This window comes from Myotis nattereri (assembly GCF_964212035.1).
Source record: "Myotis nattereri genome assembly, chromosome: X".
NCBI classification, from domain to species: Eukaryota; Metazoa; Chordata; class Mammalia; order Chiroptera; family Vespertilionidae; genus Myotis; species Myotis nattereri.
Window position 1 is genome coordinate 150,160,829 of NC_138078.1, and position 144,179 is coordinate 150,305,007.

The 144,179-nt window shown below is 42.2% G+C and overlaps 1 protein-coding gene across 1 annotated transcript; it reads right to left on the bottom strand.

Moving 5' to 3' along the window:
- Window positions 1-1,252: 1,252 nt before the first annotated feature.
- DUSP21 (dual specificity phosphatase 21) lies at window positions 1,253-1,900 on the bottom strand (the record flags this gene model as incomplete). The annotated part of the gene is made up of 1 exon (XM_081081874.1): window positions 1,253-1,900. One exon carries the CDS (start codon window positions 1,898-1,900, stop codon window positions 1,253-1,255), a length of 648 nt encoding a protein of 215 aa, XP_080938000.1.
- Between the last annotated feature and the right edge of the window lie 142,279 nt (window positions 1,901-144,179).

Genomic DNA, 144,179 nt, shown 5'->3' on the forward strand with positions numbered 1-144,179 from the left:
TTGTGCTTCTTGCTTGTGCATAAATTAAACAGAGTGACACAATGGGAATCCTGAAAAGCCTCTAACTCTAGGCCTCCTCTGAGGTAGAATCCTAAGGAACCTTAAACCATTTGTTTTTACCGACAGGATGTGTTTTCGGAAGAGCACTTTGCGGATAACAAAGAGCTGTGCGCAGATGGGGGAAATGTCATTGTGAGGATGAATGTGCTGATCCCCACCCAGCAGGGCCAATGAGTATTATTAATAACAAGGGCAGCCCTGACTCCAACCATGGAACCATCCCTGTGCTCGGTCTCATGCGAAGGAATCTACACCTCACAACTACCCTGTGAGATATGGGCTGTCACTGCTTTGTCAGGTGAGGAAACAGGCTCTGAGACACCCCCTGCCTCCCCAGGTCACAGTGGGAGGAAGTGTCAGTGGTGACAGGACTGTGTCCTAGCCAGCAGCAGCTCCAGCCAAGGCCCATAAGAGAAACCTCTGAGGCCTGGTGTCGGGCCTGTTCTCTCATCACTCGCCCCGGATAAGGGGATTAGAGTTGCAAAGGGTATCTTGAGGCCTTGGCATCTAGTACAGAACTTGAAAAAAAAATTATTTATTTATTTATTTATTTATCTATCTTTATTGTTGACAGTGTTACATAGGTTTCTCCTTTCCCCCCATTAACCTCTTCCAGCCCACCCCCATCCACTCCCCAAGTGCTCACTCCCCCATTGTGTGAAAAAAGATTTTTAAACTTTATATAGTGGAATGGTTTCTTTGAAAACTACTTGATAGGTAAATCCAATCTAGAAATCCAGAGTTCAGCCACTGTGGTGTCCTCCACCCAGGCCCCCAGAAAACCCGGTGACTTTGGCATGGGAAGAACCAGGCAGGATTCTGGGGTAGTGTGGGGGGTTGTGGAGAGATTGGTGGTGGGGGGGCGGCGCGTGTCACTCCTGGGTTAGTCAGGATCATGCAGGGCCCAGATGCAGGCCCATCTGAGCTGGGCACCACCTTCCCACCCTCCTCTCTGGCCAGGCCCTAGCAGGCCTGGACAGCTGCACGCAGGATAAGAAACACTGACACCATCTTTCATTGACTTGCTTTTATTCTTTGTAGGTGAGGCTCACAAAAGCCAAACACTTAGCAGCCACCCTTGTTGCTTGCCCTTCTAAAAGTCATTGGGTTGTCCCTAGGGACCCAAGTTCAACAGTCACAGTTCCATGATGACCTGGAACCACAGCAGGTGACAGGAGCTGGGCAGGGTGGCTCACAGGAACATCATCAGCTGAAGCTCCTTGCGGTACTCATCGGGGATTCTCCCCAGGGGGGAGTCAATCATCCGGACAGTGTTTCTGGCGAACAATTTGAATTCGTACTCAATCAGCTGCTCCCAAAATCCGTTATTGGGGCGTATCACCGGACGGCAGGCCCTGGTCCAGATGTGCGCTTCGTGGAGCGTGAGCGAGTGGTATTTCATCAGGTAGGCCATGCACACGGTGGAGGAGCGGCTGATGCCCGCATGGCAGTGCACCAGCGTGCGGCCCTGGCACAGCCCTACTACGTGGATATAGTCCGCGATGGCATCGAAGAAATTGCAGATGCGCGCTCTGGGGGAGTCGGGCACAGGTACCTTCACGTATTGAATGTTTTCGATGAATGTGTTGACGATTTCCACGGAGATATTGATGACCGTAGTGATACCGTTACTGGTAAGCAGGTACCTGTTGTTAGCGGCCACGGCATTACCTATGTAAAGGTTGCTGGTCAGTTGGGACAGTCCACGGGTCCTCAAGGGCTGTGGGAGGGCCTCGGTTGACACGGAACGTGGTGGCAGCGGCGGCGCGGCACGTGGTGGCAGCGGCGGCGGCGGCCGAGGTGGTGGTGTTGGTGATGATGGTCGCGATGGTGTTGTCATTGAGGCGGCTGGCAAGGTGTCTCTGGGCCGGTTTGGGCACCCCTCCCACTGCAGTGCTGCGAAGCCTCTGGCGGGGGTCTGATGGATGTAGACAAGTTACTGGTTATAACCCCTCCTGCCCCCAAGCGTCACAATTCCCTCCCTGCCTACGCCACTGGTTTCCGTGGCAACGGCAGTTAGCCACGTGGAGGACTTGGCCTCCCAGCCAGGTCTTCAGAGAAACCCCTCCCTGCCCCAGAGCGTCACAGTCCCCTGCCACCAGCCCAGTGGTTCCCATGGCAACGCAGTTTGCCACAGGGAGGACTTGGCCTCCCAGCCAGGTCTTCAGAGAAACCCCAGATCTTTTCTTTTTTTCTTTTTCTTTTCCAGATTTATTCTTAGCTTTCTTCATAGTCGTTTACTTTCCAACTTCAATTCTTTTTTTTTTTTTTACATTTCATTACAGTAGACATTCAACATCCAAGGCCCAATTCTTACCTGACTTGATGTTTTAAAATGTTCTGTTACCAGATATCTATTTTATGTTTTACTTATTGGACCACACTGAGCACAATATGTATGAATGTTTCTGTTTTACTGGTGTTGCAGAACAGGGTTACACTTTTTCTTTCTTTCTTTCTTTCTTTCTTTCTTTCTTTCTTTCTTTCTTTCTTTTATAAAATATATTTTTATTGATTTCAGAGAGGAAGGGAGAGGGAGGGAGAGATAGAAATATCAACGAGGAGGGGGAATTATTGATCGGCTGCTTCCTGCACACTCTCCACTGGGGCTCAAGCCCACAACCCGGGCATGTGCCCCGACTGGGAATCAAACCGTGACCTCCTGGCTCATAGATTGATGCTCAACCACTGAGCCACACTGGCCGGGCTGGGCTTACACTTTTCTACAAAGGAGCAGTATCATATTTTAAGTTGGAGAACAGCATTTGGTTCATGTGATATGCTAATCTCTAGAAACCTGCAGTAAGATATGGGTTTGGCTGGCCTTTGTGGGCTGGCCTGACATCTCAGTTGATTGTAGCCATAGAATCATGCTCTTGTTTATGAACACATCAGGACTGGTTTTAACAGAATATTGCTAAGGGGCATATCTAGCCCTTTATCTATGGCAAAGTTGGTCTGCAGTGGACAGTTGTGACTAATTTAGCTGTATCTCAGTCCATTTGTGCAGATGGCCCAAATGATTTATCACTTGATTTTACTTTATTACTTGAAACAACAGCTCAAATTATCTTGTCTACTTTCTTGAAAAAGAATGCCAGTATGCTTTGTAAACTACAAATCATTCTGACCACCACTGATGCTTTCTTTCAGTAATGTTAAAAATTCTGGGGCAAGTCAATGCTACATTATAATTGGGCCAAAAATGGATTTTAAAAAATATTACCTGAGGCTTACATTTTCTCTCAGATAAGCTTTTTGTAGAACTTGATTAAAGATTCAAAAGAGCTATAACCTAAACAAATCATTTTGCCGAGCAGCTAATAGACGCATTACTTCACACTTGCTCCTCGTCATTTCGGGTTGTATGCAAAGATGTACTGTGACTACGAACAAGGCTAAAATAGATGCCAGTCTGCTTAGGAATGATCAAGGAAACGATAACCTCAAAACAGAGCACACTTTTCTTTTTCTCAGTTGTTATAATCAGATTGTTTTTCATTATTTAAATTGTCAGACCCCACAAGTCTATCCAGAAGAAAACAAAACACAAATCCTGAATAAATAGAAAATTGTCTACTGGGGAGAGCTCAATTGGACTAAAATTATTTAAAAGGGTTTAATCTCACATTTGAGATAGGCATCATGAGAGCTTTGTAATTTATGGGCTAATGTGAAACCCCATTAAAAAGCGTTAGGGTTATTTCATAAATATATGCTTCTTAAAGTTTAAAAATGTAGTAATATTAACCAAAATAATTTCATCCACTCTTCCCAAAGACAAGTATGACTTGTATTAAATAGGCGTATTTATTTATGTTTACATCTGATATTCATTCTGTGATGCCCTTCATCTGAGAGATGTTGGATATGATCCAACTCCACGATAGGGCTTTTGCTGGGTAGGTAAGTTGATCTTTCCTCTTCCTGAGTTTGGAAACAGGTCACTTTCTGATTGCCACTTGTCTCTGCTTTTCCTTATTATTTAGGGAAGAAGATGTGTAAAAGACTTGCCCAAGGACACACTCTCTTCCTGCCACTGGGAGAAGACCTCCCATGTCAAGAACTAAGATAATGGTTAGGTTCCTCAATTCAGCAGTCAAGGCCCTTTCCCATCTGATCTAAGTCTGCTTTTCAAATTTCATGTATCCATTGATTCACCACATTTTTATTAAGAAGCTGGCGTGCCAGGCATTTTCACCTATATAAATCTTCAGTTCTGACCAAGCAAATCAAATGTTCTTGGTAAATACAAAATATCCATTCCTGCTTCCTTACCTCTGCTCACCCCATTCCTTTCTTGCTCCTGTCTGCTTCCTGAAGCCTATCCCAGCCTCAAGATTCAGCCTGAACAATTTTTGAAAAAGCATCCACTGAGCACCCAGTCTGTGTCAGGTACAGTTCAGGCATTGTGTAGATCCAACACAACACACAGGCCCAGAAATCAAAGAGGTTACAGTTTGGTCAGAGCGATAGATAATCGTGAAAGAGTCCAGAAGAGAGGATGATTCATTGTGTTATGTGTGTGTGTTTGAGGACTGGGTGCAGTAGGGGAGGGTTAAGAAATTCTACACAGAAAACATGACCCAGAACAAAGCTTTTGGTTCATTTGTTTGTTTTTATTATTTATTCTGTCCAAGTTTTTTTAAAGTGAAAGAGTGTTTATTAGTGTAGCAGTGAGACAGAGGGGAGGCCACTCCACTGGCAGAATAGCTGTCCAAATTTTTGTTTTGAAAAATGTCAAACAGAGAGAAAGGTTGGAAGAATAGAACAATGAATACCCCTCTACCCTTCACCAATAATTCCTCTGTTGTTAACACTTCACCACCAGATCCCCTTTTTCTTCCTATTTAGATATACAAACACACATATTTGTTTGCTTGTTTCTTTTGCTGAACCATTGCTTGTTAAATGGAGATACAGCAACACTTCAGCCCTTCAGTACATATTTCCTCAGAATAAGTACAGTACATTTTCCTACATCACCACAATACATTGACTATACTCAGGAAATTTAACATTGACCCGACATTATTATCTCTATATATAATCTCTCTATATAAAAGGCTAATATGCAAAGTGTCCCCTTGGGAGTTTGACTGCAAGACCAGGACTTCAATTGCTTGCTATGACCAGGGGGCAGTGCAGAACATGGCAGGTGACCAGCGGTGGCAGGGTGCTGAGGGAGTGAGGGAAGGAGGAGGCAGGGAGGTGGGGAGGCAGGGAACCTGATCAGCCCTGATGGCCAGCCAAGACCTAGGGACACTACCTGTGCACACATTTCGTGCACCGGGCCATTAGTCTAATACAGGGGTGGGCAAACTTTTTGACTCGAGGGCCATAATGGGTTCTTAAACTGGACCGGAGGGCCGGAACAAAAGCATGGATGGAGTGTTTGTGTGAACTAATATAAATTCAAAGTAAACATCATTACATAAAAGGGTACGGTCTTTTTTTTTTAGTTTTATTCATTTCAAACGGGCTGGATCCGGCCCGCGGGCCGTAGTTTGCCCACGGCTGGTCTAATATATAATCCATATTCAAAACTCACCAATCCTCCCAATAATGCTATCTGTATCTGATTTCCACCCCATCCCTACCCCTGTTTGATTCAGGATGGAATCAAGGATCACACGTTGCATTTAGTTGTCATGATTCTTTAGCATCTTTTAATTTGGAGCAGTTCCCAAGCCTGTTGTTTTGTTGTGCTTTGATTTGGTCTTCCTTGACACTGACATTTTTGAAGAATTGAGGTCAGTTTTGCAGATCATCTTTCTTTCTTTTAAATTTTTTAAATATATTTTTATTGATTTCAGAGAGGAAGGGAGAGGGAGAGAAAGATAGAAACATTAATGATGAGAGAGAATCGTTAATTGGCTGCCTCTTGCACGCCCCACACTGGGGGATCAAGCCTGCAACCCAGCCATATGCCCTGACCTAGAATTGAACCATGACTTGCTGGCTCATAGGTCAATGTTCAACCACTGAGCCATGCCAGCCGGGCAGAACATCTTTCAATTTGGATACTTTTGATCATTCCTTCTGGATTAGATTCAGGTGAAATATTTTTGGCAAGAATATCGCCAGTGTGTCATTACCAGTACATTGCATTGGAGGCATATGATATCTGTTTGTCCTATTAATGATGACAATAATTTTGACCACCTGGTTAAAGTAGCTTAGTTAGGCTTCTACATTATAAAGGTAACTTTTCCTCTTTTTAGCTAATAAGAAATATATAGGGTGGTCCTTTGAGTTTGTGAGAATATCTTTGGAATAGGACTTTGAAGGATGAATAGGAGCTTCCCAGGCAGACAAGAAGAGGAAAAGATTTTAGACAGGAAGGGAAGTACAGATAAAGGCACAAAGGTGTGAACAGGTGTCAGGAGGGCAGAGAACAACGATTCAGAATTACTAGAACACACCATGAGGAGGGTGGCAGGAGGAGTGGCAAGGGGAGCCAATGGCAGAGATCCCAGAGAACCTTGCCCCAGGCCCTTGGGCTTGATCCTGTAGGCCATGGTGGCACACTGGAGCATTTTATGCATGGAAATAGCATAATCAGAACTGATTTTTAGGACGCTCACTTACAGGTACATGGGTGGATTTGTGGCGGGAGTGGTGTGGGGGCAAGAAAGGCAAAACCTGAGGAAATGAGAGCTATCACAGTAGTTTAGGTGAGCAGTGATCCATCTATTGCAGACTCGTGTCTGACGTGGAAGCTGGAGTTCATCTGCTCAAGTATACACATGGGCCAGGTCACATGAAGGAATGGAGTATCAGTGCCTGGGGAGTTGGATGCTTTTGAGGGTGGACAGTGAAGGCAAGAGGCTGAGGATGTCAGTAATATGTTTACATTGAAGGGTAGTAGTGGCAAGAAAAACCTAAAGGAGTATGGGATGAGGGTACCAGAGAGCTGGTAGCTAAAAGGAGTTGCATGCTATGTTGTCTGATAGACAGTGAGGAGGGCGTCCCCAGCTGAAGTCCCTAAGGCAGAGGTGGGAGTTGGCCTCCCCACTACTCAATTCAGAGTTGTATGTTTATTCCATTTCCACCTGGGAGTGAGTCAGATGCACCACTGTATAGAGCAGTGGTTCTCAACCTTCCTAATGCTGTGACCCTTTAATACAGTTCCTCATGTTGTGGTGACCCCCAATTTCATTGTTACAAATTGAACATAATGAAAACATAGTGATTAATCACAAAAACAATATGTAATTATATATGTGTTTTCCGATGGTCTTAGGCGACCCCTGTGAAAGGATCGTCTGACCCCCAAAGGGGTCGCGACTCACAGGTTGAGAACCACTGGTATAGAGCCAGCAGCAACCAGCTCTCTAGGACTTGTTGCTGGCTCCATCTGGTCCTCTGTTTCTGGGCAGTGAGAGGAGACAGATGAATATGAATGTGGAAGTCTTTATTTTATTTTAAAAATATAATCTTATTGAATTCAGAGAGGAAGGGAGAGACAGAGAGACATCAATAATGAGAGAGAACCATGGATTGGCTGCCTCCTGCAAACCCCCTACTGGGGATGGAGCCCACAACCTGGGCATGTGTCCTGACCAGGAATCAAACCCTGACCATCTGGTTCATAGGTCTAGGCTCAACCACTGAGCCATGCTGTCTGGGTGGAACTCAATTTCTTTTTTTCCTTTTTAAAATATATTTTTACTAGGGGCCCGGTGCACGAAATTCGTGCACTGGCGGCGGGGGGGTGGGGGGGGGTGGGGGAGTGTCCCTCAGCCCAGCCTGCCCCCTCTTACATACTGGGAGCCCTCAGGGGATGTCCTATTGACGGCTTAGGCCCGCTCCCAGCTCCCCTTGGGGAGCGGGCCTAAGCTACAGTCTGGCCTCCCTTTGTGGGAGGTGACCAGGCTGATCAGGGAAGGCACCAGCCCCATCACCCCGCTGCTGCAGCCACTGCCAGTCACCACAGCCAGCAAGGGTTTTTCATCAACACGGACTCCAGTCCCATCACCATGAAAAAATGACAACTTTTTTCAGGCATTTTCAAGATGTGTCTTTCATATAATAATAATTTCTTTATTATTTTTTTATCCTCACCTGAGGATATGTTTCCATTGATTTTTAGAGAATGTGAAAGAGAAAGGGAAGGACAGAGAGAAACATCAAAATGAGAGGAACACTTTGATTGGTTGCCACCTGCATGAGCCCTGACCTGGGCCCCGGCCAGGGAGGAGCCTGCAACCTAGGTACATGCCCTTGGTCAGAATTGAACCCAGACCCTTCCATCGGCAGGCCAAGGCATTACCCACTGAGCCAAAGTGGCTAGGGCAGGATATGACATTTCTTAGCCCTCCAGCAGCAGACCTTCGTTTTTTTCACCAGGAGTGTGGTGAAAAACCCTAGATCACCGTTTTGGATTCTTATTACCCAAGTTACTAAGAATATTACCAGTGGCATACAGGGAGCTTAACCAATGAGCGGTCAGAAAAGGTGCTTCTTCTGTAGTTCACACCAATCTGCGGCTTGGCACCCCACCCACCCCCGCCCCAGGCATGACGCCTCTGGCCCAGGCTTCAGGCCTGGGCAGGGGAACCCCATCTCCCCCAATCACAGCTCCACCCTTGCCCAGGCCTGACCCCTTGGCCAGAGGTGTTGACCCCCATCACCCTCTGATTGCCAGATTGGCCCCTTGCCCAGGCCTGATGCCTTCACCAGAGGTGTGAGGCCTGGGCAGGGGACCCTCATTTCCCCCCATCACTGGCTCTGCCCCCCGCCCAGGCCTGATGCCTCAGGCCCAGGATTCAGGCCTGGGCAGGGGACCCCCAGCCCGCTCCGATTGCTGGCTCTGCCCCCCGCCCAGGCCTGATGCCTCAGTCAGAGGAGTTGACCCTCATCACCCTCCAATCGCCAGATCTGCCCCTTGCTCAGGCCTGAGGCCTCCGGCAGAGGTGTCAGGCCTGGGCAAGGGACCCCCAGCTCCCACCATCCCCGGCTCTGCCCCTGCTACCCACGATATCTTGCACTGCCCCTGCCCAGACCTAAGGCCTCTGGCCGAGGCATTAGTCCTGGGCAGGGGGCCCCCAGCTCCCTGCGGTTGCCGGCTCTGCCCCTGCCCAGGCCTAATGCCTCTGGCCAAGGCATTAGGCCTGGGCAGAGGACCCCCAGCTCCCTGCGGTTGCAGGCTCCACCCCTGCCCAGGCCTAAACCTCTGGCTGAGGCATTAGTCCTGGGCAGGGGGCCCCCAGCTCCCCGTGACCTCACGCCCTGCCCCTGCCTAGACCTAATGCCTCTGGCCAAGGCATTAGGCCTGGGCAGGGGACCCCCAGCTGCCCAAGATCACTGACTCCACCCCCGATGGCTGGTTCCGCCCCTGCTGCTCAGGATTGCTGACTCTGCCCGTGCCCAGGCCTAATGCCTCTGGCCAAGGCATTAGGCCTGGGCAAGGGACCCCTAGCTCCCCGGACTGCAGGCTCCGCCCCTCCCCAGCTCCCATCACGGGCTCCACCCCTGCTTCCCGCGATCACTGGTCGGGGGTGGCAAAGGCGCCCGGTTCTCTGATCATGGCTGTGGGGCAGGGCAAAGGCGGCCCCCAGAGCCGCCTTTGCCCTGCCCCCGGCTCTTAGCTCCCCCCTGGGTTTTGGATCACTGTCAGTGGCAGGGGTTTCTTCTGTCCTTTCCCTTTCGCCTCCCAGCATTGTGCCTACATATGCAAATTAACTGCCATCTTTGTTGGCAGTTAATTTGCATATCTCGCTGATTAGCCAATGGGAAGGGTAGCGGTTATACGCTAATTACCATATTTCTCTATTATTAGATAGGATTGGTTTCAGAGAGGAACGGAGAGGGAGATAGAAACATCAATGATGAGAGAGACTCATTGATCGACTGTCTCCTGCATGGCCCCTACCGGGGATCAAGCTGCAACCTGGGCATGTGCCCTTGGTCAGAATCGAACCCAGGACCTTCAGTCCCCAGGCTGATGCTTTATCCACGGAGCTAAACCAACCAGGGCTTTTTTTTTTTTTTTTTTAATTGATTTCAGAGGGGAAGGGAGAGGGAGAGAGAGAGAGATAGAAACATCAATGGGGATCAAGCCTGCAACCCGGGCATGTGCCCTGACCGGGAATTGAACCTGGGATCCTTCAGTCCATAGGCTGACTATCCACTGAGAAAACTGGCTAGGGCAGTTTCTGAATTTGAGTGATGTCCAAGGTCCCTTGCAGTGCTAACATTTTTTAATTATATAGGTAATAGAAAATTGGAATTAAAACTAAACTCTTCTGATCTTGGTATAACTCATTAAATTTGCACTCAATTTTGTTTTAGATTAATGTCCTGATTATGTCCAAATTTATTTTACCCTGAGACATGCTAAGTTGTATGGAGCCTGACAGAAGCCTGCTGTTATGTTAATCAAAATTTTTCAATTTCTTCCTTATTTGCCGTCTTTAAAACTTTGTTAGTGTCTAAAACATTTCACCAAAGTGCTTCATTTCAGTGTTAACTCAGACACAAGTGATGATAATTATGTTCTAAAGTTTAGAAAATTATGCACAAATTATCAATTAAGCAAATGCTTCAACAGTTATATGCCTCATCAAGAGAAATTATGCAAACTCTGGGAGAATGACAATTTTACACAAGTTGTTTTTATTTATTACATTCCCTAAATTGTTGCGGATAATTTCCAATAACTTTATCAAAATATTGCACCATTTACATCCCAGATGAAACTTTGTGATCAGAGATTTTTCTCGAACGTGTTATAATATGACACCTTTATGCCAATCCTCGGCACAGATGTGAGGTATGAAAAGTTTGTCAAACTTGACGTAACTTGAATAGAACTCAGGTTTCCTGCACATCTGCTTCCTCCTCAGTGCTCACTATGGATACTACTATCACTGGGTGCCCACTCATCTGAGTTCAAGAAGCCTTGTAATTAATTCTGGTGTCATCTTTTTCCTCCACCATATCTGTTGCCAAGTTCCACTGACTCTCTCTGGGAGCTTTTTTTCTGAATCTGTCTTTTTCATTTTCAGTGTAGTTTAAGTTCATATTCAGACAGCAGTAAAGCAATACAATGGTTTTAAAAGGCTGGATCTAAGTGTTTAAAATCCAGTTCTCTTGAATTTGTTTGGGGCCTTTCCTCTATCCCATTCAGTTAAATAAAAGAAACTTTTATTGAGCACCTACTATATGCTAGACAATGTGCCAGATTCTGGAGGGTACAAAAACAATTATGACACATGTTTCAGTCTCTTAAGAGGACAGCTATCAAGACAAATACACTATAGTTAAAGGCAGAGCAGAAAAGTATTTATGATCTAGAAAGAGGTTACAAGGAGGTGGCTTCAGACCAGTTTCGATGACTTGGAGGCAGGTCAGTGTTGGAAGGTTATTGTGGGCAAAGGAACAATTTGTAATAAGTTATGGAATTGGCTTCCTGGTAAGAGAGTGCACAATATAACTTCTCTAGTCCAAATTGATAACATCAGTAAACATGATATAAAAGGAAAAATATAGCTGGACTTACAAGCCAGATAAACAACTGGACAGAAACTGAACACAGAAAAAAAAAATTATGGGACATAAAGCCCTCAGGTTTGTGCCCGGCCAGCGTGGCTCAGTGGTTGAGCGACGATCTATGAACCAGGAGGTCACGGTTCGATTCCCGGTCAGGGCACATGCCTGGGTTGTGGGCTCGATCCCCAGTGTGGTACGTGCAGGAGGCAGTCAGTCAGTGATTCTCTCTCATCATTGATGTTTGTATCTCTCTGTCCCTCTCCCTTCCTCTCTGAAATCAATAAAAATATAATAAATAAACAAATAGATAAATAAATAAAGCCTCTGGTTTGTGAGGCTCTGGGTCTGGAAGCTGATGGTGATTCTGCAGGGTAAAGGGAGGTAAACAGAATCCATGCAAGAAGGTTGTTGCTAGGGAGGATGGGAAAAAGACAGAGGAAGGTGGAGACCCACCTACCCTTCAAAAGACCCCACCAGCCAAAATGCCAAAAACAGTTACAGAAATTGAAGGGCAAGAAAGACAAACTATAGCCCTAGCTGGTTTGGCTCAGTGGATAGAGCATTGGCCTGTGGATTGAAGAGTCCCGGGTTTGATGCCAGTCAAGGGCACATGCCCGGGTTGCGGGCTCAATCCCCAGTAGGGGGCGTGCAGGAGGTAGCCGATCCGTGATTCTCTCTCATCCTTGATGTTTCTCTCTCTCCCTCTCCTTTCCTCTCTGAAATCAATAAAATACTTATATATTTAAAAAAAGACAAACTATAAATCAATAATCAGACAATAACTTCATTGCAGACAACAGTAACTTATGGAACAAAGACCTTAAAATAACTTTATTAAGATGTTCAAAGAGAAGCAATAATTTTTATTCACAAGTCTCTGGAATTATACAGAAAAATAAGCAGAAAAGAAACAAGCATAGGTGGATATAAGAAATAATCAATTATGAATTTTTAAATAAAAATATTTGAAAAATTCATAGATGGGTTAAATTCAAGACAAGACACAGTAAAGGGACAATTTTTTTGAAAGGTAGTTCTGATGAGCAATCCTAAAACAGAGCATAAAGAGAAAAGCAAGATGAAAATCAAATATGAAACAGTAGTTAAGAGACATGGAGGATAAAAACAGGAATTCTAAAGTAAGAGAGTTGGGGAAATGGAAGAGAAGCACTGTTTTTCGAGATGTAAAAACTGATCATTTTCCAGAATTGAAGACATGAGCCCTTAGATCAAAAGTGCTGAATATCAAACAGGATAAAAGAATCTAAAGCTAGATTGAAGTGAAATTGCAAAGAATCAACGAGAAAGAAAATCTAAAAGGTTATATTGCAGAGACTAAAAAGTTACTTTCAAAGGTACAGCAATTAGTCTAATAGATTCCTCATAACACCAGCAGACAGTAGAGTAAAATCTTCAAAGTATTGAGGGGTAATAACTGCAACCCAGACATTTATTTCCTGTTAAAATGTCATTTTAAAAATGGTGAAACTGAGACTAATATCATATTCTATGTCAACTGTAATTGAAAAATAAATTTTAAAAATGGTGTCAAAATAAGACCTTTTCATAACTACATGCTAGAAGAATTTGTCATCTATGGACTTTCACTGTAAGAATTATTAGAGATTGTACTTCAGCAAGAACAATTGCAAGCCCGGAAGGAAGGTGTGGGGTATAAGAAATAGCAGTGAAAACAGAAATTGACAATGTGTCACCACATTTAATTATCTGTTGACCATTAACTTACAAAGAAAAGAATTTATTTTCTTTTTAAAGTAACTTTTATTTCTTGAAGTATTACAAAGAGTATTACATATATCTCCTTTTCCCCCACTTGACATTCCCCCAGCCTCCCCTACCCCCTAATGTCTTATGTCCATTGGTTATTCTTATATGCATGCGTACAAGTCCTTCGGTTGATCTCTTACCCCCGCCCCCAAACCCTCCCCAGGCTTCCCACTGTAGTTTGACAGTCTGTTCAATGCTGCTCTGCCTCTGCATCTACCCCTGTTCATCAGTCAATACTGGTCCCCATTACCTGTCCCAACCTCACTGGAGCCGTCCCAACCTCACCGGGGCCGTTTCAACCTCACCGGGGCCATCCCGACCTCACTGGGGCAGGTTGAACCTCACCGGGGCTGTTTCAACCTCACCAGGGCCGTCCCGACTTCACTGGAGCCGTCCCGACCTCACTGGGGCTGTCTCAACCTCACCGGGGCCGTCTCAACCTCACCGGGGCCGTTTCAACCTCACCGGGGCCATCCCGACCTCACCGTGGCAGTTTCGACCTCACTGGGGCTGTCCCAACCTCACTGGGGCCATTACGACCTCACCCAGGCCGTTTCGGCCTCAACAGGGCTGTCTCAACCTCACTGGGGCTGTCCCAACCTTACTGGGGCTGTCCTGACCTAACCGGGAAAGTCTCGACCTCACCGAAGCCGTCCTACCTCACTGGAGCCGTCCCGACCTCACCGGGGCCGTCCCGACCTCACTGGGGCCTTCTCGATGTCACTGGTGCCATCTCTACCTCACCAGGGCCATTATGGCCCTGGATGCCGTCTCAACCTCACCGGGCCATGCCGACCTCACTGGAGCCATCCCGACCTCACCGGGGCCCTCTCCACCTCACCGGGGCCATTCTGGCCCCAGATGCCGTCTCAACCTTACCAGGGCCATTCCGACCTTACCCGGGCCGTTTCGGCCTCACCGGGGCCATCTCAACCTCACTGGGCTGTCCCAACCTCACTGGAGTCATCCCAACCTCATCGGGGCCGTTTCGGCCTCACCGGGGCTGTCTCAACCTCACTGGGGCCGTCTAAACCTTACCGGGGCCGTCCCAACCTTACCGGGGCTGTCCCAACCTAACCGGGGCAGTCTCGACCTCATCGGAGCTGTCCCGACCTCACTGGAGCCGTCCTGACCTCACCAGGGCCGCCCCAACCTCACCGGGGAAGTTTCAACCTCACCGGGGCCGTCCCGACCTCACTGGAGCCATCCTGACCTCACTGGGGCCGTCTCGACCTCACCGGTGCTGTCTCAACCTCACCATGGCCATTCCGGCCCTGGATGCCATCTCAACCTCACCGGGGCCGTCCCAGCCTCACTGGGGCTGTTTCAACCTCACCAGGGCCGTCCAGACCTCACTGGAGCAGTTTTGGCCTCACCGGGGCCATCCCGACCTCACTAGGTCCATCCCAACCTCACCGGGGCTGTATTGGCCTCACCGGGGAAACACGAAGTTTGGCACTCTGTCCCCTGCCGGGCGGCTCCCCACCAGACAAAATCTCCAGGCTTTCCTGGTGGCTGAACATCCAGTATGCCTGCTTGGACTTCGCCCTCCACCAAGTGCACAGACTGCCCGTCTGCTGTCCCCCAGCATCCCATACGAGACTGGAACTGGCGGGCGTGCTTGTGCGCCTGCTGGTACAGCGGTTCCACATCGCCAGCTCAGCTGGGCCCGGCCCTGGCCTGCCCCGAACCCGACTCCACCCCCCGATTGTGTCCCTCCCGGATGCAAGGAGCCGAAATCTGCAGCCTGCTGGGTTGGGCTCTGTACTTGGTGCCTCTGCACATCCTACTCAATCTCAATGCTCTTCTTTCTATGCAAGGAGTTGAAATCTGCAGTTTGTTGGGTTGGGCTCTGTACTTGGTGACTCGGCACATCCTCCTCAGTCTCAATGCTATTCTTTCTTTCCTTCCAGTTGTAGAGCTTCCACTGGGCCAACTTTCCCATGGTTCCGTATGATAGCTGTTTGTCCTATAGTGGGTAGTTTCGATGTTGTTGTGGGAGGCAGCACGCACAGGTCTGTACCTTACGCTGCCATCTTGGTTCTCCTGGGTCTGCTCCTTGAGTGTGTCTCATGGGTGCGAGGAGTTGAAGTCTGCAATTTGTTGGGTTAGGCTGCAAAAGCGCAGGTGGGTCTTTTTGTGCCCCTGGCACAGCCTGGATGGGGATGTAAATTGATTAGGGCTGGGTCTCAGGGAGTCGCCAGGGCGGAGCAAATAGCAATGGCGTTTCCACGGCTCCTTGCCTCTCTGGGGCTCTGGGACTTGGCGTCCCCCAGTGCCGGCGAGCAGCTGTGCGCCAGAGCCTCCCTCGCTTTCTGACGGCTGCAAGGCTGTGCCACCTCTCTCCATGGGGTCTAGGGCCTCAGAGACCCGCCCCGAGCAATCCGATTGAAAAAAAACCGCACATCCAGTTGCAGCCCGCCTGGCGGGCGACTGTGTACCTTTGTTTTTGGCGCCTCTGTAGCTCCTACTCAGTCTCACTGCACTTCTTTCTTTCCTTCCAGTTGTAGAACTCCCACTGGGCCAACTTCCCCATGGTTCTGAATAGTGGTTGTTTGTCTTATAGTTGGTAGTTTCAATGATGTTGTGGGAGGCAGCACGCACAGGTCTACTCCCTATGCCGCCATCTTGGTTCTCCCTGAAAAGAATTTATTGTATTAAAAAAGTAAAAATGAGGCCCTAGTCGGTTTGGCTCAGTGGACAGAGCATTGACTTGCAGACCAAAGGGTCCTGGGTTTGATTCTGGTCAAGGGCACATACCTTGGTGGCAGGCCCCTCCCCAACCCAGACCCTGGTGGGGTTCGTGCAGGAGGCAACCAATCAATGTGTTTCTCTCACATCACTGCTTCTCTCTGTCTTTCCCTCTCTCTTCCACTCTCCCTAAAAATCAATGGGAAAATATCCTCGGGTGAGGATTAAAAGTAAAAATGAAACTCTAGATAGCTATATAATTATTGTGGAGGAAGAGGTTATTCAACAGAGAGTTAAAGAGTGTTAAAATCTGTGTTATGTTCAGGAGGGGATAAAATACTAAAAAATTTTAGATATTAGAAAAATTTATAGCTAAGTGTGGATATAAACCTTAAGGGTAACCACTACAATCATAAAAATGCACCCTGGCTGGGGGACTGTGTTGGTTGGATCTTTGCCCTGTGCACCAAAAGGTTGTGGGTTCGATTCCCAGTCAGGGCACATACCTGGGCTGCAGTTCCATCCCCAGTATATTACATATGGGAAGCAGCCAATTGATCTCTCTCTCTCTCTCTCTCTCTCCTCCCCCCTTCTCTCTCTCTAAAAATCAATGAAGATATATCCTCTGGTGAGGATTCCCAAATTAACAGAGGCAGGGAAAGAAAAGAAGAGAAAAAGGATAGTAAACAGAAAACAAATGATGAGAAGATAAAATTGGTTCAACTATATCAATAATCATCACAAATGTTTAAGATAAACTCAACAAATGAAGGAGACTATCATATTGAGAAAATAAAACAAAATCCAGCTATTACAGTTTATAAAAGTCACAGCTAAACAAAGCAACGCAGAAGGTTTTAAAATAAAGAGATGGAACCATTTCTTGAATTTTTATTCAACTAAAAACATAATTTCAAACTAATAGAATCACAAGGAGAAATTTACAATGAACAATTATATTGTAAAAATTTAACAAATCTCTTATGATTTATACTGATAGATTGTGCAAATAAAAAAGTAAGAATATAAAAATAAATACATAGAATGTAGAGGTTGAATATAGAACATAAAAATGTTGTAAAACACAATTACAACATTGACATAATATTCAGTGTAAAACCTTGTGCCTAAGAAATAAAGACTATATGTTCTTTTTAATACTCAGCTCATTGTATGAGAATAGTATAATGTTAATACCAAAACAAGACGAGGATTGTATGGAAAAAATTATAAACTAATTGTATTTATGAAGTGATGTAAAAAATTCAAAATAAAATAATAACCACTCAAACTCAACAATATATGAAAATAATTCATGATCAAATAGGATTTACCATAAGAATGCAAAGGACACAACATCAGAAAAGCTATCAATGTAGTGCACCATAATAACAGATTAAAAGATATATATATATATATATGTATATATATATATGTATATATATATATATATTCAAAATTAGTTTTCAAAAATTAATTCATGGTTAATGTCTTAGATTTAACTGCCTCTGTAAAGTTTAATTTTCTTAAGAGATCTGGAACAGCAATATTGGTAAAATGTTAATAATTATTGAAGCTGGTGATGGAGATTCATTACACTATTCTATGTACTTTTGTGCATGTTCAAAATTTTCCATAATAAAAAAGTTTAAGAATGCTCAAATATTTAAAAATATTCTGAAGCAAATAAGTCAAAGTGGTAGGTGGATGTATGGATATTTAATATATTATTATTTATACTTTTTTACACCTACCCCTAACCATAATCTGTGTGTGGGGTGTGTGTGTGTGTGTGTGTGTGTGTGTTTGTGTGTTTAAATCGCCCTTGCTTGAATTAGTTTTAAATTTAAACAGACAGTATTTTCTGGAATAATTTTTTACCTCTACTTCATTTCTACTAAGTGTATCCATGGAAACCTGTCTTAATGAGGTCACAATGATGTACACAATGATAGTGAATCAAAGGAAAGATTTTATAATTAAAAAACAATTAAAAACAAAAATGAGGTTTGTTCTTGGAGCCCCAAAAAGCAAGGTTTCTTTGGGTCTATAAATAATTTGACTTGGAATCAAGAAATATGGGTAAATAATACTGGAGATCTAGGAAAGATTAAGGTCTTTAAGGGTTTTGTGTGCCAGGATAAGAGAATTAGACTTCTTCCTGCAGGAAATGGAGAGGGACTAAAGGTCTGGAAGAGGGAAGCTCTGCTTGGTATATTGTAAGAATATTAATAATAAATAAATAAGAACAATGACAATATTTACATAGCTCATACTCAAATAGCACCTGTTATGTGCCAGGCTCTAAGTGCTTCATACGTACTGACTCATTTAATATTCACAACAACCCTTTGACCTTGGTTCTACTCTAAGCCTCATTTTACAGATCAGAAAAGGAAGCCACATAGAACTTGCCAAAGTCACACAGACAGTAACTGACTTCCTGGATTCACACAAAGGAGTCTATCCTCTGAGTCTATCTCAAGTCCTGTACTGCCCAATATGGTAGTCACTAACCTTATTTAATTTAAATTTATTAAAATTAGCCTTAGCTGGTTTGGCTCAGTGGATAGAGTATCAGTCTGTGGACTGAAGGGTCCTAGGTTTGATTCCAGTCAGGGGCACATGACTGTGTTGTGGTCTTGGTCTGACGTGCAGGAGGCAGCCGATCAATGATTCCCGCTCATCATTGATGTTTCTATCTCTCTCTTCCTCTCCCTTTCTCTCTGAAATCAATAATATATATATATATATATATATATATTATATATATATATTATTATATATATGTATATATATGTGTGTGTATATACACATATATATATATACATATATATAAAAAGTACGCGTTCAGAATCAAAGTTGAACCTAAGCCATATTTCAAGAGATCAGTGTACCACATAGAGCTAGTGGCTATTGAACAGCATAGATACAGAAAGTTTCTATCGAAGATTAAAAATGGCGGCAGAGTAGGAGGATGCTGCATGGCCATGCTCCCAGGAACAAGCTGGAATTACAACTGAAATATGAGAAGGCTTCCTGAATAATCAACGGAAAACTCACAGGAGAGAACCCTGATACACAAGAACCGAAGTTGGAGCCAGCATAGAGACTGGTAGGAGGAGCAGAGACATGACCCACAGAGGGGAACTGAAGTCCCAGAGAGTTATCTCAGCTGGTGGTGGAGGGGGGGAGGTGCCACTGAGAATTCTGGGATCTAATCCCGGAGCTGGGCTCCCCAGCAGAAAGTTTCTATCATTGAAGAATGTTCTATCAGACAGCACTGCTTTACTTTTATTATTATTTTTTAAGATATATTTTTATTGATTTCAGAGAGGAAGGGAGAGGGAGAGAGACATGGAAACATCAATGATGAGAGAGCATCATTGATCAGCTGCCTCCTGTACGCCCCAACACTGGGGATTGATCAGATAACCCAGACATGTGCCTTGACCGAGAATCAAACTGTAACCTCCTGGATCATAGGTAAAGGCTCAACCACTGAGCCACACCAGCCTGGATGCTTTACTTTTATTATTACTACTAGAGGCCTGGAGCAAGAAATTCGTGCACCGGGGGGCAGGGGGTCCCTCAGCCCAGCCTGCACCCTCTCGCAATCCGGGACATTTCAAAAGATGTCTGACTGCTGGTTTAGGCCCAATCCCGCAGGGATTCCTGTGGATTGGGCCTAAACTGGCAGTCAGAACCCTCTGGAAATCTGGGACCACTGGCTCCTAACTGCTTGCCTGCCTGCCTGATAGCCCCTAACCATTCTACTGCCTGCCTGATATCCCCTAATCACTCGCCTGCCTGCCTGATTGCCCCTAACCACCTTGGCCTGCCTGCCTCATCCCCCACTAACCACTCGCCTGCCTGCCTCATTGCCCTGATCTCTGGTTGTTCTGGTCATTCCACTGTTGCGGTTGCTGGGCTTTTATTACCTAAACTAATAAAAGAGTAATATGCTAATTAGGGTGGGCATCTTCCGGATGTCCATCCAGACAAAGCCACAGCAGCTGCGAGGCCCAGGGCTCAGACAGCCGTGGGCTCAAGCAGCCGTGAGCCCTGGTGGCTGTGAGGCCCAGTACTCACAGCAGCCTTGAGCCCTGGTGGTTGTGAGGCCCGTGGCTCACAGCAGCTGTGGGCTCAAGCAGCCGTGGGCTCAGGCAGCCGTGGGCTCAGGCAGCTTTGAGGCCTGGGGCTCAGGCAGCCGTGGACTCAGGCAGCTTTGAACCCTGGTGGCAGTGGCAGAAACAGCGGGGTGATGGGGGCGGCACCTTCTCCTGATTAGCCCGGTTGCCTCCCACAGAGGGAGGCCAGATTGTGGCTTAGGCCCGCTCCCGGACTGTGAGAGGGGGCAGGCTAGGCTGAGGGACCCCCCTGCCCCCAGTGCAGGACTTTTCGTGTACCAGGCCTCTATAAGATAATTACTGTTTTATATCTGACTTCTTTTAGAGCAGTGGTTCTCAACCTTCTGGCCCTTTAAATACAGTTCCTCCTGTTGTGACCCAACCATAAAATTATTTTCGTTGCTACTTCATCACTGTCATGTTGCTACTGTCATGAATCGTCATGTAAATATCTGATAGGCAGGATGGTCTTAGGCGACTCCTGTGAAAGGGTCGTTCAACTGCCAAAGGGGTCACGACCCACAGGTTGAGAACTGCTGGTTTAGAGGCACTAAATTTATTTTGCCATTCATCAAACCAGGGTTTCTCAACTTGAGCACTATTGGTATTTATTATTGGAGGCTGTCCTGTGCATTGCAGGATATTTAACAGCCTCTACCCACTAAATACCAGTAGCACCCTCTACCCCAATGTGTAACAACCACTATCTTCAGACATTGGCATATGCCACCTGTGGTGTGTGTGTGTGTGTGTGTGTGTGTGTGTGTGTGTTTAAATCGCCCTTGCTTGAGCTAGTTTTAAATTTAAACAGACAGTATTTATTTTCTGGACTAATGGTTTACCTATACTTCATTCCTACTAAGTGTATCCATGGAAACTTGTCTTAATGAGGTCACAATGATGTACACAATAATAGTGAATAAAAACCAGACATCCTTATTTGTAATAGTTGCCACAACTGTGGTCTATGTAAAATTTTCTTTAGTGGTTTTGAGAAAAGGACAAACTCATAATAATATTTACAGTGTTCTGCTCCTAGATACTGGCTGCCCTGACTTCTAACAGCATAGATTAAATTTGCTTGTTTTTGAACTTTATATCAAGGGTTGGCCTACTTTTTCTTAAACAGCCAGATAATAAATATTTCAGGCTTGCAGGCCAGATGGTCTCAGTCATAGTTATTCAACTTTGAGGTTGTAGCACTGAAGCAGCCAATGACAATACACAAACAAATGAGTGTGAAGATGTTCCAATAAAACTTTAATTACTAAAACAGGTGGCCAGCCCATGGGCTTTAGCTTGACAAACCCTACTTGATATAAATGGAATCATATTTTTTGTGATCTGGCTTCTTTTGCTCAACATTATGTTTGTAAAATTCAATTACACTATTATTCATAACTGTAGTTCATCATTCTTTTTAAAATCTTTTTAATTTATTGGTTGATTTCAGAGAGAGAGAGGAAGGGAGAGAAAGAGAAAAACATCAATTTGTTGTTCCACTTATTTGTGCATACATTGGTTGATTCTTGTATATGCCCTGACCAGGGATCAAACCCATAACCTTGGCATATCAGGATGATGCTCTAACCAACCAAGCAACCTGGCCAGAGCTGTAGTTACCATTCTTGTCGCTCAGTAGTATTCCATTGTAGAATTAATTAAATGGATTTATTTATCCACTAGAGGCCCGGTGTGTGCGGGTACAGTCCCTAGGCCTGGCCTGCGATCAGGGCCATCTTCCCCAGCTGCCCGCAGCTGGCCCCCCCCCCTGCCGCCACCCACCCCCAGTTCCCCGTTTGCCATTGGGTGAGTGGTGCCTGACGGCTGGAGGAAGGGACCGAGAGGTGGTCAGTGCGCCTCATAGTGACTGGTCCAGCGGTCATTCTGGTTGTTCTGCCATTAGGGTCAATTTGCATATTACCTTTTTATTATATAGGATAGAGGCCTGATGCACAGATGGGGCTGGCTGGCCTGCCCTGAAGGGGGCCCTGGGTTGGGGTGGGGGGTCCCAGCTAGGATGGGGGGTCCCAGCTAGGATGGGGCCAGCCTGGGTGAGGGGCCGCTGGCAATTTGCAGGCCAGCCACGGCCCCAGTGGGGTGGGGGTCCCCTCTGGGGGCAGGCGGGGCTGGTCTGGGTGAGAGACCACAGAGGTTTGCAGGCCAGCCACACTCCTGGCTTTGTCAGGAAGGACATCTGGAAGACGTCTGGTCTAATTAGCATATTACCCTTTTATTAGTATGGATTCTACTATCAGTGGACATTTGGGTTAGCTCCAATTTGAGTTTTTTTGTTTTGTTTTGTTTCATTTTGTTTGTTAATCCTCACCCAAAGATATTTTCCCATTGATTTTTAGAGTGGAAAGGAGGGGGAGAGACACGGAGAAAGAAACATCGATGTTAGAGCCATATCAATTGGTTGCCTCCCACACATGCCCCAACCGGGGCTAGGGATCAAGCTTGCAACCGAGGTACATGCCCTTGACTGGAATCAATCCGTGACCCTTGTAGTCCGCAGGCCAACCCTCTATCCACTGAACCAAAACAGCTAGGGCCAATTGGAGGTTTTTATAAAAAGTGTTGCTATGAACGTATGTGTGGGTATTATACCTAGGAGTGCAGCCACTGTTTTTTTTTTTTTTTTTTTTCTTTTGGTAAATACTGCCAAATGGTTATCTGAAGTAGTTATATCAATTCCAGCAGTGTATGGGACATCCAGATGCTCCATATCCTTGCTAGCACTTAGTATCATCTGTCTTTTTCATTTTTTCCTATTTGGAGTGTGAATAGAAGTATTGAATTGTGTTTTTATTTGCATTTGCCTTAAACTATTTGTAATATCAAAAAATATATATAATATCCAAATTGGAATGTCACACACTAATGCCTATAAGCACCGTGAACATACTGAAAAAGAAACTCACTGTTTCAGTATCACTGTATATTTTCATACTTATTTCTCTAGTCTTCTAACACTGACTGAAGCTTAAAAGTTATTCTTCAGCAAAGAAGACAATTTCCTAGACAATCTTAATCAAAACATTTTCCTGTTTGAAGCCATCACTATGTTCTTGAGTTCATTTAATCCTATGGTAATTATTCTGCATTTCACCGAACTAATTGTTATCTGTCAAACCTGCTTAATCTACTGAATCTCCCCATGACTTTCATCACTCAGACCAGGAAGACCAGAGTTGCATTTGGCTTTTCTCTGTTTTTATCATACCGGCTCTAGCATTGCAGGGACGCTTCAACCATCTCTGCTTTGGATCTCATTCAAGGTCTCATCACCTCCCACCAAACCAATCCCAAGAGAGAGGGTGTCAGGAGCAGTTGAATCCCTGTGTACCTCAGTCACCAGCAGAGATTTGTATTCATTAACAAGAGGCCTGGTGCTTGAAATTTGTGCACAGGTAAGGTCCCTAGACCTGGCTGGCGATCAGGGCTGATCGGGCCTTCCGGCTGCTGGCCGGGGTCTTCTTTCATTCCATCCCGCCCCCTGGAGGTCAGTGCATGTCATAGAGAGTGATTGAACTCCCAGTCTCCTGGTCGAACTCCTGAGGGGACAATTTGCATATTAGGCTCTTATATATAGAGATGTCTCTGTATGTCCCCTAGTATGACTTGATCTCCTGCTCTACACCTATCCCTAACCTTCTGTGATGGTTAATTTTATGTGTTAACTTGTCTGGGCTAAGAGATGCCCAGATAGCTGGTAAAATATTATTTCTCTGTGTGTCTGTTAAGTGTTTTTGGAATCAATAGACTCTACAGAAGAGCACCCTCATCAATGTGGGTGGGCATCATCCAATCAGCTGAGGACCTGAATAGATCAAGAAGGCCAAGGAGCCCTAGTTGGTTTGGTTCAGTGGGTAGAGCATCGACCTATGGACTGAAGGGTCCTGGGTTCGATTCTGGTCAAGGGCACATGCCTGGGTTGCTGGCTTGATCCGTCGTGTGAGGCATGCAGGAGGCAGCTGATCCATGATTCTCTCTCATCATTGATGTTTCTATCTCTCCCTTCCTCTCTGAAGTCAATCAAAATATTTTTTTTTAAAGGCTGACTTTGCTCTCTCTGCTTGAGGTGGGACATGCATTCATCTTCTCCTGCCTTCGGACATCAGCACTCTGGTTCTTGGGCTTTTGAACTCGGACTGGGACTTTCAGGATCAGCTACCCTGCTTCTCAGGTCTCAGGGTTTGGAGTGGAACTACGCCACCAGTTCTCCTGAGCCTCCAGCTTGCAGATGGGACTTCTCAGCTTCATAACTGTGTGAGATGCTCCCTGATAACAAACGAATAAATATAGCCTTACACTCAGTACTCTGGGACTCATGGTCAGTCTTCAAAGCCTCCTATATCCTCAAGCTCTTCTCTAAACCTGCACTTCCCTTTCCTGCTCTAACTGCAGGGCACGGCTTTCCCTGAATCCCTTCAGTGAAAAGGGATAACCACCTTCTTTCCCCACCCCGCCTACCACTGGGCTAAGAGCTGGGATTAGTATCCGCCTTACCCTTCTTTGCTGCTCACAGGGTAATTCTTCTTTTTTTAAAAAAAAAAAAATATTTTTTTGGTTTCAGAGAGGAAGGGAGAGGAAGAGAGAGATAGAAATATCAATGATGAGAGAGAATCATGGATTGGCTGTCTCCTGCAAGTCCCCCTACTGGGGATCGAGCCCGCAACCCGGGCATGTGCCCTGACCGGGAATCGAACTGTGGTTCATAGGTTGACCCTCAACCACTGAGCCATGCCAGCCGGGCAACCATTTTCTTATTGGCCTCTTGGCGACCACCACGGTGCATAATTTTATTTTATTAACCTCTGTTACTGCAGAGCCTGAGACATAGTAGGCATTCAGATGAATGAATGAATCAATGAATAAATGAATCAATCAGTGAATGAGGGAGTGAGTGAATGCAAGGTCAGAAAAACACTAATATTCCTTGCCCATCCCAGAATGGGACAAAAATGGCGAAATGATTACTTTACACATCAAGTTAAAACTATTTTGCAGTTTAAGGCTGATAAACTGTGGATGTTCAGCCTCTTTGAAACCACATGTGCAGCAGACAATCAGGCTTCTAGAATTTGGCACTGTTTTATATATAGTTCCACTTGCAGTGGTTTTAAAATAATATGACTTATATTCAGTATGAATACATTATTGTTAATATTTTATCAGAGAGTTATTGTTTCCCTTTGAATATGTCTCATTACAGGCACTGTTACATTATTAAATATAAATGTATCACATCCAAAGACCAATTTTTCCATCCCTGTGGTATGTATTTTTGATTTTATAATAGAAGTCAATAGGTAAATCAGATTCATTTAATCCAAATTTACTTTATAGCACATTTTCGAATGCATGGCATTCTTTCATTTGAAGACTACCTGTATAATCGCATAATATATTTTATGTTCTGCAGCAAAATAAAGCAAGCAAATGGAGCCAAGTTCATTGTTAACACAATGGAGCAGCTGCATGGTGACTGCAGACATCACAGGACACATCACATGGGGACTACCAGCCATTGGTACAATCAAGAATTAATCTCTGGCCAAATTTTCACATCCCATAAACATGGTGCTACTTTTGTGTAAATATTTGAAGTCAGATATAATGACTTAACAGTGTTAAAAAGTTATGTTTATGTTTCAACGCTCCTACAGAAACACTATCCAAAGACTAAAGGGGTTTTTATCTATTTAGTAACTAGTTTATGAATTTAGAAGCAGTCATCATTTTAAAAGTCTGACGCATTAAGTTAAACATGCCGTGGGCAGATGAGGATGGCGCATGTGCAGCCAGCCCCTGTTGTATTCCTCAACTGAAATCTAATTGTGGAGGGAAGCTTTCAGTGGATAAGAGTGCGGAAGAAACAAATCAAGAATGTAGCCTGGCCCTACAAAAATTTCCACATACCCAAGAAAAATTGAAAGCAGCCTAGATGTTCATCAACAGAATGGCTAAATAAATTGTGGCATAAGCACACAATGGAATATATCTACTACTGATATACCTAAGACATAGAATGACAAATACACTATGATTTCACTTCTATGTGTCCATCTATAGATGTTTGGATAAAGATGTGGTGTGCATATACAATGGAATATTACTCAGCAATAAAAAATAATGAAACCTTGCCATTTGTGACAACATGGATGGACCTAGAGGGCTTTATGTTAAGTGAAATAAGTCAGACAGGGAATGACAAATACTATATGATTTCACTTAGATGTGGCGTCTAAAAAAAAAACCAAGACAAATAAAAAAAAAATTGAAACAGACCCATACATATAAAATACAAGCTGATGGTTGCCAAATGGGAAAGGGTTGGGGGTAAGGGAATACAAAATAAAAGAATAAAAGAAAATTTCCAAGGTGGCTTAATTTGTAATCATCTTTAGCAATAAATTCCCAATCAGGAAAAGCGAACAAACAAACAAAAATCCAAAGTTAAGCTTGTTGGTCTCCCTTGCAATGGATTTAATAAACCTGAAAAGGGCTTTTTCAAAATGGGATTTAGTTAACAGATAAGGTTTGGTATATAAAAGTCTAGTCAGTCTTGGGTTATATGAACCAATATCACTTAAATATTTAGGAAATATTTTAAATCAGGAAATCAGATTTGAAATAGATCAATCAAGTTGAGTGTCAGTGACTCTTGTGATGTCTGGGAGCTGATTAATCTATGGTTTCATGCATCTTCTGTTTGGTTTCAAAAAATCCACGTTGCCTCCAGTTAGCTCCTCTCTGGGAAGAGGTTGCTTGCTTCCAAACCTAGAAGAGATTGAAAAAGGATTCTCAGAGTGCCACGCGAGGTCTTGAAAATCTAGTGAGGGAGTTGACATCAAGAAGAAAGCCGTTTTAGCTTCAGCAAATTCTTCCTTCAGTATAATAGTTGGATGAGAACAACACCCTCTTCCAGTTGATGAGAGTGTGGAACAACAGGAACTCTCATCTATTGTTCAGAGGACTGGGAAATGGTGCCACTTTGGAAAAAGACTTGGCAATTCCTTAAAAAGTTAAATATGCATTTTCCCTATGACCTAGTGATTCTACTCCTAGGTATATGTGGAATCTAAAAAAATTCCCACATCCCCAAGAAAAAGAAATGAAAGCACACATTCATACAAAGACTCACTAGAGTATTCTTAGCACATCCTATATAATAAAAGTGTAATATGCAAATCGACCGAACGGTCTCTATGACGTACACTGACGACTAGGGGGCAGATGCTCAATGCAGGAGCTGCCCCCTGGTGGTCAGTGCGCTCCCCTCAGAGCGCTGCTCAGCCAGAAGCCCGGCTCACAGCTAGCAAGTGCAGCAGCGGTGGTGTGAGCCTCTCCTGTCTCCGCTACAGGGGGGTGGTAAGTAGCAAGGGATCCCGAACTGAGAGAGCCCCAGACTGCAAGAGGGATGTCTGACTGCTGGCTTAGGCGCGATCCCTGGTGGACATCCCCCAAGGGGTCCCGGATTGCAAGAGGACACAGGCTGGGCTGAGGGACCCCCCCACCCCCCAGTGCATGAATCTCGTGCACTGGGCCTCTAGTCTATTCATAATAGGCCAAAATTGCAAACAGCCTAGATGTCCATTAACAGAATGGCTAAAACTGTGGCATTTGCATACAATAGAATATATCTACTACTGATATACTTAAGACATAGTGGATTTCAGAATATTAAAGTTTTATGCTGAATGAAAGAAGCCTTGCACTATTCTGAAATTTGAGTGTTACTCCTATTTTGTGGATGAGAAAACTTGGTCTTAGACAGCGTTACATAGAACATATGCTGGGTGGTGAAGGCCTGGGGTGGCGGGGGCGGGGTGGGGGGGTACAGGGCGGGCAGGCAGGAGCTAGAAGAGGTCAATGGGTAGGGGGGAAGCGGACATATGTAATACTTTCAACAATAAAGAATTAAAAAAAAAAGAGGAACATATGCTCTCTAAGCTAGGTCTGTTTTTATCTCTCAAGATTGTCATCTTTCCAGAGCAGCACTTAGCGCTTCACCCTGAGGGTGCTTTTGTCAAGAAGAGGGTGTTGGTAATGCTGGGACAAAAATCAGCCCAGGCTCTCTCCCTACAGGTTGGGGGGGGGGGGGGGGAGGGGAGAAGAGAGAGAGGAGGAGGGAGACTACTGGAGCAGATAAACTAGGAATTGTCCAGCAGCTCTTTCTTTCAAGGGTAGAGACTACCTTTTCCACCCTGCTTCTCGCCATAGTATTGAGCAATTGCTAATTTGTGCCTGAACTACAGTAGATAAAGCAATTGTCCTGAAGAAGTAAATTCTATGTAAATCCCCAAACCGGATCTTGAACTGGTCTACAGAGCCCAAGGTGAACTTCCAGGTAAACTCATTTACTCTGTTGAACAAAGATTTGTTTTATAGATTTTTTTTTTTTTTGTAGCTTCAGAGGGTAATCAACAAAGTGACATGCTTTCTAGTCTCTCTAGGGCAGCGGTTCTCAACCTGTGGGTCGCGACCCCTTTGGGGGTCGAACAACCCTTTCACAGGGGTCATCTAAGACCATCGGAAAACACATATATAATTACATATTGTTTTTGTGATGAATCACTATGCTTTAATTATGTTCCATTTGTAACAAGGAAATTGGGGGTCACCACAACATGAGGAACTGTATTAAAGGGTCGCAGCATTAGGAAGGTTGAGAACCACTGCTCTAGGGACATCTGGGAATAAGAAGTGTGTCAAGGAGGTGTGTCAAGGTGATGGGGAGGGTGACATTGTAGTTACTATTTTTTTGGCAGCACAAACACATTGCCATTGTGGACCTTAGAAATAAAACAGGCAGTGATTTTACCAGTAAAATGGTTTTATTTAGGAATAGCCATTGAGGACCAAACCATGGAAAAACCATAGGCAAATCCTAATAGGCAAAGGGAAGGTGGGATTTTATTAGGTTTTAGGAGGAAATTGGACAGGTTTGTTTTAAACAAAACTTCACTAGAGAACAAGAGTTCAAGGTTGTGGTGGTCTCTCTCGTTGGCTGCAAGTGGTGGTGCATTGTTGCTGGGGCAGAGAGTTTTTTGTTTTGTTTTGTTTTGTTTTGTTTTGAGCCAGGAGATGAAATTGCTATTGAAAAATGTCTTCCCTTGTCAAAATAATTATCATCTTGTTTCTTTCTGCTGGCTGGTTATGCAGGCCGCCCCGAGTGGTATTGGAATGAGAGCACTCCCTTCAGGGCTTCCTGCTTCCATTTTAAATGAGATTTCCTGGATTTATTTTCACAGCGTGATGGCTTATGGTCGTGCTTCCATGACCAGGGCTGCAGATTCCACTGTCGAACAAGATGAGCAACTTCTGAAGCTGGAGGGGCGAACCTTTGACTTACTAGTAGGGACTCATCTGGTGGGGGTGTGGCACAGATCCTTTGAAAAGCTGGTGAAAGCCTTGCAGGCTTTCCCCATAGAAACCACCGACGTGCAAAATGCTTCATGTAATGGGAAAAGGTTGCCAAGCCTATTACACCTACCTGGGGTCTGTGTTCAGAACGCTTGCTTTTGTGAGTGGTAGCCTGGAAGAGTACTTTGGGCTGGGTGTGGGGCTGTAAGCAGACTGGTCCTAAGATTGTAAGGAGTATGGACGCGCTGCTGTAAAGAACCCTGGATTGGGAGCAGAAATCTCCGTTTTGCCACTTTACTACTGTGTAGCCTCAGCCAAATCCTTTCTTTAAAAAATTATGTATTTGTATTGATGTCAGAGAGGAAGGGAGAGGGAAAGATAGAAACATCAGTGATGAGAGAGAATCACTGCTTGGCTGCTTCCTGCACGCCCCCTACCAGAGATCAAGCCCCCAACCCCAACCTGGGCATGTGTTCTAAACGGGAATCAAACTGTGATCTCCTGGTTCACAGGTCGAGGCTCAACTATTGAGCCACGCCGGCTGGGCAGCAAATCCTTCCTGACACTTAATTTTCTCATCTAGAAAACGAGGGCAATAATGTCTGCCCTGATCCACCTTGTTGACAAGAATATCAATGTGAGACAATTTCATTCTCTGTAAACTTTCAATCATTTGACAACCATTGTTGTGCCAGACACTGGCTAACGTGTTGAGTTTGCAGTGATGAATCAAATCATTAAGAATTTCCTGCCTTTGTGGGGCAGGAAAACAGGTGGCCAGTAATAAATGAATGAGTAAATGAAACAAAATGAACAAATGAATGGGACAAAGTGGTCATTACCTTCATAGCTCTTATCACTGAGTACAGTGATGGGAAAGAACATGGTGGAGACAGAAAACTACTTAGAAAGAACAGTTAGGGAAATTCCCCGTAAGAGGAGCCATTTATGTCACTAAGTCATTAAGAAAACATGTGGCGAAGGAAATGGAGAGGCGTAGGGAGATTGGAGATAAACTTTTTTTTTTAATCCTCACCCGAGGATATTTTTCCATTGATTTTTATGGAGCGTGGAAGGGAGAGGGAAAGACAGAGAAACATCGATGTGAGAGAAACACATGGATGGGTTGCCTCCTGCAGGACCCTGACCAGGGCCCAGACTAGGGAGGAGCCTGCAACCGAGGTACGTGCCCTTGACTGGAATCGAACCCCGGACCCTTTCAATCTGCAGGCCGATGCTCTATCCACTGAGCCAAACCAGCTAGGGCTGGAGATAAACTTTTAAAATTAAAATATGCCTAAAATTTGTTTGGATAGGTAATACGGTGGCATGATTTAAAATTCAAAAGGTACAAAAAGAAATAAACGGAGTAAAAGTTTCCCTTCCACCCAGCACCTAGTTCCCCTTCCCAGAAGCAACACATTGCATCAGTTTCTTATATATGTTCTTCCAGCGATGTTTTTCATAAACAAGCAGGTGCATTTTCACAAATGGTAGTGTATGAGACATAGTGTTCTGTACCTTGCTTTACTTCTTACCAATGTATCTTGGAAATCGCTGCATTTATTTAAGCCGATACCTCATTCGTTTTGATGGCTGCAGAGTGGTCCATTGTATGCGGGCATGGTAATTTATCCTTTTCCTTAGTGATAGACCGTTTAGGTTGTTTCCAAAACCGTTTGCTGCTATAAACAATGCTGCATATGCCAACTTGTGCATATCTGAGTCCATCTGTAAGATAAATTCCTAGGGGTTGTTGCTGGGTGCACTTGTAATTTTGACAGGTATTATCATTTGCTTCTTTTCTTTTCTTTTTTTTTTTTTTTGCCCTTGACCGGAATTGAACCTGAAACCCTTGAGTCCGCAGTCTGACACTCTATCCATTGAGCCAAACCAGCCAGGGCTGTCATTTGCTCCTTTGAGACGTCCTATCAATTTCCAGTCCCAACCAGGGAAATTGCGAGAGCCCTTTCCTCCACATCTTTGCCAACTATTGGATGATCAAACTGTTGGAGCCTGTGAATCTCCTAAGTGAAGAGTCTCTCAGGGTAGTTTAATTATTTTTCTTATTATGAGCAAAATTGGACATCTTTTCCCCCGCATTTAAGAGCCATGGTCAACCTTCTCTGCTCACAGCCTGCTCACAGCCTACCCGCATTTGTCTTCTAGGCCGGTGGTATTTTATGTGTGACTTGTGGAAGCCATTACTACGTGGCATTTGAATTGCAATCATTTTTTCCCCCCAGTTTGTTGTTTGTCTTTTGACTTTGTTTATGGTGCTATTTGCCATATAGAAATATTTAAATTTTTGTCATTGAGAGCAATCATTTCTTTTATGGCTCTGGATTTGGGGTCAATTTAGGCCATTCTGCACTTTTATAAAAGAGTGCTTGTATCCTTACTTCTAGTATTTTAATGAATTTTTTACATTAAAAATTTGCATCTATTTATAATACATGAAGGGTATGGAACCACATCATCATTAGTAGTTGCAATATAGTTTATTGAATAACCCAGCATTTCCACATTGCTTCAACATGTCATTACAAATTTTTTTATTGATTTCAGAGAGGGAGAGAGAGATGGAAACACCAATGATGAGAGAGAATCATTGATTGGCTGCCTCCTACACACCTCACACTGGGGATGGAGTCCATAACCTGCGTGCTCCGACTGGGGATCGAACCTGTGGCCTTCTGGTTCATAGGTCGATGTTCAACTACTGAGCCACACTGGTTGGGCTCACTTTTTTTTTTTTTTAATCTTTATTGATTTCAGAGAGGAAGGGAGAAGGAGAGAGATAGAAACATCAATGATGAGAGAGAATCATTGATTGGCTGCCTCCTACACACCTCACACTGGGGATGGAGTCCATAACCTGCGTGCTCCGACTGGGGATCGAACCTGTGGCCTTCTGGTTCATAGGTCGATGTTCAACTACTGAGCCACACTGGTTGGGCTCACTTTTTTTTTTTAATCTTTATTGATTTCAGAGAGGAAGGGAGAAGGAGAGAGATAGAAACATCAATGATGAGAGAGAATCATTGATCGGCTGCCTCCTGCACGCCCTACACTGGGGATCAAGCCCGCAACCCAGGCATGTGCCCTTGGCCGGGATCAAACATGGGACCCTTCAGTCTGCAGGCTGACACTCTATCCACTGAGCCAAGACGGCTAGGGCTCACTTTTTTAAAAAAATATATTTTATTGATTTTTTACAGAGGGGAAGGGAGAGAGATAGTTAGAAACAATGATGAGAGAGAAACATCCATCAGCTGCTTCCTGCATGCCCCCCACTGGGGATGTGCCTGCAACCAAGGTACATGCCCTTGACCGGAATTGAACCTGGGACCCCTCAGTCCGCAGGCCGATGCTCTATCCACTGAGCCAAACCGGCTATGGCTTTTTTTTTAAATGATAGTTAATCGATTGAGTACTTAGCTTGTTCCAAGCTAGTCTCATTTAGTCCTCACAATAGCCCTTGGAAGGAGATACTGTTATTATCTGTTGTTTACAGATGAGGATACTGAGAATCAGTGGGCAAAGGACAATATTAGAGGTTCCAGACATACGTCAATAGGGGAGGATGGGCAGGTACACACAGCCAGCATCAGGGGGGGCGACCAGTAATAGGAGTTGAATTCCAGACAGAACTCAAGTTCCTGGAGCCCTCATTGTGGAGACTTACATGGTGCTTCTGGGAGGTGCTCTGATTCAGAAGAATACAGGTAGGAATCCATTTGCTACAACTGGAACCCAAGTGTAAGTTCCCAGAGAACAGCAACTTTGCAGCAGAAGCTCAATAACTATTGACTGACACCCCGAGTGAGGCAAGAGCATGTTCCTGCAAGCAAGGACGCGGCCAGCTCAAGGCTCTCTGCCCCTTGGCCAGCCATGTGCCCCTGTGTGGATGACACACACGTCTGCCATGGAACTCAGTGTACTAGACTCCCATGAGCTTCGTTTAAATGCCTCTGTCTCCTTGAGGGCAGGGACTAGGTCTCATCTGACCAAGCACATCCCTGGTGCACAGTATGGATCAGCAAATGTCACTGCTCCAGAACTGAGCGCTGGCCTAGGGCAACATGCCACCTTTTAAAAGTATTTTTTTAAATAGATTTCAGAGAGGAAGGGAGAGAGAGAGAGGTAGAAACAGTGATGAGAGAGATTCATTGATCAGCTGCCTCCTGCATACCCCCTGTTGGGGATCGAGCCTGCAACCCAGGAATTGAACTACAACCTCCTGGTTCATAGGTTGACGCTCAACCACTGAGCCATGCCAGACCATTTGTACTTCTTAATCCCTTCATTTTTTCACCCATCCTCCCACCCCACCTTAACTTATTTCTTTTGCCTAATTACATTCGCTATCATCTCCAGATTAAGGTTAAATAATTCTGATAGTGAACATCTTTGTCTTACTCTAGTCTCAAATGAGAATGCTTTCATGTTTTCCCATTAAGCATGATACCAACTTTGAGATATAGATAACATAAAATTTGCCATTTTAACCATTTTTCAGTGCACTTTAAGTGTATTCACATTGTTGTACCATCACCACTATCAGTCTCCAGAACCTTTTATTTATTTATTTTTTTTAAATATATTTTATTGATTTTTTACAGAGAGGAAGGGAGAAAGATAAAGAGTTAGAAACATCCATGAGAGAGAAACATGGATCAGCTGCCTCCTGCACATCTCCTACTGGGGATGTGCCCGCAACCCAGGTACATGCCCTTGACCGGAATCAAATCTGGGACCCTTCAGTCTGCAGGCCGACGCTCTATCCAAACCAGTTTTGGCAGTCTCCAGAACCCTTTAATCATTGGGCATAATGTGTTTTTATCATGCTGTTTAATCCTTATTTTCAGTTTTATAGAGACTAGTGGCCCAGTGCACGGGTTCGTGCATTGGTGGTGTCCCTCAGCCTGGTCTGTGCCCTCTCGCAATCGGGGACCCCTTGGGGGATGTCGGAGAGCCGGTTTCGGCCCAATCCCTGCAGGCCAGGCCAAGGGACCCCCCACTGGTGCACAAATCCATGCACTGGGTTTCTAGTATGCATATAAGATATTTGGTTAATCTCTTCCTGCCCTCCCCCACCCACCTTCCCTCTGAGATTCATTAGTCTGTTACATGTTTCCATGCCTGTGCATTGAGAGTCTGCCCCCTGGTGGTCATTGTGCATCATAGCTACCTGACGGTTGGCTGGTCAGGCGGTCGCTTAGGCTATTTTTATAAAGAGATATTTAAAGTGAGAAAGGATGTCAAATTTTATTAAATGCCCTTTTAGCATTTATGAAGAAAATTATAACATTTTACTTGTTTGATCTACTAATGTAGTGAGCTATTTTATTAAATTTCCTAATATTAAAATATCCTTGCATTCCTGAAATTAACTGTTCCTGTTCAGGGTGTGCTAGTCTTTAAAGTTGTTATTTTTTTAAATTAGGATTTTAAAAAAACCCTTTAGCTTTAGTCACTTGGGCCTATAGTTTTCTCCTTTTCCCCTAAGATACGGGTGGATTAGATGTGGGCGTTGAGGATAAAGAAGGAATCGGATGGAACCCAGCTTTATGGGAGATGTTGGTACCTTTTATTGAGCAGGAGTCTAGGAAAGGGAGGACTGGACTGTGCTCAGGTCAACAGTGACATTCCAACGACGTGCTTGGGAGGGGGTTATCAGAATGACCTCATGAGTGCTTTTCTTTCTTTTTTTTTAGTTTTTAAAATTGATTTTATTGGTTTTTTAAAATTGTTTAAAGTATTACAAATAGTAGTACATATGTCTCCTTTTTTTTCCCAATTGACCTTCCCCCAGCCTCCCCTACCCTCTGGCACATGCCCTCACCCCGCTCCCAGAATCTTGTGTCCATTGGTTATGCTTATACACATGCATACAAGTCCTTCGGTTGATCTCTTACTGCCCCCCCCCCCCCCCCCAATCTCCACCTCGTGAGTGCTTTTCAAAATGCACAGGACGAAGTTAAAATATGTGTAAACCTCCAGTTCAAGAGAGTGGACTGTTTATTTCCTATCCTTTCTGGGTAAAGAAGTGCCTTGCTCTTAGAGTAACATGGTCTTAGACACTTTAAAAAGATCACTGGCCACAGTACAGACAATCGCCTGTAGGGATAAAAGGATAGAAATAAGAGGCTATTGAAAACTAGTCCAAAGGAAACAAGATGGGCATGGACCAGGGTGGGATCAGAGAGGTAATGAGGAAAGGACTGATTCTGAATACATATGACCCTCCTGAATCAGATATTAGCTGTGTCGAATTCAAACTATAAAATTAACATATTTAAAAATTGCTTTAACTTGGATTTTATTAATTTATTTAATAGGTCTGAAATGGCATCAAGAGAGATGCATTGAAAAGTCTCCTTTCCAGCATTATTCAACCCATAGTCATTCGGTCTACTCTCCAAAGGCATTTAGGGTTACTAGTTAGCTAAACTGTTGAAAGAAATACAAGATAAATTACTAGGCCCAAGAATCTTGTGTCTTCTGCCAGACTTCATGACACTGTGGCAGGCGAACTTGTTATATTGCAAGCAGGATAAAATCTCAGACCCTTCACACTTCTTAACATATATATTCTATCCTACCCATTCCTTAGCAAATGCTAGTAATCTATACATACCTTGCTCATTTAAGAACAAAGCACAGAAAATATTTAAAAGCCAAGGGACTGGATGAGATCTACAGAGTGAGTAGATAAAAAAGAAGTTCAGGCCCTAGCTGGTTTGGCTCAGTGGATAGAGTGTGGGCCTGTGGACTGAAAGGTCCCAGGTTTGATTCCAGTCAAGGGCACATGCCTGGGTTGTGGGCTCGGTCCCCAGTGGCGGGCATGCAGAAGGCAGCCAGTCAATGATTCTCTCTCATCACTGATGTTTCTCTCTCTCTCTCCCTCTCCCTTCCTCTCTGATATATATATAAAGTTCAGGGCCAGACTAGCATGGCTCAGTGGTTGAGCATCAACCTATGAACCAGGAGGTCACAGTTCGATTCCCAGTCAGGGCAAATGCCAGGGTTTTGGGCTCTATCCCCAGTAGGGGGCGTGCAGGAGGCAGCCGATCAATGATTCTCTCTCATTATTGATGTTTCTCTCTCTCTCTCCCTCTCCTTCCTCTCTGAGAAAAAAAGAAGTCCAGGATGAGCCTTGAAGAATTCCAATATTAGGAGATTGGAAAGATAATGGGAAATCATTGTAGAAAACTGAGAAGAAGCCCCTACTGAGGTGGGAAGGGGATAAAAAGGAGTGATAACCCAGATTCTGAAGTCTTTCTTAGCAAACATCCCCGAAAATCTCTAAAGTAGCACTCCACCACCAATCCAGTAACTCTGCATTTATCACTTGCTTTAAATACCGCATAGTGTTTATAGCTATCTGAAATTGTGTCTTTGTTTAGTTTTTATTTTTGGTTTTCTTAAATGTATTTTTATTGATTTCAGAGAGGAAGGGAGAGGGAGAGAGAGATAGAAACATCAATGATGAGAGAGAATCACTGATCGGCTGCCTCCTGCATGCACCTAGGGATCCAGCTGAAACCCAGGCATGTGCCCTTGACTGGAATGGAACCTGGGACCTTTCAGTCCGCAGGCTGATGCTCTATCCACTGAGCCAGACCCGCTACGACTATCTTTGCTGATTTAACTGCCACAGTGGATCGTGTACTTCACGAGTGTAGAGGCTTGTCTGAGAGACAAGCATCCTCAGGAACGAAAACAGGGCCTGAGGATCCCTATAGCCTGAGATAGGGCAAATGGTGTGCGTGCACGTGAGTGTTTTCAAAAAGAAAATAAGGATAATCCAGGTAATTGCAGATACCTAGATACTTGGGAAAATACCAGAACAAATTATGAAGCAATCAATTTTCTAATACTTAAGAAAGCAAAAACCAGTGTGTGGCTAGCAGCCCGATCCCATAGTGAGCCACTGGGCCCGGCTTATTCTTTTTTCTGCTCGGAGTGCCATGTCATGCTGATCCGGGGGAAGCAATAGATGTAATCCATTCAGACTTCATTAAGGCGTACATGTCCTCCAGCATGCTTTTCTAATCAGCGAGCTAGACGGATAAGGTCTCTATCTGCTGTGTCCAAGAAGACTCTCCTGTTTGCCAAAAGTGTAGCAGGAACTCAGCCATATTTATTGCTACTCTTTAGAGCTAGTGGCAGCCTGGGGAGAGAGTGATGAAGAAAATGATGGGCTTATGGGGAAAAGCTAAGTAAAACAAAGTTAAGGGAAAGGAAGGTTTGATAATACCTTGGCTCAAGTATTATCTATCATTTCTGCATAAGAAAATATTCAAGTCTCCCCTTATGGTACTTGACAGATGCAATGGATAACCTTTTCCTAGCTACTGGGCTCTGATAGCAGAGCTTAGCGGATTTAATAAGTAGATACATTTTCTAAGCCAGGGATATGTTTTTCAACTTACAGTACCTTTAAAAGTTATTTCATTTTTTTCTGATGATAGCTGTAATTAACAGCTTCTAAAAGAAGAAAAGAAAACCCCCAAATACAGACTATAGTAAGAAGCAATATAATTTAGTGTTTAAACAACCATGAACTTTGGTGCCAAACAATACCAGGTTCGAATCCAGACTGTGTTACTTCATTTAACTATATAACCTTTATCTTGCCTGAGCCTCAATCCCACAAAAATAAAACAGAAGCAAATCATGCTTAATTTGTAAGGCTGTTGTAAAAGATTAAGTTTTTTTGTTTGTTTTACTTCAGATAACATGAAAGACTGGGTAGTCTGATAAACCTTTTCATAATAAGGCATCTAGAAATTATGGATAAAATACAAGCTCTCTAGAAAGTAAAGAAAGCCTCTAGGAGTCAAAAAAGAACAGAAACGAAAACGAAAGTTATAGGCAAACCCAAAAGCCATCATAGTTGCAACTATTAGCAATGTAAAATTCTGGGTTTTATTTATTTATTTTTATTTTTAAAAATATATTTTTATTGATTTCAGAGAGGAAAGGAGAGGGAGAGAGAGATAGAATCATCAATGATGAGAGAGATTCATGGATCAGCTGCCTCCTGCACAGCCCCCTACTGGGGTTGGACCTGGTCATGTGCCCTGACCGGGAATTGAACTGTGACCTCCTAGTTCATAGGTCGATGCTCAACCATGTGCCAAACCGGCTGGGCAAAACTCTGTTTTTTATTTATTTTTTTATTATTTTTAAAATATATTTTATTGATTTTTTACAGAGAGGAAGGGAGAGGGATAGAGAGTTAGAAACATCGATGAGAGAGAAACACCGATCAGCTGCCTCCTGCTGGGGCTGTGCCTGCAACCAAGGTACATGCCCTTGACCAGAATCAAACCTGGGACCCTAGAGTCCGCAGGCTGACGCTCTATCCACTGAGTCAAACCGGTTAGGGCGAAAACTCTGTTTTTTTATTCCTGCACAGGGACACAGGACACAGAGCTCTGGGCCCACACAAAGAGGTTGTTAGAAATGCAAGTTCACATTTAAGTCAGGACCCTCTAAGACAGCGGTTCTCAACCTGTGGGTCGAGACCCCTTTGGGGGTCGAACGACCCTTTCACAGGGGTTGCCTAAGACCATCGGAAAACACATCTATAATTCCATATTGTTTTTGTGATTGATCACTATGCTTTAATTATGTTCAATTTGTAACCATGAAAATACATCCTGCATATCAGATATTTACATGACGATTCATAACAGTAGCAACATTACAGTTATGAAGTAGCAACGAAAATAATTTTATGGCTGGGGGTCACCACAACATGAGGAACTGTATGAAAGGGTTGCGGCATTTAGGAAGGTTGAGAACCACTGAAGTGCAGCATAGTGAAATGGTAGGTAGACCAGATAAACTATCTGCTTGCAGCAAAGAAAGAAAACGAGTGTTATCTCTCTTAATTTCCCCTCTAAGCAGGAAAAAGTGCCTTCCCTGGATATTTATAACTTAAGCTAGCCTTCATATATGGTAAGAACTCAAACTTATAAGACATTTATGACGTCTAAGAAATTTACATTAAAGTGGTCCTGGTTTCATAACACACTGTAGTGCTTGATAGAAGTTAATAGAAATTCTCTCTGGAGAAATTTGGCATTCAAACTAGATTCCTCAGGATTTCCACAGGCAAAGTTCATCCAAGTGAAACGGGAAATTGGGACTGGAACGCGTGGTGTTCCTCTGGGCAGGATGGTTCCCGGTTCCTTGTCCAGGTGGAGTTGAAGAATGAAACCACAGACAAAAGGTGGAAATTTATTGAGAAACAAGCACAGGCTCCCACGTGGGGAGTGGGAGAGAGTCCCACTAAGTCCCTTTTTTCCGAGGTTTTTAAAGGCTGCAGTTCTTTGTGCCTTGACATCCCCTCTGATTTGGTCACTATAGCAACTTCAGAGCTCAAACCTCAGGTGAGGGGAATGTGGTTTCCTCCTTCTTCTCCCTTATTGTTTCCCTATTCCCTCTGGGCTTTTCTCTTCCCCCTCTGAATTAGGGGTTTCCTTCCCTTTATTCTGTAAATGTGTACCTTCTGCCCCTCCCAGCTCCCTCATTCTATGGAAATGTACCTTCTGCAGCTCTGAAGCCCTGTGCTTCTTCCATGGACCCCTTAATTCCTAAAACTTCCTAAACCTGCCTATTTCACCCCTAAAAACAAACTCCTTTCACAAGCAGAAGTCAATATAAAATTAGAAAATACTTGAAACAAGCCACTATAAACTAAACTCAATAGAAATTTAAAAAAAACCCCAGCAGAATGGGATCTTTCTGAATTTCAGATATTAGATGTATCAAATTCAAACTGCAATATTAGTATGTTTAAAAAGTTGTTTTAAGTTTAATTGCATCAATTTATTCAATAGGTCTGGAACGGCACTAAAAGAGATGCATTGAAAAGTGTTCTTTCCAACCTTATTCCACATTCATACAACTCCCTCTCCAAAGGCAATTAGAGTTACCAGTTACTTAAATTGTTGAAAGAAATACAAGATGAAATTACAAACATAAACAAGGAACAAAAGTGTATAAAAATAGTCAAGCAAATTTGGAAAAATGTACAAAAGTACTTTTAGAAATGAGAACAATAATGGTTGAAATTGCATACTGTAATCAAAACTGCCTGGTACTGGCACAAGAACAGGCATATAGATCAATGGAACAGAACAGAGACCCCAGAAATCGACCCAAGCCATTATGCTCAATTAATATTTGACAAGGGAGGCAGGAGCATACAATGGAGTCAAGACAGTCTCTTCAATAAATGGTGTTGGGACAATTGGACAGATACATGCAAAAAACGAAACTAGACCACCAACTCACACCATACACAAAAATAAACTCAAAATGGATAAAGAACTTAAATGTAAGATGTGAAACCATGAAAATCCTAGAAGAATCCATAGGTAGCGAAATATCAGACATCTCTTGTAGCAGTATGTTTATGGATACAGCTCCTACCTAGGACAAAGGAAACTAAGGCGAAAATAAACACATGGGACCACATCAAAATAAAAAGCTTCTGCTCAGCAAAATAAACCATCAACAAAACAAAAAGGGAGCCCACTGAATGGGAGAACATACTTGGCAGTGATACATCTGATAAGGGGTTAATTTCCAAAACATATACTATCCTATATAGTAAAAGGCTAATATGCAAATTCTCCCCTTGACCAGGAGTTCGACCAGGGGGCAGGGCCAGCCGACCAACCACCCACAGCCGCTCCCCCTGGCCGGCCAAGCCCTCAATCCCCCACTGATTGGGGGGGGGGGGCTGGCCAGCCAACTGCCTGTGGCCTCCCCCTCGCCCCCCTCCCCCCCAGCTGGCCTGGCCTGATCGGCCCCATCGTGGCAGGCAGGCTGGACCCCACCTGTGCACGAATTCGTGCACCGGGCCTTTAGTTAAAATAATAATTGTTTAAGAATGAAATGATATCGCCTTTCCTTTTATCTAAATGAGCAGATTTTCATTTTATAGCACTAACATTGTCATACTTCTGCAATAGTAATAACAGTAGTGGAAAAAGAGAGTTGAGTCACCCAAGTTGCTTAATGACAAGTTTGGTATAAGCTAATTTCTGGGGAGTTGGCAGGTGTAACTCTCCAACAATGCAGCTTGTTTCTCGGTCAGTTCTATTTCAGAGTCGCACTGGAATTGGGTGTCAAAAGCTTGGCTAATGGGTGCATTTTAATCCTGTTTGCCTGTTTCAGTCCCTCTGGGTTGCTTTGAGAAAGTACACATCTCTCAGGTCAATGTTCAGCTCAATGTGGTGTTTCCTTCAGGCAACATCCCTTGCATAATATTTGTTGGTGAAAATGAATAGGACATGGATAAGGGATCAACATTAACTTGGGGTGAAATCTTTATGAACTAATATGACCAAATGGCTTACACAGTTTAATCGAATTGAATTAACACTTGCTTACTTTAGTACAGTGGTTCTCAACCTTCTGGCCCTTTAAATACAGTTCCTCATGTTGTGACCCAACCGTAAAATTATTGTCGATGCTACTTCATAACTGTCATGTTGCTACTGTGATGAATCGTCATGTAAATATCTGATATGCAGGATGGTCTTAGGCGACCCCTGTGAAAGGGTCGTTCGACTGCCAAAGGGGTCGCGACCCACAGGTTGAGAACCGCTGTGTTAGTACAAGGTGTATAGTTGGAGTCACAGTTGCAATATGTTTTTAAGGTTTATGTTTTTCTTATATTTAATTTTCACTTTTTACTTTGAAATAATTTAAATTTCCAGATGAGTTTCATTTAGAAAAATAGTACAAAGATTTTGGGTACATCCTTCACCCAGGTTTATCAGTTGTTAACGTTTTACAATTGCTTTATCCCTCTATTCCGCCCCCCCCCCACACACACACACACATATTTATGTATATATGTTAGGGGCAGGAGGAAGAAATAGAATATTGGGGACGAGCTATAGTTATAAGAAATATTAATCATGCTCTGTGAACCATGATTGTTTTTTTCTGATTAAAGAAAGCACATTCTGACCTGGCTGGGGGTTGTACACCCCAGGACTGGGAGTTAACCTCAAAATGAGGTCCATTCTCCTTATTTGAGAACTGCCTATCCTCACGGACAGATGAACAATCTTGTTGCTGAAACAATGGAGACCTGGAGGTGCTCACCCTTTGCAACCCCCAGGCCCACATTGCCTGTAACCTGAAACCATTATACCCATTCTTATTCCTTTTGCCTACTTCCTCATGTAATCTTTGTCCTTCTGCCCAATTTAAGCAGCTGGTTTATGGGGGGTGGGTAGAGCAGATTTTTTTGGATGACCTGCTGTTCTCCCATGCTGCTGGCAATATTCAAAAATAAAAATGCTCAACCCTGTCTCTGTTTAATTGGCTCAAGTAGTGACAGGCAGCCCAGACCCATTTGTTGTCCAGTTTCATATACATTTTATTGTCTTTGTTGTTATTAGTTTTCTAAATCATATGAGAGTAAGTCACAGACATCATGCACTTTCCCCGCCTAAATACTTCAATCTGTATTTTTTTTTAATTTTTACTTTGAAAAGAGTTTTTTCAATTACAGTTTATATTCGATATCATTGTGTATTAATTTCAGGTGTACAGCATAGTGGTTAGACAACAATATGGTATTCGTCTTTTTCTGATTGACTTACTTCACTTAGCATAATATCCTCCAGGTCCATCCATGCTGCCGCAAATGGTAACATTTTATTCTTTTTTATGGGCAATTACTATTACTATATATATATATATATAATCACTTTTTTTATTCACATGTCTATTGATGGGCACTTAGGTTGCTATTGTAAATAATGCTGCAATGAACATAGGGTTGCATATATTCTTTTGAATTAGTGTTTTGGGTTTCTTTGAGTATATACCCAGAAGTGGAATTACTGAGTCATAAGGCAGTTCCATTTTTAATTTTTTGAGGACACTCCATTCTGTTCTCGACAGTGGCTGCACCAGTCTACATTCCCACCAGCAGTGCATGAGGGTTCCCTTTTCTCCACATCAGCTACAGCACTTGTTGATTTATTGATAGTAGCCATTCTGGCAGGTGTGAGGTGATAACTCATTGTAGTTTTAATTTGCATATGTCTGATGATTACAGATGTTAAGCATCTATATATACCAGTATAAAAAGCCAGCGACCATAACACTGTAATGACTGGAACGACCAGTCACTATGATACCCACTGTGGCCAGCGAACCGCCGATGAGGGGTGGGGCTGGATGGCCAAACACCCCCCCCCCCACTACGATAGGCCCACAGCCCCTCCCCTTGGCCGGCCCCAACCCCAATGGGCCCCCACCACCCTGATCATTCTGCAGCCCCTCCCCACAGCTGGCCTTGCCCCTGATCGCTCCCCCACCCCAATAGGGGGCATGGCCGGCTGGCCAACCTCCTGCAGCTCCTCCCTCTGCCTGGCCCCACCCCAGATCAGCACCCCCCCCTTCTCTGAACAGGGGCAGGGCCAGCAGGCCAACAACCCATGGCCCCTCCTCTAGGCCTCTGGCCCCGTTCAGCACCCCCTACCCCATTCGGGGGAGGGGCCAGCTGGCCTACTGCCCACAGCCCCTCCCCATGACCAGCCCCACCCCCAATCAGCCCCCCAACCCCAATCGGGGGTGGGGCCTGCAGGCCAATTTCCTGTGGCCTCTCCCCCAAGCTGGTCTGGTCCTGATTGGACCCTGATTGGAGCTAGCTGGCCGGCCAACCTCCTGCCACCTCCTCCTCCCGACAGGCTCAGCCCTGATCTGCCCCGATTGGGGCCAGGCTGGCCGGCCCCCACCCGTGTGCAAATTCGTGCACTGGGTCTCTAGTCTTTTTATATGTTTCTTGGCCATCTGTATGTCCTCTTTGGAAAAGTGTCTATTCTGGTCCTTTGCCCATTTTTTAAATTGGATTGTTTGGGTTTTCTTCTGGTTGAATTGTATGAGTTTTTTGTAAATTTTGGATATTTACCTTTTATCAGATGTATCATTGACAAATATGTTGGGTTGTCTTTTCATTTTATTGATGGTTTCCTTTGCTATGTGAAAAGATTTTAGTTTGGTGTAGCCCAATTTGTTTATATTTTCTTTTATTTCCCTTGCTTGAGGAGATATATCAGAAAAAATATTGCTGTGAGGAATGTCAGAGATTTTACTGCCTATGTTTTCTTCTAGGAGTTTCAACTTGTATTTCTTAAGGACAGGGACATTCTCTTCCATAGGCATAATAAAATGATAAAATTCAGAAAATATAATATTGATGCAACAGATCTAGCATACAGTCCATATTCAAATTTTTTCATTTATCACAATAATGTGATGTTGTGCTTTTCTCAGCGCTTGAGAGCAGGTCAGTCTTTTATAGCAACTTTTTGCCTCTTTGACTGGGGTCCAATCTAGGACCATACTGTACATTTAGCAGTCATGTCCTCTTTAAACTTTTAAAATCTGGGACAATTTCTTGATTTTTGTTTGTCTTTTATGACATTAACATTTTAAAAGTAGTACAAGCCAACTGTTGAGTAGAATGTCCCTCAATTTCGGTTTGTATATTTCTTCCCACTTCGATTCAGATTGTACTAGGACATATTTGGCAGGAGAAGTGATGTTGTGTTCTCAGTGCTTGAGATCAGGAGGTTAGTTTGTCCCATTATTGATAATGTTCATGTGAATTATTTAGTTAAGGAAGTCACTTCCACACTTCTCCACAGTGAAATTGCTACTTTTCCTTTATAATGCAATATGTCTTTGAAGCAGCTACTTTATATATTACAGTGGCTAAGGGTGGTAGCAGAGGTTGAAAGTAGTGCGAAGTTATAAATCTGGTAACTCTTCGATTCCACATAAAATTTAGAAATCTGGGTGGACGAAAGGGGCCACATGCTAACCTGACAAGCTCTGGGAAGGCCTGCATGGTGGTCTTGCAAACTCAGAGACCTAAAGTCACCTCAAAGGATGGTCTGAAATTAAACTTTAACTCAGCGGTTCTCAACCTGTGGGTCGTGACCCCCTTGGGGGTCGAACGACCCTTTCACAGGGGTCGCCTAAGACCATCGGAAAACATATAGAATTACACATTGTTTTTGTGATGAATCACTATGCTTTAATTATGTTCCATTTGTAACAATGAAATTGGGGGTCACCACAACATGAGGAACTGTATTAAAGGGTCGCGGCGTTAGGAAGGTTGAGAACTACTGCTTTAACTAAAAGCAGTGATGGTTGGTAGTTATGTCATAGGCCGGTATCTTTACTGACAAGGTCAACCTTTACCTTGAGCCTATCTGTCTTTTTGCATCTAGGATAACACATCCTTGAAATTTGAAATGTCTGGGTAACTTGTAACTTCCATTTTTCCAGACCCCTTTGGGCACAACCTAATGTGCCTGGGGGCCAGGACAGATACCACAAAATCCTTCATTGTTATATTATGATGTTAATTGTTAACTGTTAACTATCCTGCACTCACCTAAGTATGTGTCTATCATTTTACTTTTTATCCAATCCCAGAGGTCCCCCACCTTTGCTTTCTCCCGCCTCTCTAATCTATCACCAATGGATTTCATGTAACCACCTACATCCCCTCCTTTGATTGCAATGTATAAAAATAGAGGAAAAAAACACCATTCTCTGGAGCATTAGCCCAATCCATTGAGATACTGCTTCCCAGCAATTGTCAACAGTTTGGTCCAAATAAACTCACAAAAATTCTTTACAAGTTTGAATGTTTTTACGTTAACATCTGATTATGGATTTGATTGTTGCACACAAAATCTTAATAAGACTTTGTGTTCATCTCACATGGAATTGTATTATATGATTACTCTTCCAAACATTTCAAATATGCAATCTATTTAAAATGTTCTAACTTTGTGTCTAGTCTTATTCTCATTGGAAATACTCTGCATTGTAGATAATATAAATATAGTTCTGTTTCAAGTGCAATGCTATTTCACGTGCTTATTCTAATGTGGCTCCTGGCGTGGGGGATATGAGGACATTTGTTTTGTTCAATAAACATTTAAATAAAGCAATTGAATGCATCTTTCTTAATGTCTACCTGAGAAATCTTGAAAACCAAAGCAAATATGAGTTTGGTCACAATGCAGACACATGGAACATCTTAAAAGGAGTACAGATCAGAGAAATATGCTTCTATATGTCAGTGCTGAAAAAAATTTTATTCCCTAAATGATCTCACTCACACCAGGCAACCATCCAATGATGATAAGCAATTATTAGTCATAACAAGGAAGCACCTCTGTGCGCTCAGGCTACCCACAGTCCCCATTGCACATCATTAGGGCCCCTGATATATTTCTTTGTGGCTTCTTTTCTCTGACAACATCAAAGCCTGAAGCAAAATATAGCGATTTAAAAAGATAGACACAGTCAATGTATTGATCCCTGAAATTGGCTGCCTGTAAAACGTGGCTACTCCTCATTTCTGGGAACCCTTTTTACCAACTGTCTGTTCATTGCATTTCAATAGTCTCCGGTTTTGTTGGAATGGGGAATAGGAAAACTGCCACCTCGGATAATGAGCTTGCAATCTTAAACTTTTCTGTGTTTCTTGATGGCCTATTAGTTTCATTTTAGAATAGCTTTACATACCCCCATCCCTTCCACACACAAAGATGCCAATATAGAGAATCTTTGAATTAGAAGGTTATAAATATTACAAGACTATTGATCCCCTTTTCTTTTCTAAACGTGATAAATGTTAAATGCAAAACATTGCAACCCTCTGAAGGCATGAGCCTAGAAGCAAGTAGGAAGCTTACATAGTGTTGAGCCCCATTTTAGCCGGTCTGCAGTAATGCAAGAATTATTTTGGTTTGGAGTTTTCTGAACTAATTATATTATCATAATTCATATGTCAATATTCCTGGGTTACAGAAAGCTGTATTTTTAACCTGAGAATTAAGCTTTAAAATGGATCTTATTTTTCAACGGTAGAGTTTAATTTCAGACCACATATTAGTTTTCTATTCTTGTCGTAACAGAGCACCACAAATTAGTACAGATTAGTGCCTTAAAACAAGACTCATTTATTAGTTCAGAGTTCTGAAAGTCAGAAGTCTGGGTACAACATGGCTATACTGGGTTTTCTACCTAGGGTCTCATAATGCCAAAATCAAGGTGCTTCTGGAGATTCTAGATAAGAGTCCACTTCCAGCTTCATTCAGATTGTTGGCTGAATTTAGTTCTTTGCCACTGTAGGACTTCGGTTCCCATTTCCTTGCTTGGTGATTTAAAAATGGCAAAAAGCACATTCATAGAGTAAAAGCTCTGAGAAGTCTTGCGGGAAAGAAAACAAATTCTAATTTTGATATAGGCTAAATTAAAGGCTTTTAGACCCTTTAATAGTGAAAAGTGGTTTATGGGAGAAATTGACTCAAAAACCTAGCATTCATGACATATTGGTAAGTAAAAGCAAAAAAAAAACCACAAAAAACTACAAAGTAGCATACATTTTGGAGTGCCCTACTGGGCATGTGCCATGATCAGGAATCGAACCGTGACCTCTTGGTTCATAGGTTGGCACTCAACCACTGAGCCACACCGGCCAGGCCCCATGTCAGTCTTTTTAGATGAGCCTCAGAAGTGTGGTGTTCCCAGGGCCTGTAGATAGAAAGGGGAATAGCTTAATAAATTTAGAGAGGCACTGGAACCAGAAAATAAGGGCAGCTCTTAAAACAAAATAGATTCATATCATTTCATTCAAGGTCTGTCGTGATCTTGTCACTAATTCACTGCTTGTGTTTGCAAAATGTCTCAAGTTTTAGAAATCCAGAATTCAGCTATTTTAAAAAGTCATATTAGTGAGGCTGCATTATGGCTTATTGAGTTTAGAAATTCACCAATAATGCTGCCTCCAGCCTTCACAAGGTTTTGTTAAAAGCAGCCCACATTTGTCAAAAAATTACTTTAAATTTACTGCAAACCACTTGAATCTGCCCCCCTCCTTTTTTGGCAGTAAAATCGGTCAGTTTTCCGACAGCAAAGAGGAGGGAAAATATGGATTGGTAGGAACAGACAATGCCCTGAGAACAACACTGGCTTTCTAAATCCAGAGCTTTTTAGTGGAGACATAAGTAGCTGCAGCCTTATATAACTGTTAGCAAGGAACAAAGGACAAAGAGCATCCTTTTGTTGGCTTTTGTTTTTGCTTTGAGCTGAGGACCACAACTCCTCATCTTGTTTGGCCAATCAGGGACATTAATTACTCACTAATCTGACATAGATTTTCAGCCTCAAATGAACACTTTAAATCACACCCAGAAACAAATTGGAAGCCCTTGTCTTGTGGGTATTTTGTGAAATGCTTATAACCTGCAATTGGGCTTGAGCTTGCCTCACTTTTCTGTGGTTGTCCCCTAGTGAGAGCCTTTTGGATTTCCACTTCAGACAAAGCGAAGGAATCTCTGGTCTGAGGTGTGTGTGTTTGTTGTTGTTGTTGTTATTATTATTATTATTATTATTATTATTATTATTATTACTAGAGGCCTGGTGCACAAATTTGTGCACGGGCTGGGTCCAGCAGGTCTGCCCCATTCAGGGTGTGTGGGGGGGCGACTGGGGGGAGGGGCTGCGGGTGGTTGGTGGACCAGCCCCACCCCCTGGTCCAACTCTGAACTCCCGGTTGAGGGGATAATTTGCATATGAGCCTTTTATTATATAGGATTATTATTATTATTATTTTATTGCTGACACTATTACCGATGTCCCCCATTTCCTTCCCCTTTGCTTACCTCCACCCAGCCCCTGTCCCCACTCCCCTGGCCTTCATCACATTGTTGTCTGTGTCCATGGGCTATGGGTACATGTTCTTTGGCTAATCTCTTCACCTTCATTTATCCAGTCCCTCCAACCCACCTCCCCTCTGACATTTGTCAAGCTGTTCCATGTATCCATGCCTCTGGATCTATTTTATTCATCAGCGTTTGTGTCTTTAATTAGGGGAAAATATGTATAACATAAAATGTATCATTTTAACCAGTTTTAAGAGTACAGTTCTGTGGCATTAAGTATATTCACATTTTTGTGCAACCATCACCATCATCTATCGCCATAACTTTTTAATATTTTTCAACTGAAACTCCATACCCATTAATCACTAACTCACCATTCCCTGTACCCCCAGCCCCTGGCAACCACCATTGTTTTCTTTCTCTATGAATTTGCCTACTCCAGGCACCACATGTAAGTGGAGTCATACAGTATTTGTCTTTTTGTGACTGGCTTATTTCACTTAGTATAATGTCTTCGAGGTCTGCACATGTTGTAACAGATTATTATAAATATTGCTTTATATAATTTTATATCTTTTAAAGAAGCCAAGAGAAGGAAATGTAAATTTATAGTGTCTTTATATTAACCTTATTTACTACTTCTGGCTCTCTTCATTTGTTCCTGTGAGTTCATGTTATCATCTAGTGTCATTTCATTAGTCCAATAATACTTTGTTACTATCCACCTACTTGGTGTTCTTATTGGCATGAATATTGCCTTTTAACTTGTTATAGGCCCAACAATGCAATCATATACAAGTTATTTTATTCAAACACTCTTAAAATCAGAGTATTTTGGCAGGACTCTCTTGGAGAGAAAAAAAGTGTGCATGTCTACTATTTTTTTATAATTACTAGTACACTTTGTTTTTTGTGTATAGATTCAGATTTACTGTCTGGGATCACTTGTTTTTTCTGCCAGAGGAACTTTCTTTAGTATTTCTTGTAAGGCAAGTCTGATCGCAACACATTGTCTCAGTTTTTGGTTATTTGGGAATACCTTTATTTCACCTTTATTTTTTAAAATAAGCTTTGCTGGATACAGAATTTTTGGTTGACGGGTTTTTGTTTTTCTTTGAGCTCTTTATATATGGTTCTTCCCTCCCCTGGTTCCAAACTCCAGAGCTTGTTTCTTGCTATTTGCTTGTTTATTTATTTATTTTTAGTAACTGGCAAGATTATTTTAGTAAAGTTTATCTTCATCCCCTGTCCCTTCCCTCCTCATTCTCCCTCCCCCGCCCCGCCCCCAAGTCTCTGGTATTGATCAGGGAGTGCAGCCTCAGGTATGCCCAAACTCACCCTGAGATGACAGTAGTTTTGGCAGGATTCTCTTCTACTGTCTCTTTCCCTCACCACACCCAACTGTTAAGTTCCACTCATTGCCACCTTATTGCTTTATTGTTTTCTTGGGGCATAACTTGCTCCATAGACTATCCCAATCAAATTCAGCCTAACCCATAGTTCAGTGGTCAGTGCTTGCGGTTTGTTCTGATCCTTGGAGGGCTCCTCAAGCTGCCTCCTCCTCTGGGTTTTCTCTAGGAAACTAGCCAGCCTGCAGTTTAACCTAGATCATCAATGATTTCACCAGTTTCCTTCCAATTGACTATCACCCCCACCTTCACTGTTTTCATAAATGTCCTAAGCTTGATTTTTCCCACACTCTTTTGCAAATAAAGTCAGTTCCTTTGGGAAGATAGTCACAGCTCTCTGTTTTAAAGCCTGTCTCTTCCCCCTGGGGGAAGCTTCTGAGCCATGGCTCTAGAACTGTGGGTGGAAACAATGGCGCACTTGTCCCGGAATGACACCCCACTTTAGGAGCTGAGTGTTTTGTGTGGGAGGGCGGTAGCCTTCGGTCTTGTCAGCTTGCCTTTCTCCACTTGAAACCTCTGCCTTCTAAACTGGGGCAAGGGTGATGGAGGCTCCAGTTTCTCAGCAGTGCAGTATCAGTATAGAACCTCATCCCACAAGTGGAGGCTGATGGGAGAAGGGAGTCCCTACCTCTTGGCTGCATTTGTCTGGGACTTAGCCTTAGCAGCAGGTAGCTGGGAACAGGATGAGAAATTCTCACATCCCGCCTCTTCCCGGAAATTAGCCCTCTGACTAGAAAGAAGCTTCGGGGGAGTTCTGTATTACTGGCTGCAGCGTTCTGGAGTGGAGTTTCTTGCAAAGCTGGGAAGGGGGAAGGAAAGAGCAGGTTACTGGTCTAGTCAGTGATGGCGAACCTATGACACGCGTGTCAGAGGTGACACGCAAACTCATTTTTTTGGTTAAATGGCATTTAAATATATAAAATAACTGTCAAAAATATAAATCTTTGTTTTACTATAGTTGCAAAGATCAAAAAATTTCTATATGTAACACAGCACCAGAGTTAAGTTAGGGTTTTTCAAAATGCTGACACGCTGAGCTCAAAAGGTTCACCATCACTAGTCTATCTGTCCTTACCAAGTTTTAGTAAATTTTCTTGAATAAATGCTTCTTTGTTTGCTTTATGTCCTTAGGACCATTTCCAGAGGTTTGAATAATTGTTTGAAAAAATAAGTTTCAGCAGTTTCTCTAGGGAAGGGTCTGTCATATTTGAAGTGGTAATCCTTGTCTTTGATTTTACATCGATCTGAGACTACTGGTGAATTACATCCAGTGTGAAATAGTATCAGAGGCTCAATTACCTTGATAAACTAGTAGAACGGTTTGAAGAATTTCCATGAAAAAGGAACCGTAACTGATAGGTTAACATGGAAAGAGAACCATATTCAGCCCGGCTGGTGGCGCAGTGGTTGAGTGTCCACCTATGAACCAGGAGGTCAGGGTTTGATTCCCGGTCAGGGCACAGGCCTGGGTTGCGTGCTTGATCCGCAGTAGGGGGCGTGCAGGAGGCAACTGATCAATGATTCTCTCTCAACATTGATGTTTCTATCTCTCCTCTCTCTGAAATCTATAAAAATATATCTTAAAAAAAGACAGAAAATCATATACAGAGCATGGTATCTGGGTGATTGACTGTGTTACAGTGGACTATACTTACCTTCTTTTTAAATATAACATGAGTTTAAATGTTAGAGTATTTAATTGGGTTAATTTAGTCATTATCATGCCAAATGTACTCCTAAGGGAACAGATTGACAATTACTGGCTTACCACAAAGGTTAAAAATTTTTTAATCTCTTTGCTTCCCATATAACCACCCAGAGTGGCATCCTTTTTGCACCTCTTATTTCCCCCCTTTTGAGATAAAACTTCAGTTACCAAGGTATATAATGGCTTGACTCATTCCATGGACTTGTTGAGTGGCCAACTTTGCAGATATGTTTTTCAGAAAGAATTATTTTAATAGCATTGATTCTTTCCAGCAGTGATAATGGCGGGGCACTCTTCCTGGACAATGAGTTTTGAATAGTTCACAATGGGGGACCTAGATTGAACTTGAAAAAGATTTACCCAGGCTGAAGGTTTATAAAACCTACCCTGTGTTTACTCCTTAGCAAAGATGATCAGAATAGCATCGTGTTTTATTTCTCTCTCCTCCTAACAAACCTGTCCCTGAGGTTTCTAGCTCAAACTATATTTTAAAAATCAGACCAGAAAGGAAGGACAGGATTACCATTTCTCAGACTCTTTGGGAGCATTGTCCCCTGGCATGAAGTCATGAATTAATTTATTACGAATGATTAGTTTTCAGTCCAAGTTATTAGTGGCCATATGTTTGAAATAAATACCAGCCAAAGCATATACAGCTATTGTGGCTCTACAAATAAGTATAACAGAATGCAAAAAATTCTCCCAAGGCAAAGTCTCCTCTGAGACATATCCTGGCAGAAATAAGGGAGTATATGGTTTTCTAAGATTGCATACCAGAAACAATAGAAGCATTAATGACACTCTTTTTCCTGGGTAATAAGAATGCATGTGCACATGAGTAGTGCAGGTAGAAAGCCTTCATGACAGTTACCTGGTTATTGATTCTGAGATTTTAACTTTGATCCATCAAACTTTCTAGGGAATTTATTTCACAACCAATGATTGAGGAAAACAAACATTTCTGTCATTAAACTAGAAGCTCAACACACAAAATCGTACAGCTCTGCCCACCCACGTGGCCTCGCCGGTGCTCACAGCCCCACCCACCCATGCCAGTCTTTGTTCATTATGGGGCGTTAGGGCCACAGGCCTTTTATAATATAGATTTATTTTATTTTATTTTTTAAAAAATATTTTTTATTGATTTCAGAGAGGAAAGGAGAGGGGCAGAGAGAGAAACATCAATGATGAGAGAGACCCATGGATCCGCTGCCTCCTGCATGCCCCCTACTGGGGATCGAGCCTGCAACCTGAGCCTGTGCCCTTGACAGGAATTGAACTTGGGACACTTCAGTCCATAGGCTGACGTTCTATCCACTGAGCCAAACTGCCTAAGGCTAAATTATATATATAGTTGACCCTTGAACAATGTGGGGTTAGAGGTACTAACCATGGTGCCCCTCCTAGGAGCAAAGCCTCTGATGAAATGGTTCCCTACTGGGAGCAACGCGTCTGATGAAGTGGTTAGTAGGCAACAATGTCCTGTGGAGAGAATTGCTGTGTTCTTCTGAAGACTTTCTTTTGTCAAGGCTACAAAAATCACCTTATTAAAAAGTATTTTTGAAAAAATGAAATGGTAACAAATTTCAATGTTTTAAAATTCTATTAAAATGCCAACTTATTTCTTTCAGTCATGGCCTAGTTTGTTTCAGCCTCCAGAGCACTATTCATTTTTATTATGTGCAATGCAAGCACTCACACTTACAGAGAATTATAGGCACATGGTTATATTTAAAGTGAATGTTCTTTAAGTATTGAAGGGTATGGAATTATATTCATTGAAACATAATTAAAGTACAGAGACATATAATAATAAGTGGGTGGAAGTGTGCGCAATAATAATTCAAGGTAATCATTGTGTTATGATTGTGTGGCAGATTAGAACAGAATGTAATGAGGTCTACATTTAATTAGAGCACTTTAATTCTAAGCCAGATTGGAGGCCAAGGGTACTTCAGGGAAGGGCCAGTCCCATTTTCACTCAGGAAGCAGGTGAAAATATGTTCTGCAAACATTCTAGTTTGAGTTTAGGAGTAGCCAGTGAAATGAGAGAGAGAATTTTAACCTCTTCCTACATGGCTTTGTTGTGTGTATGCAGAAGAGAATCCTTATGCTAAGACCACACAAATAATTCTCGGGTGTAGCACTCACATGTCTCCCAATCAACCCCCATCCACCTCTCCTACATTAGCTCATGTTATTCCTTCAGAGAACCTCTACTCTGGACAATGTCCTTGAACTTGGCACTGAAATACCATGAACACTTCCTGAGAACATGCATGCCAAGGCACCTGCTAAGACTTGGTCAAATGAGAGCCTGGGAGCAAGGAAACTTCCAGATTCAGCCAGATTCTTTGACGCTGCTCAGGGTCAGCTACCAGACTTCTGCGTCTGGCCATACCCCCTGGTTCCCAGGAGACCTTGAATTTCAACTTTCTTCAGCCCAGCTGATCCATCCTGCCAGAAGCCTCTCTTGTGTGAGAAAATGACACCCTGCTCTGCTTCTCTTAAATCAGTGCCCTAGACTATTTTTGATCCTTCCTACTTCCTGGTTAGGGCTCTGCACAACCTTGAAGTGCCCAGAGGCCAAACCCATCTTCCCTTCTGATTCCCTTGCTGGAGCAGCTAGCTTCTCAACTTCTCCTCCTTGGTGAACCCTTAGGTTTCAAAAGTTACTTCTATCTCTGAATTCCTCAGACTCTGATTAGACAAGTACATCACATACTTGTCTTCCTACTAATATTGGTAGCTCTTTGAGAGGGGCATTCCTTAAGGCTCTTTATATCCTCAATGGCTAGCACAGTACCAGTTGTGGAGAGGTAGTTATATTATACTAGTGCCCTGGTGCATGGATTCGTGCACATTGAAAGGAAATTAATTCGAAGGTGGCCAGTGGGGTGGGACTGGATGATACGGGCCAGACACTCCCTGGAACCAATATCCCTTAGTCCCTCTGGCAGGTGGGATCCCTTAGCCTGGCCTGTGGGGATTGGGCTGAAACTGGCTCTCTGATATCCCCTGAGGGGTCCTGGATTGCAAGAGGGTGGTTCTCAGGTGACACACCCTGGAATTGGGCTCCCTCCTCTCTGGTTCCAGGGTGTGTCACCCAAGAACCGCTCCTGTCAAGTCACCACAGCTCGGCAGCTCCTGCGTTGAGCGACTACCCCCTGGTGGTCAGTGTGCATCATACCTACCCTCCAGTTGCCGGTTAGCCAGTTGGCCGGTTGCTTAGCCTTTTATATATAGATAGCAGTTAAAAGTGTGGGCTCTGAGCCGGACCAGCATGTCTCAGTGATTGAGTATCGACCTATAAACCAGAAGGTCACGGTTCAGTTCCGGGTCAGGGCATATGACCAGGTTTTGGGCTTGCTCCCTAATGGGAGTCATGCAGGAGACAGCCGATCAATGATTCTCTCTCTTCATTGATGTCTCTATCTATTTCTCCATCTCCCTTTCCCTTCCTCTTGAAATCAATAATCTACACTAATAAAAGAGCAAGATGCAAATTGACCATACCTTCATGACACCCACCAGCCAATCAGGAGTGAATATGCAAATTAACACAACAAAGATGGTGGGCTAATTAGCATACGCAGGTGCCGAGCGGCCTGGGGTGGGGTGGGGCGGGGTGGGGCGGGGCAGGATGCTTGCATCATTGCCATGGCGACGATGTAGGTGTTCTGCACTGCCCTAGCTGCTCCGGGCCTCTGGGCAGCGTGGGAAGGCAGAAAGGCGGCTCTGGCTGGAGCAAAGGTGGTGCTGGCAGCCAGGGGAAGGAAGGCCCATTCTTGCATGAATCTTTGTGCATCGGGCCTCTAATATATATATATATATATATATATATATATATATATATATATTTTTTTTTTTTTTTTTTTTTAAGTGTGGGCTGTGCATGAGATTCATTGCAAAGGGGCACATAGACTTAATCAAATGATCAAAGTTAACATCACTAGTAATGGAACCAACTGACATTATGTGCCTTCTGATAAAATGCACGGAGAAGGACATCACATCATTTTTGCAGTATTCTTGCCAAAAATGGATAACCTGAATCTAAACATGAGGAAACATCAGACAAACCAAATTGAGTGATAGTCTATAACAGGGGTCCTCAAACTTTTTAAACAGGGGGCCAGTTCACTGTCCCTCAGACCATTGGAGGGCCAGATTATAGTTTTAAAAAAAACTATGAACAAATTCCTATGCACGCTGCACATATCTTATTTTGAAGTAAAAAAACAAAACGGGAACAAATACAATATTTGTATTTGCATGTGGCCCGTGGGCCGTAGTTTGAGCACCCCTGGTCTATAAAATAACTGGCTTATACTCTACAATCATGTCAAGATCAAAAAGATGAAGAAAGAATGAAGAAATATTTCAGGTCAAAAGAGACTAAAGTAATGTGACAATTGAATGCAATGTGTGATCAAGCATTTGATGCTGGACCACAACATGTTTTTCTATAACAGATATAATTGGAAGAATTGGCAGAATCTAAATAAGATCTGAAAATCTGATAATAGTATTGTTTAAATGTTAATTGACAGTACAATGTTTATATGTGAGAATGTTCTGCTTTTTAAAAAATACATGCTCAAGTATTTAGGGGTAATTCTCTGTATTATTCTTGCAACTTTTTTTTTTTTTTTTTTTGCTAATCCTCACTCAAGGATATTTTTCCGGAAGAGAGAGGGAAAGACACAGAAATATCGATGTGAGAGAAACACATCGATTGGTTGCCTCCTGCACGAGCCGGACCAGGTCCCTGGCCTGGAAGGAGCCTGTAACCAAGGTACATGCCCTTGACGGGAATGGAACCCGGGACCCTTTGGTCCACAGGCCGATGCTCTATCCACTGAGCCAAACCAGCTAGGGCTATCCTTGCAACTTGAAGCCTGAAATTTTGCCAAAATAAAAGTTTTCTGTTTGTTTCTGCTATCTTCTGAAGTGTGGACTCTTGGATCAGGCTCCTGGATTGGAATTCCAGCTTTGCCATTTGTCAGTCATCTGACAGGGGCACGTGACTTAGACCCGGCTGCACTGTTTCCTCATCTGTATTATGAGGACAATAACTGCACTGACTTGAATGGGCTGCTGTGAGAATTAAACACTGTAAGGTGCTCAACAGGTGCTTGTCCCGGAGTAAGCACTTGGTAAATAAGAGCTTCCATGATTGCCATAGCTCAGTGGTCAGCAAACTGTGGCTCGCAAGCCACATGTGGCTCTTTGGCCCCTTGAGTGTGGCTCTTCCTAAGCCTTAGGAGGACCCTAATTAAGTTAATAACAATGTACCTACCTATATAGTTTAAGTTTAAAAAATTTGGCTCTCAAAAGAAATTTCAATCGTTGTACTGTTGATATTTGGCTCTGTTGACTAATGAGTTTGCCGACCACTGGGCGAGAAAGTCCCCTAGCTGATTTGGCTCAGTGGATAGAGCGTCAGCCTATTGGACTGAAGGGCCCCAGCTTCAATTCCAGTCAAGGGCATGCACCTTGGTTGTGGGTTTGATCCCCAGTAGGGGGCATGCAGGAGGCAGCCAATCAATGATTCTCTTTCATCATTGATGTTTCTCACCCTCTCTCCTTCTTTCCTCTCTGAAACCAATAAAAATATATTTTAGAAATATTTAAAAAGCTTCCATATTAAATGGCCCAGTCCATGTTTCCTGCTGCTTATGATAAGGATGATGTGGGCTCAGGAAGGAATACCATAGATCTTGAGTCTCTTATCTACTTCAGAGGGGTCTTGCTAGTAGCTATGACTACTGAAAGCACAGGAGGGCTCTTAATTTTTAAGATCATTAGGATGTGTAGATTTGGACCCCCCTCCTTCAAGCCCAATAGAATGATCACCCGACAGGTTGGTGACACATGGCGGCCCATTAGGACTCCATCAGGCTCACTCCCAGAATGGGCTTTAACACATTGGCAGGTGAACACACATGCTTTGGGCTGGATGCCCAGGAGATCTGTCCTTCTCTCTTAGCAAACAGAGCTGTTCTGAATAGCTCAGAGTCTCATTTGCTTTGTTGACCCTGAGTTCTAAATTTAGAGTGATGTCTTACATGGGAGAGAGAGGAATAATTATAGAATCATCGAGACCAAGTTCCTTACGTTACTAAAGAAGTAACCAAGGCCCAGAAAGTTGGTGAGACATGCTTGAGATTACTGTGCTGGTGTCGGCAGAGGCCTTGAACAAGTTTTCTAATTCTCATGTCATTGTCCCTTTCCACCAGGCTACTCAGAGAGGCAAGTGTGAAGGGAACAACAGGAACAAGGCCAATGCTCCCCTCATAGGCTTGAGCCAAAGGGCCTCTGTGCTGAGACATAGCTTGGCATAGCCCCATGTCACGGTGATGCAAGAAAAATAAGATGGCAACATTTGCTGACAGTTGGGCAGTAGTTCTCTGTGGGCTCAGATGGTGAATTTAATGTTCCCTTAAATTTAGTTGTGTGTCTACTCCACTGACCAAAATAAAGCGTTCAGATTTCATTTCACAGTTTGCTTCCCTGATTTTTATATCCTCTTTCTTAATCAAGAAGCTTATTACTCCTTTCTCTGGTTCTAAGTTCCTGCCACATTGCTTCATCAATCTTCCCGCTTTCCGCTTTGTTGTGACCATCTTGGACTGGAGATATTAAATGTGGCCTCGCTGGAAAGTTCACAGCTGAACTTGACCTTGAATAATTCAGGGAGGACAGGGCTGCTGTAGTTCCGAGTTTACTTTTGTTATGGGTTAAAAAGAACTATTTCCAAAACAACTTGAACATAGACTTGAAAACCTATAGACTCTTGGAGATGAATATTTCTGTCGAACGCATCCCACCCATCGAGGGAATCAAACCTCTGTTGTGTCTGACACCTGAAAGTTGGGACAATAAATTTTTATCAAGTTCTCCTGGAAGGGAGGCAATACAATGAACATAGAAAAAGGAACAACTGGGCTTCTGGAAGAATTTTCTTTTCCACCATCTGGCTACTTTGAGGGAGGGTCTCAAGGCTGAAGAGCTAAGTGAGAATTTGATAGCAACCAAATTTTAGAATGCTCAGAAAAAGCAATCTATTTTGACTCAAGCATGCACTTGAAAGAGAGCAAAGCGAATTTCCGAACTTACTAGGAGGCTGGTGCTATTTTCTCAGCAAGTCGTTAAGACATTTTAGAATCTTGCATAGGTAGCCAATGCAGGGCTATGGTGCATATCATATGTGGAGGTCTTGCAAGTGTCTTTATTTTGAAAAAACAAATGTGTGTGTGTGTGTGTGTGTGTGTGTGTCTTTACTCCAAAGTATCAGAAATCAGCATCTCTGAATTTTAATTAAAAAACATTGGTATTATTATGCTGGGGGCTAATTCCAGCAGGTCATAAATGCAAGAAGTTCATCAAAAGGTTGGTGAACCTTGAGGCTTCAGCAGGGCTGAAGATACATATTAGTGCCTGCTGCTGGCCAAACAGCCAGACAGCCGAAGGCAGTTCCCTCAACCTGACAATGCCTACTGTATACCAAACCTTACCTTTGATATGCATATCTGCTTTGCTTTAGGGCAATTTGTGTTAATAAGAAGCTAGGGGTCCAGAGATTCAGAGAACTTGGTTACTGAAGCTAGGTCTCCTCTGGCTCCCCAAAATGCCTTCCAAATTTATATTTCATGTCTATCTCTTTATTAATTTATTCACAGCCCCTTTTCCAGATTCCTGAACCCTTCTAGATGCAGGGAAACACCCTGGCATTATTAAAACTCAAAGAAACATATCCAAAATCTAGAATCTTGACTCTTTTAAAAACGTAAATATTTTTATTGATTTCAGAGAGGAAGGGAGAGGGAGAGAGAAACATCCATGATGAGAGAGAATCATTGATTAGCTGCCTCCTGCACGCCCCACAATGAGGACCGAGCCTACAACCCAGGCACATGCCCTGGCCAGGAATCAAACTGTTGATCTCCTGATTCATAGGTCAACGCTCAACCCCTGAGCCACACGGGATGGGCAGAATCTTGACTTTTTAAAAAATCTTTATTGTTGAGAGTATTACAGATATCTCCCTTTCTTCCCCCCATTATCCCCTTCCACCCAGTTCCCACCCCACCCCAGGCCTTCACCACCCTATTGTCTGTGTCCATAGGAAATGCATTTATGCATATAAGATCTTTGGCTAATCTCTTCCGCCCCCTTCCCCCCTTCCCTCTGAGATTCTTCAGTCTGTCCCATGTTTCTATGCCTCTGGTTCTATTTTATTCATCAGTTAATTTTGTTCATTAGATTCCTTGTTCGTTTATTTTGATTTTTAGATTCAGTTGTTGATAGATATATATTTATTGCCATTTTATTGTTCATTTTCTTCTTCTTCTTCTTCTTCTTCTTCTTCTTCTTCTTCTTCTCCTTCTCCTTCTCCTTCTTCCTCTTCTTAAAGAATACTCTTCAACATTTCATGTGGGGCTGGGACCTCTTGCTTCTCATGGGAGGCCTCCACAGTGGAGATATCCCAACCTGTGCCCCTCCTACCAGTCTGTGTGTGCTTTCTTCTTTATTTCTGTAGTTGTAGGACTTTTTTCCCCCTGCAAAAAGCTTTCTTGCTTCATTTGGTCCAATGCATGGGGGAGGGCTTCAGGGTGGTTAAAAGACTGGCTAGTAGTTTGGGGAGAGCCTCAGGCAAAAGCCAGACACCAGGGGTGCAGAGGGGCCCCTCCAAGGCTCTGGGGTCCCCAGGCTCCTGGTCCTGCTTGAGGGGGAGCCTTGGGGAGAGATCCTCCCCCGCCCGCCTGGGGGCCGGCGGCCTGCCCTGCGGAGGTGAGTCAGGTGTGGCCCATCCTCTTGACCCGTTCACCTCCTCACCGGAAGTGGCTCTGTGGGAAGTCCCGGGCCCAGGGCGGAACCAGGGCCGCGGCTCCAGGAGGGCCTGCGTCAGGCCCCTCTCCCGGGCCGGGGGCCTCCAGGGCGGCCTGCGCTCGGCCCGCTCCTCTGGGGAGGCCTCAGCGCGCCCTGGGGGAGAGCGCGGCCCCCACGCCGGGTGTGCGCCCTTCAGAGAGCTCAGGCCCTCGCACTTCTTCTCGGCCAGCTCGCAGGAGAAGAGCCCCTCCAGGGCCGGCCGCGTTGTCAAGGTCGAAGCAGAGGCCCAGAGAGAGGTAGGCGGGGACCCCGCAGGGGCAGGGGCACGGGCCGGCGGTGGGCCGCAGCCTCCCCTGGGGAAGAATTTGACGAACTGGGGAGCTCAGGGCTCTTCAGCAGTAAGGAGTTAAGGCAGAAAAACAACCTGGTGTGTTGGCTGGTCCCGTAGGTGACTCTGAAGGTGGTGACCGGATAAGACATGGGAGGGTGGCCGGAGGCTGGGAGAAGGGGCGTCCCTGGAGAACGCAGGAGACAAGATCCGGGACCTCGGAGGGCACTGCCTGTAGGACTTCCATTCAGCCAGATTTCAGGCGGTTCTGCATGATGGTTGTTCTGGATTTTGGTTGTAATTTTGATGTGTTGGTGGGAGGCAGCGAGTACAGGCGCTTACCTACGCCGCCATCTTGGAATGGCCTGCTCTGAGTGGGTGCAGGCGTCTTGGTGCTGATGGCCCCTGAGATCTGCACCCCCACCCCCACCCTGCCACCCCTGAGGCTGAGACCCAAATTTTGGAGTTGACCAAGCACCTCTTAATGTCCTGGATAGAAACAGATGATCAGGAGTTCGCAGTGAGGGGAGAGAACCAGAGGCAGGGGACATCGGGGAGAGAGGACCTTCGTTGATTGTCACCACCAAGCAGTGTCCCTTGCACTGTCTCACGATGAACCTGCCCAAAGGACTTGATCTAGGTTTCTAAGGAAAAATGGAGACTGACTGAGGTGGTGGACCTCGGCCTCTAGGACTTCTGGAAGCGCCTGGGGGTAGGGATACTGGGCTCTGTTGGTGTCCCCGAACAGAGACACACTGGGGAGAGATCGGCCCTGTCCCCACATTTCGGGAGAAGCTGCGGCACAAGCACAGTTAGGAAAACAAGAAGCTAGGGACCAGGAGGAGCAAGTGAGGGTTGGCTTGGCGAGCACCAGCATGAGAGCCATGAGAGGGCACATAGCATGAGGTGTCAAGGAGAAGGAAATTTCTGGGGTGCTGGCAAGGTTTCTGAGGACCCTCAGACCATCAGCAAAGGAAAGAGGTAGCTCTAGGATTCCAGTGAACTTTGAAGGTCTGCAGTGTGTGCTGTATTCCTTTGTGGAACAAACCCTCAGATCCAGGGTGGCCACCCCAGCGTCTCTCTTCTAGTGGTTCAGGGCTTGCTTTGCAAGGATGAAGAGGAATGACATCTGCTCTACCCGCTCCCTTTCTCCCAGAGGTGCTTGCCTTGGAGTAAAAGCGTTTGTCCCTTATAGCAAGCAGGACCCTTCTATGTGCATGGTAGTGATTGAGAGTATTTCTGTGCATTGAAAATCAGAAAGCCGGCAGCTGGTGCCAGGAAAAGGGCTAGAAGAGTCGGGCCCTATCTGCACTGAGCTACAATGGCTATCACTCTTTTGATCCAGGTGAATGAAAGCCCACCCTCCGTCTCGCCCATCCAGGCTATACCAGCTGCACTCAATGCCCCATTACTCAGAAAAAGTAAAACCATTCCATATTCTGCTCGTAGAGTGAGCGGCGCCGTCCCTGTCACAGAGACCCATGGATTGTTCTCTTACATGGACAATCAGCTCCTTGCCCATGAGGTGAAGGATTAGTCTCATTTCATTGGCCTTTGAGTCTTCTTTCCTCCAAAAGTTAATAGGTTGTCTATCTTTGGTTTTGATAATAACTCAAAGTAGAGGCAGCCATTCACTTCACATCTTACAAATCAGGCATTCCTGACTCTAAAATGATTTTCTGGGTTCAGTGTCTCAGAACCACAATAATTGACTTGGCAATATGAAAAGTCATTTACAACGAAAGTGTGATGAGGCTCCTCTTCATTTGATGCTAGAAATGTCTTCCATAAATCTAGCTTATTAAAACAATGAGTCTCTCATAATATCTATGCAATTTTCAAAGGAGATGGTCATAAAATTGCTATAAAATATTAAAAGTCTACTCTTTGTTGATGATAATGATGCAAATATTGATGTAAGCCCACTAAGTTACATCAAGCACATGCTCATGAAGATGGATAGATGGTGATATTGAAATATTTCTTCATACCATACATAAGCAAGATTATGTGCTTTTATTTGATTTTTTTTCTTAGTCTTTTCTAGTTAGAAGAGACATCTTTCATGTTTGTAAGTGTGATGTTGAGTCTTCACATTTTTTATGTTGAAGTTTCTATATCATCCATCTGCTGCCTCCTGCACGCCCCCTACTGGGGATGGAGCCCGCAACTTGGGCATGTGCCCTGACCAGAATCAAACCATGACCTCCTGGTTCACGAGTTGATGCTCAACCACTGAGCCACACCGGCCAGGCTGGAATACCTATTTAATTCTATCATACAGCCAGTTTTATTTTCCTTGACTTGACTAATAAAACTGTTGTTTAGCTGGGTATAAACTAAGCCAGACTTGTTGTTTTTGGAGATGAAGTTTTCAGCAGCTCTTCGTATCTGGGATAGGTAGGCCATAAGCATTTAAATCTACTGTCATTCAGTAGCAGAGACATAGGCTGATTCCTCCCCTATTTTATTACCTGTGCTAAAAGCAGATCTGTGCATTTGAATTCACATCTTTTCGCAATTCTATGTCAGTTTTTGTTGTTGCAAGCTTTCCGACAAGGACATTTTTTTCCACCAATTTCCAGAACTCATCACTGCCCGCTGTTAATTTTGAATTCGCACAGTGTTTAATAGTGATTTATCTGCAGAAAAAGTCATCTCTATATAATTTTCTCTTTCTGTGACAGGAAGCTGCTGAGTCAGGATAAATTTTAATGCTATTCCCCCCCCCCCCCCACACATATATTCATTTACTAATATAAGAGGGGAGGAGGGTGTCCATGTTTTTGACTTCTTGGAAATGGCCTAGAATAGTTAGCTAAGAGAGGACTCACAGACAAATGAATGTTTAAAAATGAAAAAAAAAAAAAAAAAGAGTCCTAGCCAGTTTTGCTCAGTGGATAGAGCGCCGGCCTGCGAACCGAAGGGTCCTGGGTTCGATTCCTGTCAAGGGCGTGTACCTTGGTTGCAGGCTCCTCCCCAACCTGGGCCCTGGCTGGGGTGCATGCAGGAGGCAACCAATCCATGTGTTTCTCTCCCATCAATGTTTCTCTCTGTCTTTCCCTCTCTCTTCCACTCTCCCTAAAAATCAATGGGAAATATCCTCGGGTGAGGATTAACAACAACAACAAAAAAAAACAAAAAAAAATGAAAAGAGGAGAATGTGATCTAGTGAAGAGAAAATATAAAGAAAAGGAGTCAAGAAATACCTCAGTTCTTATAAAATCAAACTGTTGGTAACGCAACCATAGATTACATGAGGCAGGCCAACATAGGAAAGAAACTGACAAGTGCTACGCAGACCTGGATAATTACTAAAGGGCTCTCATAATTTATTCATACACTGGCTCCCAGCTTTCGCTCAGACTGTTTCTTCACAGAGCAGGACATTGTAGCTTCTGAATTTGCAAATAATTTACACAATGTTGGAATATTTGCGGTCATCAGATTTCCCAATCCATGGTAGATTAGAATGAACAAAATTAGTAAGGCGTAGGTGCTTACGGAGAAAAGATGCCAGAGATGGGTACAGTCACAGCAGCGGGAAATCATATCTGAGACCTGAGACCAAAAACTTCAAAATGACATCAAAAATCAAAACATGTCGTCTGGTGCCCTTGGCATGGGGGCACATAGCTCTCCATGCCTCCGTGGGCCAGGGCAATGCTACTGATATCCAATAATTGATACCTATTACTTGGTAACAAGTAATGACTACATTTTATTCATGACACTTTTATAAAAGCGAGACAAAATTTTTCTGCCATATTTTAGAAAGACTATTAAAATGATCTAAAGAAGTATGTTTTAGCACTTAAAGGGATAAAGTTCAGTTGCCTGGAAAAATCACGTATGTGGAAACATTTTTTTCATCTATTGGTTAAATGAGGGCTTGCTGCTTTATGAATATTCATCTGAAATGACTGTGGACGTCTTGATTAGTGCGAAGTGTCAAAGCTTATATTTTTATCTTTAATGAGACTGTAGGGTACCAATTTGTTCCCTGTGGCCAGCTTCCCTCCTTTCTTCTGGATGCAAGACCGCTTTCTTCTGGGAGATGCTCCTTTAACCTGAGGGTCAAATGGGAATTTCCATCTTACAGACCTCACTGTCGAGAGGTAGTGTCTGACTAAATTGGCTGAATCCCTGGCCACAGTGATGGGACTCGGGGATGAGCTTGTGACCTAAGACAGACCTTCGTCCTCTGGGATAATTTTAATTAGAACAAAAGTCCACTTTCCTAGGAGGCAGTGAAACTGAGTGAATGCAAGGCCTGAAGCTGCCAGGGCCTTGGTTGCAGCCTCTGAGCTCAGAGGGAAGCGTAGGACAGACAGAGAGAGAGCACACTGGTTTTGAGGTCTGTCTCTTTCTTTCTTCTTTCTTTCTTTCTTTCTTTCTTCCCTCCCTCCCTCCCTCTCTCTTTCTTTCTTTCTTTTATTTTTAACTAGGAGCCCAGTGCACAAATTTGTGCACCTTGAAAGGAACTGTGGGCCACGAGGCTGTGGTAGGCACAGGGGCAGGTCTTGGCCAATCCTCTGTGCCTCTTCCTGGCCCCTCCTGCCGCAGCCCCTAGTCCCCTGTCTGTCGGCAGCCCTGCTCCCACCGCCACCACTCCCATGCACTGACAGCACCAACCCCATTCGCACCTGCTGACGGCATGGAGCAATTGGGGCCGGCAGCAGCCACGTGATGGCCCCTTAGGAGCAGGGGGAGGTGGAGAAGCCCTCAGGGGCGATCAGGATTGGCAGCCACGGCTGATAGCGCCGAGTGATCGGGACCTGTGCCAGCTATTGGTGCGAGCAGGGCCAGCACTGGCAGTGGGTGCCAGAGGGGCTGGTGCCGGCAGCAGATGCGAGTACCGGGCAGGACTGCTGTGCGTGGGAGCAAAGAATTTTCAGTAACCACCAGAGGCTCACCCCAATGACTGACACCCTGCCTTGGTCTGGCACCCCCGCTCATCCTCCACCATCCTGCCGCAGCCAATGCCCACCATGTTCCGCACATGGCCCCTGGTGGTCAGCACATGTCATACCGACCAGTTGTTCAGTTGTTCCACCGCTTGGTCTATTTACATATTAGCCTTTTATTATATAGAATTATATAGAATAATTCTTTATTGTTGAAAGTATTATGTATGTCCCCCTTTTTCCCCCATGACCCCCTCCAACCCTCCCCACCCCTGCCCCAGGCCCTCACCACCCCATTGTCTGTTTCCATGAGCCATGCCTATATGCATACAAGGTATTTGGTTGAACTTCTCCCCTCCCCCCTCCCACCTTCCCTCTGAGATTCCACACTCTGTTCCATGCTTCCAGGTCTCTGGATCCACTCTGTTCATGTTTATTTTGTTACTTAGATTACACATATGAGTGAGATCATGTGATACTTATCTTTCTGTGACTGACTTATTTCACTTAGCATGATACTCTCTAGGTCCCTCCATGCTGTCACAAAGGGTAAGAGATCCTTCTTTTTATAGCTGCATAGTATTCCATGGTGTAGATGTACCACAGTTTTCTAATCCACTCATCTGCTGTTGGGCACTTACGCTATTTCCAAATATTAGCTACGGTGAATTGTGCTGCTATGAACATAGGGGTGCATATATCCTTTCTGATTGGTGTTTCTGGTTTCTTGGGATATATTCCTAGAAGTGGGATCACTGGGTCAAATGGGAGTTCCATTTTTAGTTTTTGAGGAAACTCCATACTGTTCTCCACAGTGGCTGCACCAGTCTGCATTCCCACCAGCAGTGCACGAGGGTTTTGAGCACCTTCTTTCCAATCCGTAAGATTCCTGGAGCTGTGCTGATTTTTGTTTCTGCAACTCTTGTTTATTTAGCAAATCTCGTGATTCTAGGAGCTACTCACAGTGTCCTTTCAACAAATCCTCTTTTGCATAAGTTATTCCAGTTGGCTTTTTGTCATCTGCAGCTAAGACTCCTGCCAAATGCAGAGAACCCTAGAAACTGCGTGAGGCCCCTCTGAGCTGGCCACTGCAATATCGAGGGTCTGGCATGGATTCCAAGAAAGGGAAAATGAGCAGCCCTTGTTTGGCTCAGTGGATAGAACATTGGCCTGCAGACTGAAGGGTCCCGGGTTCGATTCCAGTCAAGGGCATGTACCTTGGTTGCAGGCTCCATCTCTGGTCAGCCCATGTGGGAGGCAACCAATCAATGTGTCTCTCTCACATCGATGTTTCTATGTCTCTGTCCCTGTCCCCCTCCCTTCCACTCTCTCTAAAATTCAATGCAAAAATATCCTCGGGTGAGGATTTACAAAAAATAAATAAATAAAACTGAAACTTGTGAACACAAACAGCAGCGTGGTGGTTGCCAGATGGAAGGGGGAAGGGGGAGAAGGGAGTTCCAATATATGGTGACAGGAAAAGATTTGACTTTGGGTGGGCACATGGTGCAATATACAGATCTTGTAACATAGAAACCCACACCTGAAACCTATATGTTCATGTGGACCCATGTCACCCCAATAAATTTAATTTTTAAAAAGATTATATTAAATCCAAAAAATGAACTGAGTAGTTTTTTCCAAGCTTGCTAATTGTATTGTCTAATTATCCTATCTTTTTAAAGGTATTTTTTAGTCTTAATTTATTAGTTTTCAATAGGTCTGTTAAAATCCTCCATTAGGATTGTGTTTTGCATATTTCAAAATAACATCTACATAAAAAGGGACATAAAGCAAATTCTAACATTAAGAATAAAGTGAAACAAATTAACCCAACAGTATATCAAATTAATAACATTACCCACAGAGAAAATAATTATTTTAAGTGATTTGAGCACAGTGCTCTAATGGAATATATTATAGAGACACTTAAAAAACTAAAAAAAAATCTTAAACTTTCCTCAGTAATTTTATTTTGGAAGGAATATTGACATTGTAATTTTGAAATTATTTTTGTGTATTATAGGTAAAGCAGAACGCATAACTATATCCATTTATTAAGAATCAAGACAAAAAATATAGGTAATGGTCCTAAATAGATACATTTCTAAAGAGGACATAAGGAAGGCCAAGAGACATATGAAAACATGCTCAAAGTCACTGATCATCTGAGAGATGCAAATCAAAACGATAATGCGGCACCATCTCACACCTGTCAGAATGGCTATCATCAACAAATCAACAAACGACAAGTGCTGGAGAGGATGCGGAGAAAAAGGAACCCTCGTGCACTGCTGGTGGGAGTGCAGACTGGTGCAGCCACTGTGGAGAACAGTATGGAGTTTCCTCAAAAAATTAAGAATGGAACTTCCATTTAACCCTGTAATCCCACTTCTAGGAATATATCCCAAGAAACCAGAAACACCGATCAGAAAGGATATATGCATCCCTATGTTCATAGCAGCACAATTCACCATAGCTAAGATCTGGAAAAAGCCTAAGTGCCCATCAGCAGATGAGTGGATTAGAAAACTGTGATACATCTACACAATGGAATACTACGCTGCTGTAAAAAAGAAGGAATTCTTACCATTTTCAACAGCATGGATGGAACTGGAGAGCATTATGCTAAGCAAAATAAGCCAGTCAGAGAAAGATAAATATCACAGGATCTCACTCATTTGTGAAATATAATGAACAACATAAATTGATGAACAAAAACAGATCCAGAGACAGAGAAGCATCGATCAGACCATCAAACCTCAGAGGGAAGGCAGGGGAGGGTGGGGGTAAAGGGGAGAGATCAACCAAAGGACTTGTATGCATGGATATAAGCCTAAACAATGGACACAGACACCACCGGGGTGAGGGCATGAGGGGGGGGGTGGGAGGGCATGGGGGGATAAAGACACATATGTAATACCTTAATCAATAAAGAACAATAAATTAAGAAAAAGAATCAAGACTTTTAGTGAAGAAAAGAGAGACACAAAAATATCAAAATCAAAGAAATTAAAAAATACGTGTGGTCCAATTTTAATTAAAAGCAAACATGAAATAATATTATTACAAAATATAATTCCTAGATGCTTATACCATGGTTTGCAAACTTTTTCTGTACATGACCGAATAGTAAGCAGTTTAGGCTTTACAGGTCAGGCTCCCTCTGTTGCAATTTTTCAACTCCATTGTTGTTGTATGAAAGCAGCCACAGAATATGTAAACTAATGAGCATAACTGTGTTCCAATAAAACTTTATTTACAAAAACAAGCAGGGGGATTGATTTGGGTTAACCACAGTCTGCTATGTTTGGTGACTCACCTAGAATCCGTGCCACTGACTCCAACAGCAATGAGAACATTTAGCACCTACATGTTGGTTGCTGAATTCTATTCCTCATTGAAAGAAATCAAGGCTTCTTAGAGAGAGAGCTAATTCCAGATCTAGGGCAGGAAAAATTCAAGATGAGCTTGGATTGTCTTATGTCAGAAAGCAAAACAAAGACAAAAAACAAAAACACTCCCAAGATTAATGGAGTCATTTCAAAAAGACATTGGCCTCATATTGAAGGGGTTCTCACTGGCCAATTTGACTCAGCAATTCGAGCATCAGATGATGATGATGACAATAATAACCAATTTAATTTATTGTAAATAAATAAATGAATAAAATTTAGAAGCTTATATCGATAATAAAAAAGAAAAGAAAAAAAAGAGAAAAGCACTCATTTGCCACCACTGAAGACTGACAGCAACTTTTTCTCCAAAAATTTGTAATTAGAAAAAGTTAAGTATTTCCCCTATTTTAATTGACGATAGAAGCCTCTTCTTTACAGAGGAATTACAACTGATAAACACAGAAGAATGATAGAATTAGAAAATGCTCATTGTGTAAACCCTAGTGACACAACTGATTAAGGAAGGGATTTTCAATGGATGGCACAACCATTATATGTCAGGCTGTTGGTGAACAGTATAGCTGCATGGTGCCAAATTGTCCCCTCACAGAAAACTTGTTACTAGAGGCCCGGTGCACGAATTCGTGCATGGGTGGCGTCCTTTGTCCTGGCCAGTGATCGGGGCCATGGGAGGTTGGCGGGGGGAAGGGACCACGGGAGGTTGGCTGTGGGAGCTCACTGACCACCAGGGGGCAGCTCCTGCATTGAGTGTATGCCCCCTGGTGGTCAGTGAGTGCCATTGCAACTGGTCGACTGGTCGTTTGGTCATTCGGTCACGTAGGCTTTTATATATATAGATAAAGGGGAAGACATACCTTTGAAGAGGAGAAATCTGGTGGCTGTCACGTTAACTCAGGAATCAAACTACACTAAGAGTGGGACAGTCTGACATTATGTACTCCTAGTTATAGTACGATACAATATAAAATAAATAGCATAACCTATGAAATCAACTTTTTACATGGAATATGAGGGCCAGGAAAACAAATTAAATGATACGACAAGGAAACAGTCAGTCAAATCCAGAATGCTGTAAGGCATTCCACAAGATTACAAATCAATCTTGTCTCTTCAAAGTCTATGAAATGCAAATAAAAAAGATATGGAGATAGTTCTAGGGTAAAGGACATATAAGATATCAAGACATACATTTCATAAATCTTAGATCATTTTCTAAAGAAAGCAGTTATGAAACATGTTTAAACAATTGGAAAATTTTAAATATGAACTACATAGTAGATATATAAGGAAATTATCATTAATTTTCTTAGGTATGGTAATGGCTTTGTGGTGATATAACAAAATGTCCTTATATTGGGGAGATGTGTGTTCAGATATTCAAGTGTGATGTGATATGTTATGTATGGATATAGATAGATGATCGGTAGATAAAGAGAGCAAATATGGCAACAGTGTTAAAACTCTTGAACCTAGTTGGTAGATATATACAAGGTGTCCCAAAACACACTTTGAATAATTATTCATTCCAATGGGTTAAATCTGAAATGAAAGAAACATCAATTGAGCTATCAGCTCAAATGTGTGTAGACATTTTTGGGGGACACCCTGTATATTATATTATTCTTTCCACTTTTTTTTGTATGTTTGCCAATTTCCAAATTAAAAATTTGAAGGGAAATTTTTTTCTGTGTAGGCATATATCTTGCCTTCAGATTTGCAGTTAGACCAACCAATTTCTGGCTCTCACTTGGTAGGCAGAATTGTAATAATGGCTCCCTCAAGATTCTGTGCCCTAATCCCTCCCTGATCCTATGAATATGATGAGATCACACCCTTAATTAGCACTGTTAGCCCTAAAATAGGGAGATTATCCCATTGAGCCAAATCTAATCACATGAACTGAATTTCATCAATACTTTCAATGGGCTTGAAAGAGAATGTTTTCCAGAGCCTCCGGAGAGGAATGCAGCCAAGCCAAGACCTTAATGCCAGTTTTATGAGACGCAGAGCAGAGGAAATACCTAGCTTTCCTAGACTTCTGATATACAGAATGGAGAGCAAATAAATGTTTTTTTAAGCCATGAGGTTTGTGGCAATTTGTTGTGGCAGCAATAGACTAACATAGTATTCTAGGAAGATCCTAGGTGCTAGGAGGAGAATGTTCAGAGAATTTGGAGTTTGGGTGCATTCACTTGTTGAATTCTATAAAGTCTGGAATGAAAATCTGTGTAGTTTGCTCTACTGCTGCAAATTAATCCTTATCGTTCTGAATTATATCACACTTATTCTCCGTTCCTTATTTATTTTGTATCTCCTAAATCTGCCTGCCTGTTAAAAGTCTTATTTTTCCAGTGCAGAAAAATATGTAAACATATACCTTTTAATTTCCTAAAAAATAAACTTGACAACCAGGTCAACGTGGCTCAGTGGTTGAGCGTTGACCTATGAACCAGGAGATCAGGGTTTGATTCCTGGTAGAGACACGTGCCCAGGTTGCAGGCTCGATCCCCAGTGTGGGGCATGCAGAAGGCAGCCAATCATGGTTCTCTCTCGTCATTAATGTTTCTATCTCTCTCTCCCTCTCCCTTTCTCTCTGAAATCAATAAAAATATATTTAAAAATTAACTTGACAGTTTTTCTTTATGGATGGTTACGTATAAAAGCAGATTTGGAGAAATGACATCCACAGGAATGGTGGAGTAAGGACCTCTGAAAATTCGCTTCTCCATAACAAGGATGTTTCTATCTATCTCTCCCTCTTCCTTCCTCTCTGAAATCAATAAAAAATATATTTTAAAAAAGAATAGGGGAGCTTGTGATCCCTTAACTTTCCTCATAACACCTTCCTCTTCCCAGCTCAGTAGAAGCCTTGAAATCCTACAGTCTCACAACAAAAGTAATTGTGAAAACCATCTACCTAGTAGCCAATGGGGGCTGAAGAGGTTTGGAGCTTTCCAAGAGCCCCATCCCAAGAGAATTCCCATTATTTGACTTTTCCTCTCAATTCCCTGGAAACACTCCAATCAAAAGGCAGAAATTGGCAGGATGAAGAAGAAAACATGATCTCCCCCACCCCCCGCCAAAAAGGAAACATGATCCAACTCTATAGTGTTTACAAGAGACACACATTAGTCTCAAGGACACAAATACATTGAAAGCAAAAGGATAGAAAAATATATACTACACAAACAACAAACAACAACCAAGAGAGCTGGAGTGGCTATACTATTAGACAAAATAGACTTTAAGACAAAAAGTTGTACTAGCAACAAAGAAGATATTTTATAATAAAAGATCAATTCACCAAAAAATATAACAATTATATACAGGGATGGGCAAATGTAGGTTTGCAGTTGTGAGTATGCGAAACAGAGTTTACTAGTATTTGTGTATTATTATTTACTAGAGGCCTGATGCATGAAATTCGTGCAAGGTGCTCAGTCCTTGCAGCCCTGGCTTCATCTGGAAGGTCGTTCTGATGTTTGGTCTAATTAGCATATTAACTGTTTATTATATAGGACTAGAGGCCTGGTGCACGAATTCGTGCTCAGGTGGGGTCCCTCGGCCTGGCTGGCGATTGGGCCAATCGGGGCCAGTTGACCAGGGGAGGGACCATGGGAGATTGGCCTGCCGTGGAAGGTTGGCATTTGGGAGCGCACTGACAATCAGGGGGACAGCTCCTGCATTGAGCGCCTGTCCCCTGGTGGTCAATTCACATCATAGCAACCAGTCGACCGTTCATTCAGTTGACCAGTTGCAAAGGTCACTTAAGTTTTTATATATATAGATTATAACTTGCATGTCTTTTTTCATACATACAACTGTAGCCCTACTTTTGTCCATCCGTGTATGTGAACCTAATAACAGAGCCCAAAATACAAGACATAAAATTGGCACAATTGAAGGGAGTGAAATAGAAAAACAGAAAAATCAACAAAACAGGAGAAGGAAGCCCAGAATGCTGTCTTTCCACTGGGTAGTTTACTAATTCCGGTAGAAAAGCTGGAAAGCTCAGTAGGACTTTTCATAGTCTTGCCAACCTGAGGAGCCTGTCAAGGAAATAGGGGAAATTTGGGGTCTTTACCCCCAAGGGCTACATTCAACAACCAGAAGTAAACACTCCCAAGATCGATAGCTCAGTATGGAGCCATCTCAATCACTGAACTCCGCTAGTGCTTCTGGGCATCTCAAATTGCTAGCATGCCCAGATGCCATAAATCTCTAGAGGAAGAGAATGTCCATGCATCAAATTGTTTCTATAAGCAGTTTTTCAAATACAGTGTCCAGCATTTGACGAGAAATAACGAGACATAGAAGAAGAAAGATGCCATAAACGAAAAACAGAAATTATAGAAAAAAAAAAACAACCCACAAAACAAAACAAAGTCACACTGGCTATAGACAGATATTAGAATTATGAGACGTAGACTTGAAAATAATTATCCTCCTATCCCAAGGAGATAAAAGACAAAATCAAGAATTCTGCAGAGAACTGGCAACTATGGAAAAGAACCAAATAAAACTTCAGAACTATAAAAACACAATAACCAATTAAGAATGCAGTGGTTGGATTTGACAGAAGACTAGACAAATCTGCAAGGAGAATCAGGAACCTGGAACAGGGATCAGTAAACAAAAATCTGTGGGCCAAATCTGGCTCTTGGCCTGTTTTTGTATGGCTATGAGCTAATGGTTTTCACGTTTGTGTGCCTTTTTAAATTAAATATATTTTTATTGATTTCAGAGAGGAAGGGAGGAGAGAGAGATGGAAACATCAATGATGAGAATCATGGATTGGTGCCTTCTGCACGCTTCACACTGGGGATGGAGCCCGCAACCCGGGCATGTGCCCTGACCGGGAATCGAACCGTGACCTCCTGGTTCATAGGAAAACGCTCAACCACTGAGCCACACTGGCTGGGTGGTCTTCACATTTTTGAAGTGTTAAGAAATAAAGACTAAGTGACAGTATATTTGACTTGCAAAGCCTAAAATATTTGTCTGGCCTCACAGAAACCTTTGTCAACCCCTAAACCAGAAGGCAGGTCAGCAGAATATGATTACAACTGTAGGGAGGGCAGAAAGAGGCCTAAAAAGGCAGCCCCAGTCAGCATTGTGTACAGCTGGTGAGACTGTTACTCTGCCAGTGGTCGGCAAACTCATTAGTCAACAGAGCCAAGTATCAACAGTACAATTGAAATTTCTTTTGAGAGCCAAATTTTTTAAATATAAACTATATAGGTAGGTACATTATTATTAACTTAATTAGGGTACTCCTAAGGCTTAGGAAGAGCCACACTCAAGGGGCCAAAGAGCTGCATGTGGCTCAAGAACCGCAGTTTGCTGACCACAGCTCTGGCCCATTCAAGAGTGTTTTGACTATTCATTTCTTTATTCACTAGGTTAATTGAAAATATATATCAATTCCTACCTTAGTGCTTAAGAGCACAGACTTTATGGTCAGACCTGGGTTTAAACCCTAACTTAGCCTCCTCACGGGGATAGTAGGAGACAATGACAGGGCCTGGCTGACAGATAGTCACAAGGACCAAAAAAGATAAAGCATATCAGGCACTTAGCACAGTGTCTGTATATAGTAAGGACCATTACAGGTCAGGTGCTATTGTTAGCAAGAAGAATGCCCTGCCCAGGCCATGACCTGAACTAACCATGCCCAAACTGGCTGTAAGTCCTCAAGGGCACTTTGGTGGCTGTAATGGGGGTGAGATTGGATGAAGGGTAGGTAGGACAGGGAAGGAAGGGAGGGCATGACCATCCTGAATATGGGAGGGGAAGGCCCAGGGCAAATTTTTACCATTCCTCTTCCCACAACCTAAATTCTCAACATTTGGGGAATGGGCGCGTGAAATTAGATGATAATATATCAGGTGTAAAACATATAATGCAAAACTGTGTGAAGTATGTTAAAGCATGATTTTCAAAACATTAAAAATCAAACTCATAAATACAGAATAAACATGTTTCAGAGATTTATCCGATTTCTTGGTGAAGGAATCATTGAGATCCTAAGGCTGGTTCAAAGAGCATTTAACAAACTGGGTATCTACAAGCATTATTAATACACTGAATGTTAGAACAACACTATGTAAGATACAGACTGATTCAATAACTCACAGGCAATACAACCAAACCTTTGGAGTTATCTTTTCTACCAGACAGAAATAATCTACAAGTTAACATATAACTTCAAGTGCCTGGACTCTAATCAAGTAGTAAACAGTCAAGTCAAATACAGACACATTTTCCTAGAGATTAAATAATTATGTTGCACAATGCTCCCAGCACGACGTTGAAAGGACATGCTCCCCCACCCTAATTATTTCCAATTCTTTGGATATTTTTTTCTTAACAAATACTGTGCCAACTATATGCATATATTGTATGTTTAAGTATTAGTCATGTCCTGACAGGAAATTTACGCCATACCAAAGGACTGAACTGAGAATTATTTCACAACAACAACAAAAGACTACTTACAGAGTAGTAGTGGCTAAGCTTCAGAAGACCAAAAGAGATGGAACAGTGATTTCCTATCCCTAGGTCTGAACTGACAAAGATGGGGGAAACAGAACAGATAAATAACTCATCTCTCTTTCTGCCTTCTGTTTTTCTGCCAGAATCTCCTATGAGCTCAACCCAACTGGAAGCCAGAGGAAAAGGGGCCATTGACGTCATTCGCAGAGGTCAGTCTCTCTAGGCACAGAGCAAGATGGAGAGATGGAAAATGGATTGCAAACAGAATGATCAGCTAGGTCAGCAAACTCATTAGTGAACAGAGCCAAATATCAACAGTACAACGATTGAAATTTCTTTTGAGAGCCAAATGTTTTGAACTTAAACTATATAGATAGGTACATTGTTAGTAACTTCATTAGGGTACTCCCAAGGCTTAGGAAGAGCCACACTCAAGGGGCCAAAGAGCCGCATGTGGCTTGCAAGCCGCAGTTTGCCGACCACGGACTAGGTCAATGTGTCAATTATTGTTATTTTAAAAAGATATTTTTATTGATTCCAGAGAGGTAGTGAGAGGGAGAGAGAGTTAGAAACATCAACGATGAGAGGGCACATTGATCAGCTGCCTCCTGCAGGGATCGAGCCTGCAACCCGGGCATGTGCCCTGCCTGGGAATTGAACCGTGACCTCCTGGTTCATAGGTCGATGCTTAACCACTGAGCCACACCGGATGGACAATATGTCAGTTATTGATAGGGGTTGAATTATGTCCCTCCAAAAAAGATATGCTGGAGTTCCAACCCCCAGTACTTCAGAATATGACTTTATTTGGATATAGGGTATTAAAGAGTTAATTAATTACAAAATGAAGTCATTTGTGTAAACCCTAATCCAATATGACTGCCTTCCTTATAAAAAGGGCAAATTTGGACACAGACACAGTCCTCCATAGAGGGAAGATGCTGTGAAGAATCAGGGAGAAGAAGGCCATCTACAAGCCAAGGAGAGAGGCGTGGCTAGGTCCTTCCCTCACAGCCCTCCAAAGGAACCAACTCTCTTGGCACCTTAATCTTGGACTTTTAGCCTCAAGAACTATAACGTGATACATTTTGGTTGTTGAAGTCATCTAGTTTTTGATCATTTGTTTGGGCAGCTCTGGAAAACTAACAGGTATGTAAAAAATCCACACTGGAAGAGGATTAACACCAGGATACTGAGTGTACCGCTGTGAGGAGGAATTATGGGTGATTTTTATTTTGTGCTTTTCTTATTTCCTAGCTTATATACTTTTACATCAGAACAAATGAGCAAATGTCTTCGTTAAAATGAACCTCAAGGCAATAGTAGGAGGAAGCCACCCATGGACAGCCTGAGGGGCGGGTATGACCGAGAGGCAAGCTCATTGATACACATGCCATTGATATGTGGGCTCATGTTATTTGTGTACCAAGGGGAGGCTTCTTGCTCCAGACTGAGTCCCAGGCTTTCAGTTCCCTTCAGGTCACAGACCTGACTTTTGTCTCCTCTCCAAAGCTGCTTGGTTCCCCACCCCAGCCCCCCAAGGTGAAGAGAAGACCAAAGTTTAGCACATAGGACCACTTGATTTAAGAGTGTGTTAATGCTCTTCCCTAACTGAAGGAATTAACACAAATTTGGGCCTCTCAGAAAGTGTTTGCTAAATGAATAAACAGCTTAGGAGCTCTGACATAGTCTCTAAAGTTAGGGTACCTAATCCCTAGTTGCTTGACTGACCTCTTAGAAACATAACTGAAAGTCTAGCAGACTTCAACCCACTGTCTTTTTAAAAAAAATTGATTTCAGAGAGGAAGGGAGAGGGAGAGAGAGATAGAAACATCAATGATAAGAGAATCATTGATCGGCTGCCTCCTGCACACCCCCTACTGGGGATCGAGCCCATAACCCAGGCATGTGCCCTTGACCAGAATTGAACCTAGGACCCTTCAATCTGCAGGCTGATGCTCTATCTGCTGAGCCAAACCAACCAGGGCCAACCCACTGTCTTTATTTCTTAGGGTGGAACTCTCCTTAAGGTGAAGCTCCTTACCCTTGTTTTTCACTTTAGACTTAAGTACTCTTAGTTGTAGACAAATCTTAGCAGATCCTTCCAGACTGTCCCTCTGTCCTCGACTGACCTGTGTCCCCTCTGCTCCTTCGTTGTCCTTTCTCTCTCAGAGACCACGACTTCCTTGAGGGGAGGGAACATGTCTTATCACCATTTGACTGGCACTGGTAAGCAATAACCAAATGCCTGCTTAAGACTGAAATATGACTCAGGTGACCTTTGAGAATGGGAATAGGCAATGAGATAAGAGTTGTAACGCAGGAAATTGAATGATGACAACTTCTTTTTTAATGAGCAAAAAGGAAATGAAGTACTCTCAGTATATCAGCTAAAGGATCTCAGGGATTTCAATGAGAAAAGTTCTGTAACCATATCTGAGAATCAAATCACTCTAGTTTATAAAAAAGGCATCCCCTCACCCTTCTCTACTGCTCGAACCCAGTCCTTACCTTTTCCTAACAAAAGGAACAGAATAAGGGCTGAATATAAGTCACTACCACATTGGTTTCTATGGTGACTGATTTATTTGTTTTCTCTTCGAAGATTGAAGGTAGTTTTTCCATTACCTCAGTCATTTTTCATTTTGTTTTTCACATTGAATTTCTCTCTGAATTGCATTATTTTCCATAGGGGTGGTCCAGAACCTACTTGCCTGTAGGTGGGGGTTTGAACTATGAAACTACACTAAGGCATAATTTCCATAAATGGTAAAACCCTGACTCATACATATATAAAAGGAACATATGCCAAGGATTTCATTCAACTCATTAATTATTGTGAAAACCAGTAGGATATTAAGACTGGTTTGAAGAGCATGTGAGGAGCTTGGTACATATATTGTTTAATAAAGGAATGTTAGAATACAATGGCTGGGTAAAATATAAAACTTTGCTATAGAACCCAAAACCCAACCTTTGGATTTATCTTTTCTACTGAACAGAAATTACTTGCATCTCTACTGGACAACATTCTAGAAGTTTTCATGTAGTTTGATGTAATCTTTGACCCATAATCAATGATGAAAGTGAACAAGCAAGGAACATGCCCCCTAGGTAATCCTTAGATGAGTCTTCTACTCCATATGATATTGACAAGATGTAACACCTTTTAGCCTGTCTCCAAGTATTGTATGATTTTTCTTAACAGTGACAAGATGGAGGATGTATATCATTTAGGGGCATATGAATTGAAACCTTTTTTTTTATTTTTTTTTTTTTTATTTTTTTATTTTTTCTTTTTTTTTTTTTTTTTTTAAATTAAATCTTTATTGTTCAGATTATTACATTTGTTCCTCTTTTTTGCCCCCCATAACTCCCCTCCTCCCAGTTCCCGCCCCACCCTCCGCCCTCACTCCCCACCCACTGTCCTCATCCATAGGTGCACGATTTTTGTCCAGTCTCTTCCCGCATCTCCCACACCCCTTTCCCCCCCAAGAATAGTCAGTCCATTCCCTTTCTATGTCCCTGATTCTATTATAATCAACAGTTCATTCTGTTCATCGGATTATTTATTCACTTGATTCTTAGATTCACTTGTTGATAGATGCATATTTGTTGTTCATAATTTGTATCTTTACCTTTTTCTTCCTCTTCCTCTTCTTAAAGGATACCTTTCAGCATTTCATATAATCCTGGTTTGGTGGTGATGAACTCCTTTAGCTTTTCCTTATCTGTGAAGCTCTTTATCTGACCTTCAATTCTGAATGATAGCGTTGCTGGATAAAGTAATCTTGGTTGTAGGTTCTTGGTGTTCATCACTTTGAATATTTCTTGCCACTCCCTTCTGGCCTGCAAAGTTTCTGTTGAGAAATCAGCTGACAGTCGTATGGGTATTCCCTTGTAGGTAACTGAGTTTCTTTCTCTTGCTGTTTTTAAGATTCTCTCTTTGTCTTTTGCTCTTGGCATTTTAATTATGATGTGTCTTGGTGTGGTCCTCTTTGGATTCCTTTTGTTTGGGGTTCTCCGCGCTTCTTGGACCTGTAAGTCCATTTCTTTCACCAGGTGAGGGAAGTTTTCTGTCATTATTTCTTCAAATAGGTTTTCAATATCTTGCTCTCTCTCATCTTCTGGCACCCCTATAATTCTGATGTTGGTACGCTTGAAGCTGTCCCAGAGGCTCCTTACACTATCCTCGCATTTTTGGATTCTTTTTTCATTTTGCTTTTCCGGTTGGGTGTTTTTTGCTTCCTCGCATTTCAAATCATTGACTTGATTCTTGCGCTCCTCTGTTCTGCTGCCGGGAGTCTGTATAATATTCTTTATTTCAGTCAGTGTATGCTTAATTTCTAGTTGGTTCCCCAATATAACATCGAGGGTCTCATTAGTTTTCTTGTAGATCTCATTAAGTTTATCGGCGGCTTCTAAACAGTTCTTGAGAGACCTTAAAAGTGTGGTTCTGAACTCTAGATCTTCCATTGACAATTTTGTCCTGTTTCTTTGTCTCTGCATTTTGTTATGCTTCCTTGGTGCACCCCCTAGTGGCCTTTGTGTGCAGTCTTGTAGCTAATTCCAGGGAGGGTTTGCCCTCCAGGCCAAGTGGCTATGAGAATCAGCTGTGTCAGCAGTGAGAGAACTTCTGTCCTCTAGGGAGGTGCTAATCTGGCGTTTGCCTGAGGCTATCCGGCAAATGCCTCTGTGCAGGGCTTGGGCGGGGCTGGTCGCACAGGATCAACAGGGTGGGCCAGAGAGAGCAGATATGGCCGCTCTCAGTCCTGTCCCCAGGGGCTCTGCCTCTCTGAGTCCCAGCAATGGCTGCAAAGCTCGGAGGGAAAGCTGCACTCGCTCTGACCGAAGCCAGGCAGACCCGCTTCTCCCGTTTGAGTCTGGGTCCCTAAAGACTCGCCCGGATCTGGAGCTCAGAGTCTGCGACTCCCTCCCGATTGAAAACGCCAACCGCGCCCTCCGCCGCCAGCCCGCTCCGCGCACTCCGCACCTCAGAATTTGACTTCAGCACTGCGCCTCCTCTGAGTGTCCGTATGCGTTTCTCTTTCCTCCTAGTTGTAGGACTTCCACTCAGCCAGCGTTCCAGTGGTTCTGGGTGATGTCCCTCTGTCTTTTAGTTTCACTTTTGAAGTAGTTGTTCAAAGCAGCAAACTCCGGCGTTAACCTATGCCGCCATCTTGGTTCTCTCCCCTATTTTTTTAAAAATATATTTTGTTGATTTTTTACAGAGAGGAAGGGAGAGGGATAGAGAGTTAGAAACATCAATCAGCTGCCTCCTGCACACCCCTAACTGGGGATGTGCCCGCAACCAAGTACATGCCCTTAACCGGAATCGAACCTGGGACCCTTCAGTCCGCAGGCCGACGCTCTATCCACTGAGCCAAACCGGTTAGGGCATGAATTGAAACATTTTAAAGAAGTAGATGCAAGGTTTACACTAAGACTTGTTTTCTTTTTTTTTCTGATTCTTTTTTTTTAATTAAATCTTTATTGTTCAGATTATTACAGTTGTTCCTCTTTTTCCCCCCATACCTCCCCTCCACCCGATTTCCACCCCACCCTCCGCCCTCACCCCCCCCCACTGTCCTCATCCATAGGTGCATGATTTTTTTTTTTATTGCTTAAAGTATTACAAAGGGTATTACATATGTGTCCATTTTATCCCCCCACCCTAGACAGTCCCCCAGCCTCCCCTATCCCCCAATGTCTTATGTCCATTGGTTATGCTTATATGCATGCATACAAGTCCTTTAGTTGATCTCTTACCCCCCTACCTCCTGCCCCCCAACCCTCCCCGGCCTTCCCGCTGCAGTTTGACAATCTGTTTGAGGCAGCTCTGCCTCTGTATCTATTTTTGTTCATAAGTTTATAATGGTCTCTATTATCCATGAATGAGTGAGATCATGTGGTATTTTTCCTTCATTGACTGGCTTATTTCACTTAGCATAATGCTCTCCAGTTCCATCCATGACGTTGCAAATGGTAAGAGTTCCTTCCTTTTTAGAGCAGCATAGTATTCCATCGTGTAGATGTACCACAGTTTTCTAATCCATTCATCTACTGATGGGCACTTAGGCTGTTTCCAGATCTTAGCTATGGTGAATTGTGCTGCTATGAACATAGGGGTGCATATATCCTTTCTGATTGGTGTTTCTGGTTTCTTGGGATATATTCCTAGAAGTGGGATCACAGGGTCAAATGGGAGTTCCATTTTCAGTTTTTTAAGGAAACTCCATACTGTCTTCCATAGTGGCTGCACCAGTCTGCATTCCCACCAGCAGTGCACAAGTGTTCCTTTTTCTCCACATCCTCTCCAGCACTTGTCGTTTGTTGATTTGTTGATGATAGCCAGTCTGACAGGTGTGAGATGGTACCTCATTGTTGTTTTGATTTGCATCTCTCGGATGATTAGTGACTTTGAGCATGTTTTCATATGTCTCTTGGCTTTCTGAATGTCCTCTTTTGAAAGGTGTCTATTTAGGTCCTTTGCCCATATTTTGATTGGATTGTTTATCTTCCTTTTGTTAAGTTGTATGAGTTCCCTATAAATTTTGGAGATTAGGCCCTTATCAGATATGACATTGGCAAATATGTTTTCCCACACAGTGGGTTTTCTCGTTGTTTTGTTGATGGTTTCTTTTGCTGTGCAGAAGCTTTTTATTTTGATGTAGTCCCATTTGTTCATTTTCTCTTTAGTTTCAAGTGCCCTAGGAGCTGTATCAGTGAAGAAATTGCTTCGGCATATGTCTGAGATTTTGTTGCCTTTGGATTCTTCTAGAATTTTTATGGTTTCCTGTCATACATTTAAGTCCTTTATCCATTTTGAGTTTATTTTTGTGTATGGTGTAAGTTGGTGGTCTAGTTTCATTTTCTTGCATATATCCGTCCAATTTTCCCAACACCATTTATTGAAGAGACTATCTTGGCACCATTGTATGTTCTTGCCTCCTTTGTCAAATATTAATTGAGCATATTGATTCAGGCCGATTTCTGGGCTCTCTATTCTATTCCATTGATCTATATGCCTATTCTTGTGCCAGTACCAGGCAGTTTTGAGAACAGTGGCTTTGTAATACAACTTGATATCTGGTATTGAGATCCCACCTACTTTGTTCTTTTTCAGGATTGCTGCAGTTATTCGGGGTCTTTTTTTATTCCAGATGAATTTTTGGAGAGTTCGTTCTAGATCTCTGAAGTATGCCGTTGGTATTTTAATGGGAAGTGCGTTGAATTTATAGATTGCTTTGGGTAGTATGGACATTTTAATGATGTTGATTCTACCAATCCATGAACACGGTATGTTCTTCCATCCGTTTATGTCTTCCTCTATATCTTTTTTCAACATCCTGTAGTTTTCTGAGTAGAGGTCTTTTACCTCTTTAGTTAAGTTTATTCCTAGGTAGCTTAATTTTTTGGTGCGATGGTAAACGGGGTTGTTTTTATAATCTCTCTTTCTGAAAGTTCACTATTGGTGTATAGAAATGCCTCAGATTTCTTGGGGTTAATTTTGTATCCTGCTACATTGCCAAATTCATGTATTAAGTCTAGTAGCTTTTTGATGGAGTCTCTAGGGTTTTGTATGTATAATATCATGTCGTCTGCAAATAAGGACAGTTTTACTTCCTCTTTTCCAGTTTGGATGCCTTTTATTTCTTCTTCTTGCCGAATTGCAATGGCTAACACTTCCAGTACTATGTTGAACAGGAGTGGTGAGAGGGGGCATCCCTGTCTTGTTCCTGTTCTTAGGGGAAATGGTGTTAGTTTTTGTCTGTTGAGTATGATGTTGGCTGTGGGCCTGTCATATATGGCTTTTATTATGTTGAGGTATGATCCTTCTACTCCCACCTTGCTGAGAGTTTTTATCAAAAATGGGTGTTGAGTTTTGTCAAATGCTTTTTCTGCATCAATTGATATGACCATGTGGTTTTTTTTCTTTCAATTTGTTTATGTGATGTATCACGTTTATTGATTTGCGGATATTGTACCATCCTTGCATCCCTGGGATAAATCCTACTTGGTCATGGTGTATGATGTTTCTGATGTACTGCTGGATCCGATTTGCTAAGACTTTGTTGAGGATTTTGGCATCTATGTTCATGAGGGATATTGGCCTGTAATTCTCTTTCATTGTGTTGTCTTTACCTGGTTTTGGTATTAGGGTGATGCTGGCTTCATAGAATGAGCTTGGAAGTGTTCCTTCCTCTTGAATTTTTTGTAGTAGTCTGAGGAGGATAGGTTTTAGTTCTTCCTTGAATGTTTGGTAAAACTACCCTGTGAAGCCGTCTGGTCCTGGGCTTTTGTTTGATGGAAGCTTTTTGATGACTGCTTCAATTTCTTCCATAGTTATTGGCCTGTTGAGATTTTTAGATTCTTCCTGATTGAGTTTTGGAATGTTGTATTTTTCTAGGAATTTGTCCATTTCCTCCATGTTGTCTAGTTTGTTGGAGTAGAGCTGTCCATAGTATTTTTTAACAATCATTTGTATTTCTGTGGGGTCGATTGTTATTTCGCCTCTATCGTTTCTGATTTTGTTTATTTGGGTCCTCTCTCTTTGCTTCTTGGTGAGTCTGGCTAGAGGTTTGTCAATCTTGCTTATCCTTTCAAAGAACCAGCTCTTGGTTTCATTGATTTTCTGTATTGTTTTTTTGGTCTCTATGTCATTTATTTCTGCTCTAATCTTTATTATCTCCTTCCTTCTGCTCACTCTGGGGTTTTCTTGTTGCTCTCTTTCTAATTCTTTGAGTTGTAGAGTTAGCTGATTTACTACCATTTTTTCTTGTTTTTTGAGATAGGCCTGTAGAGCTATAAACTTCCCTCTCAGGACTGCTTTCATTGTGTCCCATAGGTTTTGGATTGTTGTGTTTTCATTGTCATTAGTTTCCAGGATGTTTTGAATTTCTTCTTTGATTTCATTGGTAGTCCAATCAATATTTAATAGCATGCTATTCAGCTTCCAGGTGTTTGAGTATTTTGGGTTGTTTTTATTGTAGTTTATTTCTAATATTATACCATCATGGTCTACAAAGACGCTTTTTATGATTTCAATCTTCTTGAATTTGGGGATACTTTGCTTGTGACCCAATATATGGTCTATTTTTGAATATGTCTTATGAGCATTTGAGTAGAATGTATATTCCGTGGCATTGGGGTGAAGTGTTCTGAAGATGTCTATTAAGTCCATCTGATCTAGTGAGTCATTTAGGATTGCTGTATCTTTGCTGATTGTTTGTCTAGAGGACTTATCCAGTGCTGTCAGTGGTGTATTAAAGTCCCCTACTATGATTGTATTGTTGTCGATCTCTCCTTTGATATCTTCCAGGAGTTTTTTTATGAATTTGGGTGCTCCTGCATTGGGTGCATATATGTTTACCAGGGTTATATCTTCTTGTTGTATTGATCCCTTTAATATTATGAAGTGGCCTTCCTTATCTCTTGTTATGGCCTTCACTTTGAGGTCTATTTTGTCCGATATAAGTATTGCTACCCCAGCTTTCTTTTCCTTTCCATTTGCCTGAAAGATATTTTTCCATCCTTTCACTTTCAGTCTGTGTGAGTCCCTTCTAATGAGGTGGGTTTCTTGTAGACAGCAGATGTATGGGTCATGTTTTTTTTATCCATTCAGCCACTCGATGTCTTTTGGTTGGAGCATTTAGCCCGTTTACGTTTAAAGTTATTATTGAAAGGTACTTGTTTGTAGCCATTTCTTTTTGTGTGTGGCTGTTTTCTTTCTGAGCTTTTTATTTCTTCTTTTTATACCAGTCCCTTTAGCATTCCTTGCATTGCTGGCTTGGTGGTGATAAACTCCCTTAGCCTTTTTTTGTCTGTGAAGCTTCTTATTTCCCCTTCAAGTTTGAATGATAGCCTTGCTGGATAGAGTATTCTTGGATTCAGTCCTTTGCTTTGCATCACTTTGTAAATTTCCGTCCATTCTTTTCTGGCCTGATGTGTTTCTGTTGAGAAATCATTTGACAATCTAATGGGAGATCCCTTGTATGTAACTTTCCATCTCTCTCTTGCAGCCTGTAAGATTCTCTCTTTGTCCTGAACATTTGCCATGGTAATTATGATGTATCTTGGTGTGGGTCTTTTCGGGTTCACCTTGTTTGGGACTCTCTGGGCTTGTGTGACTTTTTTCTTCTCCACCTCAGGGAATTTTTCTGATATTATTTCTTCTAATAGGTTTTCTAATCCTTGTTCATCCTTCTGTCGTTCTGGTACCCCTATTATTCGTATGTTGTTTCGTTTCATGTTGTCCCAAAGCTCCCTTAGGCTCTCCTCCTGTCTTTTAATTTTTTTCTCCAATTGCAGTATATTTTGGGTGTGTTTTGCTTCCTTGTCTTCTAATTCACTAATTCGGTCCTCCGCTTCTCCTAGTCTACTGTTGATACTTTCAATGGAGTTTTTCATTGCAGCTATATCACTCTTCATTTCTTCTTGGGTCTTACTTAAGTTGTTGATTTTTTTCATCTGTTTCTTCTAGCTTCTTCCACATGTTATCGATTTTTTCATCTGTTTCTTCTTGCTTCTTGCAGAGGTTGTCGATTTTTTCCTCAATCCGGTTTATGCACTCTAGGACCCTTATTCTGAATTCTTTTTCTGTCATGTTGCATGCCTCTGTATTACTTAGCTGCTTTTCTGGAGAGTCCTCCTTCTCTTTCCTTTGGGGGTTTCTTTGTCTACCCATGTTTGATCTCACTGACATATCTAGACGTTGAGTCGTTCAGTGGTTGCTCCCTTGGTGGCAGTGACTCCTTGGTCTGTGGTTGCTCTTCGGGCGGTTGCGGTAGCAGCTGCTCTTCAGTTGGCAGCAGCTCCTCTGGTGGGTGCTGTTCACAGCTGTGGTGGCTCTTCTGGCTGGTGGGGCGAGGTTTCATGTACAGCTGCTGTTCCTCAGCAGAGGGTGTGGTGCTCAGAAGGTTGCTGTTGCTTGGATCTGCTGCATTGATTTAAAGGCACAAAATACAACACAACAAGGCACCACGTACCAGGCACTATACACAAATATATTCACGATATTAATAACCCCAAATAAAGGTGACCACCCGAATTAAGAGAATTAGGAGATAAGGAAGAAGGAAGAGAAAAAGATAAAAGAGAAAAAAGAAAAGAAAAGTAGGGACCAAAAAAAGGAGTGAAAAAATGAAATTGGGAAAAAGGAGGGGGGAAAATAAAACCAAGAAAAGAAAAGAAAAAAAGAAAAAAGAGCGAAAAGAGAGAATGAAGTGGAAGAGGGGAAGAGACTTTTTATATGAGGAGAATACTCCTATAGAACAGCCACTAATCCCAACAAATTCCAGCAACAGCTCCCTGGAGATGAATGCAAACTAGAAACAACCAATAATATAATGATGAAAATAGAATGGAGAACACTAATCCCAAAATAAAATAAAGAGAAAATAAAATGGCACTTTAAAAAATGGTAAAATGGTAGCAGTAATAATATTGGTTAAAAATAAGAAGGTAGTAATTAAAAGGGTAAAATCAGGTGATGGAAAAAGAAGAGAAAAAAAAAGAAAGAAAAAAAAGAAGAAGAAAAAAAATTGGTTTCTTAGTTAAAAGGTGAAAAAAGAAAAAAAAAATTTGCAGTAGTGAAAGTCCTTCGGTTCTTCTATTCTTCAGTGTGGCTCGCCTTAGACCTGCCAGGTATTCAGGAGAGTGTTGAGTTTCCCTGCGATACACTGTTCCTCTGTGTTTTAAACCACAGTCCTTATTTTAAAGCAGGCCGCATTTGTTTCCCAGACTGCCTTATTTTGTGTTTAGCAAAGAGTCAGTTTGTGGGTCAGCCTCTGGGTGGCAGTGTTCTGGGGTTGGCCTCTGAGGCTATAGGGCCTCTCTGTCCAGTGGAAGTTCACTGCCCAGAGCTGGCTGCGTAATAGTTAGTTACCGGCGCTGTGTTGTTGCTGGGATTGAATATCCCTCTATAGGCCAGACCCTGTTAACTCCCAGGGACTGATCAGGTTATTTTAATCCTTGATCTCATACAGGGTGGAATCTGGGTGTGGCTGTGCTCCTTGCCTGGGGGTTGGGGGGAGGAGTCTCACTCTCTGGAGAGAATGGCTGCCCCAGACCTGGGCTCAGGGGTGTCTCAGCACTCAATTCGCTGCCACCTCTCCTGGCCCCCCTTCTCTCCTCAGTCTCTCCCCAGATTCCACTCCTCCGCATACTCTCCCTCTCTTCAGCACAGGTGAGTGTCTGTATCCGAAACGTCCCATGAACAGGATTCAGTGAAAACAAACAAACAAACGCTGGCCGCAGAAACGGGGAAGGCTTGGTTACTGTAAGCTTCTTCTCTTACCGGGACTGCATGGTCTGGTCAGCTCTTCAGGCTGCCCCGTTTAGGCTCAGTCCTCTGTGATCACGGAACACAGCTCTCAATTCCCCCGGCGGCGCCAGGAATCCCGCAGTTCTCCTTTCCCCTGTCAGGGGCTGTGCCTGTCCCAAGGGACGCGGCTGTCTGCCACACGGTCTCCCTCCGACTCTCTGGGCTCAGAGGTCGGGCAAATTTTCCTGCCCAAATCCCTGGTTTTTTTACCTTTCCAGGGGAGTTCTGCTCTTCCCAGCTGCAAACCGTCTCACCAGCTGAGCAATTTCGCCAATTCGGTGTGGGTGTTATTAGTTTCACCTGCTCCCTCCATTTGCTCCGGGACACGACCTGGGACACGTCTGCCTATATCGCCGCCATCTTCCGTCTCAATCAGGTGAATGATTTTTGTTCAGTCTCTTCCTGCATCCCCCACACCCCTTTCACCCCCAAGAATAGTCAGTCCACTCCCTTTCTATGCCCCTGATTCTATTATAATCACCAGTTAATTCTGTTCATCAGATTATTTATTCACTTGATTTTTAGATCTACTTGTTGATAGATGTGTATTTGTTGTTCATAGTTTGTATCTTTACCATTTTTGTCTTCTTCCTCTTCTTAAAGGATACCTTTCAGCATTTCATATAATACTGGTTTGGTGGTGATGAACTCCTTTAGCTTTTTCTTATCTGTGAAGCTCTTTATCTGACCTTCAATTCTGAATGATAGCTTTGCTGTATAAAGTAATCTTGGTTGTAGGTTCTTGCTATTCATCTCTTTGAATATTTCTTGCCACTGTCTTCTGGCCTGCATGGTTTCTGTTGAGAAATCAGCAGACAGTCGTATGGGTACGCCCTTGTAGGTAACTGACTTTTTTTCTCTTGCTGCTTTTAAGATTCTCTCTTTGTCTTTTGCCCTTGGCATTTTAATTATGATGTGTCTTGGTGTGGTCCTCTTTGGATTCCTTTTGTTTGGGGTTCTCTGCGCTTCCTGAACTTGTAAGTCTATTTCTTTCACCAGGTAGGGGAAGTTTTCTGTCATTATTTCTTCAAATAGGTTTTCAATATCTTGCCCTCTCTCTTCTTCTGGCACCCCTATAATTCTGATGTTGGTACACTTGAAGTTGTCCCAGAGGCTCCTTACACTATCTTCATATTTTTGGATTCTTTTTTCTTTTTGCTTCTTCGGTTGGGTATTTTTTGTTTCTTCGTATTTCAAATCTTTGACTTGGTTCTTGGGATCCTCTTGTCTGCTGTTGGATCTCTGTATATTATTCTTTATTTTTAGTGAGTGTATGCTTAATTTCTAGTTGGTCTTTTTTCATATCCTCCAGGGTCTCACTAAATTTATCGGCGGTTTCCAGAAAAGTCTTGAAAAACCTTATAAACGTGATTTTGAACTCTATATCCAGTTGTTTGCTTTCCTCCATTTCTCTCATTTGTGACCTGTTTCTTTGTCTCCGCATTTTTATGCTTCCCTGTGTTGGTAGAGTGGTTTTGTGTGCTAGGTGTCCTGTAGGGCCCAGTGGCTCAGCCTCCCCAGTTACCTGAGGTGGACACTCTTGGTGCACCCCCTTGTGGGCTTTGTGCACAGTCTTGTTGTAGTTAAGCCTTGATTGTTGTAGGTATCACTGGGAGGAATTGACCTCCAGGCAATTGGCAGTGAGAACCAGCTGTGTCTGCAGTGGGAGAACTTCTGTGCTGAAGACACCCTTCTGGGGCAAGACTTGCTTCAGTGGGGCTTTGGTGCTCACTGAGTCTGCCCCTGAGTGTGTCCCTTATGGATCTGAGGAGTTGTAATCTGGATGGTCCCACTCTGACCACTGGGTACACTGGCTCTTGGATCTAAGGAGGTGCTAACTTAGTCTCTGTCTGAGGTTACCCAGCAGGAGCTAAGAAGAGATTGGCAGATTCCCCTTCCTTTTTTGGAGTTTGGAGGTGCCCAGATGAGGCCCAGCTGTGAAGCAATACAAGCTGCTGTGGGGCCTTGGGCCTTCTCTTGGAAGTTCTGGGTCTGTCTGGCCCAGCTGTAATTTGTTAGGTAATTTTCAGGTTGCAAAGGGCCAGGGCATTCATATGCAAAAGCCTCTGCTGCAGCCTGGGTGGGGCGGGGTCTCAAGGAATCAACAGGGTGGAGCGAGCAGCTATGGCTGCTCCTCAGCCCTGCCCTAAGGGGCCGAATGTCTCAGTGTCCCAGTAATTTAATTGCTGCAAGCACCTCTGAGGGAAAGCCACCCTCGAGTTCCGAGTTCTGCCCGCTGCCAGACAGTCCAGTTTCTCCCTGTATGAGTCCTGGGTCCCCAGAGACTTCCCGGAACTGGAGTTCAGAGCAGTTGGGAGTTTGTGACTCCCTCCCGATTCAAAAAGACAGCCGCGTCCTCAGGTACCAGCCCCTTTCCGTGCACGCGCTCGAGCCTCTGTACCTTTGCACTTTACTTCCGCAGCTCCTGACTCTCAGTGTGCTTTTCTCTTTCCTTCTAGTTGTAGAATTTCCACTCAGCCAGCCTTCCTGTAGTTCTGGATGATGTCCGTTTTGTCTTTTGTTGTATTTTTGAAGTTGTTGTAGGAGGCAGCAATTTCGGTGTTTACCTATGCCGCCATCTTGGTTCTATCAAGACTTGTTTTCAAATAGCCTTAAGTGCATCAGATACCTGAGGAGTTGATCCAATAGCAACAAGGCAATGAGGAAAAGTATCCTGTTTTCACATTGTTTTACACTGAACCATGGTCACGTCAAAGAATGACAGAAGGATTGAACTGCATTTTAAACTTGGAGTAGGAAAAGCAGGCTACAGACTCAGAGGGAAGGCAGGGGAGGTGGGCGGGTGGGAAGAGATCAACCAAAGAATGTACATGCATATATGCATAATCCATGGACACAGACAATAGGGCGGTGAAGGCCTGGGGTGGGGGGTGGGGGTGGGGGTGGGCTATTTAAGGTCATTGGGGGAAAAGGGGGACATATGTAATACTTTCAACAATAAAGATTTAAAAAAATAAACTTGGAGTATGTTAGAAGTCAATAAAGCACTCTTGCACACACTAATACAAATATTTTGTGTATGAGATACAATTTTATGGAACAAAATGAAATAGCAACAAATTGCTAAATTATCTGAATCATACAAAATAAAATTTAAATCATTGGGAAACCTGGAAGTATGCATGTATGGTTTTTTTATATCTACTTATTCTATTTTTAAAATGTCAGATATTTAGAAAACATCAAAGTAAGATGTACTGTTCATTTTGCATTAAAAAGCTTTTTAAGCTCTTTGGAAGACCTGCAATAATGAAGAACTTGTAATAAGCTCACAAAAGGCTCTTCTAATGAATTAGTCAATTTAAAAACTCTTCAGAATTCTCCATAAGAGCATCATTCTATCTTTTTTCCCTACAAAGCTTAGCTCTCTCCTCTCTTGACAACCTCTCCAAGATATTTTAGATTTCTTTTAAGAGAAATTTTCATTTATTAAAGACAGAATTGTGCTAAATTAAAATCAATCATTGCAATAATTTTCTCTGCTTTAATACATACTGGCTGCTTCAAAGAGGATCGTGCAATCTGGCTTCCATTTTTGTTATGAAAAACAGTCGGAATCATACCTGTTTTAATTTGGTTTTAGAGGTTTATCTTCATCCTGCAGTTTAGATGCTCTTATAATGCACCCTACTTTAAATCTTCTAAGAATAGAACAGGAATCAAATTATATATTTCTATTTCAACCTTCCATTACCCCCTTTCTCTTCCAAAACCCCCTACTATTATAATCAGTGGGATTTGAATAGACCTTCACTAGAAATTGACTTACTTGACCAGCAAGATATATATAAATGAGCAGGAGACATTTTCTGCCCGACTCCTATGTCTATATATTCTAGGGTATTTTAATGCTTCTGTACAAATGGTTATGGTCTATTTTCATCTATTTAACAAATATTGATCTAGCACCTTTGTACCAGGCACAGTTCTGAAGTGTGAGTGATGAACAAGACAAAGTCCCTTACCAAGGAAGAATATGTATCAGAAGAAGAAAATGGATAATAAATAAGTTAATATTCTGTTTTTAAAGTGATTTCTATACAGAAGTGGCTGGAATATACATTTTTTCTCAGTTACATCTACTGTGTCGATGGTGCCAACTGAATAATGAGAGGCTGGGATTTTGCTTTATTTCGTGGAAAGAGGTCCTTTGGCGGGATCAGTAAAACTCATGTCCATGATGTTCCAGCCAGGACAGAAAAGGGGGTGGGGGTGGGGGGTAGAGCTTGAGGCCTTTGTTGCCTATTCTTACTTTCCTGCCTCACTAATGTTTTGCAGAATTTAATGTACAAAAGAATACCCGAGGGAATCTTGTTAAAGTAGGTGTCAGTGAGGTCTGAGACTTTGCATTTCTTTTTTCTTTTCTTTTCTTTTCAATGGGATGAACTCACATAATGGGTTTACCACAGAAGGCCATTGTCAAGGACAGTTGTCTCTAGCACAACAACTCAACTGAAAGCTACCCTAGACAGTATATAAACAATTGAGTTGGTGTTCCAATAAAAAGCTATTTATGCACACTAACATCTGAATTTCACACAATTTTTATGAGTCACAAAATATTCTTTTTTTTGGTGACTTAAAAATGTAAAAATTATTTCTTAGTTCATGGAGGTGGGTTGAGGAGGTGAATACAAAAACAGGCAGTAGACCAGGCCTGTGGGCTGTGGTTTGCTGACCTCTAATCTAGATGTTAATGCCTCTTGTCTCAGACCAGAAGCTGTAAAGGCCAAAGTGTTCTCTCTGACCTTTGCTGCACTGTGATTGCAAATGCTTCTTAAAATGATCAAACATTGAACCAAATTGTGGAAACTAAGGCAACGTTTATGGAGAAGGGGGAAAGAGAAAATTTTGCTCAGGAAAATGGTCCTTTTGTTTTTGTTTTTTAAATATATTGTTATTGATTTCAGAGAGGAAGGGAGAGGGAGAGAGAGATAGAAGCATCCATGATAAGAGAGAATCATGAATCGGCTGCCTCCTGCACGCCCCCTAATTGGGATCAAGCCTGCAACCCAGGCATGTGCCCTTGACTGGAATCCAACCCGGACCCTTCAGTCCACTTAGCCAAACTGGCTAGGACAGAAAATGGTCCTTTTGTAAGAGCAAAAATGTGTTATATTTGAAAAAAAAAAAAAAAAAAAAGCTTTTATTGGGGAAAAATGCAAATATGCAGCCACTGAATTAGCTGCATTCTACTTTGAGCTTTAATGACATAATGCAGACATAATCAGATCTCATGCTTCAGGAGGTTAGTAGATAACGCAAGATGATACTGGAGGTTGTTTTTGTTGTCTGTTTTGGTCTACTTGAAAATTATAAATTCCATTTATCCAGTATTTTAGAATACCAGACCCCAGGGGCAGGACTTTCACGTTAACTAAATTGGTAATGGGATTAGGTGTGTGGTAAAGCCCATTTGCTCATAGAAGCAAGCCATTAAAATGATTGTACATAATAAAATAATCGCATAATGAAGTATAATCTGGAGTAGCTGTAATGTATGAAAGGTGGGCTTGCAATGTATAATAATGATGTCCCAGTTTCTCAGATCCATCTGTTAGGATGAAATCAAATGTTGGTGTCATGTTAAAGCCATTCCACATCTAATAAACCAGATGGTTTTGGTCATGTTCTCCAGAAAGGGATCCTGAGAAACAGATTCATATACAAAGGATTTACTAAGGAAGTCCTCTTGGGAAAAACCAGTAAGGGAGTGGGAAAGTAGGGCATGGAAGGGGAAGGAACCGAGTAAGTGTGCAGTTTCCAGCACCCGCCCCGGCTCAGCCTGATCCCGGGGAGAACCTGGGAATGGAAATGATCCCTCCAGGTTTGTTCAGACCAGAGGCAAGGAGCTAGGATTTCCTACTCCAGCACCAGTCAGTTGATGTTACAATGTTTCAGATAGGCAGGAAAGGAAACAATCTATTTTCTTTTGTTTGTTGTTACCATTTTCTGTTCTTTCTGGTTCTTTTTAAATTTGGGTTTTGGATAAGTAAGACATTCATGTGGTTCAAAAACCTGGAAGTACCAAAGGATACACAGTGAAAGCCTCTTACAAATCCTTGTCCCCTACTTGTCAAGATATCTCTTCTCACTACTGTTATTAGCTTACTAGAGGTCTGGTGCACAAACTTCGTGCACGGTAGGGTCCCTAGGCCTGGCCAGTGATCAGAGCCAATCAGATTCCCTACCTCCCGCCTCCTCCTTCCCTTGCTGCGCCTGCCCACGCACCGCCACTGCCACCACGCCATCCCCCCCCTCACCCCGCCTCCCTGCCTCCTTCTTTCCTTGCTCCCTCAGTGCCCTGCTGCTGCTGCTGGTCACCTGCCATGTTCTGCGCCACCCCCTGGTGGTCAGCGCATGTCATAGTGAGCGATCGAACTCCGGGTCTCCAGATCGAACTCCTGAGGGGACATTTTGCATATTAGCCTTTTATATCTATCTATCTATCTATCTATCTATCTATCTATCTATCTATCTATAGATATAGATATGTGGACATACAAACAAATATGCATATAGACGTTTAGTGTCCTTCCTTCTATACCAGAGATAAGATAGTATAATAACTATTTGGCATATAGAAATTGTTGCATTTTTTTCACTGAATATATTTTAGAGCTCTTTCTAAATCAGTACACAGAGAGTTTCTCCCCTCCCAGCCTGATTTTGACATCTGTATGCTATTCCATTGGATGGATATGCAAAGTTTTATATCACCAATTTTCTATTGATGGACATCTCCGTTACTTCGGCCACAGTGAGTCACTTGGCTGAGACTGAATTCAAGAAGTGGGAAAATAGGTTCCATCTCTAGTGAGAGGACTCACAAAGTTACACAGGAAGTGGTATGGCCATAGGGAGAGAGGATGAGATGAGAACAATAATGCAATGTACCACTAAAGGAATCAATTAGCAAGCGGGGGGGGGGGGGGGGGCTTAGTTTTTTTTCCTCATTAGAAGGCAAATCAGTCCAATCATTTGTGTTGGAAGATTTACACTTTTTTACTTTTATTAATTTTAGAGACAGAAGAAGGGAGAGGGAGAGAGAGAAAAACATCAATGTGAGAGAGAAACATAGATCAATTGCCTCCAGCATACACCCTGACCAGGGATGGAACCTGCGACCAGGGCATGTGTCTTGACCAGGAATCAAACTGATGACATTTCTGTGCAGGGGAATGATGCTCAACCAACTGAACCACACTGGCCAGGGCAAAGATTTACGCCTTTATTTTTCCAAATAGACGGGCAATTTCTGGTACATGGAAAGGAGACTGTCTTTAGCTGCCAGCCCTGTCCTCTCTGCCAAACCAATTCACATGAGAGGCAGCAGAAGATGACGAGAAGCTGGGTAGTGTGATGACTTAGAGCACAATTAAATTTTGATTTCACTACTTACCGGCTGTGTGACCCTGAGCAAGTTGCTTAACATACCTAATGCCTTGATCGCTTCACCTGTACAGTAGGGATGATGACAATGTCACCTACTGCACAGCTGTGAAGACGAAGTTAGTCAACTTAGAACAGTACCTGGCACATAGGTATTACTATGTAAGTGTTCACTATTATTATTACTCTTACTAATTCCAGGAAGCCACAGCTCTAAAGTCAAGTGGCCGTTAAGCTATCCTCAGTGAGACTCTCTTAAAGGATTCTACGTATTCCTTATTTCTTAAGTCAAACCTGCTTCCCAAAGGTTCTAGTGGTGTTCATTCAGGCAGTGCATAAGCCAATAAAAAGATGCTATATGAATTTTACCAGATAACAGGAATCAACTCAATTAATAGACTTCATTAATTTCTAACTCGTAATTCATTTGCACTAATATGTTCATCCCAGGGATGGACAGTTCCTCTAGCTATAGCCATACTTTAAATTTTATTACAGGTTTTAATATCATCCTCCAAGGTCTGTGCTCAGAAAGAGGCACAGGCCTGCCCCACAGCTCTGCCCCCCCCCCCAGCCCTGTCCCTCCACACATCCCTGCCCCCACACACAGCCCTGCCCTCACCACAGCCCTGTCCCCTCATAGCCCTGCCCCCCCACAGCCCTGCCTTCAAAATTAAAAAGGAGTCATCCTCTGAATGCCTTTCGTTGGCCCTGCTCCCATAGGCTGGTTTCTGATTTCATGAGCTGAACAGCACAGTGTTGGATGGTGCATGGCATGGGCCTTCCAAGCAGTTCCCAGAGGAAACCTGGCAAGCCCTCCTTCGCTTCAGCCCACTGGCTCTGAGTTTGTGGTAGTTTTGACACAGGGTAAATGAGAAGTTCTTGCTGTTATTATAAGAGGAAGATGTCACACTCCACTTTTACCAGGTTAAATGTCAGATGGAGTTTTATATCTGCAATGAGATAAGAAAAGAAGGTGGGAAGAGCAGAAAGGCCCTGGGGAATTTGAGGAAGACGGGGGGGGGGGGGGGGGGGGGGCAATTTTAAGCTTGGACATTCACACAGCAGGTAGATTTGAGAACTAAAAACTGTAGAACATTAAATGAGCCCTAGCTGTGGGAAGCTGCCTATTGTCTTCAGTAGCAGAGAGGTGTGGACAAGGAGCCCGGGAGGCTGGTGACCCTTGAAGCCCTGGCAAAGGTCAGGGCTGTGCACCCACTGTTAGTCCAGACAATGGCAGCTGAAGCAACTTCCCCATTTATTATTATGTAAATCCTTGCTGGTGGGCTAGTCTGCCTGTTCCTGGAAATTGCCTGCCTAAGGGCTATGGGTGGATCCCTAACCAATAAAAGGTTGGTGTGGCCTGAGCACCAGGGGAAGTCCTTCCCCTTGAGTTGGACTTGCCCGCCTGGTCCCCCAGTATTTCCAAATTATTATTTCTTGTCTTGTCTCTTTCATTTGCGTGCGGCCCTCTTCCAGATCCTGAACCCTGAACCACGGGGGACGTGAGGGAAACATTACACATAGCTGGTTTGGCTCAGTGGATAGGACATCAGCCTGTGGACTGAAGGGTCCCAGGTTCAATTCCTGTCAAGGGCACATGATCAGGTTTCGGGCTCGATCCCCAGTAGGGGGTATGTAGAAGGCAGCCGATCCATGATTCTCTCTCATCATTGATCTCTCTCTCTCTCTCTCTCTCTCTCTCCTTTCTTCTCTGAAATAAATAAAAATATATTTAGAAAAGAAAAACTAAGATGGGAGCATTTATGACCCAATTGGTCCATGGCCAATCAGCAGGTTGGAGATCTGAGGACCAGCCCTGCTTCAAGACAGGTGGGTTTACTTGGGCGTGTTGTCTAGCTTCTCTGACCTTATCAGTAAAATGGGGCTAATTTTGACCCTGCAGAACTATTGAAAGGATTTATGGGAATAATCTGTGTAGAGTCCCTGACATTGTGTCTGGTGAGAAGCCAAAGGCTCATTCCAATAATACTCTCACTACCCCAATTATTTTTTTTAACTCATATTTTTTAAGTGATTTCAGATTTGGTTTGAGTAACCCAGGAAAGAAAAGTTTCATTACTCGAGTCATATTTGTTTTTTACATTAAGAAATATTCTCCAGATTGGTCGTTTGACCTGCTTATCAAGCATGGATGGTTTTTGACTATTTCTTACTATTTCTAATAATTAAATTTCCACTAAAGGACAGAAATGTATTGTAATTCAGGATATATAAAAAAAAATCACATATCAGGGTTTGAAGGCAAACCTAACAAAAGGTTTCAAAAATGTTTGAGCAATGACTTCATCAATCTTGGCATTAATGCAAAGCCTCATAAAAAGACTACATAGAAGGTATTAGAACTTCTTAGAAGTGTACATTACAGTGGGTTGTTGAAAAACATACATATAATCTTATAATTTTATCTCAGCTTACATCAGAAGCGGGGGGCGGGCAGTTAGGGGCAATCAGGCCAGCAGGTAGAGGCAGTTAGGGATGATCAGGCTGGCAGGGGGGGCAGTTAGGGGTGATCAGGAAAACAGGCAGGTGAGCAGTTAGGAGCCAGTGGTCCCAGATTGTGAGAGGGATGCCCCCGGGATTGGGCCTAAACTGGCAGTCGGACATCCCCCGAGGGGTTCCTGGATTGGAGAGGGTGCAGGCTGGGCTGAGGGGACCCCCCACCCCCATGCACAAATTTCATGCACTGGGTCTCTAGTAATCTTATAATTTTATCTCAGCTTATATCAGAAGCATTCGCTTTCAGTTGTACAAATGATGTCATTTTTCTGATATCACATTTGGTAAGAAACCAATGTCAATTTCCAAGCATAAAGAGGATTTATTTATTTTTATTGATTTCAGAGAAGAAGGGAGAAGGGGAGAGAGATAGAAACATCAATGATGAGAGAGAGTCATGGATTGGCTGCCTCCTGCATGTCCCACACTGGGGATGAAGCCTGCAACCCAAGCCTGTGCCCTGACCGGAAATCGAACCATGATCTCCTGGCTCATAGGTTGAGGCCCAAGCACTGAGCCATGCTGGAGGGACCATAAAGAGGATTTATAAAAGCACCGTTGTTTCCTTTTAATCATTTGATGCAGAAGAGAAGTCAAACTTTGAGACAAGTTAACAAGAAAGTTCCCAAAGTGCCTAGTATCCAAACTGTGTGATCCAGGGAAATTATAGAGAAGATATGTGACCTAAAATAACAGTCATTATATGATCATCAGCAGGAGGATGAGACTATCAAGAAGAAGAGCCAAAATACAGAGCAGGAAAAGATTTTTAAAAAATCTCATTGTTTGATTTTTACAAGAGCTTTATCCAGATATAAATCACATAACATATAATTAACCCATCTGGAGTGTACAAGCCAATGGTTTTGAGTATACTCACAGTGTACAACCATTACTACAATCTAATTTTAGAATATTTTTATTACTTCAAAAGAAATCCTTTTAGCAGTCACCCCCCATTACTCCCAACTTTCCCTCTCCCCACAGCCCTACGGAATCACAAATCTACTTTCTGTCTCTAGGTATTTGCCTATTCGGGACATTTCATATAAGTGAAATCATACAATATATGGTCCTTTGTGACTGGCTTCTTTCATTCAGCATAATGTTTTCAAGGTTTATCCATGTTGTAGCAGGTATCAGTCCTTCTTCCTCTTCATGGGTGAATAATATTCTATTGCATGTAGCCAAGATATGGAAACAACCCAAGTGCCCATCGATAGACAAGTGGATAAAGAAGATGTGGTACATAATATACAATGGAATATTACTCAGCCACAAAAAGAATGAAACCTTACTATTTAAGACAGCATGGATGGATAGAGGGTGTTATGCTATGAAATGTCAGCCACAGAAAGACAAATACCACATGATTTATTTTATAGGTGGAACCTAATGAACAAAATAAATGAGCAAACAAAACAGCAACACACTCAGAGATACAGAGAACAGACTAATGGTTGCCAGAGGGGAGGGGAGTTGGAGGTGTTACCAATTGGTTTACCGGCTGGGACCTCAGTAGTCAGTGCAGAAAAGATTTTAAGGTCAATGAAAATGAAAGTAAAGCAAAATGAGGTTTATTGAAGATACACTCCAAACGAAGAGTGGGCCAGTTGAGAGAGAGAGAGAGAGAGAGAGAGAGAGAGAGAGAGAGAGAGAGGCTGGGCTGCTTTAGCTTACTGGGGAGTCAGAGAAAAGGGGACGAGCTGCCACTGCCCATTGCTCCCCTGGTTGCAAGTCTCATGGGGTCCCTTAGAGGTTGGGGGATACGTGCCTGTGGGGAAATGGTGCTTTGAGGGAGAGCGTGCCCTGGGTCCTTTGTCCTGAGTATATTTCTCTTTCTTCCAGGTAGGAATCTTAGGGGAGGTCTCAGGGGAGGGTCTTAATAGAATATTCATCAGTTTTCCAGGTGTGCTCTTTCAGGGTCCTGGTCTCCACTGATTGGTCGGTGCCAGGGGGTCATTAGTCAGTGCAGCTGGTCCTGAGGCAGCCACGGGGTCACTAGTCTGGTTTTGCTGCTTTTCTGGGCCTGGAGCTGAAATATAACTGAGGCCTAGATGTTATCTCTAGGGAGGAAAGGTCAGGGGGGCTGAAGGCAATGTTGACATGACCCCTTCTCAGAACCCCAGGGCAGGACCCACCCCAGTCGCTCATGTCTAACTTCCTACCTAATGGGGGGCTGGGTGAAAAAGGGGAAGCGATTAAGAAAGAGATATAACAAACATCTAAAGTGTTTCAGGGCTGCTGACAGTGGCATGAGCCCGTTGGATGAAGAAGAGGCAGGAAAAAAATCCCATGTAAATTAGAATAAAATATTTTAATCATTATCAACCAAGATTGCTTGTCGCCACCTGTTCTTTTGTGCTTATTGGGAAAGCAAGACCCACTGCGTATCTCCCTCGTGGGCAGCGTGCATGTTCATATTTTAAGACTTAAAGACTTTAAGAACAAAAACTGAAAAGGGAGAGAGCTTAATGGAAAATAATAATTGAGGGTAATTATAATTGAGGGAGAAAATGGAGAACTATTTATGATATTATTTCAATGTCCAACTGCACCGCCTTCATTCCATTCCAGACAACTTTGTTCCAGCCAGTCCTTCAACTCCTGCTGTCCCTGTCCCACCATCTGATGACTCTGCTGTCCCATTTACCCGGAATTCCTTGGCAGTTTCTCTACTTTGGCTTCTGAATACACAGCCTTCACTGCTCATATTACTGGTTTGGCACCTTTTGACATTGCACTGTCACTTGTAGTTACTTAACTTTTAAAAAATATATTTTTATTGATTTCAGAGGGGAAGGGAGCGGGAGAGAGATGAAACATCAATCATGAGAGAGAATCATTGATTGGTTGCCTCCTGCACGTCCCCCACTGGGGATCGAGCCCACAGCCTGGGCATGTGCCTTAACTGGGAATCGAACCATGACTTCCTGGTTCATAGGTTGATGCTCAACCACTGAGCCATGCTTGCCAGGCTATGGTTATTTAACTTTTGATGCACTTTTGATGCACAAATGCATTGACTCCTTTCATCATCTCCTGAATTAAATTTGTATTCAACTTCCTAACTCACCAAACACAGCTTGGAATTGTAATGTGAGAATTTCATAAGGGCATTCAATTTATTTTTGTTGAATGATGTAATTCTGGAGCATGGCATATAAATTTCAGTGATGTCACAAGATGACAAGGCACAATTTCTTTTTTCAACTTCTGGATCCTGAATATGAGCCCAAAGAAATTGCCTACTTAAAAAAACCACACAACACAATATACCAGTTTCCAAGTAGCAATACACACTAGCAGCCAGAAATGAATACTGACCATAAACCGACACTTAATCCAAGGTCTGACTTACCCTGTGTACCATCCATTTCCCATCTGAGTGTGCGCACGCGCGCGCGCGCGCGCACACACACACACACACACACACACACACATTCCACCCTCACAACTCCAAGAAAACTTTGCCTGTTAATATCTGTCTCTGAGCACACAAAACTTGAGCAGCAACAAAATATAGGAGTTGCCACTTTCACAGAAACCTGGAGATCTATTCCCAGGTCTAGGAAGATAATGTTTGTCCTCGTGAAGCCATTGAGAGATTTTATATGCAGCTTTTTATGCTGCAGAGCTTATGAAATAAGATAATAATGCAACATAGTATATTTTGATTTCATATAGCATCTTTTATCCCAGGAGCTTGGAGAAACTTACTCATTACTTATTCACTTTCACAATTTTTTTTATTGAATTAAGATAGTCTACCGAACAAAAGTTAAAAGTAATAAAAACAACCATATTTTATGGAATGACGGGGGGACAGAAGGGGGAATCTTTTTCCAGCTGGGAAAAATGTAATGAAGCTACTTGAGGATGCTGTTATACAGTACTAGAGGCCCGGTGCACAACATGTGTGCACTGGGACAGGGGTCCCTCAGCCTGGCCTGCGTCCTCTCACAGTCTGGGACCCCTTGGGGGATGCCCACCTAAGCCAGCAGTCAGACATCCCCCAAAGGGTCCTTAGCACTGCTGCGGAGGTGGGAAAAGCTCCCGCCACCACTGCTGCACTAGCCAGCAGTGAGCCCAGCTTCTGGCTGCGTGTCACTCCCCCTGTGGGAGTGCACTACCAGGGAGCAGCTCCTGCGTTGAGCGTCTGCCCCATGGTGGTCAGTGCATGTCATAGCAACCAGTTGTTCCACGGTTCAGTCGATTTGCATATTAGGGTTTTATTATATAGGAGGGTAATTGCACTGGAGGTCTGTCTTCTCAGGGATTTCTGTCTATAGCCCTAGGACTCTTAAGATCTGGTATTGGGAATCCAGTCATCTCCAATGGTGTTTTCTTGAAGTGGGTACTAACCATTCTAATTTGCTTCTTAAATCAAGACAAAAACAAGATAATGCTCAAAATTAACATTAAAATGCCTTAGAACTGCTTGCAACAGGCAATGGTAAATGGATTTTCCCTAGGAAAGTAGAAGCCTCAATACTGAGTGACCCTATACATCACTCCAGATGTTCCCCCATCTATATTTTTGTTTGTGGTCTGTTTGTTGGGAAAACTTCTCACCTGCTTGGATGTTGAGCTAGGCCAGAAACTCTGAAAGTGTTTTATAATCACACATTCATGGCTCTTATAAGTGCCAAGGCAAATGTTTAGATGAAGAGAAAGTAAAATATTGCCCTTTAGCTTTATTTTTCTAAATGAATTATTCTAAAGGAATGTTTAACAAGTGTGCTAGCTGATGTGTGATTTTAGTTCTATTTAAGGTATGCCAAAATAGTTATTTTAGGGGGAAACAAGACAAAAACTTCCCCTTATCATTTGGCATGGCACAAATAAAAACTAATAACGATTTGTTGGGTTTAAGATTTCTTTTAAAAAATATATTTTATTGATTTTTACAGAGGGGAAGAGAGAGGGATAAAGAGTTAGAAACATCACTGAGAGAGAAGCATTGATCAGTTGCCTCCTGCATGCCCCACACTGGGGGTGTGCCTGCAACCAAGGTACATGCCCTTGACAGAATTGAACCTGGGACCCTTCAGTCCGCAGGCCGATGCTCTATCCACTGAGCCAAACCGGTTAGGGTGGGTTTAAGATATTTTATTACAGAACATGAAAAACATACAAAAAAACAGAGAATAATGAGCACATATGTTCTTTACCACAAAAGAACAGATATTAACATTGGCCTGGGTGGCTTTATTCCCTAAAATAAAATAAAATTTCTTCTTTAGCTAAAGCTTTCTCCTTTACCCTTATCTTTGTGGATGAAAAAGGGACCACACTAAATCTTCCAAGCTCAGAGGAGGCGTGCATGGTGGCCTTACAAACTCAGAGACCTAAAGTGACCACATAGGATGGTCTGAATATAATTCCTCACTAAAAGCGGGTCATGGTGGGTAGTCACATCCTAGGCCGTAGCTTCCTTGACAAAGGTCAGTCTTTGTGGTAACTGAGCCTGTCTATTGTCTTTTTGCACCTAAGATAACATAACTTTGAAATGTCAGAGTGATCTCTTTTGCCAGACCCCTCAGAGCTCACGCCCTGCACCAGAGCAGGAGGCCGCAGAAACCCTCATGGTTATCCTGTATCCTGCATACTATCGCTTTGTGCTGTGAATGTTAGCTATCCTACATCCACCAATATAAAAGGAGTGTTTCTCTATTTTACCGTTTTATCCAATCCTAGAGACTTCCCGCTTTGTTCCCCCTCCACCCCCCACCCAATCTAAGACCATTGGATTTCAAAATCCCTCCTTAGATCCCCTCTGTTTATTCTGATGTATAAAATGAGCTGCAAACTGCCATTCTCTGGAGCATTTTCTCAATCCGTTGAGATTTTGCTTCCCGGCAATTGTCTTCAGTTTGGCTCAAATAAACTGATAAAAATTCGTTACAGGTTTGGGCATTTCTTTCTTTTTTTAAAAAAAAATGTTTTTATTGATTTCAGAGAGGAAGGGAGAGAGAGAGAGAGATAGAAACATCAGTGATGAAAGAGAATTATGGATCAGCTGCCTCCTGCACATCCCCTACTGTGGACCGAACCCACAACCCAGGCGTGTGCCCTGACTGGGAATCAAACCATGACCTCCTGGTTCATAGGTCGATGCTCAACCACTGAAACACGTCTGCTGGGCCGTTTGGACATTTTTTACATCAATATCCTCTTTTCATTGCCAAAGAAAATCAGGAACCTAAAGTGGATGTGCCTCATTCTCATACATATATGAATCAACTGAAAACTTACTATAGTTGGCTATTTATTTATTGATCCTTAAAATGGTGGAAGGGAAATTTATTTCTACTTTCTCCCACAATTACAGTATTGCAGTAAACATGTACATGTTTACTTGGGCACCTGTGAGAGTCATTTAGCATGGATGTGAACACGGGGAATGTTGGGTTGTTGGGTAGATACATACTAATAAACAACTTTGCTATGTATGGTCAACCAGCTCTCAGATCCTCGTCATCACTCACTGCAGACTTCTGTGTGTAAAATGACATTTAATTTACATTTTCCTGATTGCAAGAGCAATTGATCTTTGAATGTATTTCATGTTCATTGCCCATTTGGGTTTCTTCCTTTGTGAATTGCCTATTCAAACTTTTGGCCATTGTTTTAATGGGTAGATTGTCATTTTCTTAGTGATACAGTGGTGGTCTTTGTATGTTGAAATTGCCAATCCTTTATAAGTTATATGCATTACAAAAATATTCTCACATTCTGTGTCTTGACTTTGTTTTTAAGTGTTATCTATTTCCCCCCTCTCTCTTATTACAACTTCCTTTAATGAAGAATTTCAAATTATACCAAACTAGAGAAAATAGTTTGATAAACCTCCGTGTAACCATCATCTAGCTTTAATAATGATAAACTCCTGGTCAATCTTGTTTGATTTATACCCAACCTGCTCCTCAGCCTTCACCTCACCTCCCACCAATTCCTCCTCTTACTTCCTGGGTTATTTTAAAACAAGTCAGAGATATTATTTCACTCGTAAATATGTATGTATATTTGTTTATTTTAAATCCTCACCCAAGGATATGTTTTTATTGAGTTTTGATGAGAGAGAGAGAGAGAGAGAGAGAGAGAGAGAGAGAGAGAGAGAGAAACATTGATTTGTTGCATCCCTTACATGTCCTGACCAGAGATTGAACCCACAACCTAAGTATGTGCCCTGACCAGGAATCGAACCCTTGACCCTTCGGTGCATGGGATGATGCTCCAAGCATCTGTGCCACACCAGCCAGGGCTTCAGTACATATATTTAACAGGTGAAAACTTTAAAAAATTATGTAGCTTGATTTGTCACTTTGTTTGTGTGTCCTTGTCACACAGAAGTTTAAAAGTTTAAAATTCTTAATATGGTCTAATATAGCATTTCAAAGTTTCATTTTTCACATTTAGGTCTTTAATCAGCTGAAATTATTTCTTTTGTATGGAGTGAGGTATGATTATAATGTTTTTAAATTTCCCCCCATATTTAGCAAATTGTTCCTGCACCATTTAATGAATAGTTCATCCTTTCTAGACTTATTTAGAATGTCATTTTTGTCAAATACCAAATTTGAAACTATATGTGGGCTTGTTCCTATTATATTCCCATGGCCTGTGAATATAGCTTTGAGCCAATAACAATACTTTAAATTACTATAGCTTTATAATAGGGTTTAATATTTCCTTCTTTTTAAGATTGCCTTGGCTGTTCTTGGTTCTTTACCACTCTTGTGAATTTAAAGTTGAGATTGTCAAGTTCCATGAAAGCCCCTGTTGAGATTTTGATTAAAATTACACTGAATTTATAGACCAGTATGGGGATACTTTATATCATTATGCTGCTGAGAAGTCCCATCTACAGATATTGAATATCTTACCATTTATCATCTTTTATGTTTTTCACTTAAATTGTATAATTTTTCTTTATGTCTTATGGTTTTTCTGTTAGACTTATTTCAAAGGATCTTAGCTTCTATTGCTATCTTATATGTTATCTTTATTTTTGAAAAATATGTTTTTATTGGTTTTAGAGAGAGAGGAAGGAAGAAGGAGAGAGAGAGATAGAAACATCGATGAGAGAGAAACATCAATATTGATTGGCTTCCTTCTGTAGGCCCCCTGCTGGGTATTGAGCCTGAAACCCAGGCATGTGCTCTGAACGGGAAACAAACTGAGGACTTCTTGGTTCCTGGGTTGATGCTCAACCACTGAACCACACCAGCTGGGCTTAACTGTTATATTTCAAAAATTACATTTGATCATTATTTTGATGCTGGTATAGAAGATGGCAATTGATTTTGTATTTGAATTTTACATCTAACAACTTTGCCAAACAATTTCATTAGTTCTAACAGTTTGTCAGTTCTATAAAGATAATCATATCATCTGCAAATGACCACAATTTTCTTTCTAATATATTTTTTCACCCCCAAACTTCTAGTATGTTTTAATTATTTTTCTTTTCTTAATTCACTGGCAAGAATCACTAATACAATATAGCCCTGGCTGGTTTGGCTCAGTGGATAGAGCGTCATCCTGTGGACTGAAGGCCCCTGGGTTCAGTTTCGGTCAAGGGCACATACCTTGGTTGCAGGGTCAATCTCTGGCCCTGGTTGGGGCATGTGTGGGAGGCAACTAATTGATGTATCTCTCTCACATTGATGTTTCTCTATTCCTGTCTCTCCCCCTCCCTTCTAGTCTCTCTAGAAATCAATGGAAAAATATCCTCTGGTGAGGATTAACAAAAATCACTAATACTATATTAAATAAAGTAGTGATAGTGGGGATCCTTTTCTTATTCTTAAGTTTAAAGGGAATATTTGTAATGTTTCATGTTAATAGTCAGGTTTCAATCAGAGGAGAAGAAACACTAGAACATGTGTATTTGCCATGTATTTGTTACAAGGATTTGACCTTGTACAGTTTTAGGAGCAGGTTAAGCAGTCTCTGTAAGGCTGCTGTCTTCCCATCTGATGCTGGAGCTTGAAGTACAGGGCAGAGAGTGGTGGGAAAGGAAGGTGGATGTAAAGTGGAGAAGTCAAGGACAAGGTTGAACTCATAGTCAATTATATCACAATAAACTAGAAAAAAAGAGATTGCACTCACAAGCAAATGCTGGAGCCCAGAGGAGGAACTGAAACCTATGCCAGTTTTTATTACCTCTGCCCTTGGGGCCAGCTTCTTCGTTACAGAGTTCCGTACACACAGCTCGCCCAGGAGTCAGAAAAATCCCTCCAGGTAAAGAGCCATGAGAGCAAAGAGAATGTGGAATGGATAGTGGAAGAAGGTGGTTATACAAAATACCAGCTATGAGCACATGACCAGTTGAGGAAACAAGTACAGCAATAATTATTTCTTCCTTTTAAAAAAATTTATTATTTCTTTATTGATTAAGGTATTACATATGTGTCCTTATTCCCCCATTGTCCCCCCCCCCCACTCATGCCCTCACCCCCTGGTGCCTGTGTCCATTGGTTAGGCTTATTTGCATGCATATAAGTCCTTTGGTTGATCTCTCCCCCTTCCCCCCACCCTCCCCTACTTTCCCTCTGAGGTTTGATGGTCTGATCAATGCTTATTTCTTCCTTATTTTAATGTGAATAAGTTTATACAAGTTATTATGGGCATAGTTATGGGCTCCTCTTTTTTCCCAGGTATTTTCCCCATTATTGCATTTGTCCTTTTTTATTAACCAATTCATATATTTTGGGGGAGTTAAAATATAAATTAAATTATTAATGATTATAGCAGTAACTAGATTTCGGATACCTCATTTATTTTCCTTGTTATATAATATAGATTTCTAGTATTACACACTTTTTCCCTTTGGAACATATTTTACATAATAACAATGAAATGATGGCTGAATGACGATTTTTACCTAAAAGGCCTTTGTCAGTCTGGGCTCAATCAGAGGAGCAGAATCACCAGGAATGTGTGTGTGTGTGTGTGTGTGTGTGTGTGTGTGTGTGTGTGTGTGTTACAGGGATTTAACCGTATGCAATCATAGGAGCTGATAAAACAGCCTCTGTAAGGTTGTTGTGTTCACATCTCATGCTAGAAATTCAAGTCCCTCTCCCTTCCTCTCTGAAATCAATAAAAATATATTAAAAAAAAAACACCAAGATGAGCCAGAAGCCAAGTGAAAATATGTGTGAATTACAAAAAGGCTGCTGTTTCACTTCTGCCCTCCAAATCTCACCCAAGAGTCTCTCTTGGCCACTGTCCCAGCCTCTCAAGGTAACACTCCCGCCACCCCAGGGAGCGTCCCTGGCCCCCATTCCCCTGTCACTAATGAGACGTGATAAGTATGATGCTTCCATAATACATGTGGATATTTTCAACTAAGTTGAGTTCTGAACTATGGAATTCCTCTCAATGTTGGCTGAACTTTGTCCTTGCATATCCCCAGGCTCATCTGCAAAGTCTACAGATCACAATGGCGCTACTGTGCTAGAGATGGGACGAAGATTCTGAAGATAGGGAGATTGAGCTCTGGGTCTTTGAAATGTCCTGTGGTCTGTTCAATCCAGATGTGAAGGACATGGAAAAATCAAGTGCTCGAATGGTTACATATGTTTTGGATGTTCCTATTTACAGACTACAGTATTTTTCCAATTAAAATGCTCAGCCGTCATTCAGAAAAAGGCTGTACTCTTCTTGATCACCAATTTTATTTGAAATGCTCAGTATTGCAAAGCAGCACCAGGCATTTTCTGTTTTAATCAAAGCGTAGAAGAATTTATTTTCTATGTGGACTTTTTTTCTAAAATGTCTTTATTGGGTTGAAGAAAAAGAAATCTCAAAACAAAACCAATCCTTTTCTCCATTGTGCCAATTCTTTTGGTAATCCAGTATCATTAGAGTAGGTTTAAAATCACTTTCTTTTTTTAAAATTTTCTCTTTCTATATTTTTCTTTTAATATATTTTTATTGATTTCAGAAAGGAAGGGAAAGGGTCAGAGGGATAGAAACATCAAAGATGAGAGAGAATCATTGATCGGTTGCCTCCTGCACTCTCCTCCCCAGTGGGGATCGAGCCCACACCCCGGGCATGTGCCCCTGACTGAAATCAAACGTGGGACCCTTTAGTCCACAGACTGATGCTCTATCCACTGAGCCAAATCTGCTAGGGCTAAAATCACTTTCTAATGTGACCGTATTATATTTATATTTGAGGGAGAGAAAAGACTTGAAATATCTTCGGTCTCTATTCTCTCTGATAGATATAGATATAGATATAGATATAGATATAGATATAGATATAGATATAGATATAGAGATAGAGATAGAGATAGAGATATAGATTAGATAGAGATAGAGATAGAGATATCTACAGGTATAGAGATAGATATATATATAGATATAGATAGAGATGATAGAGATAGAGATAGAGATAGAGATAGAGATAGATAGAGATAGAGATAGAGATAGAGATAGGGATAGATATGATATGATATTCTCTCTATATTAGTCCCTCTGGATTAGAAAATTTTCTCCTCAACAAATCTATTAGGTCAACTCACATACAAGAAGCAATCGCCTTAACTGGCAGAGCGTTCGTTATGTGTCTAAATATTTGATTTATGTGAAGAAGGCTGATGTCCAGTTTTCACAGAGTTCTTACATTTGCGTAGACTGAATCCAGACCAGTTGCCTTGCCATTGGTAAACTCCTTGCTGTGGCCTTTGTCGTGGCTGATGGGAACAAAAGTTTGCCTCTGTGGTGTGAACACCATGAAGGGGGTGTCTGACCAGAGAGAGGCCTCAGCAAGGGGACTGGGGAGGTTCCTGGGTGCTGGTTTGTACTTCATCTGCTTCTATATTTTCACAAAAAATCAAAGTGCTCACATCACAATATGGCAAAGTATTTTTAGGCTAGAATATTTTTTTTTCTATTTTTATTTGTAATTAAACATTGTATTTTCAGATAAGTATAAATTTCATATGCAGTTGTACTAAATAATGGAGAGATCCCTTGTACCCTCTACCCAGTCTCCCCCAGTAGTAACATCTTGCAATAGTATCGACAATAAAATATCAGAGCCTGAGCCCTGACGTTGACAGACAGAGAACATTTCCATCCACCACAGGAACTCCTCATGTCGCTGTTTTACATCCATACTCACTTCTTTCCCACCCCCCACCCTAGCAACCACTAATCTGTTCTCCATTTCTACAAGTTTGTCTTTTCAAGAATGTTACATAGCCAGTAACAGAGCAGCATCTCCACATTTCAACCATCTGTGTACTATTTTCATGTTTCTGCCATATCTCCCACTACCCACACTGTTAGCGACTTAATATTCTCTTTTAAAAATGATTCCCCTTAAAAAACCTTAACCTAATACTTTTATTTTTTAAAAATATATTTTCATTGATTTCAGAGAGGAAGGGAGGGGGGTAGAGAAAAACATCAATGATGCCAGAGAATCATGGATCGGCTGCCTCCTGCACGCCCTCTACTGGGGATTGAGCCCACAACCTGGGCATGTGCCCTGACTGGGAATTGAACCATGACCTCCAGCTTAACCTAATACTTAAAAAAAAAACTTTATATAATTTATATATGTGGAAAACCAGTACTATTTGCAATAAATAGAAAGTAACCATAAAAATAAAATATACTGAAAACAAAGTGTTATTAAATTCTATAGACTGTTGCTACTTGGAAGATTATTGAAGACTGTCCAGCCCCAAACTGAGACCTATTCCTTAGGGAAAAAAGAATGTTACAGAAATTGAATCATATAGTATACTAGAGGCCCGGTGCATGAATTTATGCACCAGTGGGGTCCCTCGGCCTGGCCTGTGAGATCTGCCGAAACCGGCTCTCTGACATTCCCTGAGGGGTCCTGCATTGCAAGAGGGTGCAGGCCAGGCCGAGGGACCCCACTGGTGCACGATTGGAACCAGGGAGGGACGTGGGAGGTTGGCCAGCCAGGGAGGGACCACAGAGGGTTCCAGGGTGTGTCTGGCCAATCTCGCTCAGTCCTGATTGGTTGAACCCCAGCAGCAAGCTCACCTGATGGTCAGAGCGTCTGCCCCCTGGTGGTCAGTGCACATCATAGTGAGTGGTTGAGTAGCCTTAGCATATCATTAGCATATTATGTTTTGATTGGTTGAAAGGTGGCGGTGCCTCCTTCCCTTCCTCCTCCCCCAGCGGTGCTTCCCCCTTGCTCCCTCACCTCTGGGGAGGAGGGAGGGAAGAAAAGAGGCATCTCTCTCTCTCTCTCTCTCTCTCTCTCTCTCTCTCTCTCTCTCTCGGCTGCATTCGAACCTCAGGCCCTTCAATCACCGGGCCGAAGCTCTATCCACTGAGCCAAACCAATCTGTACTCATCTCCTCTCTTTTTTTTTTTAAGGCCTAAAGCACAGGGTTTCAATCACCTTTTTCCCCCTAGTAGGTTCATCTAAAACCACTTGCTGAGGTTAAAGCACTCACATTTGCCTCTTGTAGATCACTGAGAGAGAAAGAATTCGACAGGGCCCCTATAGTTAAATTGTGAAATCCCTACATGAAGAGAGAGAAAAGGAGAATATGTCATTTTTTTCCATGTCTCTGATATTCTGAAATATTCCCCCCAGAATATTGGGGAGAAGAGACAGGGAGTAAGGTGATGTGTGCCTAGCTCCCGAGAAGCCTTCTCAAACCCTGAAAGAATAACAGGAGAACTCCCTGTGGGCTAAAAGGCATCTCTGGTCAGCTTCAGTCTTGAAGAATGTCTTGGCTTAATAGTCCTTTTCCAGAGAGCAGGTTGCCTCACTTAGTGAAGACGTTGCACCGTGTGTCTGTTTTCCATCCCCTTCCTCTGACCTCACCCTCTTAGGTTTCGTCTCCGCAAGCCAATTTCACAGTTGTATCTCAGACTCAGGCTCAAAAACCTCTCGGATGAGTTGTCACACCTGTATACTACTCTCACCTCACCCTAGCATAACCGTGTGTACATGTTTATATAGATTAAAAGATGGTGAGAACATCAAGAGAGCATATTGGGAGAGCTATGGGTATATTGACTACTTATTATCTCATCCTAATCTCTAATTTATTATTGCAGTTCTTCCAGAGCAGTCCAAATAAGACCCCAGAGGCTTGAAATAGTGTACAAGTTGGGGAATTAGGATGTGTTCCAACCATAAAGTGAAAGAAAGGATGGAAGGAGATGAGGTTGGAGAAAGGGGTCCCAGGCTGTCCTCACATGGAAGTCATTACAAAGCCTCTCTTTCCTATACTCCATCTTCACTCTCTTTCTCCCTTTCACCAGGTTCATCTATTTGCTTTTAAAATAACCCCTCAATTGAAAATTGAAAACAATTCAGGCCTTAGGATTTTCACCTTTATCCTGAGAACAATAGGAAACCATTTGGCAGACCTAATTAAATGAGTGGTCAGAGCAGGTTTTCTTTTTCAGTTTATTCTCGTTGCTGCATTGAGAATGGTCTGAGAAGGAATGGACAAGAAAGATTTGGACAGAGCAGTCAGGTGGTGATAGGTAAGAGAGATCATGGTGAAATGAAGTGGTGGGAGCAGTAAGATAGAAGGAGTATTGGACAGGTGTGGAAAGTACTTCTAAGGTAGAATTGATAGGTCTTGCTGATGGGTTGAATGATCTTTTACCCTCTCTGCATCCACCCCCTTGGGCATTTAACTTTGAAGTGTCCTCTGCCTCTGTCTCCTGACTTGACCATGTGCCCCGCTTTGGGTAATAGAATGAAGCAGAGGTACAAGTATGGTGCTTCTAAGTCTACAACTCGAGAGGCCTTGCTCTTCTTGTGTTTCTGTCATCTCCCTGAGGACATTCCTGAGGTAGCCTACTGGCATGGAACAGATACGTGGCAGAGACTTGAAGTGCCCAGTCAGCCCAGTTGAGACTCGTCTAGATCAGTGGTCGGCAAACTCATTAGTCAACAGAGCCAAATATCAACAGGACAACGCTTGAAATTTCTTTTGAGAGCCAAATTTTTTAAACTTAAACTATATAGGTAGGGACATTGTTATTAACTTCATTAGGGTACTCCTAAGGCTTAGGAAGAGCCACACTCAAGGGGCCAAAGAGCCGCATGTGGCTTTTGAGCCGCAGTTTGCCAACCACAGCCCTAGCCAGTTTGGATCAGTGAATAGAGTGTTGGCCTGTGGACTGAGGGGTCCTGGGTTAGATTCTGGTCAAGGGCACATGCCTGGTTATGGGCTTAATCCCCAGTAGGAGGTGTGCAGGAGGCAGCTGATCCATGATTCTCTCTCATCATTGATGTTTCTATCTCTCTCTCCCTCTCTGAAATCAATAACAATATATTTTTAAAAAGGATCAACTTTTTAAATAACAAAGCATTTGTTTTACAATAACATGTACCCATTTTAATTGTACAACTTGATGAGTTTTGACAATTGCTACTGGAACTAGTAATCACCAGCACAATCAGGATACAGAACATATCCATCCTCCCCGCCAAAAAAGTTCCCTCCTGCTTCTTTGTAGCTAATTTCCCCCTAACCCTCAGCTCCAGGCAACCATTGAACTGTTTTCTGTCAATATAGATTAGACTTGACAGTTCTAGAATTTTATATAAATGGAAGCATACAGAATTGTACTGGCTTGTGTCTGGTTATTTTCACCCAGCCTAAGAATTTTGAGATTCACATATATTGTTGCATGTACCAGTCATTCATTCTTTTTACTGAGTAGTATTCCATGGCACGGTTATATCACAAATTGCTTATCCATTCCCATTAGTGAATGTCTGAGTTGTTTTTATTATTTGGCTATTATGAATAGAACTGCTACGTACATTCATGTGTAAGGCATTGTATGAACATATCTTTTCTCTTGTGCAAATGCCTAAGAGTTAGAATTCCTGGCGTATTCAAATATTTTCTCATTTTAAAATGTGGTTTGTTTTTCTTCTTATAATTGAGTTGTAAGAGTTCTTTATATATTCTGAATAAGAGTCCTTTGTCAGATATTTGAATTGTGATTTTTTCCCCCAAGTCTGTGGCTTGCCTTTGTATTTTCTTAAAGATGTATTTCAAAGAGCAGTTTTTAATATTGATGAAATCCAATTTATCAACATTTTTCCCTTTTTGGTTAGTGCTTCTTGTGTCCTAAGGCATCTTTTGCTACCCCAACGTACACAAATATTCTATTTTTTATTCTCTAAGTTTTACACTTTAACTTCTACATTAGGAGACATCATCCATTTAGAGTTAATTCTTATATATGTAGTGGGCACTAAGATCTATTTTTTAAAATATGGCTACCTAACTGTTCCAGCGTTACTTTGTCGTCTTTTCCAAAGATCAATTGAGCATGTAGGTATGGGTCTATTTCAGGACTTCCTAGTCTGTTCCATTAATCTATATGTCTGTCCTCAGGCCAATAGCACACTGTTGTAAGAACTTCAAGTTTATTCTTGTTTTCCAAAACTGCTTTGGATATTCTCAGTCCTTTTGCATTTCCATATAAATGTTATAATTGTTTATCATTTTCAATTAAAGAGTCTGCTGGGATTTTTTATTGAGGTTGTATTAAATCACTAGCCCAATTTCGGGACAATTACACCTTAACAGTGTTGAGTGTTCCAAACCATAATCATTTTATCTTTCTCCATTTATTTGTCTTATTTAATGTCTTACAGCCATGTTTTCTCGTTTTAAGTGGGTAGGTTTTGCACATTTTGTTAGAATTGTCCTTACATATTTCATTTTTTGTTGCTGCTTGTAAATTGTGTTTTTTAGCATTTTAATTTCCAGTTATTTATTGATTGTCAGCAACCTCTGTTCTTATCATTTCCTTTTAATTTGTTTGGATTTAGTTTGCTCTTCTTTTTCTAGCTTTTTTATGGTAGAAACGTAAATTTTAAACCTTTTCTTTTTTCTAAGCCATGCCTTACCAGCACCCCACACTTTTTATATTTTATTTTTATTTTTATTCACTTTGAATTTCCTTTTGCTTTCTTCTTTGACCTGTGGGTTTCTTTAAAGTATGCTGTTTAATGTTCAAATATAGGGGAAAGTTTTAAAGTTATCTTCCTATTACTGATTTCTAATTCTATTCCATTGTGGTCAGAGGACATATGCTGTGTGATTGTAATCCATTTAAATTTATAGAGATTTTTATGGCCTAGCATATAATCAATTTTGGTGATGCTTCCATGTGTACCTGAAAAGAATGTATAATCCGTTGTTGGGTATAATGTCCTATAAATGTCAAATATGTCAAGTTGGTTGCTGACATTTAGGTCTTCTGTATTCTTACTGATTTTTCTGTCTGCTTGATTTATTAATTATTGAGAGAGAAGTATTGAAATCTTGAATAATAACTGTGAATTTGTCTGTTTCTCCTTAAAGTTTTCTTAGGTTTTGCTTCATCTTTTTTTTTTTTGAAGCTCTGCTGTTTGATACGTATGCATTTAGGTTGTGTGTCTTGTTGATGAATTGACCTCTTAATCGTTAGGAAATGTCCCTCTTCATCTCTGATACCATTTTGGTTTGCTTTATTTCCAGCAAGAACCTGTTTGTAGTAAATTCTCTCCAGTCTTTGTCTGAAAATGTCTTGATAAAATGATGATTTGGTTGGATATTGAATTCCAACCAGATAGCTGTTGTCTCTCAGCCCTGTAAGATGTTATTCCATTATCTTCTGGCCTCTAACATGCTGTTGTAATATCTCTTCTCAGCTTAATTGTTGTTGTTTTTAAGATGCCCTGTTATTTTTTCCCTGACGGCTTTTGAGATCTATATAACTTTGGTATTTTGATGTTTCTTTGCAATGTATCTAGGTGTGGGTTTATTTTTATTTCTCCCTTTTGGCATGGATGTGCTTCTTAAAACTAAGATTTATGACTTTAATGAATACAGAGAAAATTTTGTCAGCCATTATGTCTTAAAATATAGATTCTCCATAATCTCACCATCCCCACAATCTTTCTATTCTGTCCTTGGTGAGTTCCTGCTAGAGATATATTTGACTATCTAATTCTATCCTTGATATCTCATAATCTCTTTTTCATATACTCTGTAATTCATATATTCCATCTTTTTATCTTGCTGTGTTGCATTTTGAGTAAATTCTTTAGATATAATCTCCAGAGAGTTCAGTAATTCTTTTCAGCATTGTTAAATCTGATTTAAAAGTCCACTGAGTTGCAAATTTCAATAATTATATGTTTAGTTTCTAGGAGATTAGTTTGGTTCAAAATCTGATTGTTATTTTTTCAACAATGACTTGTTCTTATGGATTACAGTGCTTGCTTTATGTCTTTAATCATTTAAAACATACTTCTTTTATCCTTCGCATTAGGTTATTCTAGTACCAGAAGCACTTTGGGAATATAGAGCTGCTATTTATGTGCCCACTTGTACTCATAAGGAAATCTTTTTCTCTTATGTTTTATAATTTGAAGTTTAAGCTCAATGTCATTGGAGCTTTATCTGTGTAATCCTGTGCTTCTCAGTCTTGGGATGTAAGCCTCCAAACATTTTGCATTTGTTTCTGCCAGGCAATAGAGACTGGGAAGAATGTTTATGTTAACTTTTCGTTTCCTGGACAATTTTCTTTTGTCCAGAAGCCAGGCTCTGAATTTATGTAGAATATGACAATTCTAGTTCCTGGCCTCATGCAAGTCAAAGGAAGTCATTATGCAGCTAAACAACCATTCCATCAAGAGGGTTAAATGAAAACATTGATAGACAAAGATTTAGACAAATTTACCACTACCAAATTATTGGTGAGAAAAGAAGCAAAGGATTTTATGAGGCAGAAAGACATTTGAACAAAATAACAGAGATCAGATGGAAGAAGTGTATGGAACCTTCACCACCATCATGGCTCTACTACTGCTGCATTTGACTCAGCTTCCAGGGTCTGGTAACCCTGTGTCTTTCCAACTCTAAGAGTGGTAGACATTTCTCTTTTTAAAAAAATGATGAATTGATTTTACTGATTTCAGAGAGGAAGAGAGAGAGAGAGAGAGAAAGAGAGAGAGAGAGAGAGAGAGAGAGAGAGAGAGAGAAACATCAATGATGAGAGAGAATCATGGATCCGCTGCCTCCTGCACGCCCCACACTGGGGATCCAGCCCACAACCCGGGCATGTGCCCTGACTGGGAATTGAGCCATGACCTCCTGATTCATAGGTCAACGCTCAACCACTGAGCCACGCTGGCCAGACTTCTTGAAAACTTTTTAAGCATAAAATTTCAAAAATATATTTTGATGGACATGAGAGCAGAACTTCAAGGTTCGCAAGGAAATGGGATGTTAAATTTCATCTTTTGGGTTTATTTTGCATATGAAAACATGCTCAAAATAATTTCTCATGGAACTACACAATTTCTCATTATCACATGTTCTTTAAAAATTTGGTATTTAAAAAAAATCTTTCATGTATACAACCAAGTGAAAGCAAAAGGGGAGGCTTCTATAAGTACCTTGCATTTTTCAGAAAGTTCAAGTACTACTAGGTTAAGAGAGTTTAAGCGCTCTGGTGGGTTCTGTGGATTGTAAATTGGTAGAGTGATTATCCACTGAGGATGCCCAATTTGACTATTGAATGATTTAAAAAGACAATCTCTTGACTATAGAAAACCTACTGCAACTCTCTCCCCTGGGAAGAATAGGAGGTTTCCATGGAGAGAGTGTGCCAATGAAGCCGTAAGGACAAGTTCTAAATGTGCTAAGGGCATAAATTGGTTTGGCTTAAAAGCATCATGTAGATTTGCACCTTAAAATTCTGTTACTGAAAGCTTTACATTCTCCTGTCTCTTTAAGACATTGTATGGACTGAACCAAGAGCTGCCTATTTCTGCCCGTTAAAATGTGAACCCTGGGGTCAATTTAATTTCTGGAAACAAAATCAAGTATGAGAAAGAGTGCATTACTTAATATTATCCCCAGTGCCATGGTTGGCAAACTTTTCCTGTAAAGGGCAGGGTACATACTTTAGGTGTTTGGGGCCATGCAGTTTCTGTTGCCACTACTCAACTCTGCTATTTTAGCGCTAAAGCGGTCGTTGACAACACATCAGTGATTGAGCATGGCTGTGCTCCCATGAAACCTTATCTACAAGAGGGGCAGGTGGCAGGATTGTGCCAGAGGACTGCAGTCGGCCCGCCCGTGCCCTAGAATAAAATCAGAATCCTTACATTGCACTATCTTCTTGCTTCATCAGTTTTTTCTACCCTCATTTTCCCTTTCCCCGGATCAACTTGCTTAATTTTTCTAAATGTCAGTCCAACTTAAATTCTTTTGTTGGACTGAAGCAAGGGAAAATTAAAGATTTAAAAATCAAAGGTGGAGCCCGACCGGGGTGGCTCAGTGGTTGAGCGTTGACCTATGAACCAGGAGGTCACAGTTGGATTCTCTGTCAGGGCACAGGCCCGGGTTGCAGGCTCGATCCCCAGTGGGGAGCTTGCAGGAGGCAGCCAGTCCATGATTCTCTTTCATCACTGACGTTTCTCTCTCTCTCCCTCTCCCTTCCTCTCTGAAATAAATAAAAATATATTTAAAAAGGGAAAAAAGAAAAGTGAGGCTCAAAATATGATGTAATCTCTTTAAAAGAAAGAAAAAATTGCCTCTGTATTTCTTTTAAATATATTTTTATTGATTTTAGAGAGGAAGGGAGAGGGAGAGAGAGATAAAAACATCAGTGATGAGAGGGAATCATTGACTTGCCGACTCCTGCACGCCCCACACTGGGGAGTGAGCCTGCAATCCGGGCCTGTGCCCTGACCAGGATTCCATCCGTGACCTCCTGGTTCATAGGTCAATGCTCAACCACTGAGCCAGGCCAACCGAGCCTTGACTTCGAGATTTTAAACATTAACCCATCGACTTTACTAATTTATGACTTTTTCTGGGTGAGAAATCAATTTAATCAAATGTCTTTGTATAGATTTTCCATGATCTCCAACTTTGCATAGTTGGTTCACCAGCTTGTGTAGCGTTTGAGGGGGAAGAGGATTATTGTAATATCTGCTTTGGAAAGATGTCATTAGGACGCATCTGCTGCAGAAACATTGAACGAGTCCCTTCCATTTTTTAAACTGTTACCAAGACATAAGGTTCGTTATTATGTGTTTATGTTGGCGAAGCTTCAAATGTGAAAATTCTTTTCTAAGCAGGTTTTTGAAATATTTGGATATTTGCTTCAAACTTTTTGTCATGCCCTTAATTGATTGTGTCCTCAGTGGGAAGAGCTTATGCATAGTGTGCCTGCATTTGCAGCTCTTCCCTAGGACTTTTAAAGATCAGATCTCCGCGACAAAAATAGCCCATCGATTCAGTGAAATCAAATAATTTAGGAGGGGAAAAAAAAAAATCACCACTATCTAGCTGATGATGTGGCATCCTGTGTGTGAGAGCTCATTTTTCTCACAGTGAATTTTGGCACTATCAGGCACAGCTTGGCTAAGTCTGTTTCCTGCCCACTCTTGAGTGCTTCTGTCTTCTTCTCTATCCCTTCTGTTATGTTCCTTATATGTTATGAGCGCGCACTCTTGCTCTGAACTGTATGTTCTAGAAACATAGAATCTGAGAGTTGAAAGTGCTGTGAGCACGCTCTTGTGTCATGACGGACAGATGGCTTCGCAGCCCGTGTTTGAGCATCAGCTAGGACAGGGCAGTTTGTTGCAACCTGGGCGAGCCCCTCCTGCTACACAGGCCATCCTTCCATCGGGCCAAACCTCGCTGTCCAGGCATTAGGGCGAAGCAGTAGAGGGCAGTGGTGAAGATCCGAGGTTCTGAACCAGACAGTCCTCACTCACATTCCAGGTCCCCCGCTCACCATCTGTGTGCCTTGTGCAAGTTATTTAATTATTGATTTCAGAGAGGAAGGGAGAGGGAGAAAGAGATAGAAACATCAGTGATGAGAGAGAATCATGGATCGGCTGCCTCCTGCACGCCCCAGGGGATGGAGCCCACAACCCAGGCATGTGCCCTAACCGGGAATCGAACCATTATCTCCTGGTTCATAGGTCGACACTCAACCACTGAGCCACGCCAGTCGGGTTGGTTCTGGGTCAGGGTTTTCTACAAGAGAAATGGAAGGTCAGAGGAGGCGAGAAGTGGGTGACTGGCCGGTGCTGTTGCAGTTTCCATGCAGTCCCCGCACCTGCAGCTCCGCCAGCTCCTGAATCCTGGATCACCTCTGTGTGAGGTTTCAGTGTCAAGTGTGCCAGCTCTTCTGCAGGTCACACGCCTCTGTGAAGTCAGAGGCGTAGAGACTGCCAGAGACTGACGGTTTCAGTGGGAGGCCGATCTGACCAATATGAGTTCTGCTGAGACAGATGTGGGTTTCAGCTCCCTCTTGCTCTCTCTGATTTCACATCATCCTCCTTTCCCAACTTCTGGCCAGCCTGACTATTGGCCCAACACCAGACACAGAAGCAGGAGCTATATATAAACTCTAAGCCCTCAGTACTTCGGAAGGTCTAATCCCTTGAATAAATCTCTTACATATTCCTCACAGGGCTTCTCCTTCCCAGATCAAACCCTGATGATACCAGTATATTCAGAGAATAAATAAAATAATGTGTGTAAAGCACTTGGTCCAGTGTCTGGAGCATAACTAAGAACCCAGAATCTTCACACCTATATTTTTCTTCATGTTCATAGAACTACCAGCTCCATTCTCCGGGGCATTACAGAATGCATTTTGTTCCTCTTCCGCTTATAAATCAATATTTTTGAGGACTTTTATGTATAATCTGTCAAGTAAAACTTTATGGTAGATAATGGACTAAGTGATTTAGATACATTATCTCATTTAATCTTTTTTTGTCTGTTAATGCTCACCTGAGAATATTTTCCCCATTGATTTTTAGAGAGAGTAGAGGGGAGAGGGAGAGACAGAGAGAAACACTGATGTGAGAGAGACACACTGATTGGTTGTCTCCCGTATGCACCCTGTCCAGGGCCAGGATGGAGCCTGCAACCAAGGTACGTGCCCTTGATGGGAATCGAACCTGATTAGTCTGCGGGCTGACACTCTAACCACTGAACCACACCAGCTAGGGCTCTCTCATTTAATCTTCACAAAAACTCTAGGGACTTTACAGATGAGGCTAATGAAGCTCACCCTAAGGTGATATACTAACAGGCATGCCAATCTAAGCTTGTTAGTGACCTAGGGGTACCCTTAGACCCATGGTCGGCAAACTGTGGCTCACGAGCCACATGCGGCTCTTTGGTCCCTTAGGTGTGGCTCTTCCTAAGCCTTAGGAGTACCCTAATGAAGTTAAGCACAATGTACCTACCTATATAGTTTAAGTTTAAAAAATTTGGCTCTCCAAAGAAATTTCAATTGTTGTACTGTTGGTATTTGGCTCTGTTGACTAATGAGTTTGCCGACCACTGCCTTAGACCATCTATAAGTGGATGCATTTTATATTAATATTCAGTTTTTAAACTTACATATTTCATGTTTCTTAAAGTGTTAAGCTTAATTTGTGAAGAGTTATGCTATTTATAAATCTTGTGATTGCTGTATAAGGACAATTACTTTCATTTGTTCTCTGATTAATAGTCAACACAATTCAAACAGATTAAATTCACTTTAAACAATTCATATCGTTTATAAAGGTATTTAATTTCCCTTTTTAAACTAGGCTCATAAATTTAATATATTTGAACTTTCAATCCCTTCAAATGCCTAACAAGGCATAAATAGAATCCTAACAAACAAAATCCTACCAGGGGGTTAAGTGACTTTGGTACATCGAACTCCCGCCTCCTGCAAGCCCTACTACTGGCGATGGAGCCTGAAACCAGGGCATGGGTCCTGACCAGGAATCGAAGCAGCAACCTTTCGGTGCATGGGATGACACCCAACCAACTGAGCCACACCAGCCAGGACCCAATGTAAGTGTTATTTGAAATAGTTTTAATTTCAAGATTTCCCCAGCACAGTTCAGGACTTCACAATTTTTCCACTTGATATTTGATTAGAAAATCCAGGTAAAATTTAATAAAACATGAAGCAAACATCAATAGGAATGACATTTTATTCTTAAAAAGATTAATGTTTAAAAATAGCATCCAGACAGCTCCAGTGGAGGAGTGTTGTGGGGTGAGGGGAGTAATCAAAAAAGAGAGAACTCATGGTCATGGACAACAGTATGGTGATTTCGGGGGCAGGGTAGGAGGTAAAGAGTTGGAAGAGGGTATAGAGGGGATAAATGGTGATGGAAAAAATAACATAACATAAAATAAAAATAAATAATCATTTTTCTTATCTGTTTTGAATTTTCTTTGTATTACATGTGTGCATGTAATTAGCCAAATTGGTTGTATTGGGGTAGCGGTCTCTTAGACGCCTTGATTTCGGACTTCTGGCTTTCAGAACTCCAAGAGAATGCATTTCTGTTGCTTTAAGCCACCTAGTTTTAAGCCAACTTGTTAAGGCAGTCGCAGTAAACCAATACAGAGATCCTCACTCGTTTTTTTCTAAACAATTGCACAGTGTCCCTGTGTGGCTGTACAATGGTTTATTCAATCTGTTGCCTATTGACATGTGGGTTGTTCCCCAACTTTTGTTTGTACAAATAATGTTCAATAAATAACCTGGTGCATATGTTCTTTCAAACCTGTTCAGGTATAATTCACATTTGATTCTTTGTTTAAAATGTGTTTTTATTGATTTTTAGAGAGAAAAAGAGGAAGGATGAAGGAGAGAGAGAAACATCGATGAGAGAGGAACATCATCGATTGGCTGCCTCCTGCACGCCCCCTACTGGGTATTAAGCTCGCAACTCCAGCATATGCCCTGACTGGGCATTGAACCAAGGACCTCTTGGTTTCTGGGTTGACGCTCAACCGCTGAGTCACACCAGCCGGGCCCCATTTGATTCTTAAAAGTGTAATTGCTGGGTCAAACTGTACATGGACCATGTTTGCATTTTTGCTAGATATTGCCAAATTCCCTCCATAGGGGCTGTAACATTTTGCACTCGCACCAGCAGAGAATAAGAGTGCTCATTTCACCACAAGCTTGCCAACAGAGTGCATTTTCAATCTTGAACTTTGGCCAATCTGATAAACTCAGAATGGTATTTCCATGCAGTTGTAATTTGCATTTCCCTTATTCTGAGTGAGGCTGAGCATTTTTTTCATGTTTGAGATTCTTTCCTGTTCTTTTATTCAGGGACCTTCTGATTATATATTTTACCTACTTTTCTATTTTTCCCCCCTCAATTGTTAAGAGTTTTGCAATATATATAATCTGAAAACATTTTTCTGCTTTTTTTCTTTTGACTATGTTTATGGCTTTTTACTGTGCAAAAGTGGTGGTTTTTCTCTCCATATTTTCATATGCAAGCATTGTTAATGCTGCCTAAGGAGCGTTCCTGGGCTTTATATCCTTCCCGAGTCACTGCTTACCAATGTCTGGCTCCTTTCTTCCTATGAGCCCTTCTCAATTGGAGTGAGAGACTTAGCTACACCGTAGCTCCTGTCAATTCCCTTTCCTTTTATGTCTTAGATTGATTTCCCCAGGAAGCAGAGCCTGAGGCAGAGGTTGTATATGCTGTTACCTCCCTGGGGGAGAGAAGTACAGAGGGTCATTACAGGTATGTTATCAAGCGGCCACCTTTCAGTGCGTTGATTTTCTCCATCTGTGGGAGTGTGCCCCATAGAACCTTTAGCTACTGTGTCTCGGGACTGCCCTGGCTGGTGAAGGCAGGAGGAAGGGAGTAGGGACAGCAAAGAAAAGGGAATGAGCCAGCCAGCATGGCTCAGTGGTTGAGCATCGACCTAGGAACCAGGAGGTCATGGTTCGATTCCCAGTCAGGGCACATGGCCAGGTTGAGGGCTTGATCCTCAAGGAAAATTACCAGAGCAAGGGCAGGGATAGATGAAGCATCAGCAGGGTTCCCTGGCGGGAGGGCAAAGTTTAGGGCCTCACACAGGCCCTGAAGAGAGTGAGTCAATGTGGGCTGCTATAACAAAGTACCATACACATTTCATATATATATATATTGATTACAGAGAGGAAGGGAGAGGGAGAGAAACATCAATGATGAGAGAGAATCGTTGATCGGTTGCCTCCTGTACGCCCCCTACTGGGGATTGAGTCCGCAACCTGGGCATGGGCCCTTGTCCAGAATTGAACCAGGGACCTTTCAGTTCGTAGGGCGATGCTCTATCCACTGAGCCAAACCAGCTAGGGCCATAGACATTTCTTTTGCACAGTTCTTGAGGCTGGAACACCAAGATCAGGGTGTCAGCGTGATCAGGTTCTAATGAGAGCCCACTTCCTGGTTGCAGACAGCCATTTTCTCACATAGGAGAGAGAGGGGGAGAGAAGGAGGGAGGTAGGGAGGGAGGGACAGAGAGAGAGCGAGAGAGAGCTCTGTAGGGTTTCTTATAAGGGCACTAATCCCATGCATGAAGGCTCCACTCTCCTGACCTAATCACCACCCTAAGTCCCTACCTCTTAATACCATCACACTGGGGACACGAGCATCCAGTCCATAGCAGATGCTGATGGAGGAAGAAAGCAACAGAAAAGGACCAGTGTTGTCTCCATCACAGTGAGGTAACTCCACCATCACAGCTCTGCGTAGGCACGGTGCTCTAGTATCAGTACACAGCGGGGAAGAACACCTACACGGAAACCATATGTTTTATGTGAGACTTTGGTGTTTAAAAATGTGTGTGTTGCCCTAGCTGGTTTGGCTCAGTGGATAGAGCATTGGACTGTGGACTGAAGGGTCCCTGGTTCGATTCTGGTTAAGGGCACATGCCCGGGTTGTGGGCTCGATCCCCAGTAGGGGGGGCATGCAGGAGGCAGCCGATCAATGCTTCTCTCTCATCATTGATGTTTCTGTCCTCTCCCTTCCTCTCTGAAATCAATAAAAAATATTTTTAAACAATGTGTATGTGTTGGGGAGGGAGTGCAGTATCTAGCAAAAATGCAAATGCATTTACAGAGTGACCCAGCAACCCCACTTCTAAGGATCAAATGTGAACCGCACCTGAATAGATTTGAAAGAACACAGGCACAAGGTTATTCGCTGAACATTATTTGAACAAACAAAAGTTTGGGAGCAACCTGCATGTTCATCAATAGGGAACAGACTGAATAAACAAACCACTCTGCATCCACTCGTGGGATATGATCGGCAGCAGATAGCCCAGAGACATAGAGCTGCATATTCTTGAGCAAATTCCTTTGGAAACATTAAATTACTGTAAATTACACAAACAAGCAGGCATCACGTTTGAAGCTTTAGAAATTTTAACCATTTTCAGGACATGAATGAGAGAAACAGCACACTAATAGGAGATGCCCTCTTACCAATCTCTGCCTCCACCTCATGGTCTTCTAGGCTTTTAATGAGGCCAGAGGAACCTTAGCCTCCACATCAAAAAGGCTTAAGACAGGGGCTTAATATGGAATATGTTTTTTCAGTGATTTTGCTGTGGGAGTATCATAATCTGATACACTGAGGGAGGAAAGTGTATGGCTTAGACCAGGGGCCCTCAAACTTTTTAAACAGGGGGCCAGTTCACTGTCCCTCAGACCATTGGAGGGCGGACTATAGTTTAAAAAAAAAACCATGAACAAATTCCTATGCACACTGCACATATCTTATTTTGAAGTAAAAAAAACAAAATGGGAACAAATACAATATTTGTATTTGCATGTGGCCCGCGGGCCGTAGTTTGAGGACCCCTGGCTTAGACTCTAATGTTCAGAAACCCAGGACCATGAGAACTGAAAACAAGCAAAAATTGAGGAAATTAAAGAATTTATGATCTTCAAAAGTAAATAATTCTGGTATATATTCCAGAACTCCAGCTATTTCAAGATTTGAGAACATAATATGTATATTCCCAAGAAGACCCTGAAATATTTTCAAAACAGCAGATGCATAATGTCTTTTTAAAGGGTAAAAAATAAATGTTTTGAAATGGGGGGCTACAGAAGACATCAGAGAAATCTAGTTTGAAAAAATCCTCAAGGGGATTTGCTTGTAGTTTTAAAAACATGACTTCTTGTGTTATATGAAGAACTAGAGCCCCAGTGCACGGATTCCTGCACCGGTGGGGTCCCTCAGCCTGGCCTGTGCCCTCTCTCAATCCGGGACCCCTCGGGGGATGTCAGACTGCTGGTTTTGGCCCGATCCCTGGCCTGCGAGGATGGGGCCAAATCAGGCAGTCTGACATCCCCGAGGGATGTAGTAGTGTGTGAAGTGGCAGGCGGCTAGGGAGGAGCACAAGCCTGGGCCAGGCGCCATGCCGCCCCCACTCATCCTGGCCCTGCTGTGCCTGCCACCACCGCCACTTGGTAGCGCTGCTGCGGAGGTGGAGGCGGGAGAGGCTTGCGCTGCCGCTGCTGTGCTTGCCAGCCGTGAGCCCGGTGTCTGGTGCCCCATTCGTCAGCTGAGCAGCGCTCCCACTGTGGGAGCGCACTGACCACCAGGGGGCAGCTCCTGCATTAAGCGTCTGCCCCCTGGTGGTCAGTGTGTGTCATAACTACTGGTTGAGGGGTTGAGCAGTCGAACGGTTGACCCATTGCTTAGGGTTTTATATATAGAGATGCTTTTTATTATTTTGTATTTAAGTGGAGCCTTTATCTTGGGAAAATTATTATATACATTAATAAGTAGTAGAAAAGATAAAGCCAGTTGTTAAATCAAAGGACAGTAAACACTGCTCAGTTCTCTCTTTTTGACTGCATGGAAGGGAAACATATTTTGGGGACTGACTATTAAACTAGTGTAGAGTTTGATTAGATTTACAAAGTGGTTATTATGCTCAGAATATTCAGGTATAATATTCTCAGGCACCATATTATACAGTGCCAGCTGCATAATAAAATTAGTTTCTGCTTTGTTTTGTGGTGCTTTGATTTTATACCGTAAACTTGATGTTGGAAATAAATAGATATTTGGCAAGACTTCAGTTCTTGTTTTGCTTTTATATTGTACTTGGATGAGCAATTAAGGCTTCTTGGGAAATGCCCTATGTTGAACTCTTTTTTTTTTAAATATATTTTATTGATTTTTTACAGAGAGGAAGGGAGAGAGATAGAGAGTTAGAAACATCAATGAGAGAGAAACATCGATCAGTTGCCTCCTGCACATCTCCTACTGGGGATGTGCCTGCAACCCAGGCACATGCCCCTGACCGGAATCGAACCTGGGACCTTTCAGTCCGCAGGCCGACGCTCCATCCACTGAGCCAAACCGGTTCCGGCCCCTATGTTGAACTCTTAAGAGGATAAAAGAAATACATTCCCACACGTGGCTATGCTAGCGTATGGCCTCCCTAATGAGAGCACAAACGTGACTCCTACTCATCTTCCACCAACTTGAACATAATACCTGAAGAAATGATATATGAGTGACTCCTGCCTCAGTGGGCCTTTAGTGTTTGGATAGGACCTCTCTCAAGACTCAGCCTGTGGCCTGCGCTACAGGTCATTTGTGCACTTATTTTACCCCTGGCCAGAGTATAAAGTCTGTGAGGGCAGAGGTTGTTCCATATTAGAACATCCTATTCAATGTGAATTTTAGGTAAATACTTTTTTAGTCTAAATACGTCCCAAATGTTGCCTTGGACAGACTTACATTAAAAAAAAATTATTCATTGTTTATCCGAAGTTCAAAATGAACTGGATGGCCTGTAGGATTTATTTGTTAAACCTGGCAACTCCAGGCATAACTCATCTCTGACCTTCTGGGGCCATTTTCTGTGAAGGGGTATGGGTCTGGACTTACCTGAGCTCTAATCCAGAACAATAATGTAAGGCCAGAGACCATGTGGGTCAGCTTTAATGAACTCAACTTTTCAGGACTGAGGACTAGGCCCACAGGCCCTAAGAACAGGCAGACACTCTGAAACCTGAGGACCCAGTCAAGGCTAGTGCTTGGCCTCAGAAATTCTGATAATAATAATACTGGTGTCTGTCATAATCATCCTGGCTACTTTTTAATTTTTTAAAATATTTTTTATTGATTTCAGAGAGGGAAGGAGAGGGAGAGAGAGATAGAAACATCAATGGTGAGAGAATCATAGATCCGCTGCCTCCTGCACGCCCCCTACTGGGGATGGAGCCCGCAACCAGGCCATGTACCCTGACCGGGAATTGAACAGTGACCTCCTGGTTCATAGGTCAACACTCAACCACTGAGTCACACTGGCAGGGCAGTAGCATTGTTTTAAACAAACAAGTTAAGGGCAAGATTCATGTCAAGAGAATTAATGTATGTATTGAGCATATAAGCACTCGATAAGAGCTGAGATAGCTTCCCAGTAAAAGAAGGAAGCCAAAGAGAAAGCTACTAGGTTCAGCTGAAGTGCCAGCCGGTTCCGCCCAGAGAAGCTCGCTTTGTGAGAACCAATGGGAAGGGGCCTGAGCTGCCGGAACCCTTCCCTGTGAACCCATGGCATGGTGAGTGTAAAAAAAAACAAAAGACCTCTGTGCTGTTAAAAATGTTTCTCTCAACTGAGTAGAAGTGTAGTGTCCCCTCCCCCAAATAATATGTAGAGAAAATTTTGTGTCCTTGAAAACAAACAAACAGGTTGGCTACTTTAAATACCTTATATAAGTGGAATCATACAGTATTTGTCCTTTTGTGGTTGGCTTATTTCACTTAGTATAATGCCCTCAAGGTTCATCCATGTTCCAGCATATGACATGGTGGAACATGTCATATGTTCCTTCTTTATTAAGGCTGAATAATATTCTATCATACACACACACACACAAATATATATATCTCACAGTTTGTTTATCTATCCATGGACACTTGGGTTGCTTCACATCTTGGCTTTTGTGAGCAATGCTGCTATGAGCATGAGTGTGCAAATACCTTTTTGAGACCCTGCTCTTAATTCTATTGGATATATACCAGAAGTGGGATTGCTGGCTCATATGGTAGTTCTAATTTCATTATTATTTTAAATATATTTTTATTGTTGATAGTATTACAGACTTCTCCCATTTCCCCCCTCCCCCCCCCTCCTCCCAGCCCCTGCCTCCCCTCCCCAGGTCTTCACTACCCATTGCCTATGTCCATGGGCTATGCATATAAGTATATAAATTCGTTGGTTTCTCTCCTCTCATCTCCCCAACCCCAATTAGTTCTATTTTTTAAATTCTAAAGGAAGCTCAATACTGTTTTCCATAGCAGATGCACTATTTTATATTCCTAGCAACCGTGTACAAGGGTTTCAGTTTCTCCACACCCTCATCAACACTTGTCATTTTCTGTTTTTGTTTGTTTGTTTGCTTGACAGTGGCCATCATTATGGGTGTGAAGTGATATTTCATGGTATTTTTGATTTAAGAGGGCCAGCTTTCCAGAAAGTACCATGTCAACAAATGTTGATAAAGCACACAGAACACTTGGCATTATGCCTGGGAAACAGCACATGTTCGATGAATAGCGGTTATCAATAAAGTCATTGTCATGGCCCAGGCACTGTACCTAAGGCTTGGGACTCAGACAAGATCAGCAGCCCTTGTTCTGGAAGCCAGGACAGATGTACATGGAGAGTATACTAGGTCTCTAAAACCCAAAAGAGAAATCCCAACTTCTTAAAGATGAAGAGAAAGTAATTCCATTAAAAACAATATTGATTAAATTCAAAACCAATATACTAAAGAGTGACATGTGAGCTGTTATTAAGCCAATCCAGGAAAAAAGACGTCTTTTAATATACATGCCTGCAAATTAAAACAGCAAAATTAAATTTTGACAGGCAAGATTCATCTTGAAAGTACTGTATATGGCAGAATGGAGGTTATAATGCCTGCAGCCAAAATGACAGTTAACAAATGCATTCATTTCGTTGAGGTTTAAATGGCTACCGTCAATGTACCAGGCGCCTGGCAGAGAGGGAGTCTCCTGAACTGTGAATTCCTTGCCGACTCTTAGAGGCCCCACTTTGCAGATGGGATAACTGAGCCCATAGGGTCTGTTCACCCGGCCAGACCCCTGCTTTCCAGTCAGCCTGGAGCCTGCTCTCCCCTGGGCCCCCCTGTCCAGGTAGATGAGGGCCCAGTTGTCCAGGGGGAGCAAGGTGAAAAGGGTGAGGATGGTGCTCTGGAAGGACTTGGGGTCAGATTAGTGGAACAGTGTGCCTGGGCACCAGAGGAGAGGATAGGCTCACAGGGGCCTGTTTCCAGGGTCTATGCTAGGGTTCCGGTCACTTCCGGGGGGCTGGTTAGGAAGCTGTGGGCAGATGTGAGGGAGGCTGAATAGCGGGGGTGGCGATCTGTGCCAGGAGATCCCTCAATTGCTAGTGACTTGGGACAGTCCCAACCCCTTTCTGGAGAATGAAGACACTGATCCTATTGGATGGCAGGAGACTTACCAGAAACTGACCGGAGTCTGCAGACTCCTTCTCTCCCGTCCCATGAATAGGTCACAGCACATTCAGGAGCCCAGGCCTGTGCCCCTCTTCCTTTGGAGTCCCCACACAAGGACGAGCAGCGGGGGCTGGCTGCCTCACGGGGCCTGCCAACTTGGGAAGACCTTGAAGATCTGGAAGACACTTTGATTAAAGGAGTGGGCCTTGAGCTGCATGAGCATGAAGGCCAGCACAGCCATGAGCGGGATGGTCTGAAGGCATAGGGGTGCCTGAGAGTCACAGGCTCCTGCCCAGGCCCCTAGCCCACAAACACAGCCTTCCCAATGTCAACCACTGCCCCCCCCCCCGCCCCGTCCCTTTTTGTCCTCAGCCCTCCAAGTAGTGGATCCGACTACACAAACACACACAGGCCCCAATCTCACCTACACAGATTATTCCCGGAGTCAGGAAAGTTCTGGAGAACCAGAGCAATGATCTTGAGCACATCTTCTACCACGTAGATGCCGAAGAAAATGGAAGTCCAAGGCCATGAAGAATCACGCTGCAGCCCTAGCGGGTTTGACTCAGTGGATAGAGCATCCGGCCTGTGGACTGAAGGGTCCTGGTTTCGATTCTGATCAAGGGCACATGCCTGGGTTGCAGGCTCCCTGCCCCAGGGCCACATGTGGGAAGCAATCAATCGATGTGCCTCTCTTACATGATGTTTCTCTCTCTGTCTCTCCCTCTCCCTTCCACTCTCTCTAAAAACCAACGAAAAAATATCCTCAAGGATTAAAAAAAAAAAAAGAACCACTCTGCAGGAACAACAGGGGCTCGTTCAGGGTCATCCCCAGCAACCTTGGGCCCTCTCTCCTCTTCCCCTCTGGAACCACCAGGCTCTCCCTAAATGGCTCTTATGTCTTCACTGCTCTGTGGCTCAGTTTACTTGTCTGTAAAATGGTGATAATAGTCTGCCTGATAAAGTTTTCATGAGCATTAAATGCATTTAACATAATAAAGTGTTTAGAATAAAAATAAGTAAATAAACAAATAAATCATTATTATTAAAGTTAATAATTACCTGGCTCTAAGTAAAATATCTTTATTTGGAAAAACACCATCTATATATATAAAAGGCTAAGTGACCGACCATCCATCCATCTGACTGTCCGACCGGTACATATGACGCACACTGGCAATTTAAAAACAAATGTTGACTTGCACATGCATGATACATATAAAGCTCTCACTGGCGCCAATCGCACATGTGTGTTTCGATCGAATTTTTCCATCGAATTTCTTAGTATTACTCCTTCAGGAATGCCGTGTCATAAATTAAAATTGAAAGTAGGTGCAATCATCATGCTACTGAGAAAAATTAATAGTAAATGGGGCCTTTGTAATGGTAGCAGATTTATTATCAAAAGATTGCGACCTAACATTATCGAAGCTGAAGTATTAACAGGATCTGCAGAAGGAGAGGCTGTTCTGATTCCAAGAGCTGATTTGTCCCGGTCTGACACTGGCCTCCCATTTAAATTAATTTGAAGACAGTTTCCCATGATGCCAGCATCTGCAATGACTATTAATAAATCACAAAGACAAACTCTAGACAGAGTAGGAATATTCCTACCTGAACCTGTTTTCGGACATGGTCAGTTATATGTTGCTTTTTCTCGAGTTTGAAGAGCATGTGATGTTAAAGTTAAAGTTGTAAATACTTCATCACAAGGGAAATTAGTCAAGCACTCTGAAAGTGTTCTTACTCTTAATGTGGTGTACAGGGAGCTATTAGAATATGTTTAATCAATTTATCAGTCATTGTTTCTATCAATGTTTTTATATCATGTCTTTGTTGTTGTCATATCATGTTGTTATTATTTATTAATCGATTTATATATTATTTTCATAAACATTTTACTAATTTTCTTTCATCTCTGACACTTCTATTATAGAGAAAGAGCAAATAGTGATATTAAAATATTTCTTCTAATTAATTTCCTTTCAATGTGCACAAATCCGTGCACCAGGCCACTAGTATAAGATAATAGCAAGGGGCAAAACAGTATGTACTGTAAGATCATATTTTTAAAGCTAATAATAAATATGCAAATAGTTCATTTGCTACATTCAACATGTCAGTTACTTTTGCAGTTTTTAAATGTTAAGCAGGTATTACTTTTTAAATTAGAAAACAACAGTAAAGATACTAAAAATAGCAAAATAAATTCCCAGAAATGAGACAGACTGTTTTTATGCAAAACACTTATGGAAATTTTTTTCACAAATTACAAAAAGACAAATTTCTAGCATGACTGGTGAAGAAAAAAATAAATGAAAGAAAATTCATAATAAAAAGTAAGTATTATTAAGTTACTGTAGAAATTTAAAAATAAGGAGATAATACTGGAGTCCAGAAATTGTTAAGGTGGCTACATTGAGACACAGGTTATGCTTCTATCACAGTAACTTACTGCAGTGGTGACAATGAGACCTATAACATTCAAAAAATGAAGATAATACTGTTAGTAAAATTTGTGCCAATAAATTAAATATAAAATTGATTATATATATATATATATATACAAAGTTGATTCAAAAAAAATAGAAAACTTGAGCAGACTACTAACAATAAATAGTAATTCAATTGTTAATAAAATATATCTTCCCCCACCGAAGTCCCAGGTTAAGGTAGTTTTACAGGTGACTTTTATGAAATTCCCAAAGTTAATTTTATGCAAGCTGTATGAGAAAATAGAGTAACCTAATTTTTTAATGCAGTATAAGAAAAATTATAGGTTAATCTTCCATAAATGTGGATTCAAAGATCCTAAAGAAAGTAATAACAATTTAACTGTAGCCCTGCATAGAAAAGTAACATATTATGACTAGGTAGGGTTTATGCCAGGAGTGCAAGGGCTATCCAGAATCAGAAAGTCTTATCAACAGTGTTTACCACATTAACAGTGAATTAGAAGAAGTGTATGTTCATGTTAGTGGACAGAAGAGGCGTATGATAAAATTCAGCAATGATTCAGAATTGAAACTTACAACAAACTGAGAATATAAGGGAATGGCCTTAACTTGAATAAACCTAGAGCAAACTTCCTATTTAATGGTAAAATTTCAGAAGCATTAACTTTTTCAAAATATCTTTGTATTGATTTCAGAGAGGAAGGGAGAGGGAGAGATAGAAACATCAGTGAGAGAGAATCACTGATTGGCTGCCTCCTGCACGCCCCCTATTGGGGATTGAGTCTGCAACCCAGGCAAGTGACCTTGACTGGAATCAAACTTGGGACCCTTCAGTCCACAGGCGAATGTTCTATCCACTGAGCCAAACCGGCTAGGGCCAGAAGCATTAACTTTTAAAACAAGACAAATATGCCCATTATAACTATATCCCAAATCATATTAGTGAAAGGGAAAGTAATTAGGAAGCATAGATTGGCAAGGGAGACATGATGCTGTTATTTGTAGACAACATGATCTGTCTGGATAGAAAATCTAAGAATTAGTAAGAAAGCTTAGCAGGATTGCTAAACACAAGATCAATATATGAAACAACGGTAATATTCCTGAACTCAATAATCAATTACAAAATGTAATTTGTATAAGTATAGCATTTATAATACCAAAAACTCATAAGAAAAAATGTTAAACATTATTAAAAGACAAAAAGAAAACCCATGTTAAATCTCTACTTATATTAAGAATTATATAATTCCATTTATAAAAACACCAGGTCTGCTAAAAATATCATCTTTAATCTATTATAACATTTTAAAAAGCATCTTTAAGATTAAGATGTGTCTTATGCCAGGCCGACATGGCTCAGTGGTTGAGCATCAGCCTATGAACCAGGAGGTCACGGTTCGATTCCAGGTCAAGGCATGTGCCCGGTTGCAGGCTCGATCCCCAGTCGGGAGCGTGCAGGAGCCAGCCGGTCAATGTTTCTCTCTCATCATCGATGTTTCTATCTCTCCTTCTCCTTTCCTCTCTGAAATCAATAAAAAATAAAAAGATTTATCTTACTTGCCCCCCAGAATAAACTGTCGTGTAGCTGTCATTGCCTGAGCATGGGTAAACTTTTGGTCATAACTCTTCACATTCATGATACTTCATTTGAGTTATGTGCATTTTTGGACTACGTGTTGAGTTTAATGGCTGTTTAAAATGTCTTTAAATGGCAATATTATGATATAGCATTAAAATGAAAATTTATTGCGTGTGCCGAAAGCACAGAAACAGAACAGGGGGCATAAATTTGGTATCAAGGAAACAAATCTCTGTTATTAGAACAATGACTGAAATTGCATATTTTCTTGCAAAGAGCAGTAAAGAACCCAAGAAGAGAAGATACTGACAAGTAGGTCAAACTTAATTATGTTTTGGTACCAGAGCTAGGAAGAACATTTCAGAGACAGCAGTGGATGGATGGACTATTACAGTAAATGCTGCATTATCGATGTCCCTAATGGCACAGAGGTTATTATTATGGGGAGAAACACAGATATTAAAGTGTTACAGTAATTCAGGAAAGTCAGACTCTGAATGTCAAAGGTTTTAGGGATATCTCAACCAATTTATTTCACTTACGTTTTCCTTTTTATAGACACACAAGAAAAATACATGATAAAAATTTATATCTAAATAAGTCTAAAGGAGCCTTTTCAAAAAGTATAAAATAAAAAGTCTAAGTAATAAAAAGCATTATATCATAGTTTAATGGACAGTAATTTTTCTTTCTTAGTGGCACATAAAATAAGGATATGTCTTACAATTTACAGCATCATAGTATAGAAATCTACAAGTGTGATTCAATTCTAAAAAGCAAACAAACATGAATTTTCTTGGAACTTGATAACCCAGTTCAAAATCTCCTGTGAAGGAATAGAGATACAGGATGGAAGGTACCAGCGACAGATCACAGAGGGCTTTGTGGGTCTGGTTAAGAAATGTGGACATATTTCTAAGTGTGGTGAGAACTGATTAATGCTTGTAAAGTGATTTAGTGTTGATGATAAAAATTACCATAAAAAGAATAAATTGCAAAGGGTGAGATTTCCTTCTTTTTTATGGTCAAATAGTATTCCATTGTGTAAATGTACCACGGCTTTTTTATCCACTCATCTGCCGATGCACACTTGGGCTGCTTCCAGATCTTGGCTATTGTAAGTGTCACTGCAATGAACACAGATGCACATATTCTTTGAAATTAGTGTTTTGGGTTTCTTCAGATAAATTCTCAGAAGTGGAATCACTGAGTCATAAAAAAGAGAAAACTCATGGGGCAGTGGGGAGAATAAATCAGCCTATCTGCAATGTAAAGAAATTTTATAGAATACTCAAAAATCTTCTGAAGGATAAGGAGGTGAATTTTGCTCTATCAAAAATTAAGACTTACTACAAGGCTATGGTAAAATAAACCAATGTGCTAATAGTTCAGAGATAGATACATAGATTAATTGAACATAGTATAACATTTAGAAAAATACCCGAACAGTTATGGAAACTTGATATATAGCGTTATAATCAACAGCAAAATGCTAGCCTGATACTGGGCAACTGGAAATTTAAAAAAATTGATCCTTAAACAAAAATGAATTCCAGATTAATTGAAAGCTTAAATGTCAGAAGAAAATAGTTTCAACTTTCGACAGAACATGTAGGGTTTCTTCAGCAAGATATAAAAGTAAATACAAACCATCAAAGAAAACATCAGTAAATTTGATCACATTAACATTTTTAAAAAATCTATACCAAAAAAAGCTCGTAAACAATGAAAAAAACCCCCAACAAACTAGAGACTAAGAAAAAGCTATTTACAATCTATATAACTGAGGACCAGAATACATATATATAAATAATTCCTATAAACCCAAGGAAAAATAAAAATAAAAGGGATAATAGGCTTTTTATAGATGAGGAAAATTAAATGATCAATAACTTTATAAAAGGGCATAAAATGCTTAATATGTAAAATAAAATGAGATATCATGTTCATAACTAAAAAGTTGATGAAAGTTAAATAATCGTACAATACCAAGTAATTTAAAAAGATTTTATTGATTTCAGCCCTGACCTGTTTGGCTCGGTGGATAGAGCATCAGCCTGCGGACTCAAGGGTCCCAGGTTCGATTCCGGTCAAGGGCATGTACCTTCGTTGCGGGCACATCCCCAGTAGGGGGTGTGCAGGAGGCAGCTGATCGATGTTTCTAACTATCCCTCTCCCTTCCTCTCTGTAAAAAAATCAATAAAATATATTTTAAAAAAAGATTTTATTGATTTCAGAGAGGAAGAGAGAGGGAGAGAGAGATAGAAACATCAATGATGAGAGTCATTGATTGGCTGCCTCTTGCACGCCCCACACTGGGGATGAAGCCTGCAGCCCAGGGCATGTGCCCTGACCAGGAGTTGAACTGTGACCTCCTAGTTCACAGGTCAACACTCAACCACTGAGTCACACCAGCCAGGCTATGTAGGTTAATTTAAAAAAGCCTTACATCATCAGCTACTGCTATGAAAGAAGTCATCTTTTATAATGGTAGAAGGTTTAGTTCAATTTTCTGAATTGTTATTAATGACTAGAGGCCCAGTGCATGACATTTGTGCACTTGGGGGGTGGCACAGCTCTCAGCCCGGCCCACTCCCTTTCACAGTCTAGGAGCCTTTGGGGGATGTCTGACTGATGGCTTAGGCCTGCTCACCAGCCATCGGCCTGGCTTGTGACTGAGCGGTGCTCCCCCTGTGAAAGCACACTGACCACCAGGGGCAGCTCCTGCGTTGAGCATCTGCCTCCTGGTGGTCGGTGTGCGTCATAACAACCGGTCATTCCACTGTTTGGTTGATTTGCATATTACCCTTTTATTATATAGGATACCTGAGACATCTCTGCTTCCATTTTTCAGACTAGTCACGTTGGAGCAGGGGCCATCTCTGTTGTTTGCTTGTTTTTTTAAATGCTCTACTGTTAAATTAAGTCATCTTTTGGTAGGTGAGACTATAAAACAATCTTCATTTTGGATGGGTTTCTATAATTCCTTCCAGCCCCTTGACTCCCAAAATCTTGCAGCTGCTGTCTGGGTTATGGTGATAGCTATGTGTACATTTCTGCATGTATTGGCATAAAGTGTAAAATCAATGTTATATGAATTTTGGCAATGTATTTGAGTTTTAATTTCATTTTTCCTTCAGGTAGAAATGAAATTCTGTATCCTAATAAGCAAAGTGTTACTACTGCCATCTCAGGGGCCAAATATATCATTCTTTTCATTTGTTTACAATCTAAAACTCACAGTGACAAAATGGATCTTGGTGTTTTCTATGATTACTACATCTGTTGTCACTAGGCAGTCTGCATTTATTGAAAACACCAAACACCTTTTGCATTAAAAGCAAAACAGCATGATATATGACATCAGTTCTGATGTGAAATTCTATTGTTTGTCAACTTTTCTTCATTAGTATCTATATACAGTGGGGCCTTGACTTACGAGTGTCCCAACTAACGAGTTTTTCGAGATATGAGCCATCTCTCGGCAGATTTTTTGCTTTGAGTTGTAAGCTAAAATTCGGGTTACGAGCCAGCTTCAGATACCCCACCGCTAGTTGGCGCAGTGAACGCCACAGCGAACGCCACAACATCAGCCCAGCATCACGTGTCTCACTCGTTCACTTTTTGATTTGACATACGAGTAATTTGAGTTACAAGCTCCATCACAGAATGAATTAAACTCATAAGTCAAGGCCTCACTGTATATATAATAGCCTAAGCGACCTTTACGACTGGTCAACCTAACGACCAGTAGACTGGTTGCTATGACACGCACTGACTACCAGGGGGCAGATGCTCAATGCAGAAGCTGCCCCCTGGTGGTCAGTGTGCTCCCACAGCCAACCTCCTGTGGTCTCACCCCCCAGCAGACCGGCCCCAATCGGCCCTTATCAGGACTGGGTGAGATGGCCCTGATTGGCCCCGATCGCTGGCCAGGCCGAGGGACCCCACCTGTGCACAAACAAATTTGTGTACCAGGCCTCTAGTATTAGTATAATCATCTTTAGAGAAAAGAGAAATAAATGTTTACCTGTTGATATTTCTTATATGAATTGGATTAGAAATATAGAAAGCATCATACCACATATAGTTAGACTCTCCCCTGACAAAAAGAGAGACAATTATTTAATGTTTGTAATTCTCTGATGAAGGAAAAAAATCTGTTGATTGGACCTGCTATTCTTTTCAGTGGGCATCTACTTAACTAAGTACAGTATTTTATATATATATATATATATATATATATATATATATATATATATATATAGTATTGATTTTACAGAGAGGAAGGGGAGAGGGATAGAGAGGTAGAAACATCAATTAGCTGCCTCCTGCATGCCCCCTTCTGGGAATCCAGCCCACAACCCAGGCATGTGCCCTTGATCAGAATTGAACCCTGGACCCTTCAGTCCATGGGTAGAGGCTCTATCCAGTGATCCAAACCAGTTAGGGCCAGTTTTCTTTAAGGAAGACAAGAACCTATTATATTCTCTCTCGTAGGGAAGGCTGCTGTTAAAGGTAATATGTACTCACAGTGTAATAGTCTTTCACCACAGAAACTGCAATGTTATGATCAGTGACCTATTTTACAAACATGTAGTCACTTAATATGTCAGTATGGATGGCCCAATGGGAAACATGAATAGGAGTGAGACACACACTGCCCTGAAGATGTTTATAATCTAGCAAGGAGAGGATATACATAAATAATGCAATATAACGATAACAACTGCAGGAACAAGCCTTCTTACCATAAATGTTCAGAAGAGAAGCATGGTAGCCACCATTTATTTATTGAGTATTATTTATGTGCCATGTAACTTACACTGTTGATTACTAATACTGATATTCTAATACTAATACCCACAGATATGGATACTTACTATATGCCAGGCACTATTCTAAGCATAATACATATGTAGGGGATCAGAATATACACCCAAATATGCCACTTTGGCATAAGGATTATGATTATTTTTAGCCAAAGACAATTGAGAAACAGCAGATGCCAAAAAAGCTCCATGCTCTCTCCTCCATTTGCCTAAAATGAGACTTTTTTTTCCAAATACAAGCAAAAGTTTATTTAGAAACTCACAGAGGTAGAAAAAGTGAGCCAGCTGGGCTGCATGGGCTCAGAAAACAAGTTACAGAGGCAAAAGAAGGGCCCTTGGAGCTTAGGAGAGAGCGCAAAGGCATACACCTTGAGGGAAGAAGAGGGAGAAAGGTTCTGGGTGCTCCAGACGAGGTGGGGGGGGGGTAGGGGGGGAGAGAGAGAGAGAGAGAGAGAGAGAGAGAGAGAGAGAGAGAGAGAGAGAGAGAGATCCTGAGATGGAGATTCTTATTAGCCCGGAGAGTGCCCCAAGAGGAATCTACATAACAGACCTGATTGAAACAACCTTTAGCTTCCATTAGCATTCCCCATATATTTATCTTCCCAGTTTGCTGCCCTTGGAAGCTTAAAACTATTTTCCTTTGTCTTGTCACTTACCTAAAAATGTACATAAGCCCACATTCTAATTATCCCCTTGAGTTACTCATCTCTGTTTTTTCCCCCTTCCCTATACATATAAGCTGATAAACACTTTTGATCCTTATGACAATGCCATGAGGCAGTTACAATTATTCCCATTTTATGGAAGAAAAAAACAAGGCTCAAAAAATTCAGGAACTTACCCAAGGTCATATAGCTAAATAATTTAATAAATTAGGCTTGAACTCAAGTTTGTCTGCATTCAAAGTTCGTGCTCTCTGAAGTGGCTTTGGGTCTCTTCTTCACTCTGCCAGGAACTCACTGTAGCAGTTATCTATTGCTGGAAAGCAAATCACCCAAAACTCAGTGGATTAAAACTAATGATTTATGGTTTTTCCTAAGTCAGTGCGTTGGCTGACCAGTTCTGTCGGTGTGGCCTAAGTCGATGTCCAAGACGGCCTCATTACATGTCAGGCCCTTGGTGTGGGTTGTGCACTGCAGCCCCTGGACTCACCTCCGTGTGTTCTTTCATCCTGGCTTCTTCGCAGCACCATGATCCAGCACAGGGTTCCAAGAAAGCTAGCCCCAATGTATGAGGGCTTATCAACCTCTTCTTGTGTCCAGTTGGTCAAAGCAAGTCTCATGGTCAAACCCAGAGTAAATATGAGAGGAGATTATACTAGGGCCTGGATACCAGGAGGTATGATTCATTGGGGGACATTAATGGAACAACCTACCACATTTATCATATGACTTGTAAAAAATCCACTGAAATGCAGGTTCTTCGTCTATAAGATGAAGAGATGAAACTGAGTTAACTCTGAGGTGCTGCTACCACGTGTGATTGGGAAACAGATGAGGGCAGGGGTGTACTCTATGAGCTTTCTTTCTGCAGTTCAGATTCAGAATTCCCTGACCCGCTGCTCACTAACTTCCTCATTTCCCTAAAAAAACCCTTCCTAAACCTTCTCAATAGTCTCCCCAAATATCTTTTAATGATCTGTATTGTCTACCTTTAAAAAAGAGGAGAAAGAAAATGAGAATGGTCAAAACTAAAACCCTATAGTGCGATGCTTCTAAAGTATGAATTGTAGACCACTAAGATCCCTGGGGAAGGTGGGGCGGGGAGTGGGTGGGGAGGGAGGCAGTGTGTTTGTAGGTGGTGTGGTGGCTTCAGAGGAAAAAGCAACGAAACAATTTTGTTCATCTACTTCACTCACACTTGAAATACAAGACTATTGAACATTTTCACGGGGACCCTGTTATTTCCTTAATGAGCATTGCCTTTTTAGTGTAGCTGGGGGACTGAGGAGTGGTGAGCAGGGAAGATCCTGCAAAAAGGTTAACTTTTCAGCAATGTTTAAGGCGCCATGTTGGCTTGACAATTGTGAACATTGTGAAGAAAGACTGTCAGGTGGAGCAGTGGGAATAGCTCCAGCTTAACACAAGGAGCAGGTAAACAAGGGTCTTAATGTTCTCATTCACCCATCAAACAGTGGTGGGAACCCATCCCATCCCCCATCTACCCTCCCCAGCTCTGGCTTCAGAGCTCTGGCTTCGGCTGTTAACATTAACAGTATTCTTGGGCTTGGCTAATATCTCATATTGTTTTCAAGCTATTGAGTACACTTGTTCAATTTGCATTTTTTGCCATAGTCACTGTTGTTTTGTTATGTTGAATCCACAATTCATGTAAATGGGTCAATGACTCATAAGTGGTTCATTGAAAAGCAGTGATGAAAAGTGTGATATAAAAACGCCAACTTAAAATAATGCCCTAAATAAAACCAACAGGCTCCAGTTTAATTTTACTATGAGTCTGTAAACGCTAGTACAAGCGAATCTGCTAGTGATGATTTCTGACGGGCGTTGAGAAAGAAAAGTTTGGATTGGGAGTATAATGAACAATATCTGAAAACTGGATTTTATTGGACCTGTGATCTGTTTCTGATCCCCCAAGGCATAGTCTGTTATGTAACTTTGTTAAATAGTGGGATGAAGACATGAAAACTTTTGTCATTTTTAAGTAAAACAGAGTGAACTCTCTGGTGAATGTATTGCATTTATTCAAAGCAAGCATCAAATAATGCTTCCTATTATGTAAATTATTAATCTTACAACTAAAGAGAGAGAAGGAATTGACCTAAAGAGGCGTGATGCAATGTTGCCCTTCTCAACACGCACATAAATCACATTACTCTGGAAGCGTGTAAAAACAAACTCAAAACATAATATATATATTACCAATTAAAAGCAGATTCGCTACTGGCAAAAATAATATCACACACAAAATTGTTATTTTGCTTTACAGTGAGGTGAAACCACTTAAGTGTCAAGTCCGACTCAGTGCTTAGCAAATATGCTGCACATACATGAAGAGCAAGGCCTGGATGACAGCTTGTTGGTTATAATGGAGAAATCATGCTATCGGCAGGGAGATGTCCTGTTCACTAGTGGTTACTTGATGGGTCACGATGTAGCCTGGCAAAGTGACAGGTGTCCCTGGAGCAGGTTCAGCTTGACACCAATCCACACCTTGATGTGTTTCCAGAAAAGAATCCATGGGAAACAAGAAAACCATCTGACTTGGTGTGTTGCAAGCAAAGCAATGCAAAAGCCCTGCTTGTAATTGAATTCTGTGGGGCTTCTTCAGCATCATGTGCAAAGAAATGAGCAGTAAATAAAAACCCAGTGAGAAAGCCCTAGCTGGTTTGGCTCAGTGAATAGAGCATTGGCCTGTGGACTAAAGAATCCCGGGTTCAATTCCTGGTCAGGGCACATGCCCGGGTTGTGGGCTCAATCCCCAGTAGGGGGTGTGCAGGAGGCAGCTGATCAATGATTCTTTCACATCACTGATGTTTCTCTCTCTCTCTCCCTCCCCCTTCCTCTCTGAAATCAATAAAAACATATATATTTTTTAAAAAATCACACACACAGCAATTTTGGGAAGGGTTCAAATCCAGAGGAAGTGAATTGGCTGCCCGCCCTGGGTGGGGCAGCATCTCCTTTAACTCCTGGCCCTCCAGGTGATTATGACACAGCAGCTTGCTGCAGAGACAGGTCTTCTTTAATTTTTGTTTGCTTGCTTGTGTGTTTTTAATAGCCTGATGTTCTGGATGTTTCCACACTGAATGTAGGGTCTTAAACTTTGTAAGAGATGTACTCTCAAAGCACCCAGAAATAGATGGCATTTTTATACACCAATAATGAATTCTCAGAAAGAGAGACTAAACAAACAATCCCATTTACCACTACAACAAACAAAGTAAGATACTTAGCAATACACTTAACCAAGGAGGTAAAAGGTAAAAGATTTGTACTCGGAAAACTACAGGACATTATAAAAAGAGACAGAGGAAGATATAAAGAAGTGGAAGAATATACCATGTTCATGGGTTGGTAGAATCAACATCATTAAAATGTCCATACTACACAAAGCAATCTATAAATTCAATGCAATCCCTATTAAAATACCAACACCATATTTCACTGATCTAGAACAAATACTCCAAAAATTTATATGGAATGAAAAAAAGACCCTGAATAGCCATAGCAATCCTGAGAAAGAACAAAGTTGGAGGGATCACAATACCAGATTTTCCTACATAATAAAAGGCTAATATGCAAATCGACTGAATGGCAGAACAACTGGTTTCTCTGATGTGCAATGACCACTAGGGGGCAGACGCTCAACACAGGAGCTGC